General features: G+C 37.3%; 8 protein-coding genes across 16 annotated transcripts; 2 read left to right on the forward strand and 6 right to left on the reverse strand.

Annotated features, from left to right (window-relative positions):
* Positions 1-265: 265 nt before the first annotated feature.
* On the reverse strand, positions 266-35,322 carry spen (spen family transcriptional repressor). Its single transcript, XM_066671338.1, has 15 exons — positions 35,222-35,322; positions 30,662-30,982; positions 25,000-25,620; positions 13,038-13,195; positions 12,584-12,784; positions 12,176-12,327; positions 11,909-12,034; positions 11,688-11,801; positions 11,478-11,591; positions 11,264-11,364; positions 3,515-11,144; positions 3,066-3,401; positions 2,727-2,921; positions 2,451-2,609; positions 266-2,136 (listed from the first exon to the last, which is right to left on the reverse strand). Exons 1-15 carry the CDS (start codon positions 35,311-35,313, stop codon positions 2,005-2,007), a joined length of 10,452 nt encoding a protein of 3,483 aa, XP_066527435.1. The 5' UTR covers positions 35,314-35,322; the 3' UTR covers positions 266-2,004.
* A 3,690-nt stretch (positions 35,323-39,012) lies between these two features.
* On the reverse strand, positions 39,013-42,245 carry tmem82 (transmembrane protein 82). The gene is made up of 7 exons (XM_066673234.1): positions 42,187-42,245; positions 41,987-42,082; positions 41,148-41,220; positions 40,792-40,969; positions 40,267-40,684; positions 39,749-39,933; positions 39,013-39,543 (listed from the first exon to the last, which is right to left on the reverse strand). The coding sequence occupies exons 2-7, from the start codon at positions 42,069-42,071 to the stop codon at positions 39,472-39,474; spliced, it is 1,011 nt and encodes a 336-aa protein (XP_066529331.1). The 5' UTR covers positions 42,072-42,082; positions 42,187-42,245; the 3' UTR covers positions 39,013-39,471.
* Positions 42,246-42,664: 419 nt separating this feature from the next.
* sult1st5 (sulfotransferase family 1, cytosolic sulfotransferase 5) lies at positions 42,665-48,996 on the reverse strand. 2 transcript variants are annotated; one of them, XM_066673271.1, is made up of 8 exons: positions 48,979-48,996; positions 46,493-46,637; positions 45,814-45,942; positions 45,622-45,719; positions 45,416-45,542; positions 43,743-43,837; positions 43,436-43,616; positions 42,665-43,345 (listed from the first exon to the last, which is right to left on the reverse strand). In XM_066673271.1, exons 2-8 carry the CDS (start codon positions 46,635-46,637, stop codon positions 43,227-43,229), a joined length of 894 nt encoding a protein of 297 aa, XP_066529368.1. In that variant the 5' UTR covers positions 48,979-48,996; the 3' UTR covers positions 42,665-43,226. The 2 variants fall into 2 exon arrangements, with proteins under 2 accessions (XP_066529368.1, XP_066529367.1); XM_066673270.1 differs by lacking the exon at positions 48,979-48,996 and adding an exon at positions 46,846-47,169.
* On the forward strand, positions 47,900-52,263 carry szrd1 (SUZ RNA binding domain containing 1). 4 transcript variants are annotated; one of them, XM_066673273.1, is made up of 4 exons: positions 47,900-47,963; positions 49,671-49,720; positions 49,800-50,063; positions 50,596-52,263. In XM_066673273.1, exons 2-4 carry the CDS (start codon positions 49,674-49,676, stop codon positions 50,705-50,707), a joined length of 423 nt encoding a protein of 140 aa, XP_066529370.1. In that variant the 5' UTR covers positions 47,900-47,963; positions 49,671-49,673; the 3' UTR covers positions 50,708-52,263. The 4 variants fall into 4 exon arrangements, with proteins under 4 accessions (XP_066529370.1, XP_066529369.1, XP_066529371.1 ...); XM_066673272.1 differs by lacking the exon at positions 47,900-47,963 and adding an exon at positions 47,987-48,152; XM_066673274.1 differs by lacking the exon at positions 47,900-47,963 and adding an exon at positions 48,295-48,494.
* Positions 52,264-52,345: 82 nt separating this feature from the next.
* On the reverse strand, positions 52,346-77,189 carry atp13a2 (ATPase cation transporting 13A2). Of its 3 annotated transcripts, none has more exons than XM_066673266.1 (29): positions 77,059-77,189; positions 72,357-72,454; positions 71,630-71,797; positions 71,368-71,426; positions 69,144-69,213; positions 68,982-69,061; positions 68,186-68,263; positions 68,028-68,097; positions 66,014-66,148; positions 64,594-64,660; positions 63,887-64,018; positions 63,480-63,641; positions 63,265-63,375; positions 63,091-63,137; positions 62,531-62,719; positions 61,262-61,468; positions 60,602-60,709; positions 59,929-60,085; positions 59,676-59,787; positions 58,204-58,328; positions 57,228-57,412; positions 56,662-56,754; positions 56,467-56,546; positions 55,249-55,401; positions 55,019-55,115; positions 54,327-54,550; positions 54,099-54,250; positions 53,237-53,409; positions 52,346-52,850 (listed from the first exon to the last, which is right to left on the reverse strand). In XM_066673266.1, the coding sequence occupies exons 1-29, from the start codon at positions 77,069-77,071 to the stop codon at positions 52,683-52,685; spliced, it is 3,513 nt and encodes a 1,170-aa protein (XP_066529363.1). In that variant the 5' UTR covers positions 77,072-77,189; the 3' UTR covers positions 52,346-52,682. The 3 variants fall into 3 exon arrangements, with proteins under 3 accessions (XP_066529363.1, XP_066529366.1, XP_066529364.1); XM_066673269.1 differs by lacking the exon at positions 77,059-77,189 and adding an exon at positions 75,353-75,445; XM_066673267.1 differs by lacking the exon at positions 77,059-77,189 and adding an exon at positions 72,553-72,624.
* Positions 77,190-82,780: 5,591 nt separating this feature from the next.
* Positions 82,781-97,037, reverse strand: tmem240a (transmembrane protein 240a). Of its 2 annotated transcripts, none has more exons than XM_066672547.1 (4): positions 96,574-97,037; positions 95,728-95,834; positions 91,537-91,745; positions 82,781-83,982 (listed from the first exon to the last, which is right to left on the reverse strand). In XM_066672547.1, exons 1-4 carry the CDS (start codon positions 96,583-96,585, stop codon positions 83,828-83,830), a joined length of 483 nt encoding a protein of 160 aa, XP_066528644.1. In that variant the 5' UTR covers positions 96,586-97,037; the 3' UTR covers positions 82,781-83,827. The 2 variants fall into 2 exon arrangements, with proteins under 2 accessions (XP_066528644.1, XP_066528643.1); XM_066672546.1 differs by having other exon boundaries at positions 96,019-97,037.
* A 2,741-nt stretch (positions 97,038-99,778) lies between these two features.
* Positions 99,779-104,605, forward strand: otud3 (OTU deubiquitinase 3). Of its 2 annotated transcripts, none has more exons than XM_066672511.1 (8): positions 99,779-99,902; positions 101,360-101,655; positions 101,734-101,882; positions 102,266-102,378; positions 102,493-102,615; positions 103,411-103,522; positions 103,607-103,800; positions 103,923-104,603. In XM_066672511.1, the coding sequence occupies exons 2-8, from the start codon at positions 101,450-101,452 to the stop codon at positions 104,085-104,087; spliced, it is 1,062 nt and encodes a 353-aa protein (XP_066528608.1). In that variant the 5' UTR covers positions 99,779-99,902; positions 101,360-101,449; the 3' UTR covers positions 104,088-104,603. The 2 variants fall into 2 exon arrangements, with proteins under 2 accessions (XP_066528608.1, XP_066528610.1); XM_066672513.1 differs by lacking the exon at positions 99,779-99,902 and adding an exon at positions 100,164-100,312 and having other exon boundaries at positions 103,923-104,605.
* A 522-nt stretch (positions 104,606-105,127) lies between these two features.
* Positions 105,128-116,956, reverse strand: vwa1 (von Willebrand factor A domain containing 1). Its single transcript, XM_066672510.1, has 6 exons — positions 116,459-116,956; positions 110,429-110,986; positions 108,712-109,038; positions 106,987-107,262; positions 106,418-106,693; positions 105,128-106,264 (listed from the first exon to the last, which is right to left on the reverse strand). Exons 1-6 carry the CDS (start codon positions 116,553-116,555, stop codon positions 106,236-106,238), a joined length of 1,563 nt encoding a protein of 520 aa, XP_066528607.1. The 5' UTR covers positions 116,556-116,956; the 3' UTR covers positions 105,128-106,235.
* Between the last annotated feature and the right edge of the window lie 5,896 nt (positions 116,957-122,852).

The following is a 122,852-nucleotide window of genomic DNA, read 5'->3' on the forward strand; positions in this document are numbered from 1 at the left end:
TATTTGGAACAAAACTCCCAGCTTTTCTGAATATAATTAAGAATGACATTGATTCTGAATTTATTTATTGTTTATATATACAGTATATATATATATATATATATATATATATATATATATATATATATATATATATTTATTTATTTTTTTAACAAAATTAAACATATCTAAATAAAAAATCTAAGTGAATTGTTTTAATGTGCAGGTCTTGAAAAAAAAAATTCAACAAACACGTAATGTTAATGAGTGACCATTTAATGATCTGTAGAAGTTAACCAACAATTTCCTTTTTTACATTTCAAAATGTCCTCACAGAGGAACAGCAAAATACACTCAGAACAATGAAATAAAATAAAACCATAAGAACATCCTAAGAAAAGTTTGCTTTTCATTTTGGTATGTTGGTTTTTAATTTATCAAATTTATAAGTGCCTTCAAAGTCTTCATGAGTCTTCACTTTGCAGTCAGTAATTTAACTGCAATACTGAGACACGTTGTTTGATTTCTGCATTGCTTTATTTCTAATTCTGTTTTGTCAGATTGCTTAATTTTTTCTTACCAAACAATGTAATTATGCTAAAAACACATTAAACAAAATCAGGATGTACATGGAAAAAAATGAGTATTTACATCTCGGATGTAAATCAACATGAAAGACACCAGCAGAAAGAGGGGAGATAAAATACAGATTTGTACAGATTTCTTTACATATTTAATATTTTTAAACAAATATTTTCTTACCACCTGTATGGCACATCTCAATATAGAGAGGCATATCTGATTAGAGACAAAACTGAATAGATAAGGGTTTAAAAAAAATGTTGCAAATACAATTTCAGGATTCATAATTCAGAACCCCAATTATGACAATCATCATCATAGCAATAATCTGACAAAGATAAAAAAAAATAGATATATAACACAAACAGAGGTAGGGGACCATAAATATATAAAACAAGGCAGAGTAAAAGCAGTGCGTTAAAAGATCCAGTGACGAGTACAAAGTCAAGTATTCAAAATAAAATATGAACTAATTTTTTTTTTTTCGTCTTTGTTTCCAAAAGAATTTGGCACTGAACTAATTCAGGTGATACTGATTATATTTATGGTTGATAGTGTTACCTTGTCCTGTTTTATAAGCAATCCACAGGGTCTCCTGACTGCTTTAAACATTTTAAAATATTTATAGTATTTACAGAGTCCCGCTTAACCTAAGTAACCTCATGTTTTGAATAGAAAGAGAAAACATTTACATACAATCCCATATTGAGGCATTAAGTGTAAACTCTATGACTCACAATAACTGTACAGTGCCTTTAAGAAAGACCAGAACTCACACTGAGGGTCGTTTCAAAAATGACATGGATGTAAATAGCTGACTGGTGACAGAATATTAGTTGCAGTATAAACAACTGATTTATCATAAGATTTTTCACTGTTTTCACAAAATGAGTTCTCTCCAGCTTAGTTTTTTTTCTTTTCACACAAGGCTGGTGACAGGAGCATGTCAAAGTAATATGCATCACTTCAATATTCAAATCTGTACAAAGTCCATATTTCCATGTTTTGATTTCCCTATCATAGTGCAACAACTGATTTGATCAATTTTTTAAGAAAATTTAAAAAATAATAAATCAACAATCATTTCAATGAGATAAGAAGCTATTGTTTCTGAGTCCCATGCCTTTTTAACCGCAAAAGATTTAATCTTTGTGTTAAAAAACCATAGATACAAACCTTCAAAACGTCACAATGAAAACATTAAAATGAATGATCAGAAAATTGATCATTGCACTCTAGATCCATTTTATAGAGTGCGCTCTCAAATGAGAGTTAAATGGTTTAATGGAATAGGAGATCAAAGAATTAATTAAGGATCTGGTGAAAGAAAAAATGAAAAAAAAAAAAATAATCCAAAGGGGAGTAAACCCATTTTTCCACAATGTGGTTCAGCTGGTGTTGGCTTACGGCTTATTTTGGAACATGGGCTCTCCCTGGAAAGTCTCACACAGATGCAATAACAATCATGAGATGTGGGGAGATGCTGGAGATGCTGCTGAGAAGGTCCGGAGCAAGATGAGACAAGTGGCTCTCAGAAAATTCACATGGAGGGAAAATTTGAACAACATAGGCTGGCTAGAGAAGAAGAGATAATTATATTATTAGTGACGTTTCCCAGCTCATGTTGTTATATTGAAATTATCTGGTAAGAAAACATTTAAATTAAGTAATAAGAAATCGATAGAGCAGGGAATTAGATTTGGCCAATATTTAATGATGATATTTTTTACATCCATCAGTACTGATGGAATGAACATGGAATAAACAAGTAGCTTTTACAACATGCATGATGTCATCATTACTATGTTAGAACCTAATAAAGTAATATTAAATAAATAGTTATTTAGTTACATGCACCTTTACATTTAGCTGTGTTCAGATTCACTCACCTGATTGGAGCCTGGGTTGGGAACATTGATAATTCCAGCTGCTTGTTTTGCCTGGAGGTATGTAATAAAGCCGGTTTTGAGAGCATGAGTCTGGTTGAAAACATCCTCTTGGTCCAGGCCACAAGGTAAAGCCAACAGTAGACAGTAATCACTCTCAACCTAAAAAATGGGTCAGAAAAATTAATTATATAATTCACTCTCTGAATTATAAATGTTTGGTAATGTTTGTCTATACGAACAATGATTTAGAAAGTTGTCATTGTAAACATAGTGTACCGTCATTCTTCTTGCAACTCCATCAAGCTGAGAAGCTTCTAGACGCATTCTCTGTGCAATACGAAGCGGGGGACCTCCCTCTGGTGGTGGCAGTGAACGATGAGCCAGCAAATTATTACCAGACACAAAGTGCAGCTGGACAGCTGCACTATCATTCTTCAGTGCTAAGTGGCCTTGCCATACTATTGGATACTTCTGTAGATAGATGAAAAAAAACCCACAAAGGATAACACTAAATGATAAATACCATTCAACGTACATCTGCGCCAATGAAACTTTAAGTGTGAAAGTGAATGACAAATCATCAGAATCACAACTGCTAAAATATTTTTAATTCACCTTCAAAAGATGCACCATATCAACTGATGGATGTCCTGCACAGTCAAGTTTTATATCTGGCCTTATTTGGGACGACATTGAAGCAGGTACTGGAAGCTGCCCTGGCACAAGGCCCTGAAGTCCTTTCTGGATAGAGGGTGACAAATCCGATTTGGGTGTAATGGTGGTTGGAGAGATGTATGATGGAGAGGCAGTCTCTCCCTGGATTCGAGATACATGTGACAAGTCCATGGAGCCTGGATGCCTTACATGTGAGATGTCAAGTTTTGTTTCACCAACTGGCCCACCCGATGTGATATGGGTAACCTTGGGCCTGTGGTCACCCTCCTGAGACCCCTAGTAATAATAAAGGATGAAAAAATTAATTTTGAAAATTTACTGGATTATTGCCCTTATCAGATTTATATACATTTGTTGTTATGACATTTAGTGCTTATATGTTCTCTTACCTGAGATTGAGTGATGCTACGGTTAGCCATATTAATCCCAATTACTGAGTGATTTGGTAGCTGGGAATGAAAGCCACGCATTTCTCTGTAGTATTCCGGAATGGAGCTTGCATTGCCAGGGAGCATCAGTGGCATTCCTTTAGGAGTGATCACAGAGCCGGAAGAATGACCAATTATTCTACTCTCTGAATGAGGAGAACTTGGCATCTTCACATCCAATGTCTTTGACGCATCTCTCAAAGACTGTGGAGAATTCTTAACTGGGGGAGTTTTGGAGGAATTTGTGGAGATGTGTGAAGAAGTTGACACTGAGGGAGGCTCTGCTGTTTGAGTATGGTGGGCTTCAATTACTCCTGGGTGTTCTGTTAATTTCTGGTGCATAAGTATACGCACATCTCTGTTGTACTGATCGAGACGCAATGTACTATGATGAATGCCTTTGTACTCAGGCTGGATTACCATGACATCTGATTGTAACTGAGGTACAGGTGGCCTACGAGCTCCCTGATGGAAATGCCGCACATCATCATCACTTGCCCCACTCACTTGGCTAGCACCAGAATGACTTGTGTGTGTTTTCAGCAGCATATCTCTGATTACTGCTGGTTGGGGTGTAGTAGATTGTTGTTGGGGACCAGACCGTGGAGAGGCAAGAGAATCTGTACGAATTACATAGTTAATTCCAGAGAGCTGTGGAGTATTCATTCTTACGTTTCCTTTGGATAAGTGATTAATGGGGACTGACTGTGTGACATTATGAGGAGGCATGATGACTGACTGCTCAGGGTGATGTATGTTTGACACATACTGAGGCAAAGACCCACTTGGACCCAGTACTACAGAGGTACTAGTAGGACAAATCTTAGAGAATGGGATGGCTGAGTTACCAGATGTCCTTGGAGAATGTGGCTCCTGTTTTGGAAGACAGATCAACCTATCATTAGGTGTACCTGGATTTGAAATATTGTTGGATTGTAAAGGGGAGGGGTGTGTACTTAAAACAGAACTTTGGCTGAATGCCTGGGGTTTTATTTCAGTTTTCACTGAAACTGATTCTGCAACCGGTGCCTTTTTGGTGTGCTGTTGCTGCAATATGGAGTGGTTATACCGCAGGATCTGAGCATTAGTACCTGACTGCTGGAATGTTTTCACTGAAGAACCCTGGGTACCAGTGTGATAGGATGATTCAGACTTATCAGAACAAGAAACATCTGGTTTTATAGAGGAAATGACAGGCTGGGCAGTGTACCCCTGGTTGCTTAATACAGAAGCTAAATGTCCTAAACCTGTGGTTGTCTGAGATCCTTTAGTAGAGGGCTGATTCAGAAGTGATTCTTGCTTTATGTGGGATTTTGAAACAGACTGTTGAAATTCAATGTCAACTGCACTGGGTGGTGGGATCTGACTTATTTTTGCAACAACACGTTGATGACCCCCTGTCTTCTGACCTGAATAACTCAGGACCATTACACCCTCTGAGGTGTTTACCCTTAAACCAGGCCCAGAGCCTGGGTTACTAGATGTGTTATCAGAAGTAGGCCGCCCCTCATCAGACATTCCTTGGTATCTGCTATTTTCATTTACAGTTAAACGATACTTCTGCTTAGGTTGAGACAGTCCTGAGCTGCGGTTGCTTAAAGAGATGCGAGGAGTGTCATCAAAATCAAAGGGAATAGGAATTCGACTGATAACTGATGTAGCAGTAGAAGAGATGACTGAATTCCCCATTTTTTCCTTAAAGATATGCAGAGTCTCTGTGGGTTGGGGAGGTGGTTGTGGATGAATCATCTGGGGCGTAACTGGTGTTATAGGGCTGGGTCTGTCTTCGTGTAGTAAAGACTTCACAACAGGTGATTTTTCATTCTGAGACATCCGAGGGTCTGCTAACGTCGTTGTAAGCACAGTGTTTGGCACAGCATTGCTATTTGAAGCAGATACATATTTTGGCTCCATTAGAATCTTTCTTAGGGTGCTAGAGCTAGGATCAATATCTGAGGCTTTTGTATCAGGGGGAACTGGAGGATTTGATGAAGCCCCCCCTACTCCTACAGCTTGTGCTGATGCAGAACCTGTGACTTTGGGTGTAGTAACTGCTTTCTCCTCTGTCCTGTTCCTCCAGTCTGGGGCTGTGTGGGGCACCTTGGCAGAACGAGCTGGTATCACGCTTAATCGAGTTGAAGGTGGGATAGATGCAGGTGCTACTGGTTCTGAGGAGGACTCTGGTGATCTAAAATATGAAGGACTATTACTTCCAGAATGGAAAGCTGATTCTTGAGGTTCTGGTTGGTCTACAGCAGGCTGTTCAGCTTCCTTGGGGGTGTCTAAAGCCACTGTTGATCCCACTTCATGTTTGCATGCTGCAGCAACTGTGACAACAGTAGCTACTGCTGATGAAGTGGCTGCTTTAGGGTTGATAGTTTGAATGTCTTCAGGAATGGACTCTGGTAGTTTAACAGCTGCAGATTCTGCTTCAAATTCTGTACCTGCTGAGATATTGATTTTTTTGTTGGCAGAAACCTTTCGACCCTTAGTTTTCTTTGGCATTTTTGGTCGTGCTCTTCCTCCTTTCTTGGGCATCTCAGACTGTGTACTGTCAATCACATTTGTTGGTTGAGATGTCTTTGTATCTGCTATCAAACCACTACATGATTCAGAATCTGTAATATTCTTTATTGCCAAATCCGTCTCTGGCTCTATAACCTCATTGGCTGTGGGCAATACCAATGGATCTGATGTAGGAAGGAGTGCTGTATATGTTGGAGGAGGTTGAAAACCATCTGCATCAGCAGAAATATCGTCAGCAGTAATTGAATCGATTGCAGCAGCAAGCTCAGTTTCACTTGCAGGATTGGCAGGCTTTTCTACATCTGTTTCCTCCTCAGGCTCTGCTGCAACAGGTGGTAGCACAGTAGAGGGCTGAGAAGCTGGTTCTTTGTATAGTGTTGGTGGTTGCTCAGCTGACAGCTTAGAAATATTTTCCACTGCTCTTTCTAGCTCCATTTGCCGGGCAAGTAGCTCAGCAGGAGGCTCTGAATCTGATAGAGAGTCTTCCTTCTCAGCTGGGCTAAGATCATCTACATCTTTGAAGTAGTTTTGTGTTGTACACACTTCTTTAACAGACATTTCTGGTTTAGTCTCCTTCATGTCCTGTTGGCAGTGTTCACTGTCCTCATCTCCAGAGGGTAAGGCTTCTTTAATAGCATCTCCACTCAAATTAATCACAAGGTTTTTCAAGTTGAGTGCCTTATCATCAGGAGCCGCCTTTGTGTTCCGGGTCAATCTCAGAAGCCTCCCTTTCACACCCCTATCAGATGTCTGTGTTTTTTCTACAGATTCTGCCTCTGCCTTCTCATCCAGTTTTTCCACAGCACATATCTTCTCAAATTGATTAAGTTCTTTCTCTCTTTTTAATGTTAATTGTTGCTTAATGCCTGATAGTGTATTGGCAATTTTAGAAAGAGTCTCATCTTTTGCTTTGTCATGAGTGTCCAAGGTTTCAGGGACAACAACTAGACTGAATACTGTGTTCTGTGACTGTTTATCTGTTTTTCTGTTTTGTCCAGCTTTAACCACTGATTGTGCCTTTCGAGGAGAGCGCCATCCCTCTGTAACTTTAGTGACTTCGCTACTGCTACCTGACTCTTTGCTGTCAGTGTCTTCACCTTCAGAATTTTTTATCTGCTCCACCTTCGCTGGAGACATATCATCTCCTTTTCTGCGTGTCTTGGGTGGGCGACCTCTTCTTGTGATAGTTGGTGTTGTGAGGATTTCGTGTTGAACAGACTCTTTGTCAGTAGCTCGTTTCCGCATTGAACGTGAGGATTCAGCAACATCTTTCCCTGGCTGTTGTTGGGCCTCATCCTCTGGTGGTGTTGCATACACTGAACGGACATTGCGCCGCTGCCGTGTTCTGCCATGTGTCAAAGTTGAGTCAGTGGCCTGCTCCAGATCTGTTGCTTGAAGAGGAGATTTTGAAATTTTGGAATCAGCTAGGACTTTTGCAGACTCTCCTCTTGGTGATGATGCCCTTTTTAGCTTTTCTCTGTCAATGCGTTCACTTTTCCGGATAGCTGGTTTCTCAGGGCTAGTAGGAGTAGCTGCAGCTGTTAATGAATTTATTATTGCAGATGGGCTTGCTTTTGCCTTTTTATTCTTTGGTTGTTTCCGTGTTGGCTGTTTTCGTTCAACCTCAGGTTCAGAGACGGCTACCTGCATATTCAACGATGACTCCAGAGTTTGGTTAGAATTACACTGAAGCTGCTCCATTTTATCTTCTGAAAGCTCTGCCTTAAATGTGTCCTGAACATCTTTCAGCTTAGGTGAACGGGACTCTGCAGTCTCAGGCTCTAAATTACTTAAGGACGCACCAGGAGTGGGTGGCTTTACATCAAGGTTCTGCTCTTCAGGTAAGATATTTGCAGCTGTTCCTCTAGATTCACAGCATTCCCCTCTAGACTCTGATTCTACTCTGTCTTTAAGAGGCATGGTTACTGGGATAACTGCTTTAATGATGCTCACTGAACTGGGCAGTTGAGGGGCATTTGTCTGAGTTTCTGCTAAATTCCCATCCATATCTGGGGCCATAGATATTTCTGTTGATGTAGTTGGCCAGGTTGGCTTCTCCTGCTGCACAGATGCCTCTGTGGAGGCGAGGGTAGAGCGAGGTGCCAGTGAAGTAGGACTCACCGATTTAAACTCATGCACAACTTCAGGCCGATCAGGGGATTGCATTTGCTCTTGATCAAGTGCTAAATTTTTCTCAACTGTCTCAGTCACAGTAACTTTGTCAGAAGTGTGCAGCTCTTGGTCTTTTTTTTGCTGTAGCTCCAAGAAACGGTTACGGAATAGCACTACAGGCTCTTGCAAAATATCGGTTCCTCCTACTACAGCCTGTTCCACAGTGACACTAGTCTTACCATTATCTTTATCTGTTCTGACCTCAGGATCATTGTCTTTACGTTCAAGATGTTTAAGTCGTCTTGAGTCCTGTTCAAAGATAGAGCTGTGAAGAAAACGAGATGCAAATAATTCCTGGCGCTCTTGTTCCTCTGGCTTAGAGACTTCTTTTTTGTCATCATGTTTTCCTTCTGAGGTAGACCGAATTTTCTTTTTCTTCATATACCAGGATGGAATAGGTCTAGGTGTGGGCTCAATTTTCTCCTTGTCAGTGCTAGTCTGAAAGCTTGTAAACCTTGAGTCATAGCCAAGGAAAGACCAGTTGTCCTCCCTTGATGAAGAAAGGGACTTAGCACGCTCAAGTAAGGCTTTTGTGTCTGGTGTTATTGTCTTATCCAGAGCAAATTCATAGAACTTGTTTTTTTCTAAGGATCCTAAAAGTCTTCCCTCGCTTTCTCTTCTGAAGGCAGTGTCCAGCCTTGGTGAAAGATGTCTGATATCGACTTCATCATCTTCTGAGTCAGACTGAACCTCTCCAGGTTCCAGTTCACGTACAATGCGCTTTCTAATGCTCTCACGCTTTACAACGCTGCTTGGAAAGTTCATTTCAATTTTCAGTGTATCTTGTTTCATTTTTCTCTCCCAACACAACTCCTCTTCACCAAGCAGTGATTTCTTAACCTTGAACAACTCTCCATCTGTGACAGGATTGTCGTCATTGTATTTTAATCCATCTAATTTGGAGACCATTTTACTTTCTCTTTTTGGTGAATGTCTTATCTCTTGGTCAGTAACTAAATGTACAGTGTCAGCAGATGAGTCCTCAGCAACTAATACAGGGGTAAGTCTCTTTTCAGTTTCATCATTTAACTGCCTGGAACTCCAACACTTGCGCTCCATATTTGTGCTGAAATCATAATCAAATGCCTCTGACTTCTTTTTCTTGAGAGGAGGTGAGCCATTAATGACATCTTTAGGGGGTTTACCTACCTCATGTACAAGATTTCCCCGCTCAAAATCTTCAGCATCAATGCTAGGTTTATCCTCAATTTTATCTTTTGTGTCACTCTCTAGCAGCTGCTGTTGAAGACGACGGCTTTTCTCCATTTGTTTTCTGCAGCTCTGGGAGTGGTCAAGGAGTAATCTTTCTATGTTGTCCACTGAATCTTTATCACATAAAGCAGGGTGACCTTCTAAGTTGCTTTGTTTTAAGTGCTGCTCTCGTGAGTTTTCCATTTCAAAGTTTCTGTCATCAGACAATATAGGATTGAGACAAGACTGACTCTTGCCTCCAAACTCCTGAATATTCTGTTGATCACTGTTAAAAGAATGTGTTGCCTCTTCTGCTAGTTCTGTAAGTCGAAACTGAAGGTCAGGACTGAGACCAAGATCTTTGCTCACTTCTGGTCCATTACCTGTGTTATTTCCAGTTACCAGTTTATCTGTCTTAGCATTTTTGTTCTCCCGTTTGAGACTCTCCATTTGACAGAGTTTCCTATCCTCATCTACTCCCTTAGACAAGAGACATTCACTCAGCCTCTTAAGTCCAAATCCCCCTTCATCTTCCCCCGGTGTTATCCGTCTCAAGCGGTTCGCCTTTGCACTTGTTTCATCAAAGCGCCTCTTTCGGGCAGCTAAGCGATCAGTATCTACAGAATTATCAAAAGCTGGCTCAGTTTTAAAGTATTGTCTCCCTTTGCTTTTTCCTTCTTTGTCCACAACCTCTACATGGCTGGGCAAACATTTATCTTTAGAAACTTTTCCATGTTTAAAGGCCTCCCTATTTTGAGTTTCTATTCGGAGGGGCATACTTTTGTGGTCAGCTGAGTAGAGTGGGGGTGGAGACTTGACAGGATCACTGCCAGTTTTTCCCCTTTGTTTCTCAAGTACTGTATGGTCCATAAATTTCCCTTCTTTTTCCTTTACTCGTGTTAGCTGGACAACACAAGGCGGAAGATCTAACCTTGCTTTTCCAGAATCTTTCTCTTTGAGCTGGAATTTGCTAGAATTATGTTGAACAGTATCAGGACTAGCTTCTCTGTCCGGTTCAGGTTCTGTTTCAGATGATGGAACACTAGGAGGTGCATTTTTTAACTTCCTCAACTTTTGTTTCTCACTTTTGTCTTTGTCTCCTTTATCCTTTCGTACAGCACGCCTTTCTTTTTCGCCCCCATTTCCACGTTCTGCTTCAAAAACTGGCCTTTCTTTCTCAAGTTTATCATTTTTATTGTATCGATCCAAACGAGTTCTGTCTGGCTTATCAAAGCGTGGTGGTGAAACTGAGCTGCAGCTGCCACTTCGCTCAGAGGAGCGACTATAAATATGATGCTCAGTGTCACTAGGTAGTCGTTCAGAGAGGGAGGGGGAACCAGTAGGGCTAGCAGCACGACGCGGATGAGATGGACTTTGGCTGTGTTCAGTTGTCCGTCGGCCATGATCACGTTCTCGATCTATTTCAAACCGTTCTCTATCTCTGTCACGTTCTCGCTGCATATAGCTGTATTTTCGAATGTCTTGCTCATAAGGATCTCTGTAATCCCTGTATTCTCTAGGTTCTTCGTAATAACGTGGATCATAGTAGTCTGTAGAGTAGGGATCCCATTCTGTGTAAAACTCTCTACTTCTGGCAGGATATTTGCGACGTGGATCCTCTGTGTAGGTTCCAGGAGTGCGCACATTTTCATAATATGCCCTCTCTGTGGGGAATTCATGATATGATGGCCGGCGGTCATCTCTGTGAAAAAAAGAAAGAAGGTCTAAGGTGAAAGTATGTTTCAGTGACAAAACATAATTAAGCTTACATGTAGAAGCATAATAAATTTAAAATGCCTCAAGCCAAAGAGTATCGCTCACCGTCGTTCTGATAGAATGTCATAAAAATCCCTAATGTCCTGTCCAGATGCTTGCATTGAACGGTAGAAAGCCATTTGACTTTCATGATTTGCAAAGTCAACCTGAAAAATTGATTTTAAATAATTAAGTCATGACAAAATAATACAAAAATATGATTTAAAAAAGGAAATAAAAAAGCTTAATATACATTTATTAACCAAATATATCTATGCACCTTTATTTTGTTACCCCCAATCTTCCAGCCCTTGGTTTCTTTAACTGCAGCTTGTGCACACTCTATATTATTATACAAAACAAGAGCCATTCCCTTTAATCGGTCAAACACAACCTAGAAAGAGAGAATTTAATAATGAGAAATATACAAAAATAAGATACATAACATACAAAGATTAAAATGAAATTATTCCTCAGGATGACTATATACCTTAACAACATGACCATAACGGCAAAAATGCCTTGTAAGGTATTGTTCTGTAATGTTAGATGCCAAGCCATCCAACCATACACATGTGGTGGGCATACTTTTGCCAAATCCCAGCTGTAAATAGACAAACAAACAAATAAGATGAAACTGTCTTTACTTCAGTTATACAGTTATAAAAGGATCTCAGGCTCCACAATACCTTATATGTGTTTTATCCTCACCTTTAATCTATTATTCCCAAGGTATTCGCCATCCATTTTTTTAATTGCTTTGCAGACACTAGCAATGTCACAGTACTGCAAAAAGGCATACTGTGGGGCACCATTTACCTTCTTTATATCAATGTCCTACAGAAGATACAAGAACATGTATCAACATTACATAATATTTTAACTAAATAGATTTTCTCATTAAAAACTATTAATATTTTTTTATACGAGACCATAATATTTTAAGAAGAGACTTGAAGCAGTACAAATTCAACTTACAACAATCTCTCCAAATCGCTGAAAAATATTAAGCAGGTCATGATAAGTTGTAGTCTTTTCTAAATTTCCAATAAACAGCGTCCGTGTAGCTTTTGGATGGAATTCATCAATTCGTTCATCTAGTGGCCGAAACTCATTCTCACTTTCTGTTTCTACAACACATTGGAATGTTTAAGAAAAGAGTTAGACAAGGCAATGTTGTCTTTGTAGTAGTTCAAACATAAATTAACACAGAGTGATAAATTAAAACAAACAATAATAAATAAACAAGTGTAAATAATTACCCTTCATTTTGAACATTAAGTTAGTAGTATGAATGCACTACGAATGTGATCTACAACATAAAACGATTTCACAAAATATGTCAAATAAGATTTGAAAATAAAACAAAAACCAACAACAACTCACCAGGGCCTGTCCAAGCAGTAACATCAATCTGCATCCCAAAAAAGAGCTTCCCCTTTGATGCACTAAGAGCTTTCTCCTGATCCTCTTGCTGACGAAAGAAGACAAGTCCATATCGTTCTTCAGAGGCACCATGAATCTGTACTGATGTCACTTTGCCATGTTTCTTGAACTCATGGAAAAGACCATCTTTCAGGCTTGTATCTACAATTCGGAAATGTTGAATCAGGACTAATTTTTATATAAATCAACACATTTCGCAAAGATTTGCAAGCAATGTGAGAAAGCATACCACACAATGTTAGCTTATTTAAAATGGATTGTGCATTTCAACAAAGTTAAGGTTAAATGACAATAAAAAGTGGGCAATGCAAAAAAGCGCAGAAATTAATTCAGCTTGTCCCGCTACCACAAAAATCCTAAATATACATTTATCCCATTTTAAGCAAGACTTTACCTGTAGAGCGCACAGGGAGGTTTTGCACCTTGATGCCAAAGCTTTTACGAGGCTCGTCTTTGTCCAGTGGAGGCAGGGGTTGGGAGGAAGGAGCAGGTACAGCAGCTGACTGAACAGATCGAGCTGGGGACTCACCACTAGAGCTGCTACTGGAATCACTAGTGACAAAGCACAAAAAATTAATAATAATAATAAAATACTAGTTTGAAAGCAAAATGTATAATAGCAAGCATTGAAAACTTACATTTTTAATTTCAGATCAAATCGTATAGAAGAAATGTGACTTAAAGATCTATCTTCATTCACAAAAATCCCTTTAGTACTCTATTAGATCGGGTGATATACTGACAAATATTTTAAACAGAACACGAACATGAAAAATTCTGAGCCACTGTCTTACTACTGTCTTAGCAGTAGTAGTTGTAATTGTATTTATATATCTGTTTGTTTGTTTACTTACTTACTTGTTGTTTTAGGTTGAAGTATAATTGGAAGAAAACTTTTTTAAAAATGTGTGAAAATAGAATTATGAGGCAACTGCTTTTAACCTTCAATGCCATTTAGAGTGTAATGCAGTTTATCACCGCTGAGTGGCATTATTGCCTAAAATAGCCAGAAATGCTCACAAACTGGAAAAAAAGCCCAGCCAACGAACATCTAATCTTTGAATCTTTCTATATTTGAGGCATTACAGAGATTCAACACTAAGGCCCAGATTAAGCTCATTACATAAACAATGTGGAAAACACAAAAAGCTATAGTATTATAAAGTCAAGGTGTACAATGAATTATTAAGTAAAAATAAAGAAACCAATAAATTATTATTGCATGTACATTGCATTTTCTAGCTGTAACTTGTTGCATTTGGTTTTAGGTTTTGCCCTGGTAGAGTAAAGTGATCTGCTGAAAGCATGGCTAACTCTAGATTTTGAAAACAGCTTAGTTATTGAAAGCAGGTTGATTATGTTTTGAAAGAATACACCAATCACCAATATTAATATTTCATCCTTTTTATCTACACTTAACTTTTCATTTTTATCTTTTTATCTACCTACAACATAGGTGCACGTTGTACTTTGACAGTTACAGACTGTAGTCAATCTGCTGTTCTGTATACATTTTTATCCCCCTTTAATTTTTCAATTATCAGGATAACCACAGAACAGGTATCATTTGGGTGTTGGATAATACTTATCACTGCAGTGACACTGACGTTGTGGTGGTGTGTCAGTGTGTGTTGCTCTGATAAGTGTGGATCAGACACAGCAGTGCTGCTGGAGTTTTTAAACCTCTCAGTGTCAATGATGGACTAAGAATAGTTAGTCCATCACAAAACAAAAATATCCAGTCAACAGCATCAGGTGACCAGCAACAGACAAGCTACTCTCTGCTTTTGCATTTAAAAGGGGGATTCACAAGGTAGGTGTGGCCACTGAGTACAGTCACACTGATGGGTCTGATATTTTCATGCTCACTACCAAGCTAAAAATGCAGTGCTAAAAATTGTCCAAGCATACCTGCACATTGGTGGCACTCATCATCAAAGTGTAAGGTAAAAGGTGGCCAAAAAGGATACAAAACCACAGCTGGATAACAGATTTTAATTACCTACAATGTGCTTGTATATTGTAATAAAATTACCATAAAATTTTACATTACCATACCATAAAATTAAATAAAAGTATATAATGGATGATATGCTATGAAGAAAAAAGCATATGCCATTTTGTGGATACATGTAGCTACATATCTCTATATTCAAGCTATGCTGTGCAAATGTTATAAAGCAATTTACCATAAGAATGAATAAAAACAGTAAATAATGCACAGTAAGAAATGTGTTTAGAATGCTGACATTGGCTTGACATAAAACTATGTACGCAACCTGTATGTTAAAAATATAATTTAAGAACTGTTACCATTTGATTTTTTTTCCAATATTTATTTCATACTGACAGCTATATATAAAAATCCTAATAATGTTAAAATGTCATTTAATAATGTCATTTAACATAATCTAGCAATTAAAATACAGTCTTAATCCATGTGTTACAAATCGAAGCAAGAAATTGGTGTTTGATGATATACCAACGTGTGTTGTCCCTATATACAGTATATTTTTAATAAATCAGAAATATAAATTAACATATTAATGTATATGTTAGTGTTGCACCGATACGGACAGAGTTTCAGTGCTAATACTGGAATTTACACAAAGTATTGTTATTGGCTGTGCAAGTAGTTACTGATGTGCATTTTGGCTAATAAAAAACTAGCTCTTAGTGTCAAATGTTCCTATCACACATCACAGACTCAGATTTTTCAGAACTAATCCAACTAACTATATACTGATTTTCAGCTGTCTACACTTAACCATTTACAAAAAAACACCAAACAAACTACACCCTACTCTGTCCAGACTGTTTACACCGGGAAGACACTGCCCCACACAGCCCCAGAAAGCTTAAACAGTGTAATTTCTGAATGTATATATGTTGAAACGTAATATATTTTAGATAGCTGTAAAAGAAGTGTAAGTAATAAAAGGCATGTTTTAGTCTTTGAGTCAGCACAAGCCACTTATTAACTTTCATTTATTCACATCATGAGTATGTGGTAATGAAGCAGTTTTTACTGGGGGATTATGAGGCTATATCAGCCGATACTTCAACACCAGGTAGCAATATCGGTATTGTAAGGGAAAAAGTGGTATCTGTGCATCCCTACTGTGTGTACCAATTTCAAAATATTGTGTGTTGTAAATGAGTCTAGGACTGTTCTACAGTGATGTAAAGCTACATGATACAGATTGTTTTCACCAAGGAAACTGTCATAAATAACCACCAAAACCATTAAAACGACCAGAATTAAACATGACATAAAAAAAATAATATAAAGGTAAAATAAATGTGTCAAAATATTACTGATAATGTGGACAGACAGACAGCATAGATAACATGAAAGTGAAAAATGGTGAGTTTTAAACTAAGAAATGAAAAAGAACATTTTTGGGAATCACCTCACAAAAGCCAATCTGTGATGTCATAGGGAATGATGGCATTTTCAGGTCATTCTCACTACCAAGTCATGATCTGATGCATCCTTGTTATTTTGGGAAGAGTGTTACAATATCCGGGTAGTTTAACCAGTCTTGAATTTTGTATTCTAGTAAGAACATAAAAATGTAAGAAGACGCAAGAACGCAATTTGAAAAACGGACAGATTTCCACAGACAGTGTGTGACTCTAGAGAACACACGGTGACCTAGGTTGTGAAGTTAAGAAAAGGGAATGGATAGCAGGCCAGTGGTGGAAGATCTAAGGGTACAGGAGGTTCTATAGGGCTGAAGAATGTCTGACAGGTAAGAACCCTCCAAACACCAAACGTCATAAAAACGCTGTTTTTTTTGGAGCTAAATCTGTTCAGTCTGTAATGGCCTTTATTTAACCTCTGTTTGGTCTGTCTGATTTGGTCCAAATTTAGCCCAACACAGCTTTTTTTTCTCTCAGATCATTTACCACATTTTAAGCAATTCTTGATGTAGAGGGACATCTTTTTACAGACGTAAAAACAATGTTTAGATGACTGAGACGGCTAAATGAATGCCACAGAGAAGAGGGTTACAGAAACAAGACTTTGAAATTAATCGTGAATGAGCTTTTCAGCAGCAGACAGAGAGAGAGATCTGATTTTTGCTATGTTCCCTAAATGGAAGAATTAATTTCTAATGAGGGAGTTAACAGGTTGATCAAGTTTAAGCACGGAATCAAGGATAACCTCCAGGTTACAATTTGCACTGGAAGGAGACACAACAACATCACAGAGAAAGGGAACAACAACAGAGTGAAAGATAAGGCTTTGAACTGATAAGAATAAATTCAGTTTTATTACTGGTTTTAATATTAATGTGTTATTATTCATAAAATGTCTCATTTCTGAGAGACACATTTATGAGTTATAGAGCGGTGGTCTAGTAATAGACTCAGTCCATAGATTAATTTGGGTGACTGTAAAAATCCAGATTAAACCGACAAACGATTTGGCAGAGGAGGTGAATGTAAATTACAAACAGCAAGGGTCCCAGCACAGAGCCTTGAGTGACAGTTGATGTGAAGGAGCTATAACTACTGAGAGTAACATACTGCTTCTGGTCAGACAGGTAGGACTTGAACCAATAAAGGGCAGTGCCAACATTTTTAACATAACAAGCTTTCTCAGTTTAGGTTAGCTATAGTGCTAGCTCAAGTCTAAAATAAGAATTTTAAAAAAGTTGTCCAGATTGCAATAATTACAAAATAATATAATTTACATCTAGTTAAATCTTAGGAAAAACATGTAATAAATCTAGCTATTGAGCTCCTAATGTTGCAAAACTTTTATTGCTATTCTGTGTGGCTATAGTGTATTTCTATGATAAAGGCTGTAGAGTGGTATATCATGCTGTCAAAAACGCTGCTAGTTTGTGAAAGATGGTTTATCACCTTTCATTAGATTGAATGTATAAACAATCGTTTTAGTTGTCACCTCACATTTTGAACAGTACAGCTAAACTTTGTACTTCTTCTGCTATGATGTTTGTGTCCTTCCTTGCAAGGAGCCAATCAGATAAAATAAGAGTAGAATTTAAAATTGAAAACCCACTACCTACAAAATGAATGAGCAAAAATTAAACAAAACAACATTTCTCCCGGACATAGGTGTTTTGATTGGTCTGGCTCATTTTCACAAGCTACCGTGTGTGTGTGTGTGTGTGTGTGTGTGTGTGAGTGTTTTATTAAACTCTTTAACACAACACTAAAGACAATACTGCTGACAAAATAGGCTATAAATCAGACTCTTGCCATTTGAAAATAGCAATAATTCAAATTCAGTTCCACATTAACTGATTAAGTGTTTAGTCGGATTGTTTCAATTACGGCACCAAACCACATGCTGGTACACTCTCAGAAAGGTACAGTTACGTTATTGTCACTAAAGGTACAAAGAGAGTAAATATACATTTAAAGGAAAAACAGATGTTTTAAAGTCCAGTTTTGTTCCCTAACAGTAAACTATATTCTCTTTTCCATTTCCATTTTCTATTTGTAAAATTTGAAATAGTGAAATAGTGTATGAGATCAACACAACTTTAAAATCTAGGGGTAATACAGAATAATGTACCGTTGTGTTCACTAACTAAAAGTAATGAATGAATAGCCTTGAGGATACCACCACAGGAATATTTTTTTTCTGAGAATGTATTATGAATAGTGATGAAGTTAAAGTATTAACAAATTAGTCACAGTATTTTTCCCCCTTCCTAGAACACAAAGAGCAAATATTCAGAGATTTGGTTTTTCAATGAACTGGGCCAAAAAACATATAACCGAAAACATACAATGAATTCACACAGCATTCAATTGTTTCAAATATTTAAAAAAAATATTATTATACAAGATGCTGTTATATATGCTAAGCTACTGTGTTTACATATCTGGTTTGTTCATTTTTCCGCATTCACCCATCTACACTTACTGTTCATTCTATCAGCTGTTTTGACCATACATGAGCCCAATGTAGTTCTAGAATTACAGGTAGTTGTTCATCTGTTGCTCTGCATGTTTTGTCTGCCCCCTTTCACCCTGTTCTTCAAATTATACCCACACACAGCAGGTATTATTTAAGTGGAGGATCATTTTCAGCACTGAAGTGACACCATCGTTGTGAGTTTTTAAGCTCCTCAGTGTCACTGCTAGATTGAGAATAGTCTACCAACCAAAAATATCCAGCCAAAAGCATCCTGTGTCCACTGATGAAGGACTAGAAAAACAACCAACACAAACTGCAGTGACAAATAAGCTACTGTTTCTGAGTTCACTAGGGGGACCAACAATATAGGTGTCTAAAACAGTGAACAGTGAGAGGTCACTGCAGCAACATTACTGTGTCTAAAAGAAGCTGAGAGAACGGACAGTGAGTTTTATGTTATGGTATGAAAATGATATGTATATGTAACCCTATGTAATTAAATACAATTTTACATCTTTTTTTAAATCTAGAAAGATTTAGAAATTCAACATTTTAGTAATTATTTATATCTGAATCAGACTGGTGCATGTCCAACCTCAGTGAACAGACAATGTATATCCGTTTCTACTGCATGTGAATAATAAAATAATCTTTCTTTGACAGTATAAATATTTCCCCATTGAAACTGTACTACATGAAACCCTGCATCTGAACATGAATTATTAACAGTTAACAGTCTTTTCTGTACACGCCACTATCCTCATGGCTTCCTTTTGTTAATGGCCTCCATCTGTGCGCTGGGCCCCAACACCCTCTGTTCTCCCTCTCCCCTGGTCTCTTTCTACCTCTCCCTCTTTTTCAGTCTTTCTCTGTCTCTCTCTCCCTCACTTCCGGAAAGGCTGCTGACAGAGGCTGGGCTGTGGGAGTGGGCAGGGAGCCAGCGGTGGCTAGAAATTTCCAGTTCCAACTGGATCTCACGGGGGTGGGGGGACTTCACACCCACATTGCAGAAGTGGGCAGTAAGAAAATTGACTTGTTAGTCGCATCTTACCATTCCCCTACACTTGACAGATTTCTCTTCCAGAAGCATGTTTAAGCTACGCTCCTTGCACTTATTTCTGTCAATGAGTGATGGCTATTCATTTTGAAATCTTTGTAGGATTTAAAATAATGCACCTTGCTTCCTTTCCTCCATTTTTTTTTTTGTGAAAAAGGCACAGACCACCACAGTTATTCTGTAATACTAGGCTATAGGTTTAAGTATAAAGAAAGACAACAATCTACCAAAATGGCTTAAGAATTCTGCTGTAAAAAAAATAACTATCATATCATCCAGAATATGATTTTAATATATTCCTTGCACAACCATAAACATTCTATACCCAATCTAGTTATTACAGCATATTTTGTAGACTCATTCTCAGTCTATCCCTAATACTGGATCTGATATAGTGATCAGAAATAACATACCGTAAAGTGCAAAATTCAGATCACCCTTCATTCATGTAATTTCCAGTCAGTACAGCTATTAAGCACAAATTCTCTCTTTTTTTCCAATTATCAGAAATATATCCAAATGTATGTAGACACCTATTTGCCGTAAAATGGTTCATACTGAAGAACTCAATATCATAACATGCTACCTTTACCACAAGTCATTCTGTTCAGTTTCTGCCCTGCTAGATTTTGCCCAGACAACAGCAAGTGCTAGGTTATATTTTTGAAACAGACTCTAGGAGCAAAAACAGTTCAGGCACGAAGTAAAATATGACAGTTTCATAGAGCAGGGCTGAAGAGTGCTGAGGTGTGTAAAAATTGCTCATGATCTACTGCATTACTCACCAAAGAGTTTCAAAAGGAGCTTCATGAAATGAATTCCCAAGGTCAAGCAGCTGCACAGAATCCTAAAATCACCAAGTGCACCAATGTACCAGGTGTTTCTATGTAGTATTCAGAGGGACAAATCAGGGTTTGTCAGGTTCCAGAAAAACAATACCTATTGATACACTATGCTAATTTTGATGGTTTGTGCTAGGCTTGTTGGTTTCTGTTTGTTCATTCATTTATCCATTTATTATTGTAACTTCTTCATCCTGTTCAGGTTCACACTGAATCACTCTGTGGGCACAAGTCCATCATAGAGCATAACATAGTTACTCACACACATACCAATGGACACTTTTGCTTTAGCAATTCACTTATCAGCATATGTTATTGGACTTTGGGAGGGAACCAACGAAGACACAGGGAGCACACAACAAACTCTTCAGAGACTGTAACCCAAGGCAGGGACTGAACCCACAAACCCTAAATGTGTGGAAACAACATTACATGTTGGGCCACATGCTGCAGTATGTAATGCTAAAGCAACAAAACCCCTTTAGACACTTACATTGCTTGTAAGTGCTTTTTCCTAGTATAGGAAAGATATCTGATCAATCTTAACAGAACATATGGACAGCTTCAGAAGAAGCTAAGCAATAAACATTTTGTACTGTTGGAAATTGATAAACATAGAAGAGACCGTTCATTCATTTTCTGCAGCTGCTTCCTCTTGTTCTGGGTCATGAAACCAAAAATCACTGGATGCAAGGCAGGAACACATCCTGGACAGGGTGCCAGTCCATCACACGGCATCACACACTCACACAGTCACACATATGAGACACATTTGAATAACCAATACACCTACCAACATAAGTTTCTTGGATTGTTGGAAGACAATCAGCATTCAGAGGGAAGAAAAAGCATTCAGAGGGAATCCACACAGACACAGGGATTGAACCCACAGCTCCAGAACCCTGGAACTGTGTGACAGCAGCAATATCTGTAACACCAACATGCTGCCAAGGCTGGCTGGAGCCATTGACCAAGGTTAAGCTGATATCAAATTATGTCAAACTTAAAAAAAGGACATTTAGATGGCATATTTGCTGGAAACGTCTAACTCTAAATGTATGCACAATTCAAAAGTCAGAGAAGTAAAATATAGCCTTCCTCACAGGAAACTTTTCAAACCATAAAAATCAACATAGCACTCAGAGCCGTGGTTCTATGCTTATGTGCAAAACGTTGACACTTGTTACAAGTATAACCACATGCAATGTCCTTGAAAATTTTAGTCAGCAACAAAAATGTTTTTCTTAGTAGCCACGATCCAAGCTACATACCACATCTCCAGAAAAGTGGGGACCCTTAGCCAAATGTAAATATAAACAGAATGCAAAGATGTGCAAATTACTTAAACCCTGGCAACAGATCAGTGACATGACTGGGTTTCAAAAGTAACTCAGAGAGTCTTTCAGAAGTAAAAAAGGAGAGGAGTGTGTCTCTTTGTGAGGCAAATATTGCAATAAGTCAAAAATCATGTTTCTGAACATAAATAGTAAAGACCTTTGGCATTTCACTATCTGTGCTACATGATACCAATAATAGATTCATTGAATCCAAATAAATCTGACCCAAAACCACTTTTGGCTGGATCATCAGGCCCTCAACTGGCACTTTATTAGAAACAGACAGGTTTCCGTAGCTGAACAAATCACTGAATGGTCTCAGAAACACTTCCAAAAACCATAATCTGTGAACACAGTTTGTCTCAGGATTTACGAACAGTAAGTTACAATTCACAAATGCGAATAAAATATATATAAACAAGATCCAGAGTTTCGCTTCATCTTCTGGGCCTGAGTACATTTAACATGGACCGAGGCAAAGTTGAAAAATGTCCCGTGGTCTGACAAATTTAAACTTGAAATTAGTTTTAGGAATCATGGATGCCTCATCTGGCATGTTATGTGAGCACAGTTCAAAAGCCAGCATCTATGATGCTATGGGGTGCATTAGTGCATGTGTCATGGTTGACTTGCCCATCAGTAATGCTGAACAATATATATAGGATTTGGAGCAACGTGTTGCCATCCAGACAACATCTTTTTCAGCAAGGCAAGGCCAACCAACATCCTGCATGGATTGCAAAAGCATGGCTTCTTAGTAAAACAGACCAACTAAACTAGTCCAGACCTGTCACATACTGAAAACAATTGGTACATAATGATATGTAAAATGGAGAACTGTTAAGCAGCTAAAATCATATTACAAACAAGAATGGGCAGTATTTTATAAGACATGTAATACGTTAATCAGTGACACATATGGAAATCTCAAAACAATGTGGCAAAAAGATTTATATTGTAATATTGATAACAATGTGAAGTTGAGAATTCTCTCCGGTGTAGTCCAAAATATTAGAAGTTAAAGGAAACTTTATCCAATATAATATTCTACACAGGTATTATTGTACGCCATCCAGATTTTATAGAATGGGCATAGCTGATAATTACCTGTGCTGGAAATTTCACGAGGGGCTACCTTTTATTATATCATATAATCTTGAAGTACTCAGTAACATATCCATTCTGGGATAAAGTTCTTGGAATCTTGGGAAAATGGTTGGGAATATTACCTCCATAACCTCTGTTTTGTTTTCTTGCGTGTAGACCAGAAAAGCCAGTATAACAAAAAAAACCAAGTTTAATTTAATAAAGGTTTGGAAAATTACAACTGCAAGGATCATATTGTATAACTGGAAGAACACTAAAACTCCTGATTTAAAAGAGTGGATTTTGAAGTTTATATTTCAAATTTCAAATTGTATATGCAACACTGACTTTGTATTTTATCATCATTATTATTACTATTATTTTGATGTCATTGTTTATACTTTTCTTTTTTCTTTGCAATTAATGGCTATATTACAAAATAGTATAGATGCTGTATCTGTTGTATATAACTAACTATAAAAAACTTAAATTACAAACAAGAATGGGAAAACATTTCACTTTAAAAACTACAATGATTGGTATCATCAGTTCCCAAATGCTGTTAAGAGATGATGCAACACAGTAGTAAACATAACCCTGCTCCATTTTTTTGTTGCTAGCTCCAAATTAAAATTTGTAAAATATTTAAAAAAGAAAAATCATAAACTTAGTTTCAACATTTAAAATTATGTCTTTGTACTACTTTCAATTAAATCTAGGGTTTACATGATTTGAACATTATTGCATTTTGTTTTTATTTACAATTTGCACAGCATCCCAACTTCTCTGGAAAAGGGGTTTGGACACAACAAATTCTCAATTTAAAAATCTTTTAGCAAGATGAGAATTCCACAGATTCTTCTAAATTTCTGCATTAATAATAGTAGGACATAAATAAAATGATTGAGAATGGTTTAATATGAAATGTGCCTTTCTTATGATTAAGCCTACCACACAGAAAGGGTGATTTAAAAACCTGCCTGATGCCTGATGGTGGTTTAACAGTAGTTTGGTAGTTTTGTGATAAGGTTTTGCCTGAAATTTGTTCATGGTTGAGAGGATGTAGTAGTGTTATTCAAACTTCTTCTGGATTATCAAAATCTACCCCATCTATTTTTGGTTGTTGCTTTCTAGACATCACTGTAGAACTTATGCTGAATTCAATTAATCTATTTCATCCAACTATGTTACTATGCAATTTTAATAACTGAATTTTTCTGGCATTCCTGAAGAATAAACATAATATACAATGATATAAGAATGTTGCCAAGGAATAAAGTTGAGATACTAAGCAAGAATAAAATAACCAAGAGCGCCCAGATGATCTATAAAGGTTATCAGTAGGTAAACAAAATATACTGATTTGCATTTGTTTTTACTTTCTCATTCTTAGCCTGTCCGTCATTGCTGATGGATACACACAGTAAAATCTATGCTAAATTTTAATTTCAATTATTCATCTTAACATTGGACACAGTAACTAATTCGTATTTAAATGCTCCAAATCCCGATTAAGGCCATATAACCCCAAACTAAGTCTGTAACAGTAGATTAAACTGGTAAATGAATAGTAGTTTTTGGTAATTAATAGAACAATCACAATTTGGGAGAAAAAATAGTCTAAGTGAAATAAGCCCTACAATAACTGATCAAGAAAAATATTACAAAACAAAACTAGCACAAATTTCACGGGAAAAAAAATGTTAGAAACTAAGTGCGTTAAGCACAATCAGGCTCTTTTTCTTATGAGACAAGTAGAAGGAATTTAAAATATGCATCATGCAAATTGCTATCTAATTACTCCTGATTAATAATGAAAGGACATTTTAATTGAGTTTTTTTTTTTTACAAGAAGTTTTTTTTTTTTGAGGCGGTCCCAGTGAATAATCCGTAAACCTAAATTGATATCATGCATCATTACTCATTCTTCACATACTGGACAAATCATAAATAAACTATGCTTTAGGTAAAGGTTATAGCACATAACATTATTTTTTCCAATATGTTCAATTCAGCAAGTAACTAAATATTTCAGACAGAACTCCATATTTAAACAGTTAGAAAATAAAATATGTAATTTGGGTTGTCTAAACTATTAAAAAAGAATATGTTCTATATGAACAGCCACTGACCTGCCACTGCTGCTGCTGGAGGTGCTGCTAACAGAGTCAGAGCTGGACGAGCGGCTGTGGGAGCCACTTGGGGAATGTGGGGGTCTTGCTGCCTGGCTTGTGAGTCTCTGTGGAGAAACATTATGTGTCTGTGAAGAGTGTGGAGAATGGCTGGGGCTGTGGCGGTAAGTCCTGTCTCCTCGCCGGCCTCTCTCTTCACGGTACATATCCCGGTGCACGACGCTGGCCAGAGTAAATGTTTCACGCACCCGTGCTTCATAGCGAGTCTCTGTGGTTTCAAAGCGACTGGGGCTCCGACTACGGGATCCATAAAAGCTAACTCCACCTCCACCTGATGTGGAGCCTCCACTTCCCACGCCAGTGGTGCTACCACTGCTTCCTCCAGCACCACTGCTGCTAGAACCAGTCCCTCCAACACCTCCAGTAACCCCTAAAGAAGCCCCTCCAGTGCTAGCACTGGATGAGCCAGTGCTGCCACCACATCCGCTCAGGGCTCGTTCCCTCAGGTCACGGTAGTAGTCTGTATCATAGTGACGTTGTCTTTCAAAACTACTGCTGCTGCCTCGCTCATGGTGTCCATAGGCACTGTGATCATAAGCACGCTCCCGACCTTCTGAAGCCCTAGGAGACATGGAGAAGGATGGAGGATGGAAGTGGGGACATGTGGAGAATGAAAGGAGAGTTAATTTGATATGTCTGTCTTCATGAGTGTCAAGTGACATGCGTTTCTAGATGAGAATAAATCATAAGATAGGCTGCAATATATAAAATGACAATGCTATAACTGGATCTATAAAAATATAGGCTCACAAACAGGGCTAACTAACTTAAAACAGGTTGGGAAAATAAATCAATTTGAGAGGTTTTCTGTTTTCTACAGCCACATTTCATAAAATTGTTAAATAAAGTGAGATATCAGGCTATGCATAAGAAGTATCATGCATTCTGTGGTGGGTCACATTCCAAGTTACACCTTGTCATTGTAATTTTTTAGGGTTCAATATAAGTGCAGTTTCTTTTTTTCTTGTCATGTAAACTGCATATCCATATAAATGTTAATGATATCACTAGCAGATGATCAGTCTTATTTTTTGGTTTTATGTTATAAAAGAGATAAAGCTCATTCCTGCTCCTAAATTTTTAAATATATTTCTAGGTTAGAAAGTCTGTCATGTTTTTGTAAAAATATGTATGATTCATTTTACAACAAATTCTTTCACCAAGGAAGCAGAGCTGAGGTCTTTTTTTTCTTCATTTTTTTAGGTGCTACTGAATTCCTGTTAAGACTATTTTCACTGTTAATGTGCAATATATGTGGGCATAATTTCAAAACATAAATTTTAATCTGGCCTAAGGTGTCTAGTATGGTGTGTTAAATTAAATAAAAATTAGCTCAGCTGGGCAAATTCAGACATTTGCAGTTGAAAGAACAAATAAACAAGCTTTAATTTTTTAAGAAAAATATATTTATGAAAATGCTAATCACATGTGCCTATAGAATTTAAGATATTGCTGGACATAGATACTGATGTTTTGAAAGAGTTTAAGAACTGGGGAGCAGAATTAAATGTTAGAAAATAACTGGAATTCTTTTGAACAAGACACTTCATTGAAAATTTTTAATTTTGTTAAACGAAAAAAGTAAGCAAATATATGGGTCAAATTTGCATCATTTTATTCATTACCTTATTAGTAATATTAATATTTTTGCATTCATCTGCTATGTGCTCTAGATCAAGGGTGTCAAACTGATTTAACGATACAAATATATTCAGCAAATATATAACAGCAAAGCCAAGTGCCTAAAAATGTGTATTTTTAAGGTTGCACCAAAGTTCTGAACAATTTGATATTCGGAGGTCAACATTTAATTCAATTCACACAAAATGTGTAAAATTTTTTAAATTATTGTCATTAATTCAGGTAAATAAAACTGACAAATTATTCTGTTTCGGAGGCCTGCTGCATCACCCTCTAAGAAAATAATTTTCCAAAATCATATTTGCTAGAATAAATAGTTAATTTATATACAGCCCAGTCATTTCATTGTGGGTGTGTAAATACATATCGCTTCTCTCCCTGCCAACGTCACTCTGACAGAGTGCATTCCCATGACTTGTTTTGATCATTTACAGGTTTCCATGAAATATGTTAAATGACAGACCCTCAGAAGAGATTGAGGGCTAGTTTAAATTTTCATATTTTTCTTAACAATTTAATAATTTCACATCTTTAGATGCTTGGCCCTTACCAGGACACTGCACTTTAAAATGTAGCGTTTTTATACACACTTGATTCAGCTCATCAAATTAACAATGTCATACTGAGCTAAGCAGCAAGGACTTATTTTGGTCAATGATAGAAAACGTGTGCAGAGCTGCTATCCAGAATGAATTCAGTTTGACAGCCATGGTTTAGAAGCACATCAGTTAGCTGGTGTTAATCTTATATAACTAGATTTGAGAAATATTTGTAATCTCATGTAGCAATGCACTATATGTCCAAATGTCTGCAGGAGTTTTTTCATTCAATATTTCCTTCAAAAATAAGGGTATTAAAGGGCATTTTGTCCCAGTTTGCTTCATTATCATCTGCTCTTCACACTAGATACTGAAACATTTCTGTAAAGCTGTAATGGCAATCAGCCATGAAAAGTGTGGCCAAGCACTGATGTTGGATGATTAGTTCTGGACCTCAAAAGCAACCCAAGCCATCCTAAAGGTACTGGATGTTTCTTCAGCACTCCAGAAAATGGTTCCCTCCTCTACAGCCCAATGAATTATACCCCTAAAGTCCATACTTGGCATTTGGCATGACTTAGACATATGCAGCTGCTCAATAGCATCCCATTTTATTTCTTGCGTTCTGCGGATATTGCACAATCTGCATGTGCACAAATGTGCATAGTCAGCTGTGCATTAAGCCTTAATTGGTATATATATGTATATATATATTATATGTGTAACAATACAATCCATAATCCACTGTTTCTATGTCATTGCTGAGGTTAGTAATGACTGAAGCTGAGTTCAATGCCAAAATTAACAGAATGTCATTTGTCATGTTTTTGAGCTGCAATATCTCAGCTACAATGCAATGTTCCACCCCTAATTTCAATATTTTTTCTATATAATCTGCATCTCATTTCTTGATACATATAAGGGGAGTTTCGTTCAATCTCACGACATATTTAACAGGTGAAATGCATATAAATTTCAAGAATACACTTTGTATATAATCATCAATTAATTTCAGATGTTTACAAATATTTAAACATTTTGACAGTTCTCAAAATGTTATGTACATTAAAATTATGTATGTTAACATTACCACTATTCTGTTTCTCTATTAAGCAACCTGTCAGACTAAAAGGTTATTTTGGGCATTTTTAAATCACTATACCTTATCTTTGTGGAGGTTTCAACTTATGTGTAACAACTGTTATGACTTGAAATATTAAATTATAATAAAAGGCTTATTGGAAATTGAATCTGTTCGCATAAAACATTTTAGACATAACATCTGATCTCAATGTGTAACTTGACTGTGAGCAGCACTTAGAGCACAAACTTCACTCTTGCAATTAAAAACAAACTCACAAATATAGGTGACACATTGTACCACTTAACACTCCACAGCTCATTTGCCCTCTGCTCCATTCATATATGTGTCCTACCATTTAACAAACAAAAAATTGAATACATTTTACATTTTTGTGCATGGGAGAACAGAAAGGCAAAGAGCCAGGGAGTGTGACAGAGTGAGAGTAAAGAAAGGGAAAGAATAGTGAGTAGCCAACAGCTATCAAAACAGCCTGTTTAACAGCTACAATCGTTAGTGGGAGATGGAAAAAAAGACAGGGGGATCAAACTAGGGGTTAAAGAACGGCTAGTATACACAGGGCAGAACATACCAACCTTTTCAGACAGCGGTAACCCGACCTACAATTCCAAATATAATTTAGGGAGACAGAAGTTTGTGAGCAAAAAATAAAAAGTTCAAAATGCAGAATGTTTCTAAAAATGGTAGAAAAAAAACTGAAGGGGTAATCCTTTTCTCTGGGCTGGTTTAAGAGCAGATCCAGAAACACTCCAAAAAAAGTCACAATCCGGGAAATATATGGAGACAAAAAGGTCTAAGATAAGTCCAATGAATGTCTCAAAAGTAATAAATCCACAATGTAAAACATTTGACACCTCTGTCCAGGTTGGGTCTCTGACATCTCTGGATTCAAGGACAGCATATCTTTAACTCATTCTTCATGATGTCTCAGTCTAAAAAATACTAATAGTAAAAAAAAAATCACCAAAGTCCTTTGAAATGTTCACTCCAGTAAGGATATCCGCAAGTTTGAAACAATGGTTCACATTCCAGAAATCATGTGAGGGCTGGAATACCAAGAGTAACAAAAAATGTAAAAATTGAAGTCCATTTCTCAAAAATTATTAGTTGGGTTTACTAATCCCATGGCAATTTCCAGCTAGTAGCTTGTATATATGTAAGTAAATAATCCACTGCCAGAAGGACCAGTCCATTAGGTGACATGGGAAGGCATCCTTTCATTGCTTTGGTTCTTTTCCTCTGAATGTAGTATCCATAGACATTAGTAGCTCTAAATCCAGTAAGAGATTGATAATCCATTGGACTGTTTGAAATTCCAGGGTAAATGTGTCATCTTCAGCCCCGGTGTAAACCCATACCTCCATCTTCAATCTGATTTGGTGATCCAAAAATAGTGATGTTCATCTTCCTGAGGGAGTTGGTTGGACAATATTCTCCTCTAAATCCAATACTCCTTCATTATTTGGTGAATTTCAGCAAAAAAATAACAAAGCAGAAATAAAATGAAAATGGTCTGAAAATAAATAATGAAGAAATAAAGAGGATTGCTCACTTTTTCTGTCAGTTTCTGCCATGATGATCAATGGCAGAAGTCTCCCAAGTAATTAATGGCAGGACTCTAATACCACATATGATTCCAAAGGGGAAAAAAAAGGAAAAAAAAAGAAAAAGAAAAAAAAACCCAATACCTCTGCAGTGATAGAATATCCTCGCGTCATTAATCCAATGTGAATAATCATCCAGTGAATATCATCCAGAAAGTCCAGAGAAAGGAATGGCTTATGGATCGCCCGTTTTTCTTTTTTTTCCTTTAATCCAATTACCAATTAACATGTCATAACTGAATACCACAATTACCGCGATATAGTGAAAAACAAAAATAGTAAGACATTAATCCACCATGGACAGTACTGTACTCCAGATCAGGGCAATCCCGGGCAACAAAAACCAGACTCTCTCCTTGCTTCCAGAAATCCCAGGATATTACGATATCCAAAACATGCCCTTTGATTCTCTTCACTGTGATATCCAACTGAGAGGCTTATGATTTGGAGAGAATCCTTTTTGAGAGGTACACTAAACACCACATATTTAGAATGAGTGTTTAACATTCTTAGATGGCTAAATACTGCCTACAAATATGAGCTTTAGAGCTCTACAGTCAGTAGTGTTTGCTAAGTGTATTCTCTCCAGAATGATAATTTAATTTCCTTGCACTGCATTTTCATTAATATTAATGAGATAAAATGCTTGGAAGGGAGAGATGAGTTACAAAAAAACAAATGGTCCCCTAGCCTTCAGAGAAACTATGTCCACTTACCCGTCTAGTCTGCGTTCATAGCGTCCCTCTCTGCTGTGAAGTGATGCAGGGGTCCCATACACTGGGGCCCCTGCCCCCCTTGTGAACCCCGATACATCCCGCCCACGAGTAGCTATGGACAGGCTATCGTCCAGGCCTCGAGCAGCTGTGGGGATAGTCCCTGGTTCATTGTAATCGGTACGCAGGTCCCTGTCCCCCATCTTGTTGATTGAATTGTGAGCCTTCTGAGCACTCTTAATGTCCACGAAGTCCACAAAGGCAGCAACTCCACCTTCTGATCCACGCTTGGGAAGAACCTTAACACTCTCCACACGTCCATACCTATTAAAAGAAAAGCAAGAGACATTACTCTAAAGGAAAATTAAACCATTTCCCTCATTTCCAGAAAATGTGGGACATTTTGTAAAATGCATAAATATATAAATAATACGTAAAATGCATAAATGCAAAATATGTTTCTACTGTCCTTTGGACCATCTGAGATTTTTGTCTTTCTTCTTGTGTAACCTAATTTCAGCTTGCATTTCTTAATGTAACATTGGACTGTGTCATTTGACAAGGATTTTCCAAAGTGTTCCCAAACTCAGTTGGCTATAATTATCCTGATCTCATGCCATGCTGTCTGAGGGCTCAAAGGTAATGCACTTCAACAGTGTTGCCCTACACAAACAGATATTTGTCACAAAGTAGTGAGCCACAGCCCATCTTTGCTTCCAAATAGTAAGCCTTTGGTACAAGCTCCTTTTCGACCCAATCATGACACCCTCACATGTTACCAGCTCACCTGCTAATTATGGAATATTTTAAGATTCAAACAAATGTTGAATTCTGTAACATTTTCACTCTTATTTTGACTTTGTTTCAACTTTTTGTGGCAGGGATCAAATTTATGTATTTTTTTTTATATTTACAAAATAATAATGGGGCAGCCATATCCCGATGATTAGAGGAGCGGGCTTTGGACTGGAAGGTCACAATTGAATAAAATTTCAAAAGAATAAACACATCACAGCTTCTGATTTAACCACTTATTTTTAATGTCCCAACTTTTCTAGAACTGGAGTTTGTGATTAATTAGGTCAAATGAGTCTATCTCTTCATATTATGACCTGTAATATTTTTATTTTTAAATATATTTAAACATTTCTCTTGATCAAGGAATTTTAATGGTGTTGAACTTATTGGAGACCTAAACTGCAATTGGGACATTCCTAATGTAGTTGCAACAGAATGTACATTATAGAATGCACAAAGTACAAAATTCACTTTTCTAAATTTGTCCTCTAGTATTTTCTCTTTTAGAATTAGATGGATTGATTTATTTGAGTAGGGGAAAGTGACTGTAGCTTTATTGTAACTTATTGTAGCTGTTTTCTAATCCTTGGTTTTCAATTAATGAAGTTAATTTGAAGTTAAGTTTTAACTTAATTAGTTAAAAATTTACACACTGATCATCAGCCTAAAACCAAAAACAGGAAACATGATGATGACCTACCTTTATTGACCTACATTTCTCTCCAATTTATCAATTCCAGTTGTTAATTAGGTCAATCTCTAAGGCTGTGAAGGCCTTATATTATTCATATAGCTCCTAACTCAACATAATTGGAAAATGAATTCAATAGCATTATATGTAATATCAGAAAAACACACTGAAAAAAGGGCTTTCCTAAGTAGTAGAGGAGAGGGAGACATGTCATACATCAACAGTGCTCTCTCTAACTTCCAGCCTCAGATGCCTGTGGCCTCATGGGAGAACTTGCACTATTTTAGTGATAGGGCCACAAGTAAAACTCTTAAAGTCGATATAATGTAACACTGTTTAAATAATATTCCTTCTTGAATAGGTAAATGGTTGATTTTGCAACTGTTGTGGTAACCATTGAGTTAGAATACTATCATATCATTCTTTTATTTTTATCTAATTATCTCAGTAAACACTGAAGTAATTTAATGTTTCTTGTTAAATGTCATGCAAAAGAGGACAAATACATATATACATACATACATTTCCAAAATGGAACAACTAAAGATGTCTTTTTGTATGTGCAAATGTAAAAAGCAAGAGATGTAGGCTACCTATTTGTAAACTCTTAACTCCATATATCATGTAACTTTGCATAGCTGTAGGTTAGAATTGCCTCAGGCACTCAAAGACTGCAAACATACAACTGCAAAAACAGGTAATAGTTGTCTCAGGAAGGAGAGATAGTGAATGAATGATATGTAAACACTTAAAATAGATGATGTTACACACTGATCATCAGAGCCAAAAACCAAAAACAGGAAACATGATGATGTCCAAAAAGCATATAGTTTTTCAGACCACCTCAGCCTAATGTAGAATTTCAATTATGAAAAAGGAATAAAACACCACTAATCTAGTGTAATGAGTATAAATTACTTGAAAGTCTCAGAGGGAGATCGAGGAAGCAGTATAATTTCAGACCGAGAGCAATTTGCATTAGGGTATCCCTTTCACTTCTGTGACCTTACCAGCAATGCAAGATTAATACCATGCAGACACTATACTGCACAGGGCACAGATAAGTCAACATTTATTTTATTTCCAGTCAAAATGGACATTTTACTACCTTTTAGGTTTCCAAAAAATAGTCTTCGATTTATTTTCCAAACCTCCAAAGTTTAGTCTTAGAAGTTATGTGCATTTTCAGCTTCTCACAATCCAAGTAATTCTAAACACATTCAATGATTTTGAAGCCTGAATTCTGGTGTGGCCAATTAATTGTTCTGAAAAAAGAGGAAAAAATGAAAATAATGAACAGCATTGTTAGTCTTTTTCTCAGGTTTTTGACATTTATACAACCATTCAGACTCACAGATATTTAAGGAAAATATATTTTATATATATTATTTTCCCTTTTACTTAAAAATACACCCAGAGACATACTGATGTTATGTAATAACTTTAGTTATTTAACTTCTAGCACTGATCAAGGTATCTGCCTGCTCTCAACACTGGCAGATTTTAAGTCTTCTTAACTGAGGGATGATAGCCTTTCTGGAAAGATAAGGTTTGAACAATCTGAAGGAAATATCTACTTGTTAAATCTTTTCTTGAAACTTGTTGTGACAATGTTGTTAACATTTTGTACATTGCAGTCTTTCAAATTGTGATCTGAATATTTATTTAAAAAAAAAAAAGTTTTTCAACCCTGTCGGCAGGTTTTTGATCAAAGGAAGCAGAAGAACAGCTGTTTAAATTTGTTTAACTAATTCAACTGTCTTCAAACCATTGATCATGTGCTCCTGCCTTGGTGAAATTAAAAGTTGCTTTGGTCTTTTGTAGATAAAACTGGACACCCTTTAAATCTAAGTCAATACATTGGAAGGTGGTTTGCATCATGAATTTCTGTGAATCTACCAGCTGTCAGGGTGAACTCAGTGTGTTCACATGCAATTGCATTTAATGAACCTTTGCTTTAAAACGTCCCTTTTGCTCATACCGTTTGGCTATGTGTTTACCTGTAGGGCATATTTACTACACACTGGTCCAAGGTATAATTAGGTCTTAATAAACTTGAATAAACTAGCCTTAGTTTTAGAATGCAACTATATTGGCTCTCCGGCCAGTTAACCTCGATATTCGCCCATTTAACAGCAACTGTGATATGTGTAACATTAATGTGTAGCATTAAATTAGTCTTACGAAAATCTTATTGACCCCATTATGAGAAATAAACCCACGTAAACTGTATCCATGCTGCCACAGCTGAACTATGCTAACGTTAGCTGGCTAAATTCGCCTGTTATTACTGCTGGTCAGGCGGCCTTTGCTGATCTGTCATATGAGATTTGACACATAGGTTTTAAACAACATCTCCGAGTCAAAGGACTGAATCACGGGATTACAAGCATCTGTCGTTTGAGAAATAAGAGGCGACTTGGCTTGTTAGCTTGGCGGCTAAACAGTGGGGCTCAGCCTCAAACGGCTCGATGCTCCCTACGAAGTGCGCTGTGCAAATCATAGTATACCGGCTTTTACACTCAAAATGTGCCTTGCATGTCCTATAAGAAGCTATATGTATTTCGTCATATGCTCAAACTAACATCTGTTGCACTGTTCTGTGTGTAGAAATCATATTTAACGCCACAAGTCTGTGCACTCTGTCAGGGGCTATGAGCCGTATGAGACTCAGTCCATGTTTTTAGCCAGTGTTACTGGCTTCTCTGCAGGGCTGGCTGCTCATAGATATGGCGATTCTACTGACATTTTTCGCTCCCTGAAAAACGTGTTTATTTCAGACCAGCATGCTGATTAACTCGCAAGCAGACTGTTTACTCCAAAGCTGACCGTGGCCAGAAAACAGCAAAGGGCTCTGTAAACTGAATGCAGTGTATCTATATATAATAAAGATAAACAGATATTTGCATACCAAATTTTCACCCAGAAAAGCACAGTGGATGTGTTGTTGTTTGTTTTTAATCAGTATTAACCTTACCATTACCCATCGACTTGCTGAAGCGATGATTCAGCTTTGCAGAAATAAAAAAAAAATACACGTAATAAAAATAATAATACAAATAATTAAAACTCACCGTTTGAAGTGCTCGATAATTTTCTCTTCTCGCACATTTTCAGGTAAATTCCCCACCCATAAGTGTCTGGTTTCCCGGACCATACTGCGCATCTATGTCGCCCAATCATGCAGATGATTTTATGAGGATAAATCCCAACCGACTGAGTATGTGTTTATAGGTAAAGGAAAGCTGAAGAACGAGAATAAAACGTGTTGAAAGCTCACCGCCCTCTCTCTCTCCCTCTCTCTCTCTCTCTCTCTCTCTCTCTCTCTCTCTCTCTCTGTCTGTCTTTTTCTCTCTCTCTTTCTCTCTCTCTCTCTCGCTCTCTCTCTGACTGGGGGAGATCCTCGCTGCTGTCGAGGAGCGCGCGCTGTTTCTTCTGGAAGGGGACGCGCGCACTGTGTGCTGCCAGGACAGGAAAAAAATGGGTGCAGTAGAGACTGCTGCGGCAGCTGGACCGCACATATAACAATAATTACATAAAAATATAATAACAACAACAATAATAGCAGTTTGTTGTATAGCCCAAACTGGAATCTAGGTCGGACGTTGACATTGTTCATATTTATTGGCCAAATACAGTAGTAGCAGCAGTAATAGTAGTAGTAATACCTTAAGTTAAACGTGGTTTTATTATTTACGTATGTGCAAATCATGCCCTGCACGTTAAACTGCAGGATATTGTGCATCCAACTGGTAGAAGTAATGAGCATTTTGTTGCATACTTTTTTGTTTTGTTTTGTAATTATAACAGTAATAACCACAATAACAATCTGCTGCAGGGAATTTGTCTAAACATGGTGTGTTGGGTTTTAATTAAAATGGAGGAAACTATGGTAATATGGATATTTTAGCTTATTATTTATCCAGGTACCAGAAACAAAGAGCAGTATTTTGCAGCCAACACTGTATATACTATAGCCATGTTTTTCTTACTAGACAGCAATAGTAAACATTGAATAACAATAAACAACAAAAATATATATTTATATGTAAAATATTAAATTAATATTTTAAATAAATATATAAATAAAATTGTTTTTATATAATTATTAAGCATAGGAATTGTATAATTGATTTTTCAAATATATATTTGCACACAACTGAACCATAATAGTTCTATACTACTCCATAATAGCTGTTCTATACCTGGGAAATCACACTGTTACACCAACTCTTAACAAAATGTACTTTTATATCTGTTTATATCTGTAAGTTGCTCAGGATAAAAGCATATGGCCAAATGCCATAAATATTATATATATATATATATATATATGTAATCAGATGGTATGTAAAAAGCAGTTTGCAAGCAAGGTTGCGTATCATTTTTCAAAAATGCATTAGTGTTTCAAAAGTGAGCTGCTCGTAGGACAATGATACAAAATCTAAATTTAGCAAAAACCTCACCCCTTTTTTCACAAAAAAGAAAATAAAAATGATTCAAATGGTTAAAGGAAGGACATTGGAAAATTAAACATGACTCAAACAAGACAAGTGGTTTCACATGGACAAAATGTGTTACATCAGCAAAATTGAGTCAATTTACTCTTTTAATTTATTTATTTTGCAAGAGCTTTGTTTTTATTTACGTGACACTACTGACACATTTGAATGTTATTTCAAAACACAATTTACATAACCATGGTTGTTCTGGTCTTTCTGCACCATCCAGTTCATAGACAGGATTTAATAGTGAGAATACAATGCCCATTTTGGAGCTGAAGTTGATTTGTCTGTGATGCAAAAATTGATTAAAAACACAATAAAGGCACCATATATTCTGATAAAATGAAGCTTTTTTGTGGTATGTGTATTACACTGACATCAGCACATAGATCAGATCAGGCCCCAAGAGACTTAGACTGTGAAAATTCATCTACGTTATATGGACACAACATGCAGTTAAAGAAACATTTTATGCAACAATAGATTTTTTTTGGTGCAGTGAGATAAATCACTATTGTTTTCTACTGACTGTGAGAATGAGAAGTGAGTCACAAATTAAGTACAATTAACACAATGGGTTACTTATATGTTCATACACATATGGGAGAAAAATGCATAAATATCACATCATTTATGTGCATATAATAAAAAATATGTATAACATTATTGCTTAAGAAAATGTATTGCTTGAAATATATTTCATAAATAAAAATATATTGGAAATGTATTTTCCAAATAGGCATGGATTTCATTTAATAAATAAAAAGATGCTTTTTTATTTTTAATTATACCTTCAAAAAATGTGTTTCTGTGGATCTGCGCGCTAATACTGGAAACAATTACCATTATTTCATCCTTCAGTTCACACACAGGCTCTGAAACAGCTGTGGTGGTGGGGGGGTTATCCGAACGGCGCATGCGTCAACATGCGGCAAAACCCAACACCGCAGTGGGTGAAGTACGCGTGCGCACGGCGCGCCCCCGGCCAGCTTCGACAAAGAGCGATTAGCGTTCTGCGGAGCGGAGGAACGTTCTGGAAAAAAACCCGACCTGGAAAAGCGAGTCGAACCAGCCGTAAACAGCACAAATTACATAGAATACAACCAAATCTACCACAGGACTGTGTGCTGAGGATTATCTGGATCTACAAATGCTTGGAAGAAAACAAATAAAGCTGTTATTTTCTTTCTACACAGGGCTTTTGGGACTGGATAACATCCAATTGTTTTGGAAATACAAATCTAGTCTACAGCCGCTTTTTGTTTTGATATTTTTGGCCTTATCAAGGTAGACGACAACTTATTCAGCAAATTCAGTAGAATATTATCCTGGATTATGCTGGACCACAGTTCTGATCTCCCATAAAAGCCTCAACAGACGGAAAAACCACGGATGTATCTGAGAAATTATTACTGAAAATAGCTCAGGCTTCCACCCATTTATGCCAAGTTAGGATTCCTGTCAGACAGCATAAAAAAGTCTAAAATTAACGATACTTAAGTCACATTGTGCTGTGCCTTATACATAGACCAATGACTACGAAGATGACTCTGTTCTATTCGTTTATTTTGCGTTCTACATTTAATGGCAACGTTAAACTCTAGTTGGTACACTAAGGTAACGTTACCTTAAACTGTCATCAGTGGGTTTTAAGTAAAATGAAGGCTAGTGGGTCTATACAGAGAACTGTATTGCATAACTATTAAAATAACGATTTAAAGTGATATCAAGTCATAGGACCCTTTCTGCTATGTTTAAACTTAAACTAGTTAAGAACGAAAAAAACTGGACAAAGAAGCTGGCAAATAACTTGACACCAGTCACCACTGTTTATGGCTGTTGTCTTTGCTGTGATAAGACTGTGCTGAATGCGGTGCTTAGAAACAAACGTGACTTCTTTAAAAGCTGCAGATTATATTATGCCATCAGGAACCCTCAGTAACATCCACATTTGCTTTTTGCCCTAGTCCACAGCAACAGTCAAAAGGAGTTTCTGAAATATGACGCCATTTTGAACGTGATCCCACATACCATTGTCGATAAGAGAACAATTAGGTGCAGACAGCAGCAGCCATTTTGTGTTTACAGAAAAATGTGATGTCCTCCTCACTAATGAGATGCTTTTCCAGAAGCATGCACACTATGCATTGATGCAAAATAAAATGCACTGTAATGCCTATTTCTGCAGATGTGTTGTGTCTAAATCTGATAAATAGACTAGGCTACATGCTGTAACTCTTCTGAGAAAAGACCACAAGAACCTACAGATTTAACTTTATGGATACCACTAAAGACCAGTGTATTTTCCTTTAGTAAACCATCAAAGATGTTTAGAACATGTTAGTTCAAAGATATTCTAGTGCAAATCTGGTTGTTACAACACTGTTATTGCAGGGTTTTTAACAAAAGCAAATTCTGCATGAGAAGGTTATAATCTCAGGCTCTGAACAGACAGCTTTCCGTTAGAAAGATGAATATACTATGAATGTTATCAGTATTTGATAAAATGCGTATATAGATATAGATATACAAATACACACACACATTGTATCAAACTGATACTATAACACAGTTTGTATCATACTGATACACACACACACATTATACACATTACATGTCTGAAGATTGAAGCATTAAGATATGTACAAAATCATGTTATCTTCAGCTGTGAACCATTTTTTGATCGTAGACATGAGCATTGTACATTATAGTAGTTTCCGGTTTTCCTGAAAAGTGACACTTTTAGGTCTGACCACTTTTCTTTTCCCTGCCTTTTTTATAAAGTCCATTTCACATGATAACAGGTGTTATTTAAAGCCTCAGTCCAGTTTCTTTTGTCTTCTCTGGTTTTCTTTTTTTATCACAGAATGTCTGGGAATATCTGCATCACCCTGCAAGGATATAGGGGTTGAATACATTAAACATTTGCACAGCTTTGGGTATTTGCAAGATATATGCACGTGTGCAATATGAATAAGTTATTACATTGAGTAACCATAAAATGAAATACAATAATTCAGAAAAAACATGACTATTAGGATGGCTGTAGATGCAACAGTCAATAACTCCAAATATAAAATGCACTGGTTCTCTCACATTAAATGCGCTGTCCAGTAAGTCCTGAGCTGGTAACAGACAGGTTGCTTCACCTATGAAGCACACCAAAATATGGAGCACATCAGCCCACCTTCCTACAGTCAGCATTAAAACTAGTAGGCCACCCAGACGTACAACAACTGTGTTCAAAAGTGCCTGTCTTTCAGGTTGCCGATGCTGTTCATCTGAAAAAAATTAAGGGATTATATAAATTAAAAATAAATATAATAGATGCACCAATATGGAAACTATAGGAAGATGCTGAGGCAGATACAGAAATAGTTATAAATGGTAGGAACTGGGATTAATTCCACCTGACTTCGCAAAGAAGCCTAACACCTTCCAATAAATAATTATAAATCAAGTAAAATAGGTCAAATTCACATCAGCCCAATGTCAATATTTTTTAAATACTGCTAGTATGATTCCACTATCATCACATATATTTATTTACCAGCTACAGAAATGAATGCTCGGTTTATTAAGTACTTACTTCATAACTTACTGCTTGTTCTTACCATGCATATAAATAATCAGTAGAGTGTAACAGATTGTGAGGGGTGTCCAGAACCTCAAGGCCTCTGTAGTTGACAGAAAGTGTTGGTTGATGTTGGATACAGCAGCAATGCCAGCCACACTAAAGGTCAGGATTAAGGCACTGCAAAGAAAGTGCAGTATAGAGGTGCCACTAGTCAGGAGCCCAATGCAAACCCCACAGTAACGCTGGGTGCTGTGTATTGGGTACATCGTCGTTACATGATGTCGCAGTCTGGAGCATTGGCTCGACAAAAACCAGCTCAGTCCTGCACCCAGGAGGAGACTTAACCAGGCTTGTTGTGCCCCCTCATGGAGAAACTGAAGGCTACAGTTGAACGCGCACCCCAAAGAGAACTGGCACTGGACCAGCCACTGCAATAAAGAATCACTTAGTGGATCCTAAAACAACAGAGAAGGAACAAACCTTGTAGAGGACATTAAGGAATTGATGACCAATGTTCAGGAAGTCATTAGTTAATTAAATTATTGAATAACATTCATCTTACTGATGGAGATGTGAGACGTGATGAGACTACTCGCAGGCAGAACTCAAGAACCACTAGTGATGCAACTCGAGAACCCACAAACCCTAGAATCACTGTCAGTATCCAGAATTGTATTGTGTATATTAGACCACCAATATGACTGCTCTTATTTTTAACATCAGGTTTGCTGTCTGTAACACTGCAAAACAAAAAGAGAGAATTATGCAAACCAGAATACGGCAGTTATATAAAACCATCTACAAATTGAGCCAGTAAAAACCAATCATGGATCTGGCATCCTGATGCCTATTGACATGCATTCATTTTCTACATGAAAGCCCTTTAAGCATGTAATTGGAAAGTGTCTGAAAACGTACCTCTGTGCTTCAGTGAACAAGTAAACCCTTAAAAGGTTACAGAGAACTGAGATTCCGCAGGCAGCAATAAGTCCTGTCATGCCATCAGACACATGATACAATAAGAAAAAACAGCACCGTATACAGGATTTACATTAAACAAGAACTTTTAAGTGTTTATCCCTAACATTGCCCTGAGTGCCTTTCATTTTTTCTTCTCATAACAAAAGATCTTGTATATATTAGTCTCATGATAGTTATTAAGAAATCATTGGTTCTGCCTTTATTAAATGAATAATACACCCCCGTTACGGGTTTAGACTAACTGAAAACCTGTGGTGTTACCTAAAATTGAGTTCAAAAGTGTTTGCTAATAGTTGCTGAGTATAACTACCAAAATTGTAAACAAATACTCTAAGGCACCATAACAAAAACAAATTGTAATAATAATTATGTGTGATTTTTTAAAGAAAACTTCTATATTTTTGTTCTCTGGGAAAATTCTTATCCCACATTTTAGGTTCATGTTCATACAGAGTCAATAATACTGGAAGAGCCCTGTCTGGGGATGTTGTGTTAGCCCAGTGATTATAGGTCAGCTTTGTATCCACTGCTACACTGACCATGATGTAGTTTTTAAAAAAGAAATATTAATGTATGAATGCCCAAAGACTCCAGCATTTGGATCTCACTGCACATCAAACACTCAAGTCATTCCACACAGTCTGCATGAGTATGCATCAAATGATTTTTAAATTGATGATTAATATAAACAAAATCTTTAACATTTGATTTGACAACATTCCAAAATTTTCAACATTTACTTATTTGCATACAATACAGTTCAAAAGACCCCTTACCTTGTAAAATACACTCTAGAGGATTTGTTTCAATGGTCAGCCAAGAAGGTAAACTTGGAATAAACCAGGAAATGAAGGAAAACATCTCACCACACACTGATGTATAAAATAAATCAGTTAATTGTTTTAAAAAGTTTCAAATTAAATGTTTAAATATAGGTTTGAAAAACAGTATTATTTCATTTTTTACTTTCTCTGACCTTATAGCTAGCTTTTGCTAGCGTTGTAGTTAGAGAACCTCTCGTGCGTTTCACTATTATCTGTATTCAAGCAGTAGGTTCAAAAGTTCAGTCTCAAAGGTCATTTGTCTGTTCACCAAAGCTTACGTAATTGCCATGCCCTTTCAGTGATTGTCATTTATCAGCCATAGTAGTAAGACATCAATAATAGCACTTTGTGAATGATTAATCAACTCCAAGAATAAGTAAAACCGTCGTTTCCTCTGATGTTTCTCTTAATTATTTTCACCTCTAAATGCATTTAGGTATTTTTGTGTTGAAATGCCAAACATAACTTAATTAAAAGTTTAAAGTACTGTGAATGCTAGCTACAATTTCAATTCAAAGTCACCCATCACAGGGTTTCACACACTCATCCAGTCATGGTTTGTCATGTTCATTCACTTTAAATATCATGGCAAATGACACAATACGTTTGAGTATTAAACTTTTTTATTAGTATACAAATTTCTCATTCAGCAAAACACATCATCAAAAGGCACAATATAACTTTCCTAGAATTATCTTTAGCAAAATCATTCCACTCAGTTCTGAGGTTAATTTATTTTAGCTGCTGTCTGCTGTGCAGGTAGTGTCGCAGTCACAAAGCTCCAGGGACCTGAAGGTTGTGGGTTCGAGTCCCGCTCCGGGTGACTGTCTGTGAGGAGTTGGTGTGTTCTCCCTGTGTCTGCGTGGGTTTCCTCCGGGTGCTCCGGTTTCCTCCAACAGTCCAAAAAACACACGTTGGAAGGTGGATTGGCGACTCAAAAGTGTCCGTAGGTGTGAGTGTGTGAGTGAATGTGTGAGTGTGTGTGTTGCCCTGTGAATGACTGGCGCCCCCTCCAGGGTGTATTCCCACCTTGCGCCCAATGATTCCAGGCTCTGGACCCACTGCGACCCTGAACTGGATAAGTGGTTACAAATAATGAATGAATGAATCAATGCTGTCTGCTGTGTATAACTTAAAACAATAAACAATAATATACTTGTCTTAGAGTCCTACAGCAAGCACATTGTTTTCGTTACTCTGACAAAGAAAATCGAAAAGGAATAGGAGTATCAGCCATCATTTTGTGATAATGCTCTTCAAATACAGCATCTTCTTCTGGACTGAAATGATTCGGCCAGTCACCAACTTCACCTGTAAATAAACACAAAATTATACACCTTTACAGCCACCTTTGTAGCCACAGACCCTTTTAATTTAAATCTTCCAAAACAAACCCCTCACCTTTTCTCATGAACTGTGATACTTTTCTATCAAATATAGTGTCAGGCACTGCTGAATAGTTGGCCATAGGGTTATCACACATGGCAGCAAATGTAGTTAATTTCACAATCTTGTCAACCACATCCTTTGATAAATGTTGTCCTAGGAACTCAGAAATGCGGATCACCTCCCGAGCAGAGTTCTAAAGTCATAGACATGAAACATTTCCTTAAATCTGATTACTGATTTTAATGTCTGTCACAGTTACAAAGTTAAAAATAACACAATACATAAAAGAGAATTACAGGAAAGGGGTTTAGCATCATACCTCTTTCATATCTTCATAAAAGAGGTAGAGGATGTTCTTATTTTGCTTTTCTCTCCAGTATCCTTTGACATGATCATACCAGGAGCCCCAACCTACTGCAAAATCAATATGTTGATTATAATTAAGCAAAAATACATAGGAGGGATCGCTATAAGGCTGCAGGGAGAGTCCTGAAGATCAGTACACCAATGCCAATATCTCACATTACAGCACAAGCCTTGAGTATATTATTGCGATTATACCACTGTTTATCACTAGGTTTTAAATTTTTTTGTTAGTTCATCAACCTTCCATGAGGTTTTCATTCTATCACATTTCTTTTTTGTCCTTTTTGCAACTTTGGATCCTGAACTAGTTCCATACAGGATTTTTAACCTTGGCGCTCTGCAGTGAGCTAGTCTACATTTACACCAGATTTGCTGGAAAACAAAACTGCATTCAGAGCTGCTCTCTGTCTAAACCTGGACAAAAAGCCACAGATAAACTGATAGTCAATAAATTATCATGATTTAACCACGTTTAAGAGCAGGTTAAGAGCACAGTGATATATGAAACTTGGGAAATGATGCCAAGTTCTCTCTGTTTAATCAAACAATAATTGAGCATGGTTTCTGTTCTGCTGAGCTGATGAACAAGAGCAGCGGAGAAAAGTATAACACATGCTTCAACTTGCACTGAACATAGCCACAGAAACCACACACATAGCATTTTCCTGTTTTTTTATTTCCTTGCCAAGTTCTTTTGTTTTCAAAATTCGATAACGTATAAAGAGTACACTGGACCATAACTCTTTACTCTTTCTACATTCTTTTTAAAAGAGGCATGGTATTTGACAGCCTATCAGAACAGAGTTCATTTTCAACTATCAGTTTGAAAGGATAATTAATAGTTTGTGTAATTATAAAACCACAGAGAATTAATGTCAGGAACGCGGGGCGGACTGACGGAGGTGGACGCATTTGCTAAAACACAGAATACTTTTATTTCTACAAAAGATAAGAAAACAGATAAACAGATTAGGATAATGAGACAGGATACTGAAACAAAGAAAGACCAAGACAGAGAGACTTGAACAGAATGACCTGGACAGAGAGACTTCAACAGAAGGACAGTACATGGAGAGCTTAACAGGGGCCTAGACAAAGAAGCTAAACAGAATAAACTTGAACACAGAAAGCTAAACAGACAAAATTAAACAGACAGAGAAAGCTAAACAGACTAAAGACACGAACAGACCTGAGACAAGAGAGATACAAAGACTGACTTAAAGGGAATGAGTAACAGACAGACTGAAGAACGCAAACCAACGGTAAAAAGCAAACTAAATGTGAAATGTCCAACAAAGGAGCACAGCGACAAGGGAACTTAAATGAACACCACAGACAAGGGACACCTGGACTGATAATGAGGGGGCAGGATTACAAATGACACTGACAAGGAGGAGGAAGAAAGGCAGGACATGGGCGGAGACATGGACAGTAGCAAACAGAGCCATGTGCCAAGTGAGCACATGGCAGGGACAACAGACACGACAGGACAAGGGCGTGACAATTAAATTTATTCATGTTAAATTGAATTTCATTTTTTGTTACATAAATTCACACAATATTTTTAAGAGCTCAGAGAAATAATTAAAAAATGAAGCTAATAATAAAATATTCACTACTACTTACACTGTCCTTTCATGAACTTTTCTAGATACTCTCCCCAGGGTCCTGGCTCTGGCTGAGTAAGATTCATACGATCAAAGTAAAAGTATGACACTACGCTGTCTTTAGGATTGCGAGCCACATATATTACCTGTGAATGAGATTGATCCTGTTAGATTTTAAACTTTCAATAATGTCACAAGCTGAAAAAAAATCTCTGTTGTTCTAACCTTGCACCCGGCATCCCAGAATGACTGAGGTACAAGCTGGATAGGAAGATGAGTTTTGATAACTCGAGGAGGATCCATCTTCTCTAGTTTAGCCATACCTGATATATCAAACAATGCAAATATAGTTACAAGATCTTACTTACCATTTGGTGGGCCATTTCAAACTGCTGAACTTTCTCAATAAGCTCTAACCAGAGATGTTGGGATCTGGAGAGGTCATCTCCAGAAATGGCATGCGCACATGGGTGGGACCTCGCCTGCACTTCTCTTCATCTACTTCATTCAGAATTAGATCCACTATTTCTTGTGTCCATGTAGTACCTCCAGAGAAAAATGCAAAATTCACAGCATAAGAAATGACATGGTTTCTATAAAACTGTATAACACTTAAACAACAATCTGTAATCCTCAGAGTGTCCATACTATGTGAGTCATTTAGTTCTTCTACTGCTTGCCTGTCAAATATATTTATTGTTGTAAATTACTTTAAAAAAAAAAGATTTAGGCCCTGCATAAATGTCGGACATGCTTCAATTCTGAAACATGAAACAAACTGATTCTTCCACTCCTCTGGAATTTATCTATTTGCAGAGGGCAAGATATTTTAGATATAAAGCACCTAACTGACTTTTCATTGACTCACTGATTTTTAGCTGACTTAAGATTTTCCATTGTTACCATTAAACAGACTGATGCTTCACATTATTAAAAGTTTCCTTGTTTAACTATGCTTTTACATAAATATTTTTTTACTATTTTCTGCCTACAGAAAATCCTATTGTAAGGTTTGTAGCCTAATAATACAAATGATGTACTATCTGATGATGCAAATCAAGAATATGAAGCACACTGCATTAATTAAAACTCTAACCTGCTTTAGGGTAAGTGGCAATAAGCAAATCGCCTTTAAACGCTTGGAATTTCTCCACTCTGCTGAAGTGTCTGACTATGGGTTCCGGTAAAGGAATTCCTCTCACTTCAAGCAAAGGGCAGCGAGTGTTTTCGGTTTTCTCCATCTGTCAGTGAAAAACAAACACCGCCTCCCCTTACATACACACAGAGTGAAATTTTAAAAGTTAATGCTATCGAGGTCTGTTAAAGATTTATTCCAGCGGCTGGCCGTTTTTACAAAAGAAACCTTTCTCTAAGATAAAAATAAATGCAATACAAATTTATTGTACTAGGTAGCCTAAGTAACATAAAGTGGAATCAGTTCCGTTTTACTTCGTGCAAATACTTCAGAAACAATCGGCGCAATCCCATCAAAACAACAGGTTCTTTCCCAGCTGAAACCAAATAAAGTTGCTAAATGTTCGGCACAAAATGTGACGACGTCCGGGTTTGCGTACGCGACTTTTGGCTATAGATATCTATCATAATACTTTGAGCCAACTCAGTAATATGACACATAATCCTTCTGACAACACTTGAAACTTTGCACCATGTATCAGATTGATACTGGTTAATCCTCGCAGTTGAATTCTGGCGCTAATTAAAACTGAAGTTTTGTTTGTCTTTGGTTGACATAGTGACACGGAGTCGATTCTGTTGAATATGGCAGTAGAAGGGACTATGGAACGTCAAAAGGGCCAAAATGCCTAAAGACGTTTCACTTACAAATTCATGGGCATATTCATGCGTTTCAGTTGACGTCACACTAGCCGCCATACTGGGAGCTCATTATTCAAAAACAACTCAAATAAAACAGTGATATTAAAAATGTTTATTGCGTCTGTCAACACTATTAGTTATCATTTACAAGTTAAAATGACAAAAATATGTATAAGTATCGTGCTGAACAGCTTTATTTGGTTGACCCATTTATCCACGTCACGTCACGAGCTCTGTCCGTCTGTGTTAGTTAGTAGGGGAGCTCGGGAATATTATTCCATCTGGTATAATATTGCAGTGACATAACTGATTTCCAATGTATGTTTTTACCATGTGGTATTATTTTAGCAGTTTGTGAATGAGCAAACAAAGACCTAGCGAAATTTAAGTTAAAGTAATTGGTGGTACACTGTCGGTAGATGGTTGTATGATCGAGAGAGGCTATTTCTTCTTACTTACTTCCCGCTTTGACCCCCAAGACCTATGAAAAAAAAGGTTTTAGTAAAGCTCATTTTGGTCCCTTCATGAAAGTTTCACACAATGCAAAGGCAATGTCTACATGCGCCTGCTTTTCCTGTGGAAATCACTGTAGAATCCCCACGTCCATGTGCACAGTAAGACGGTAAATGTTTTTGTATCGGTACACTAATTTCCTGCATCGTATTGTGAATCCCTCTTGGTGGAATCTTCTCGGGACCTCCCCGCCACGCTGAGTTGGTCTCTCCCAGTCGGTAGGTGCCGGTAAAGCGCCGTCAGTCGGTAGCACATGTATGAGCGAGTGCATTTTTTTCTTAGAGAAGAAGATGAGTCTGTGTGCATGCAGCCAGCGGAGAGAGACCCGCTGAGATACAGAGTGAAAACAGTGGACTATGGAGGAAGAGGAGGTCGCTGAAAGCTGGGAAGAAGCTGCCGACAGTGGGGTAAATCAGCGGGGGTTTTCATGCGGACTAGTCCTCGTCGATAATTCGTTTATCCCAGCTGTGAATGAACGTGTTTAGCCGCCGGTAGGTGGCAGGTTCGCGGAGGGAGAAGTAGGCCGTTGTGGAACCGATACTCGTCATTTGCTTACTTTCATTCTTACGGAAATGGACGAATCCTCTTCCAGTGTTATAAATATCACTTCCATGTGATTGTTAACTAGCGTCTAATGTCAGCTAAAGTTAGCGTTTACGAAATAGTTTTGACCGACGTTAGCTAACTTCCCTTGCTATAGAGAGTTAGCAGGCTAATTTAGCTAGCATAAGTAGCCAGAAGCTATTTCGGTAAGCACAAGAAAGTTAACGTATTAACTAAGTAGAAGTTGATTTAGTATTTGTCAAACTTCCATTTTTATTTCATTTTCAACCTTATATAGAGCCATAGTTGGCACTAAATACAATCAGCCCTTCTCTGACATCGTTTAATGAGGAACGGAATTTTCAAAGTGGTGGTAGTAGTAGCAGCAGCAGCAGCAGCTAACAGACTTTCATGGAAAAAAACACCCGGTCTGTGGTAGCAAGAGTTAAAGCCAGAGTCTGGAACATGAACATAGTGAGAGTAATCAGCCGGATAATTAATTTTTCGTCGTAGGTTTCATTTCAGCTCGCTGACCTGCACCCAATAACCCACTTAAGTGACAGAGGGGTTCCAGTGTGGCCAAGACTTATGCGAACTGATATTCCTTAACATTTGCTGAGTCTATACTCATCCACAGGAAAAAGATAATTCAAGTTTTTCGGCTCTGAATGATGGGCAGGTACAACCTACCTTTTTGATACCCTCTGGGTTTTGTTGGTGTATGTTGGCATTAATAAAGTAAAATTAAGCTTGGCGGATAATTTCACGAGCTCTCCTCAAACAAATAATTCAATTAAATGGGAATCGCCCCGTTTTTTAAAAAAATCTGATTACTTGAGCTTGAGAATTTTCCACAGCAATATTAATTATAGCCAGACAGCTAAAGAAACTTGACAAACACTGCTGTAGATGCTAACTCGTAGGTCTCAGGCATCACTTCATTTAGGCTTTTGGCCTAAGACATATGCTTTTAATGGTAGAAATGTACATGCGTTTTTTAGTAGTAGTAGTAGTAAATATAATAAATCACCAAACAAATTTGCAAGGTATTATAATCTCAGACATGTTGGTTCACTGTTTATTTTGACTAGTAAATTAAAGCTTTTGTCAAATCTAAAATCTTCATAATATAGACCACCCAAAATTATAAGCGTGCTGTTCTGCGCCTCCTCTTCAGCGGCTAAACCTCAGGAACTGTAATTCATCCCTGTTGTGAATTTAGCTGCTGCACTAAGGAGTTATATATAACTCTTGAAACTGAGACACTTGGCTTTGGTACACAGCCTCCTTCACCAAGCAAGTGCTTCTCTGTATATTTTGAAAGACTACACTGATGGTGGTTTTAGTAGAAACATGCTTATAACTTTACATTCTTATTATAGGAAATGGAGAGAAGATTAGAGGAGAAGCTACGGATTAGTCAGAAAGAAAGGTATGTAAAATGTCTGAGAGGTTAAGTCTGATTTTTGGGTGTCCTGTATATTCACCCTAATCTCTTCATCTACCTCCAGACTTTCAAGTGGGAGTTCGGGTCGTTCTCCTATAAAGACAGCTATCATGATCCAAGATGACTCCCTCCCAGCAGCACCACCTCCACAGATACGTATTTTGAAACGACCCACCAGCAACGGAACTTTAGGATGTTCTGTACCACAGAATCGACCCTCACCGCAAGTGAAGTCCTTAGCTCAGAGGGAGGCTGAATACGCTGAAGCCCGGAAAAGAATCCTTGGTAGTGCTGATGACACACCTCAGGAGAGAGCCAGTTCAGAAAGGTAATTCAAAACTGATCCACCTTAAAAGATCTGAGGGGCCTTGATGATAAAGTTAAATCTGTAATCAAATTTCATATTCCTGGTCATATTAAGAGTTAATTTTACAATTTTAAAGGAAAAATGTGAATTTTTGTGGATTTTTAGATTACTACATAATTTGAACACAGTATCTGTCCTTCTCATCATTTGAAAGTTTCATGATGAATGGACCAATAGAATTGCTTCATAATTACTTGCAATAACATCTTTGTACATTGACTACCCTTGAAATAATTAGTTTTTCTCCCCATCTGTAAATTTAATGTCTTTCATTGGACAGTGACAGTGTTATTCCCACAGGCTGATGTATTAAACAAAACACTAAGAAATCTCAATGACACAATGTTAGCTCAGAAATGCCATGGTGACTGTGTTGATTTTGACATTAAGGATTTGGGGGCACTTTTGGGTGGGAGCTGTTTCAATATTTTCAGGGAAATTTATCTTTAAACATTTTAATTCTCATGTTTGACCCTACTCTCTCTGTAACTAGATCACAGCGTGCAGGAACCCATACACCTTCAGAGGACACAAGAACAAACAACCATGTAGTTCGACAGCCAGCAGGTCCAGATGGTACACAAGGATTTCGTCAGAGAAGATAGGAATAACGGTCTGGGAAGAGAGGGGATCTATTGGTCCATCTCCTGGAATATGGAGATTTCAATACAGATTATCAATTTTTAGGATATGGGATGTTTATTAAATAAGAAAAAACCCTTCCCATCATGGCTCCTGGGCCTATGTGGAATGTAAAAAAGGGGAGGAATTAAAACGGAAGAGCCAATGGGGATATTTTACCCCCATTTTACACTGTGACGAGGACTCTTTCCAGACAATGTTCACTGTGATCCCCTCCCACGAAACAAACTACAATCAGCCTCATCATCATAACACCTAACTCAACTGTGACTGGTGACCCACCTGCCAATGGACAGCATTGAGAACCACGGAAATTAGCCATGAATCCTCCTTTGAGATTGAGGTTAAACTAAGTACGAGACGAGAAGTTGTCAAAAATACGAGAGAACGGCACAGGGCACCAGCTCTCAGCAATAATGTTTGATATTTTTGCTATAATTTTCAGTCATCCCTTTCCATGCCGTTCTTATCAAGCTTTTGTATTAATCTTTTTGGTCTCTGTTTTTATTTTGGCTGTTTTATGGCTTGGATTACTGACTGCCATAAATTTTTATTTGGGAAGAGAGTGGTGAGGTTTCTGTTGAAACAAAAATATTAATTTCTTAAGTTTTGTTGTTTACGGTTATTTTTATTTTATTTTTTTAACTCGTGGGTCTTTCACTGAGTGTTCAGATTTCTACATAATGGATACAAAATAAAACAGATTAGAAAAGGGAAAATCAAGTCACTTAAGCATTTTCCTGCCTTTTTATGATTTTAAAAAAGGTAGTGATTTTTATCAACCAGAATAAATACATTTTAGAAATGAACTAATCTGATGAAAACTTCCGTAAATGTATGTGGTGCTGGAAAGAACCAAAGGGAGATGTGCAAGGGGAAATTAATTTTGCTGGCTCCTTTTGCTTGCCTCCTTTTGCTTTCATTTTCTAACTGCTGTCAGGTTTTTTTTTTTTTTTCCTCCCCCCATCCCCCCAATATTTATACTGAAGTAGGAACTCAGGTTGTTAAAGTTGCAAGAGACTGAATAAAGTATAACTTTGTTTTTAATCTAGTTGTGGTGCAATAGCAAGCTGTTGTTACATGTAGTTTAAGACCATCTGGAAGGAAGGCACCTCTAAACCTGGAGTACTGCATCTCCTATAAGAGATTACCTTTTATTTTTTTATTTATTTTATTTTTAAAACTCAAACATTGCACAGGAGCAGTAGTTCATCTTTGACTTCAGCTGAAGGGTTATCTCAGTCTCTGGCTCTTGCAATACAGTTCCATGGATAGAGCCAAACTATTATACATATCTCTTTGCCTTTTTCTTATTATTCTTATTCCCATACCTAATGCCTCTTTGTGGGGTTGTCCTTTTTAAAAGGTGTCTGAAAATTCCCTGCAATGTCAGGGGTGATACCCTTTAATTTTTGCAAATGTTCACCTGTTTTATTGTACCAAATCAACCAGCAAGGTTTTTTTTTGTTGTTGTTGTTTTTTTTTGGTCAAGACCTACATACCAACATGGTAATCTGCCTGTAAATACATTTCAAATGCCCATTTAATAAAGAAATTTTGAAGTAATAAACTTGAATGCTTTATAGTTTTGTAAGGTCTAGCTACTGTTTCTTCACATTTGTAGATACCAATAAAGGCAATATGATCACTGAGTACTTAAAGTGCTTTTATTGCATTTGATCCCAGAGAATCATGAATTAAAACTTTTTTTTTTTGCCATGAAACAGTATACATGCCATATATAATAGGCAGTGAATATTTTGATCTAATACACTTTCCTCACACCAAACCAGTGGTTCCCAAAGCAGAGACACCCAGGGGAGAACAGGGGAAACATGGATAGTCTCCCCAAGGCTGGCACTAGAACCATTGTAAAGCATTAGGAAGTGGTAACAGATCTGTGGCACTCTGAGAAAGAGCCATTTCTGGAAGTAGCTGCTAGCTAATGCCAATAACAGAGCACTGTGGGGGATAAAGGGACTGGTCCAGAGGTGGCCATGAAGGAGTTTCTGTGAGGAGGGCATCCAAGCGTTTGTACTGTTTCTTCGACTCTCGCTTCCGACAGAGAGTTTGGAGGCACATTGGAACACATCTGTCAGCAAGTTCCTACAGAATCAAAATAGCACAATTACAACTAAGAATTAGACAGACTGATTTGGGGAAAGTATGTAACGTTCAATGTTGTAACTAATATTTAAATTGTAAAAATTACTTTCCCCAATCCCTATCCAGGCCTGCACTTTGGCCATAAGTCCACATCCACTTGGCCTGATGCTTGAACAAACCACATTGTACGAGGCAGCAGTCAGTCCTGGTTGTGGTATCATTGCTAATGGGTGTTTGGTTGCTTTGTGATTTCTAACTAAAACGAATTAAACCTTCAGCTCTAGCTGAGAGTGACTGTAATGACCACAAATATAAGCACATGATTTAATAGCATTACTCATGTTTCTTATTTTCATGTTTTGATCTAAATCATTTTTATATTTTACCTCCATGAAGTAGCATATAATAAAGTTGAGAGCAGCTAAGGATATAATTAGCAGTTGGTAGTTTATGTCATCAATCTCATACAGCTGCAGAAGTCTGTGTATAATGCCCCTAGGGAACACCACCAGCCACGTCATCACAGCAAACAAGGCCAACAGCACGAGTACAAACGCAACTGCAAAGAGATGGGAAAGAGGTGTTATTTGGGTTGTTTCTCCATGTAAAAGTGGGTTTTTGTATGTGTGTGTGTGTGTGTGTTTATTTGTTTTGTTGCTAGGCCTTTATATGTTTTTCTAATTAATTGACTTTTATTATATGTTCCGGTTTCCTCTTACGGTCCAAAAACACACGTTGGTAGGTGGATTGGTGACTCAAAAGTGTCCATAGGTGTGAATGTGTGAGTGTGTGTGTTGCCCTGTGAAGGACTGGTGCCCCCTCCAGGGTGTATTCCTGCCTTGCGCCCAATGATTCCAGATAGGCTCTGGACCCACCGCGACCCTGAACTCGATAAGCGCTTACAGATAACAAATGAATGAATGAATGGATAGGAATGCCATCCATTTGGGTTTGAAATGCAAATGTTAGAATACCTGAGAATGGCAGTAATGAGAAATAGGTGCCTGAACATTTTATATCTCTAAAAACAACTGCACAGAAAACTGTTCTTTTAAATTTGTGGAATATTAATATTGAATCTGCTTTGTAAATAGTTTTACAATAGGTTTTTTTTTAAAGCTTGAATGACCTGTGCAGAAATGTCATAAATTTATAGAAATCATGCCTTGCACACAAAAATCAACATAATTCAAATATTTGGTCACTGCAAGATGTATACTTTGACATGATGCCCCTTTGATATCTCACCGTTGTAGTAAAGTGGTTTCTTGTAAGGGTATCCTTTCGTCACTATTACAGACATGAGAATGTACTGGAAACCGGACACAGCAAAAACACCTGTGTCCTCCATATTGGGCAGATTTTGAGCCCCTGCCTTGGTAGAATTCAGAGGGATGTACCTAAAAATAATTGAATAAATGGGTTAATCAGTGGGCAGATTTTGAGCCAATCTTCAACATCTTTTTTGAAACTCACCAGTCCTGTGAGGAGGTGATGAACAGGGCAGACACTTGGGTGAGAATCAGGATCAGTGTGTGTAGGAGTAGACCTAACAGAAGGGACAGACTTAGGAGGCTGGCAGGGGGTCTCTGGGGGTGAAGCTCATCACTGGGACCACCCCTCCCCATTACTATGGCAAGCAGAGTCACCAGGAATAAGTCGAAAAAGAGGAACTGGAGGTCACCCAAGTTTGTTTTCACCTACAAAGAAAAATCCACACTTTAAAAGCTGCATTAAACAGGACCAGATACAGGCACATTACCTTAGGTGTAGTTTCAAAATGTCAGTCATAGTTTCTGCAAGATGTATGGGGCTTTGTCACTCCACAGCTTCACTACATCCCAGCCCAATTCTGGGGACTTTATACATCTCTAACTGAGGAATGGTTTTGATTATAGTGTCACATTAATCTCCTGTAGCTGCTCCAGAACATCCCATATCATACTTTTTATGAAGACTACAAGTTGTCTATAAGGAGTTTGGTGCGTACTCTGGGTGCTCTGGTTTCTTCCCACAGCCCTAAAACACATGCTAATAGGTGGATTGGATATTCAGATTTGTCCTAGGTGCAAGTATGTGGTACATTGCTTGTTGCCTTTTGCTTTAATAATGATCATTTATTGCATAATTAAAACTGATAAAAATTGAAACAGCTAAAAGAGACTTACAGTGTATAGTATAAGTACAGAGGCGAACTGGATTAAACTGTACAATGCCATATACTTGAAAAGACTGAACGACGTCACCAGTGAACATCTTCCTTCCCTGACAGAAGAGGGAATGGGTAGGCATTTGTTATAATTATCCGTTTTAAATGGATATAAAAGGAAATACACGGAAATCTGTCAAACATGATATTTTAATTGTATATTGCTGAAAGTAGAAAAAAAAATACAACCTGATGAGTAAAGGCACACAGCTAATGTTGTCAGTTCTTGAGGTAAAAGGAGAAGCAACGGAAGCCTCAGCTTCAGACAGTGAAACACCAACATCAGCAGCCCTCAAGGCTCCACAGTCATTCGCTCCATCCCCACACATTCCCACTCGATAACTACAGAAGAAACACACCAGAAAATTCATGCAGTTTTACTGCACTCACACGAAGAGCAAATTATTTGCGGAACATGAAGTGAACAGGAAACAGAAAGAAAGAAAAGAAAGAAAGAACAAACAGCAGTAGACATGCAGTAGTGTGGTATAGTAAAAGTACAGTCTGTAATCTTGGAAATTCCTTCTTTGTGTAACATGTAGTGACCGGTCTCATGGTCAGTTGTGTGATCAGCTCCAAGCTCACCATGCAAAGATTAATGAGAAATGCAAAAATGCGGTAGCAATTTATGGAACAGATGAGAACTTAAGATCTTGATCTCTCTTCAGTAAATCCCAAAATAGACATTTATAGTTTATTCTCTAAAAGCTTTATTCATGATGAACAGTATTAGTACATAGCTACATAATTATTTGTAATAATACAAAATAAATCTGCATTTGATTGTTAAAAAGGTTGGAACTCAACTATTTCCAGCTTGTTTGTACAGGAGGTCCTCGGGTTACGTCAGTCCCGAGTTACGATGTTTCACGGTTACGACACATCTCCCATTTACTGTATAAAGCCTTGTTTCGACTTAAGTGGTTTTGCGTCATTTTGCGTGTTTGGTGTGCGCGACGGAAGAATACACGGTTACGCGGCTCGGGACTGAGGAGGAGTTAGGTGTTAGGATAGGATAAGTGCTTACAGTATGTTATTTATGTACAGTATGTACGTAAGTTCCAACTTACACCGAAAATCGGTTTACGACGCGACATAGTAATGGATCAACGTCGTAAGTTGAGGACCTCCTGTCTCAAAAAGGAAGGGCGATCAGTCTCAGGCAAAAGCTTAAAAAAAAAAAAACCTAGCGCATATGCAAAACACAACGCATCCCATAATTTTCTGCTTATAATTAAAAATGAACACAATGGACTTGTCCAACTTGTTTTGCATGGAAATCAATCTAAATAAATATGTGCGTGTATTACATAAATGACAACAAACAAATGTAAACAAAAACAAGGTGAGAATGTGATAGTGATCAATTTCAATGATTTTCTTTTTTAATTCACTCTCCATTCTTACTTCAGTTTCTGTAGAGCTTTGACCAGCTGAGTCTTCTGGTCTGGAGACATCCGAGCATACACAGTGCCTCGCATCAAAACCTGCAGCACATATACACAAGTTTGCAATTTTTGAAAACCATGGCCTATTCATTATGAAGTCAGGACAGAGAATGATTCAATCAATATTTGATTAAAGTATCATCTGGTAATTCACCTTGGGCAGGTACTCAGGGAAATGATCACACAGCACTGAGAAAGACTTTCCGTTTATAGCCAAATGATATTTAAAACTGTTCTGGTAGAGGCCCTGAGGAAGAGAGTTAATACCTTCAGTATGCATACTGCTTTTGCAGGCTGAATAAGATATGAAATATATTTAGTGTGGCTGTCAAAGCTTTCTCGCTAATTACAAATTAGGGCAAGAAATCATGAAACAACACCAGAATATTTTTCTAATCTGATCCTTGGAATCATTTCTGGTAGAGTAAGCTGAAGCATTTCATGTTGCTATGATGAAGACAAATCAAAGTGCAGCAAACTAAAGTAATAGCAACTAATAGCAACTGCAATCATGCGATGTTCATGTTCAGATTCACATTGATCCTGGCTTAACACAATGAAAATAATTTGACTGAATCATTTGACTGAAGGAAATAAATAAATTCAGATTAAGCCTAAAGCATTTGACAGTCCAATACAGTGTCAGAAAAACAGATGACTCCAAGTTAATGTCAAGGGTTACGTTTTCTTTTGTAAAGAACATAAATCCTTTATAAAAACCTGTTCCAGCATATCCATGCCTTCTTGTGTGCTGACTGTGGCAGTGCCTCCATCTCCTTGATGAAATCGTAATGATGCCATAGAGGTGGCAGTAGGGGGAGACGCATGAACAAAAATGACATGCTCATGCGATGATACCATTCTACAAGCCCGTGCCACATTCAGAGCTGTGAGTATGTTATCACCTGACGAAACAGGAAGTGAAAAAGAAAAAGAAAAGTGAAAAATATCTTTTTTAAGCAGTGGGGCCCATGACATGTCTCAACATTACTGTAGCAGGTGTGATATACTCTTTCAGAATCTGGTACTGCACTGATAAACAAATCCTTTTGCAGAAAAGCAAGTTAGCCATCGAGTGGGCACACAATTACAGACTTGTACAATCAGAGGAGCCTATAGAATGGACAGAGAGTGTACAAACAATGAGGGGGTCATACTATTATGGCAGATCAGTATATGCAAATATCTATAAAACTATCAAACTGCAACTTTTTCGACCAATAGTGTGACCGCTAATTTATTTGCAATTAATTTCTGTTGCAATAAAAAAGGTCTAGGTCATCTTCAAACAGTTTAAAAGCTCTGTGTCATTGCATTCAATGTCCCAACCTAAATGTGCTAAGGCATTGTTGTTAATTATGTATTTTATAATACGAATTGCATCAATTTACAATTTGCATTCCTTCTGATTAAGATTTTGATATAAATATATTAATCTTTCTTGTATGTAGATTATAAGAGTAGCTATTAAACAAAAGCTGACAAGGAAGGGACACTGGACAAATGCTGATTTCATTAAAAAGTGAGGTGAATTCATTATGTGTACCTGGGTTTAGTGCAGTACATTAATTTAAAACATTGCACAATGTGTTTTTAATTCTAGATTTCAAAATTAGTACAACTAGTTCACGGTTTCAGTGACAAAACATAATCATGCTTATCATGTGTGTTAAAATGTCTACTTTAAATATTATACCAGTGACCATGACGGGCCGAATGCGAGCATATCTCAGGGTACTGATGACTTCTGCACTTTCAGGCTTCACCTGGTTCTTCATCACCAGCAGTCCCAGAAACCGCAAATCTTTCTCCACGTCTACCCTATCAAAATGTGTATTTTCTATATTAGAGGAACATATTTATAATATATGAATTCAGTTGTTTTAATGTGCATCCATTGTGGAGATTTCCAACTTTAAGTTGTATGCTCTAGAGCAGATATACATGAGCTTAAGGTCATAATTACTGATGCTTAGAATGGAGGAATTTAAAGCCCCCTAAACTGTGCTTCAGAGCATTGGAACTCTTCCCTGGAGTGATGGCACTCCATCAAAATGGGATGAGTTGGAGTAACATTTGTGATCCAGAAGTATCATCAAATTTCAGAAGCAAATGTTACAGTAATAAAATTACAGTAATAAAATACAGCCAAATCTGCCCAGCGATGCTCTAATACTAATTGTAAATCTTTATATTTATACCCTTAATTTCAGAAGAAATATTGAACGAGCCAGCTATTTTTATTTATTTATTTTTTTATGATGAATGGACTGATAGGAATGGGCCAGAATGATTTGTTACGTGCCAATGAGGCACTGCTTGTTTTCGGTAGCAAATAAAGGTGTAAAGGACGTAAAAGCACACCTAGGTTCAGCTAAGCATACAACGGCAGCGAGTGGCGTGACCTCATCATCCCCCCCACCCTCTTTTTTACCATCTCAGATCTGGTCACCCTATGCTAGCTTCAATTGAGGTTATTGTTGCTGTTGAGGTTACTTCATTACATTCTCTAGCTAGAATTTGAGGCCTAGTTATGCTGTTGCTAGCTTAGCTTTAGCCTAGCTTCAATTTAACCATTTTGAAAACTGTTGATTGCTTTTCCCTTGTTAAAAATCTCTACCAAAACTACTGGTGTGGACAATCAAGTACAGGCGCCTATACATTTCCATGTTAGGATAAACCCTGTATATATACACTAGGTAAGGGGTGGGTGCCATATCTGTATTTTTGTGGTAGGTTAGTTTTATTTGTTAGGGAATTTGTTTTTGCTTATTTCTTTTCTTTGGCACCATCCACAGTCCACCCAGTAGTGGTTGGTTGGATTTAGCATTTCAGATTGTTCATTGTCTTCTACTTTACACATTACTCCTACAACTACATTTGCATTGTTGTATATTTTAAACCATTATCATAGTACTGCTTTATTGTACCCTGTATTTTGCTTGAGATAAAAGCTGAAAAGAGCACTCTATTGTGTTTCCCTCACTTCCACATTGCACCACACACACCTTGTAATACCCATCCCTTGATACCCTAGATGCCATCATACAAAAGAAAGGGTGGGGTGTAACAACTATTCCGTTTTCTTACAATGACTATGATTATATTTCCAACACAGTTTTAGTATCTTAAATGTGACTTGTTTATCAAAGAACACACAGAACTGACCTTTCAATACTGCTCAGGTCAGTTTGTGCATCAAGTTCCTTGTAGGCAAGAGCTAGGACCCTGAAGCCTTCACTCGCAAACTCCCGCAGTGTGTGAGTAAACTGAGATGGCACTGCCATGAACAAAAGAAAAAAAGAAAACATTCACAGACAAAAACATAAAATCATACTGTATCATGCTGTTTACAACACTACAATTAAAGCAAAAGGCTTATTCTCTAGCATAGATTATAGGTTTTAATACCGGTCCTTACCACTTTCATTTACACAGTAACTGGCCACCATCTCAGGTGATCCTTTAAGGAAGCAGCAAGCTGACCCTCCCCCCGGACCAATGGTCACTACACTCATCCTCTGCAGAGCTGAAGAGAAAGGGAACCGCCGCACTATCCCCACTGGCTTACTGACAGACTAATGACAAAAACAGAAGAGAAACAAAGTTGGGGAACAAATGGTCATGAGAAAAACTTTGAGTTTAAAATGCTCAACCCTAAACTGAAAATGCAAGACTAATCCATACAGTAACTTAAGCAAATACGATTTAAAAAAACTATTATAACCTCTTAATATATCCTTATATATTCATTTAGAAAAAAATACTTTCTGGCCAGGTTTTAAATATATCGAATTGCATTTGACTAAAGTTTGTTTATTCTAGACTGTAGAACTTGGTGTGACAATAAGGTATTGTAAATGTAACCTCTCTTCTGTTCCCTAACACACAAATGGCATTCATGTCCATTGTTATCTTCAAAAGCGGTATTTGAAATAATTTAAAATCAAATTTTTTTCTTGCTGTGGACTATATTATATATTTATTAAAATGTATTTCCTAAGTGCACTGTTGTAAATTTCTCTGGATAAAATGTAAATTATGAACACAGATTTCTTTATTAGATTGAGTCATGGCAGTTGTGTAATACTTACTATGCCCTCGGACTGAAACTCAGCAGCAGGAGGCCTCATCACAGCTAAAATTCTGTGGTTTCCAAACTCTGTGCACACTCCTGATTCATTAGTGGGCTCCTGTAGAGCCTACATTGCAAAAAAGACCATATTCACTTTCAAATCTGTATGTGAATTCTTTGTTTAAAGTATGTTTCAATTATGTTTATATATGTTATTATAATATTCTGCTATGTAATTTTAGAAGATAACAATTATTTTTAAACAACAGTCAAGCTGTATTCTTCCAACCTTTCAATACCTTTGGGACTAGAGGTACATTTTGTAACCCAGAACTACTTGAACATCACAACTTGTCCTGACTAATGTTCTAGTGGCTGAATGCAATCCAATTCTCATGACAATGAACTAAATTGCTGTGTAAAGCCTTCCAAAATGTGGACAGTCTACTTATTAATGGCATATATAATTTTATGTTCATTTATGATCTTCTCCAGACTAGCTCCAGAAAAGCTAGACAAAGAGAAATGAAGAGGCTTGGGTGGACTCAGTTTTTGTACATAGTGAATGCTAAATGTATTATGCAAACCAACAAGTCAAACACTGTAGAGTAAATATTTTTACAAGCCAATGCCCATGAAACTGAAGAAAAAGACTTGTGAAGTCGACAGTAATCCTCACCCAGCCAGTGGACTCTATCATTTTGAGCTCCAGTGGGTCTCCAATGGGCTGACCTCCGAGCAGAGCTACAGAGTGGCAAGAGGCCAAGGCCGACAGCATGGCACCAGGGGGCAGAAGACGGGGGTCTGGGATGAGCTCATTAAACCCTGACCCATTTGCCACCTTCACTCCCCACACATCAAGGCCCTCCTCAGTCAAAGTACCTGTCTGAAAAAAGAAATGCAGCACTTGAATCAAAACTAGAAAAAAATATATATTTTATAATATCTACAGATATTTATGGCAAAGGTCACAAATCAACACCATTTTATCTGACAGGCAAAAGGCAGATCAATTACTGATATGCCTATCATAGCTTGTAAAATTTTTGTTTTATTCTATGTCATACTTCAAATGTTAGCAGTCTGTCAAGTGTATATATATCGCATGTTTTCAGTAAATCAATGAATGTAATGATTTTAATGAGCCCACGTTGCTTATTTTTACATAAATGCTTATAGTTTGCACTTTAAGGATAAACTTTTGAGGAGATAATTTTTTTTCTAGAAATAATCCCCTATGTAATGTAGGGGAAAGTCAACACAAATTCTAAATCTAGCATCCAAAAACTGATTAAAAGATGACAGAAAATGTTTATATTTTTATCAATGTAAGTTTAACAATGTAACTTTTGTTTCAGATATAATCCTTCCATGGCAGACCATATGGAATTGCTTTAATCATGAGAAGTGGAAAAAAACTAAGGTCTAAGAGCTTTGGAGGGACTCCATTCAAAAAAGGAATAAAATCTGATATAAAAACAATGGTGGAAATAGCAAATGCTGAAAAAATTATACATAGTTAATTGTTAAAGTTGTTAAACATGTTAAAGTTTCTGGGTGATTTTTATTTTTCTTCTTTTTTTTCCTGATGCTGGACAAAGAAAGCAATGGGTCATTTTTTTTCCATAAAAACACAGCCTCAATGGAACAGCTTCTTGTAGACCTTGATCCCTGAGGGAACATTTTTTACCAGGTCACCTGACCAGGAACCGGAATAGCCAGTATAAGAAAACGTATTCATGTCATGAACCCCACCTAAAGTGTTTGTCAAGCCTAAGTTTGGTTAAGGAGGTCTGTTAGTTTATCATTTCTAGAAAAACCAGACCAAATATAAAAAGATGTATATTAAATCAAATGAGCCTGTTTCTGCTTTTAATCTGGTGTGCATTCATCAGAATCAGTGATAACATCAGAGGGAGGTGCCCATTACACTGTACTCTTCTCTCACCTTGTCAAAGCAAAAGAGAGAAATCTTTCCACAGATGTTGATGCGCGGGGGGCTTATGCAGAACACTCCTTGTTTTTTAAGGCGGCCCTGAGCATAGATAGTGCCTGTTGTTATAGCAGCAGGGAGAGCAGGTGGCACCACAATAGTCACGATATCCAGAGACCGGATAACAAGTTCTGTCCAAGTGGTCTGATTAAAAAAAAAAATAAAATGAAGACTGGCACAATTAGAAGGACAACGTCTACTGTATTGTATTACAAACATTTATTATATATTAAAATATTAAAAATAATGATGGGCCACATTATTGCAGTGATTAATGCAATTATAGGGATAATAACCATGGCTAAAGTATAGCATTAAAACATGCACCATGTTATATTTTTATGCTTAAAACTGAAAGAAGTAAGATGTACGTTTACAAGCAAGCCTGCAATTAGACATTTCCCCTCATTTTTTGAAGTTCACCGTTCATGGCACACAGTAATACTAATTTGTTAGTCTGATATTCCAGCTTTGACACTTTGAAGACAAAATATATAACAATTGGTTGTACTTACATTGCTTCTATAAAGCATTACAACGCTGTAAACTGTGCCAATTAATGCTGAAACACAAGCATATTCATGAGATACATTTCATGAAAGAAAATGTTAATTTGTTTATCACATATTTTGACTGCAATATATACATGTTATTAACCAAGTGATAATAAAACAGACTCATATACTTACCCAGCATGCCTAAGAACATTAGGAACTTAATGGCATCCCGATAGAAGCGGAAGTTTAGTGGTTGTGGGTAAAGAATGGAGCTGATGAGGTCACCTTTAGCAGTAAAAAATCCTGAGGAACAAATGACATTTCTGGGAACTGAACTCAAATTAAGTTTTTTTTTGTGTATTTCTGTTCAAGATATGCTGTCATCATTGTATCCGTTTTAGAATTACCTGTGCTTGTAACAACAGCTATAGCCCCCTTCCCTGCAGAAGACCCCCCTTTGGCCTGGATGATTTGTGTACCACAGAATAGTGTGTGTCTGCGCTGAGATTCAGGGCTATACAGGCTATCGGAGACTGGCAAAGGGGTCTTCATCACAGGCACACTCTCACCTGAAAATCAGCAGTGAAGTGTGTAGAAAAGAGGATTATGCTACAGTCAAAGCAAAAATGAGCTGTAACCATAAACTAAAAAAGAAGAGAGACGGATGTTGATGCTAGAATATATTTCAACAAATGTGTTTTTCATTTAAATATTTATTTCCCAACCATTATAACAATGGTTCTAATTATTTAACAATTAAACATTTCAAAGTTTAGCTATGGTTTACAGAATAAGAGCACTCAAGTGGTTTCACCTGTCAGCATGCTCTCGTTGACCATGCACTCCCCTGCCAGCAGGGCAGCATCACATGGCAGCAGCAGACCCTTAGAAGGGATCACCACACAGTCACCTGGCACCAGCTCCACTGAACTCACATATTCCTCAACTAGATAGGGCCAACATGAAAGTTAAATAACACTTACGTTACTTAAAATATAACTGTAGGACCTCTAAATGATGCAGAATGTGGCAATTGGCAAGCCTGCAACCTTAATGCATAAATGTTCTCTTAATGTGGCACATTCAACATTTCTTCTCCAAGACAACATCCAGTTGCCATACTGACAGAGACAATACTGTCAGGTGACAAATATCCTATTCACTTGAGAAAATTCATGTTTACTTTAAACCATCTACTAACATGATGCTTCAAGCAAAACACTGTCACCACATTCCAAGCTGAAAAGTGTAGGTTGCCTGTACATGACCACACCCCAATCCCACTGCTCAGTTTGGAACAGAAAGTGAAATGCTGAAACAAACATCCAGCAGACTCAATGGAATTTACATCCAGTGGAATAGAATAAACAGGAATTATCTAAAGAAATTGGTGTTATATTCACCTGGTAGGTTTTGCACTGGAACAAAGTACAAAGATGATGCATAGCAAACTGGTGAGGATGCATGATTAAATTGCTGTCCAGTGAGATTTCTTCAACAGTAGCCATAAACAAACCTCACCTCCACTGGCTCTTCGTACAGTGACGTTCACTATCAGCTGGGCCATGCGTCGAAGTGTAGTGCTTTGCTGCAGATACACATAAAATACAATAAATAAATTTGATGTACAAAATAGACAAATTTGATAAACCTATTTATTTCTGTATGTATAAGGAATCTACAAACCTCATATCCAGAAATGTAATGAAAACAAAAAATGCAATGAAAATTTTGAAATCTTGAAATAATTAAAACGAACACGTTTTCAGTGTATTCACTAATATTTTTTTGTAAACATAAAAAACAATATCATGAAGTGCCTACAACACACTCAAAAACGTTTGGGACAGGGGCACATATTTGGAAAATTCCACAATTAGCAGTTTGAAGGCAATGTCTAAAATTTTGGGAACTGCTGTTCTCACTGGTTTGTTTACACTCAGAAGCTTAGCATATTTAAAGTTGGAATTTATGTTAGCGGAAAAATGGCTAATGTTTGTATATGGCTGAAGTTCAACTTGCCTATATGTTTTTTATTCATTGTTTAAAATATCACTCATTGAAAAAACTAGTTTGTTCCTTGAGTTGTTTAGATTTTTATCACTTTCTGTCTGTGTTTACTTTCATGCATTTAGCGGTCTCATGAAAAAAATAAGTCAATTTTACCCACCTATGGGTCGTAATAGAACAATTTCCTAAACTTGGTTGATGTTTTTCAACATTCGGAAGTTTCTTTGCTGTCTAAATACATGCAGCGACCTTTTGTTTTGTTTTTTACCCAATTACTAACACTGGGACCAGGAACATCCTAAAATTTTTCATAAAAAGTGTTTTTTGTTTAAATGTGTAAACATTACATGTAACTGGAAACAGATGAGAATCCACCAAAGGCTTAGTCTTGGTATGCAAGAATGAGTCTTGGTTCAACACTTTGTCAGTTTACTCAAAGACAAGGTTTCTCAGCATAAAAGTGCACACAATTTAGGTTTTCATTATCTTCAGTTCATAATATTATGAAAAGATTCAGGGTGTCTGGGAAAGAGAAAGTCATATATTAATTCTATGCAGAAACGCCAATGAGTTCTCTCAAACCAAATTCAACCAAGATGGCGCAAAAGGCAATAGGAAAGTGTTCTGTGTTGTATATAGCACTCGTATAACAAACACAAAGGTCCATTAAATTAAATGATAAAAGGGGTTAACAAAATATGCAGAATAACAAACTACACTATACAATAGACTATATACAGACTATACAATAGACTACTGTCTGTGCATTTATATGGTAAATGAAGCTGGTAAAACTAACATATCTTGATTTAAATATGTGGCCTGCAGAATGAATGGTATGTTCTGAGATTATATATATAACAGGTTTATCTAGTTTACAGTATGCACCATGTCTGTCAGAAAAACATAGAGTACAAAATCTTTCACTTGCCTTCTTGATTTCATACAGGGACACAGCAATGGATATAAAAGATATGATGAGGATGCAAACAGCATAATAGTAGTATCTATCTGACATCCACAGGATGATACTAAACACTTGAAATATATAGAATGGGTTGAGAACCTAGAGGACAGAAAGAGAATGTAGAAAAATCATTAGTTAGTAGGAGTAGTACAAATTCTAGTAGCTTTTTTTGAGCTATATAAAGGATATAAAGGAGTGAATTATTTATACACTAATTTAAAAATGAAAATAAATCAATATAGCAGCCTAAAAGAGGAGTACTACCCAAAAAAGTGCACACACACCTGAATAAAACATATCTAGTTAACTTTAGCACAAATTTTATATATACATTATTAAACAGTATCAGAATCAATCTTCAATTTTTCACAAATATCTGAGAGACAATTGGCAAGTTAAAAGTATTGCAAGTATCACTTTAAATATGCTTCCTAATGGCAAATCTATATTTATTTAAAGAGTAAATGCACCCTTCTGATTTCAGTTAATTCCACCACAATAATGCTCAAAAATGTGAAAAGTAGTTTGGGCGTGGCACTGCAGTGATGTACAGGTTTAGAGGTGGGACTGGCTGAAGAGTTTAATGCCAGAAAATGATCATCAGCAAGGTCTCTGCACTTTGACTATGACACTTCCGTGCCTATCCATAGGTTGCAGTCACATGATTTTTTTGGCAATGGCAACATAATTGAGAGAGTTTGCATGGTTTCAGAGCGCAGCACTAATGCAAACAGATGGAAACGACAGAAAAGTTTATCTAATACACAGCAACTCTCCCAGCACTGGAGAGAGACTTACTACACTCTGAACCACAGAAGCCCACCAGCCCTTAGCATCAGCAGCATAAAGGATAACACTGTGTAGCATAACAAGGAGAAAAAGACCATTAAAATGTCTTAGCCACATTAGCATTTTCATCATAGGATCTAATGGATGTCAGACTCTAATGTGCTTTTTCTGCTCTTCTGTCTGATGTCTGAGTGAGTTATTCATACACAGATCATATACAAGATTCAGTAGTCATGTTATTTCACTCATGTTTTGTTTTAGTGTCTACAGACCCAAGCCAGATTTTTCTCACCCTGTTTACACTGCTGTCCCTGCGTTCTGAGAGTGTAACAGATTTTTGGAGGATAATGTTTTATCACAACTGTCTGCCTAAATTATTCCTCTGGTTTGGTTAATAAAGTAGAAAAAAATGTCAGGACGTGAGAACGATCAGAAAGAGATGCTTCCATGGCAAAGCCGAGGCAGAAACCCAAATGTCTCCTAAACAGCTTTCGTAGAGTACAGTGTCAGTCAGAAATTAACTGTTCATGCACTCATGTAATGTGTTGCATGCTGAAAATATTTTTGAGTGAACTATAAGGATCAAGTTTCCCTGTTGAACTAGCACCCAAATATGATCTATATTGTTAGTTTAATTATCAGTGATGTGCACTATGCAGGGAGTATGGCACAAGCTCCTCTACTGATTGACACAGACAAACAGAGCTCTGTTTACAAATGTGACGCAGATAAACGGGTCAAGGATCAAGACCTATATTTCTTTAGTTTTAATGTTTAAATGGGGAATTAACTTGTTGACAGAAACTATTTAAATATCACAGTTTTTAAGTAATGAGTAGGTTCTCAATATTGTGGCTACTCTACACAGTGAAGTCAGCTGCAATCCATGAATAGCAGAGTTAAACCAGAGAGGCACAGCAGAGGCAGACCTGACCACAATAAAAATGCTATTTTGACAATTAAAAAAATGGTTAAAATTTTAAGCAGGGCTTGTATAGTTTATTATCACAGAGCAATACATTTCAGCTTTTAATTAAATAAACAGGTCTTAGGGTGTAATTACTCTTTAAGAAAACCATATGCCACGATTTTGAAGAATGAATAAAGTGTAATGATAAAATATCTTTCATGAGAATTTTAATATGTGGGCATTAAAGTATATGAACGCCAAAACAAAACAATAAGATACCTCTTCAAACAGTAACTGTGGGTAAGATTTCACAGGGACATCAATGATATTCTCCCCAAAGATTTGCCTCCTGGAGAAAGACAGAGGTTTCAGAAACAAAAACCAATAAAAAGAAAAAGGAATTACAAGGTAAGATTTATGAGTGTAATGTGTTAAACCTTGAGCTTTGGTCCACTTGACTCAAGCCCTGCTTGAGACGATGCAAGTCAGCACAAGTCCAACCCTCATTGAGGATACTATGGAAAAACAATAACTCACATTTTAAAATACCAAATATATATGTGTGCAAATGTTTGGGCACTTCTTGTCTAGTGACATCTTGCTTATTTTCTAAGTGAAACCTGAACAGAGTTTCAATGGTCAATTACTGTTTATTTAGCAAACGGGAATATAATGAAACTGTCAACATGCACATGGTGAACAGGTTACACCAGGGGCATTATAAAGAAGAGGCTAAAAAAGAAAAAAAAATCGTAATGCTACAGATATCCTCTGTTCATGGGAAAAATCTTGTCCTTCCATTAAAAGAACCCATAAGCTGAATGGAAATGACTCAAATGTAAAAATCATCCATCATTTGTTGTTGTGAAGAAATGCACATGCAGAAAAAGGTTATTTTGTGCTATTTGAGCCAACAAAATATATATGTGATTTTATCTGTGATTTTAAATGTTTTAAACACATTTAAAACACATGTAAATGATTTTGTAGGTATCCTTTTATTGAGAAACACAGGAACCTGACCTTGTCTATAAGGAAATAGATCCAAGTGACTTTCATGACTTAAATTAAGCAAATAAACAGAAATTATACTGTAAAGAGAAAAAAGACATGTTTTTTAGGTAACTAAGGAATCCAACAAAACATTATTTGGACAAGGGTTTCCAAACTACTACAAATGTCTGTACAGTGCTGTAAAATGACAAACATATAATTGTTGCTTCACAATCTTACCTAACTCTGCAGAAAGATCCTTTTCTGGGCATCCACACATATCGCATGCCTTCAAATACATAGTACCGCAGCACTGTTTTCTATAGGAAGAAACGGTATTGAACAAAAACCACAAGACTAGAAAAATAGTTAGGAAATGTTTTGGTTTTATATACATTTTACCTCTTCTTTGTGTAGCTGAACATTGTCTCTCCACTCATTCTCATCAACTTCTCCTCCTGCACTTTCAAAACTGCAAAAGTTAAAACAGTAGTTATACACTGACAGTTTCACCCTTCACTGTCACTGTTTACACCATAAACAAAAGTCCAAAATTTGCTACGAGGGGATAAAAAAAAACCAAAAAAAAACGGGTTGATTTTTTTCTTTTTAATTGGGAGCACCAAATGACAGACCATGGACATGTTATTATCAGAAATTATGAATACCAATATTTTTTTTCATTTTACCTTGATATTAAATAAAGTTCATCTGTTATATTCTATTTCTTCTTTCACTTACGTTTGGGGCTGGTTTCTGTGCCAAAAATTTTAAATGAATTTTAAATGACAATCTTTGAACCTTCATCCCTTTGAATTAAACAGTTATATATTATTATATAATATATATTGTTATATATGGATAAAACAGGTTGTTTTACATGGCCTTTAAAAATGATATATGTAAATTAATTCTGATCTTATGTACTGTGCTGTACAGTGCCTCATTTTGATTAAGTAAATGTATTTAACATGGCCCAGTTTTCATTTTAACATGGCTGCTTTAATATTATATGCAGAGCCTTTCATTTTGGCATTTATCATTTGTCATTTTTCTTGGACATTGATTTTTTAACTGTTCTTATAAAATGTCCAGCTGATTCTTACTCGAGCCAAAGTCAGGACTTTGGATGGGTCACAAAAGGTCATTTAATTCTTGAACTTCAGCTTTTCAGAGTGAGAAAAGCTTATCAGCAGGTTTTCTCCCTTCCTCTAGTGAGATTCTAGTTACATCTTGATTCAACTTGGTGTTTAGTGAAAGTTTTTGAGTAAGTTGTTTGTATTTGAACACAGTGTTTTCTACTGAACTTGCTTGTTCAGTTTTCCTTGAATCATTTTAATACAGCTGTATAAAGAAACTATGACACACTGAAGTCCTTCTAGGAAATGGTTGGGTAATGTTAGTAGATTCAGGTTTTGGATTATTTATTCATTCATTGTCCGTAACCACTTATCCAATTCAGGGTCTCGGTGGGTCCGGAGCCTACCCAGAATCACTGGGTGCAAGGCAGGAACACACCCTGGAGGGGGCGCCAATCCTTCGCAAAGTAACACACACACTCACGCATTCACTCACACAATCACACACCTGATTGGACACATGAAGAAAACCCATGCAGACATGAGGACAAAACACCAAACTCCTCAAAGAGGTTTTGGATTACGTTTTGTGTATTTTTTAAACACTAGCATTAGCCTTTTTCTTCAACTTCCTTTAAGGTACTTCTTAAAGTTTAATTTTTCTTACAAATGTAAGACCAGAAATATTACAAAAAAAAGAAGAACACCAGAGTCTAAAGCTTACTGAAACATTCAAACACAGTTTGAAATAATAATAATGAAAAAATCATACTCATCATGACATTCAAAACAGAAGGAAAATAGATATTTTGCAACTACTCAATGACATCTAACCTGGTCACTAAAACAAAGCTTACCATGTCCTTTTGTGAGAAATTGCACCAAATGTGAGAAATAATTGTTTTGTGCAGCAGTTTGTGTTATATAACCCTTTACAGGATAATTATAAACTGATAATCTGTTCCACAGTGACTTGTATTTTACCATTCACTTATAAACCTTGAAATGAGGTCAAGACGTTTCAAAGTACTTTCAAACTAAACCAGAACCCTTGGACTGTGGACCCAGATGGACTCCAATCGGCACAGCAGTAAATAGAACTGTTGTTAAATGTAAAAAGTATTTTAAAAAATAAAATAAAAATTACATTTTTACTTGAAGAAAAAAAACTATAGATTCTATAAGTAAACTTATAAGTCAGTTATAGTCAAATATACAAAAATGTCACGCAGAAAGGCTAAAATATCCTTGGACAAATGAGAAGCTTTGTGAAAATTAGTTAAGAAATTCCATACAGTCAACAATCTTAAATGTGGGATTTTTTTTGACATTATGGAAAATGTAAAGTTTTATAACTTCTACACCGATTTTATTTCTAAGTGTAGAGGTACATTGTGCATAGAGGATGTGTTAGCTTAATTTTGAGTACAGAAAAACATCCATGTATTTTTGTTGAGGGAATCCTAAACATTAGCACAAATATTATATGAATAACATACCAATGCATTAGCCCAGTACTATTCACACAAACCAGTAACAGCTCTTACCTTCCTTCCACAATCTCTTCTGTAAGTACATCTATGACAAACTGTTGTCCATAAGCATCCTATAAGATCATAATAGTCAATCAAAAATTTGATCATAATAATTCATGTGCTCAGTTAACCTCTGAGCTAAATATACTGGACATTTTATTATGAAGTACTGCTAATTATTTAAAATGTCCTAGGATATAAGGATTCGTTACTTCAACAATAATGGAAGAGAGATGAGAAAAATGAGAATGAGAGCGAGAGAAACAAAGCCTACCCTTAACAGTAGAGTGTCTGCCATAGGTAGTGGGCAGGATGTACATCGAGCAAGAACAGCAAGACGAGGACGCCAGTTAAACAACACCAGCAGCAAACCGAAAGAACACACTGCACCAAGGTGGCAAAGCCACACCCTCCAGCACACTCTCCTGTACCCCTGGACATCCTGGAACACAAACATATACATTTCAAGTTTACACCAAACTAACAATTAGCTATGAAATGTTAAAGAAATGAATTAATTTCTAGTCAAATATAAAGTCATTCATATTTAATATTCAGCAAAAAAAAAAAAAAAACAGAAAATATATTTAGCAAAAATTACACACTTAAAATAATTAATTTTATCTATGTGGGTGTAGTTATTCTTAACATATGCAATGATGTTGCAGTCTGGGCTGTGGAGCAGCCTGTCCAGTGTTCTGAACACCAGCAGTTCTTAATTTGATATGCGAATATTCCACGCTTTTGCCCATTTCTTCTTCTCAGTAACCGCTGCTTGACATCTTCGCATGCTTTTGGAGATATAACGCCTTGCACAAGGATTAGGTTATGAGCCCCATTTTTCACATTTCATGTTTTATTTTTCAGGTTAATTTATACTGATTACTCAATTCATCATCACCATAACTGTTAATATAACTGAAACTGATGGTCAAATTACAAGCATTTTATTTCATATGTGATTGCCCAAAGTAATAAGAGACCCATTGTATGTTCAGTACCATGTGGAAGACAGAAGGGGCGTGTGCAGGCCCAGAATCCAAAAATGTGGATGAGGGGTCATTGGGGGTCAGCCCACTCATCGTTTCAGAACAGCTCCCTGTAGCAAAAACAAGAGCACATTTTTTACATTACACCTGTTCTATACCAATGGTCATGAAAGTAGGATCAGTTCCATGCAGAAGAAAGTAAACACACCCGTTCCGTAAACATGAGCCGAGCAAAGGACTGCAGCTGCTCATTCACATGATGAGAGCATACAACTTCCCCCTGCTCCCATAAAGACACATTCAGAGAAGAAAATAAAAATCTATCCACTGCACTTTTAAAATATTTTATTAAGAAACCTGTAAGAAAAAAAAAACATGCCAATGGAGATCTATTAAATGAAAGTGTCTGTGTTTTTAGTAATGCATGCAATGTATTTAAAAGGAAGATGAGATCTGTACGCTTCTTATTTTCCTCTTTTTTTTCTATATCACATGCCTATTTTGTCCTGTTTCCCATACCAGCTGAGAAACATCTGAGTGTTTCACTGTATTAAAACAGCTTAGTCACAAGACAAAAAATGTATTTTATTAGTTTTACACATTTACACGCACACACTAAAACATTTTCACTTCCCCTAAAGGTTTTTATATCAGCTGAGGCCTCAAAATATGAACTAAAAATAAAAAATATGAGTAAACTACAAAGCAGCCTAATCTACTTTAATATTTTTATTGTATATTTGGCTTTTCAGAGGAAGAAAACAAAGATTAGCACAAATGACCAAATGCCAATTCCAAGGTCATATTAAATGAGCAATCTTTACCCATAATCATAGCAAAATATTTATCTTTTTATAGAATGGTCATTCTTTATACAGTTACAACTCATGGGATGACTGTATGAGTTTGCAGTTACTGAATAAAAAAATAAATAAATAAATAAATAGATAAATAAACAAAATAATGCTCCATGGATTGGGCCAACCACATGCAGGCAAGCATGTTTTGAATAAATTTAGTGCAGAACCTTTGATTAATTTAGTCCAGTATGTGTCATTATAATGTTTGATATTTTCATAATATCAAAAAGCATCAAGAAAATCACTGTCTGAATATTTATTTTAAAAATAAGCCTATTTTAAATGAACAGTCATATATCCTAGTTGTAAATCGCAGTGAGGGGTGGGGACTCAGTATCCGGCACAGTTTACAATGAATCATGGATTCATTCAGGATGTGGATAATAGGCAAATAACTGAATAATCAACAGAGCTGCTCCCTTAATCAGTTGCTGTACAAACCATGAAGAATTCACACTTTACAACTGCGTAAAAAAATCAGTTACACCTTTTTGAAAAGCATAGGATTAAGGAAAGTGGTTTGAGAATTATTTATCCAAGTCCAGTTTCAAAGAGTAAAATAGCATTAGGCAACATATCAACAGAATAGTAATAGAACAGCCACCTGCTTTAAGCCTGCTGTACTGAAACTAATGAGGGGAAAAACATGAATTTAAATATAGCTTATGTGGGTTTCCTCTGCGTGTTCCCATTTCCTGCCACAGTCCAAAAACACACATTGGTAAGTGGATTGGTGACTCAAAACCGTAGGTGTGTGAAAGTGAGTGAATATGTGAGTGTGTGTCGCCCTGTGAAGGACTGGCGCCCCCTCCAGGGTGTGTTTCTACCATGTGCCCATTGATTCCGGGTAGGCCCCGGACATAACACAAACCGGATAAGTGGCTAAAGAATGAATGAATGAATTAATTAATAAATAATTAAAATATACCTTTATTTACATCCAGAAAAACTAATAAAGTCGAACCATAAATTCAACAAAGCCCAGAGCTTGTGTGCAACTGCTATCAAGTTTTCAGCATATTCTTAAAGTCATGCCTTGTATCGCCATTATTTGCATAATTTAAAAACTAAACTTTCCATTTGCTTTGTATTTAAATCATTCCAAAGATTTTAATTAATTTACATTCATGTTAAGCATATTCTTTCATTTTCCAGTAAAGTTACCAATTCATAAAACTTCCAGCAACCATGGTTTTATCATTTTTATTGTATACTTAATATTATAAAACTCACTTGCAAGACTTTCAAATATGATTACTATTTTTAACAATGTTATTCATATGTGATAAATGCTTTTTTCTAAACGCATGGCTTAACAGTTTTTTGTTTTAAAAAAGTTCTTTTTTTCATGCCAACAAAGCAGGAAATAAATTACATCAGGACAGATACTATGGAACTTAAAACTGTGTGTGTGTGTATGCGATAACATATTCAGATGACTTAAAAAGCAGAAGCAAAAATTTTTGCATATGTGGTACTTCTGTTTTGAAGGTAAACTGGCAATAGATAGAAATAAATATGAAAATTACTTTGCACAAATATACATAAACAAATATGCATCAAATTCATAGACAGGTAGACAAATAGACAGTCTGACTTGAATTTATTTTTTTACAGTCTACTCTCCAAGAGCTATTTTATAATTTATATTTAATACTTTACAGTGACATGAAAAAAAAGTGTATAAATAGTAAGGAAATCACTATAACTATATTTGTACATTATTTTTGGTCAAGTAATCTGCCTCATTTAATCTTCTGTTGTTTTATGAAAACTGGATATTCATTTTCATTCAACTTAATTGTTGGTGAAATACAGCTTTCGGTTTGAAAGCCAAGTACTGGCTTGAACTCTGTAGAGGATTTTACAACTTTAGACATCATTTAACATGCAAAGGACTTCGTGTGGTAAAATATACTGGTTGTAATACTTTATTATCATATAACAATTATGTTAGATATTTTACTCCAAACTAATTTGTATATTGTGGGATAGCTTGATTCTACACGTTCACACGAATTATGTACGCTAGACATGAAAGGCTGAGTTCTCTAATTCACAGGAGATTACATCTCAACATGGCCCACAGAATATCTTTATTTTAACAGAACCAACAGTGAATATTTACAAAGCACAATATTTTCTTACCCTTTTTCCCCCCTGTTCTTCTTTGGAAAACTCCTGGTTAAAAACAGCCACGTTTAGTAAACTACGTATACTGACAGATCCAGTGGCATTGTGTCTGCAAGGAAGTCTCTGATACTAGATGTTATTTTATGTTACAAGTGACTCGTGGGAGAGACACATTGCACTTTATCTATGTGGGAGAGACCAGCAGCCAGAACTCCACCTCTTGACATTCATAGCCTTCAGTACAACAGAAGCCCTCTGTTGTCAAAATGATAGAGGCTTAATCTCTGCAGTTAAGACATTCCAAAACTTAATGAAGGCCTAGGAAAACCAATCATTGTATGCAGTTGTATGCAAAACATCTTTGCTTTGTTGATATTCAGAGTAAAATCATTTAAAACCACTCCACAAAGAAAATAAATAAATAAATTAGCAGTAAGATTGAAGCATTTTATTTATGAAAGTGATCATTTATCATCTTTAAGTTTTTTTCAATATCCTGCAACTCACATCAGAGTGGTCAAATTGCTTTGGAGTGAACGAACCAGTTTATGCTCCATAATACGGGTCCTGCACATGGGGACAAGTCTATTTTAAACAGAATCTCTGATATATCCCTGTGTCCAGGAGAAGTCAATACAATAGATGTCAAAGAAGAATCACTAGTGAAAATAACTTATTGCATTCAAGTCTTCTAGAACATTTTAAGGCAGAGTTTGTGCCTGGTTCAATATTTTGAAAAAATAATATGTGGGACATGATATATAATTCTATGAACAGCTTCTATTACTATTAAAATAAGCAGAGGTGTACGATCTCTTACAGATATTTAAAGATATCTCTCAAAGATATCTCTCCTCTTAGACATTCATTAAACATGTAATTTGTTCAAATTAAGGATTATACAGTTATTTATCACAATGCCTTTCCAAAAAATGTGTTCACTCTGCTCAAAGCACTTTTGAAAAACTGGTGCTGCTTGTTCTGCTGGAGAACCTGTTTTCATTTTCTTTCTAATGCCACATCCTTAGATCCCAGCCATTGTCATCTTGGCCAACAGGCCAGAGACTGTCTGAAAACTGTATAAAGTCTGAGCCAACACACCTCTCTCTGGCTGTTCTGATATCCACATTCCTCTGAAGACCTTTTGCTACTCCGCTTTTAGTTGGAACCATGTTCTTAATCTCTGGGTTAAGAAAGAATACACCCTTCACAAGCACCAAATAGATCAATGTCATACATCCACCTCTTCAGTTGAGTCCCGCCCATTCACAGCGACATTATGAGGTGTGTTTTATCCCAAACTGAAATATGACTATAGATATTATTTATTTAAAACACGGCTGCGTTTGCAAACGATATAAAGACACAAATTAAAAATGTTTTTTGCTTTCAATATATAAAGTAAGACAGCTAAAGTTAACGTAAACAAAAATTTCGAGTGTTTCTGGGTACACAAACAGCACAACTGTCAACAACTAACTTCAGGGAAAACAATGAAATGTGGAAACTAGTATACAGGCTCTGAACCGTGGTAGGAAACTAATACACAGTGTTTACTTGTAAGATATTATTGTAACGTATAATTGTACCACCTTGAGAGAGTTACTGGACTGGACAGAGATTTTAAAGCTGCAGTTGAAATGAAAAACCTGCTCTAAGGTTCAGTACAGTCAGGCGCTGCTCAGCGCAGTGTCTCTAAACCAGAGAGGAGCTGGACTTACCAGAGTTGTCCATATTAAAGAGGAGTTTAGCTCGAGTCCATGGTGTGTAATCAGGTCCGCTCAGGTCGTCACTCAGTCTACACTGAACACTGAAACCAACCGCTGCAGGTTCTCGCAGAGCACGGCTTCTTCCTCCCTGCCCTGCAAGGCTAGGAGCAGTTATGTATCGCCACCTGCTGGACACTAGGAGAAATACACATCCACCAGACCACCAGGGACCCCCATGTCAAGGTAGAAAAACGTTGCCTCAATGTAATAATTTCCTCTGTATAATAATTGGTCCTCTCAGTTTAATCCAGTTAAATAATCAGTTATCTAAAATAAAATGTAATTCTTAATCTAAACATGTGTTCCTTCATTGGAATAACTGAGGGCTCCCTCAACTCCATCCACGCACCCACTCTACAACCCCTTTGGTCTGTTGCACTTCTGGAAACACTTGGCGAAAGGCAGGAACACAGGCTGGACTAGGCACCTGTCCATCACAGGCACCAAACACTCACACCAATAGCCAACACATCAACCAGCATGTGCTTTTGCCTGGAGGAAACCAGAGCACCTAGAGGACTGGCAGAACACATCAGGCTCCTTAGACATAGTAACCCAAAGCAGTAATTGAACCAATGACACTGTAGCACCATCAACACTGCTTGTAGTGCCACTATGCCACTTTGTCTATTAACTATAAACTTTAAATATTTAAACATCTATTGTTCTCAGCATTTCTCTTTATTCCCTTTCACATGAATAATTCCCCTCTGTTTGTGAGAATTATAACGAAGTAAATATTACAACAATGAAATCGTGAATGGCCCTGATTTATGAGCCTTTCATAAGTTTAATTGGATTCATTATATTGGCTGGATTGGATAAATCCTGTAAATTCATGGTATAATTTAGTCCTGCACAGTGAACTCTGTAGTCTGATTGGATACTTCAGTCCTGTAACGCTGAGACGGTGTGGTATTCGGACTGAAATACAACCACTGTAAAAGCTTTAACATGTAACATCAGGGTTGTAAATTACAGGCATTGCAGCATTTCCATTTTGGGTAGATTTGTAAGACAGTGATTGGGCATTTGATTTGATTGGGTATTTAACATTTTATTGCAATACACTGGTAAAATCAATTTTGGCATTTTATTTTATTTATATATCATTTATTATATATCAGTCACACAGCTCCAGGGACTTGGAGGTTGTGGGTTCGATTCCCACTCCGGGTGACTGTCTGTGAGGAGTTGGAGTGTTCTCCCCGTGTCCATGTGGGTTTCCTCCGGGTGCTCCGGTTTCCTCCCACAGTCCAAAAACACACATTGGTAGGTGGATTGGCGACTCGAAAAAGTGTCCGTAGGTGTGAGTGTGTGAGTACTGCGCCCCCTCCAGGGTGTATTCCTGCCTTGCGACCAATGATTCCAAGTAGGCCCCGGACCCACCGCGACCCTGAATTGGACAAGCGGTTACAGATAATGAATGAATGAATGATAAAACAGATTAAAAATAATAAAATATAAATAATATTTTACGTATAATATATTGTTGTAAAAAAATGGCGATGTGGTAATTGTACGGCACCAAAACTAATTACAGTTTAAGCTCTTTTATCATCTATCACAAATAATTATGAATATACTGACTATATAATTTCACATTATTGACTGATATATGTACATTGTGACCTTGATCAAGAATACACATACGCGCCATTTCATGTCTTCATGTAAAGTCCAAAAAAAATTCAGTGATTTTGTCTCATGAAAATTGTATTTTATTTGTTCTTGTATGTGACCATACATTTATTCAGCACGCTTATAGAAGACGTGATAACAGTGTCAACAGACGCATTGCAGCACTAGAATACCATACAGTCCTTCTCACTTGAGGAATACACTTCAAAAAGAATCCTTTATTACTTTACCTAAAGCTCTTCCTCCTCTGGAGCTGCCATCTCTCACTGTACACTGGAGTATCACAGTGCAGCTTGTTTTGGAGATTGGTGTATGTGACAAAGTTAATGTAGTTCTCTGACATTTTGGACTAATATTAAATTAATTCCTAAATACAACAACATACAAGTCAAACAGCTTGTAGGCACCAATTCTAGTGAGTGATTTACACTACTTTGAGGTTCACCCATTGCTGTGTACAAGTTCAGTTGCTTACAAACAGCTTGTATAATCTCCATGGAAAATATTGCCTACAGCAAACTGGGCAGTGGAGCAATGCAACTGCATTCTCTGAAGTAATGGGACTTTATTCAGAACGTTTGTGATGAAATGAAGTGGTGTTTATGATCCAGACCCAATCTTCCAATATCAGCATCTGACACCTCAGGTGTTCTCGTCACTAACTGCCATTGAAATCTCATAGCTCTACCATTTGGTCCTAAATATTCACAGATGAGAAGAGACTGTTACTAAAGTAAAAAGGAGACAATGTCTCTACTCATGATCGTTAATTCAGAAGAAATATTGGGCAATTGCGTGTCTGTTAGCAATAATATATACTGTGTATATAGCAACACTGTGTCAATATACAATGCAACTTGTTCAGCATTCTAATCAAATATAGGCATTAAAATAAAGTTTTACTGAATTTATTTTACTGAACAATTATTATCTACCACCAAACACCAATATAGATATAGTGTGCTGCATTAATATTCAAATTGCCACTAGTTTATAATGAAATAACAGCACACTACACACTCAGAAACAGTTATTATAAAAAATAATATTAAGAAAACTATCACTAGAGTTGTCCTCTCAACATACTTGTTTTGTACCTGTTATAGACAGTGTATAATAGACTTTCCAGTGCCTTTTATATGATATAAATGTGTCAGGGAAATATCTGTTGTCAGCTGAGACCACTGAGTTTATGTGGGTTGCCAGATAAAGGTTCTATATGGTGTAAATGTCATCTCAGATGTACAAAAATATTAATGAGGTTTAACTGTGTACTTAAAACTCTAAAAAGGTTTGGCCAGTATAATTATGGGTCTGTTATTGCACACTACATTTTATTTGTTTCAAGACCATTTTCTTACCTGTGCTAATTACAACACAATATATTTATACATTGTTGTAATGTATTATTTTGTATGTTGATTTGTATACTGTATAATTGTTTTAAATTCATTGGATTGGCAACTGGCTTTCTGCTTTACTAAAATGGAAAGACCACACCTCACACAGATCCAGGGTCCTGGGGTTGTGAGTTCGAGCCCTGGTCCAGGTGACTGTCTGTGAGGTGTTTGGTGTGTTCTCTCTGTGTCCGTGTGGGTTTCCTCTGAGTGCTCCTGTATGGTGTCAAAAAAGGGTCAAAAAGATTTTGAGTTTGTAAAACAATACTCACAAATGTAACGGACTTTGTAACTGTGTTTGAGCAACTACATACACGCAAAACTAAAATCCACAAATGTATTGGAATGCACAAATTTAAAACAACAACAAAGAAAGAACCTTGGAAAGAACCAAGGTTCCAAGAATCAGGAACAGAACTGGTTTAAGAACCGGAGTTCTTTCGGTGGAAAAGCGTTATGGTTGACAGCAACAAATCAGTGTTCTGATTGGTTAAACAAACCTCGCGATCTGATTGGTCCAGCTAAAGTTTTCCTATTGGTCCATCAATTGGCCGTCAAAACAGAGTCTTAAATCTGCAACTGCAAAAAGAGATTCACACACACAGCAGAGAAGGTGAATTTGTGGATTTTTTCCACCTCATTCAAAAATTCCCACTGTCACATTTGGAACCTTAAAAAGGTTTGCTCTTGCACATTTTAAGCCGTTTGAGAAGGTACTGATTCATACATTCACGACATTTGATTTAGAAATGCAAATCTTTTATTTTACACATTTGTGATTTTATTATTATTGTTGTTGTTTTAAATTTGTACATTCCAATACATTTGTGGATTTTAGTTTTACGTGTATGTAGTTGCTCAAACGCAGTTAAAACTCATAATCTTTTTGACCCTATTTTGACTCCATACTCCTGTTTCCTCCCATGGTCCAAAAACACACATGGGTAGATGGATTGTTGGTAGGTGCCCAGTGATTCCGGGTAGGCTCCGGACCCACCACAAACCTGAACTGGATAATCGCTTACAGATAATGAATGAATGAATGAATATAGTCTAAGGCTTTCCTTCTTTTCATTGTTACAAAATTACATCACTATAAAGAGGAGTCAAATGTTCAAACAATATGTTTTTTTCTCATTGTGAGCCAGAACAGAATAAAGCAGTTGCAAAAAAAATAAATAAATGAATGTTTTTGTGTGAGATGAAGATGGTAATGTTACTTATGTTCATTTAAGCCTGAGAAAAACAGCCATTTTGGTCCATTTAGAGTAAACCTCAAAGTATCTGTAAGTACTGTGAAACCATTTTACTGTCTAATAGAATAAAATATATTTATGTGTGAACTGGACATGAGAAATGTTGATATAGTGGCCACAGCTCAAACATGAACATGTTGGGAGATAAACATTAGGAGACACTTGTGCTTCAGTGGCACTTAGTAAAACTGCAGAAGCAGACTGTTTTGAATGTAGTTTTTGTGATGTCACAAACCAAAGATATTTTCAAATATCCTATTATTCCGCCCACATTCAGCCTCAAGATTAAAACCACTGAAAGGGGAAGTGAATAACATTTATTATCTCAGTGGCATCTGTCAAGGGGTAGGAATCAACACAATTCTTAAAGCTGATATGATTTTAATCAGGAACATGGACAATCATGAAAATCTTTTACAGTAGCAGGTCTTGTGGGGGGTTTTCGACATGCATTGGTTTGTACCCTTCAAAACTGGTTAAAGGAAGGACAGCCAGTGAATTAGCAATTGGGTCATGGGCACCCAAGTCTCACTGATGCATGATGGGAGTGAAAGCTGAAACACACAGTGCATCGCATCTTGCTGTATATGGCGCTGCATTGCGACAGACCATCCATGCTGACCCCTGTCCACTATAAAAAGTGCCAATGTCAGACATCTGAAGATCAGAACTGGATCATAGAGCAACGGAAGAAGGTGGCCAGGTCTGATATGTTTTCTTTTACATCATTTGGACAACCATGTGCATATGTGTTGCTTACATGAGGAAGAGATTGCAGCAGGACGCCATACGGGAAAAAGACAACTCAGTGAGTGCAGTGTGATGCTCTGAGTAATGTTCTGCAGGATAACGTTAAGTCCTAGATTTCATATGGATATTATTTTGACACATGCCACCTATTTGAACATTGCATTCCCTATTGTCTCTTTCAGCAAGATAATATGCTCTGCCACACTACAAAACTGTTCAGGAGTCAAATGGCTTCCAAATTCCAGATCTAACTGGATCTCCAGAATCCAACTGAGCATCTGTTTCACCTTGTAGCTCACAGGACTTAAAACAAAATGGGATGCTCTGAAGCCGCTTTACATGAGGATAAGTTCACCACGTTCTATGTCTAGTCTGGGATAGATGGGTATGAAGCCCAGCACTTGGCTGTCGAACAGAGGAACCGTATTCTGTTGAGGAAAAACAGGACAAATGAGAAACCTCAAAATGTTCGTAATTAGTTTCAAATAACTTTACTGCTTAATAGAGGATAAATGGAATAGCCACATTTCTGTATGAACTGGACATGAGAAATATAGATTTTGTGGCCACAGCTGGAATGTGAATGTGTTCAGAAAGAATAAGTCTCTACAACAGGGGTCACTGTTGTGCTTCATTGGCACTTTTAATAAAACAGACATTTCATCTTCACAACAGCAATGTCTGGACATGGAGAGGAGGAAAATGGGTCAGGCCTCTCTGTGCTGGCTCGCTGGTTTGCTCTTGTTTGACTCTGGAGTTATTTTAAAAGGAGACCTGGACAGGTTATTGGAAACAGTGAAGGGAAGACAAGGCAAGTGCTGAAATCTCTCTTTCTCTGTCTTTTTCTCTTTCTTTCTCATATTAACCCAGGAACACTCAGTCCAGCACAAAGAGCCCTGATACTGGTCTCTCCCTCCCTCTCCTTTATTTACAGATAAAATTACATACATTCATTGATTTCACTAGGTAACAAAGCTGATCAGTCTTTTTTTTTTTTTTTCTTTTTTTTTTTTTTTACAGAGATCCAATTTCATCCATGTCTCACTTCTGCTTTCACACTTTTTTATTTGCACTCTCCATCAGTCTGCTCTTCCCGGCACATGAATTATAGCTCATTTCTCTGATGACCCCTCTCCCTAACCCTGTGTTGATTTAGGTCCCATAAAACAATATGTATAACTATTTACATAAGCTGTAATCTTTTAACTACTTTGTCACAAAAACCATGACACTCCCCATTCCTCTAAGCCTTTTCACTCATAAGCCCTGCCCACACATGTCCCAAAAATCCATTCCGATGGAAAAAAGGCAAAAAAGACCAAAAATAAAAATCACCCTAGACTCACTGCCCAATTTTAACACTATGTATGTCTATCCCAGCCCATTTTAAAAGTGCATGCCTAGATTTGACAATTAAAAAAATACAATGCCTGTACAGAAAAAGACCACCCCTTCCTGAAACATCTTACCTCCACCTCCCACCTCCCATCACGAACATGATGCGTTGACAAAAGTTATGGTTCTTTCTTCTTGAATTTTTATATTCGCAGGTTCGGACTGTGTCGAGTGGCGGTAGAAAGTCTGGAAGGTTGGTTCTGACAGCAGTGGGACTGTTGAAGAGGGTCTCTGAGGCAGCATTTGGTAATGGGGCAGTTAGGGGGATACTGCTATTGAGAGTCAAAGGTGACGGGGGCTGGGATGGCCATTATGGTAGAGCTTCTGCTTGATATGCACCATGTTTCCGCTGGTGTCTTCCAGCTGCCGTAACTGTGCACGTCTGCGCAGGTCTCGCAGGTTACAGAACTGAGGGAGCCAGGACCAGGATGGTGTGTCTGCGAAAAGAGAAGAACCAAAAATATAAATCCATTAAACAGATCTATCATATACATTTATAGCAACAAAACCAAATTTTCTTCTATTTTTTTGATGTAAAGGGATGAGTACATGTTGTTAACTGTATAGAACATTGTCACAAAAACATTTTTTTCCTTAAATATTTGCTTACAGTTGATTAGTCTCATTTATTCACATTAAACACTTAAAGACATTCCATATAACGACTAAATTTAGTTAAATGAATTTGCCTCCACTTTGAATATGCATATACAATTGCACAAACAAGACAAGTGCAATATACTGTACTTACGAAACCTTGAAATACAATGTGACACATTACACATAAGCATATATTCACCATGGTCTTTGTTAAGCATTGGCTAGAGACATATAAAACCTTAGAGTGTGAAGCTTGTCTCCTATTGAATATTGCAAAAATTCAAGAATAAAGTTTCTCAACTCAAGGTGGCACTTTATGTGACACTGAATTAAAAATACACCTTTCTGTAATGAGGGATCACTGCATGGGCTCAGAAATGCTTTAGAATTTAACTGTCTGTGAACATATTTCATTGCTACACCCACAAAGGCAAGTTCATTCATTCATTGTCTATTATCCCATTCAGGGTCTCTGTGGGTCCAGAGCCTATCCAGAATCATTGGGCGCAAGGCAGGAACACATCTAGAAGGGGGTGCCTGTCCTTCGCAGGGTGACACACATTCACTCACAGACTCACACCTATGGACACTTTTTTACCATCATGTGTTTTTTGAGTGTGGGAAGAAACCGGAGCACACACCAAACTCCTCACAGACAGTCACCCGGAACACGCCTTGAACCCACAAACTCTAGGTCCCTGGAGCTGTGTGACTGCAACACTAACTGCTGCACCACAATGCTGCCCCAAATGCAAGTTAAAACAAACAAATGCAAAGAAGGGTCACAATACAAATAATATACAAAATCTCAGCCACCTTCACTGAGACAGAGCTCATTTAAAATGGGCTGAGGTGAAGTGGAAAAGTGTCCTGTGGTCTGACAAATCAAAATATAAAATTATTTTGGGGGCCCAAATAATTTCTAATAAATTCACATTTCAAAAGCCATTTAAAAATTATTTTCAATGGGTGACAGATCTGTAATTATGTGTGCATTATAAAATACTGTAATAAAATATATAAAAGAAATATATAAAACACTATACGTATTTAACTAAAATTTAATAATAGGCAAATATTTTTAAAAAAGCATTAAGCTTTCTTAGTTTCAGCATTTGAAAATAGTTTCTTTGTATTATTTTCAATTAAATATAAACCTTAACTGATTTGCACTTCATTGCATTCTGTAGTTTAGATTTCACATGCCACAAAATTTTTGCAAATAGGGAAAATAGTGGCCAAATAGTGGCCATAGCAAGTGAGATGATGAGAAAAAATATACGTACTCCGTTAATATCATGAAATGTTAATCCATTGCAAAAGACAGCTTGTGTAAAAAATATATGAGAGCAATGGTTTCCTGAATAAATTTCTTCATAATTCCAACAGTAAATGTTTTATATTTACATTTTGTACATCAATATTGCACTATTTATCCATGTGTAGTGTGTACCTGAGAATAGTGAATGACAATAATTGTTGCAGTAGTGAGGAATGTGATCATTTTGTTGACCTACAGACAACAAATCAAAAAACACAGAAAGAGAGAGTGGGAGAGATAAAGGGAGGGGAGAGAGACAGAGAGAGAGAGAGAGAGAGAGAGAAAGAGAAAAGAGAGAGAGAGAGAGATCCCCAGACAGCCCTGCCCTAACCGATGGCCAAGCTAGTAAGGAGGGGATGGTTATTTATAGCATTCTTTGGGTCTGCCATACACAAGGACTCTGCTGAAGGGTATTCAGAAGGAGATAATAAATAAGGGCCATGTTTTCAAATCCTTCATTTGAATAAGAACACCCTGCCTCAGATGCCAGTGCATAGACACATGAATCTAATGGTAGTTTTTAAATAACAGATAAGACCTTGTATCTGTATATTTGCTGATTTTTGTTATTATTGTTTTATATAAATAGAAAAGACCATCTATCCTTTACACTGTAAAAATTCATTATGAATAGAATAATAGAAATTCAATTCAAACATTCTTGAATTAATTGATTTGTATTAAATTAATAAAGCTTTTCCCCCTTCTTTTGAAAGATTTATTTTTGGAGAAGTGGGGTTTTATTTAAATAGCAAGAAAAATAAAAAAATGAAACTGATAGGAAAATAAAAAATATTTCATCTTGATATTTTTTTTATCTTATAAATAATAATTGATAAACATAAGTAAAAAGGAAAGAAAATGGCACGCCTTATATCAGTGGTTTATGGAGGAAAGGATGGAGGGGAGAGATAGAATTAGAGAATGAGAGCTATAAAAAAATCAATGTGTACTCCTTTATGCAGTGTGTGTGTGTGTGTGTGTGTATCTTCTCACTCACACATCTCCCCCCTTGCTTGCCTTCCCTTTCCAGCTGCTCTCTTTCTATTTATAGCACTCACGAAGCAAGAGGGAGCAGGAAAAGTGAAAGTGTGTGTGTGTGTGTGTGTGTGTCTGTGCTGTGTGGGGGTGGGGATATGACAGTACAACCTACCCCCATTCTCTCTCTCTCTCTTTCTTTCTTTTCTCTCTCTCTCTCTCTCTCTCTCTCTCTCTCTCTCTCTCTCTCCCTCTCCCTCGCTCTCACCTTCACTCTTCTATCTCAGAAAGGCTAAATGAGGCTGACCTGCCATCAGCGTCACAATTTCACAGCTCCACTCTGGGGGCATCCCCTACTATTCCTCGTCTGCTTCCACCATTCAGAGAATCCATGAATCCAAATGTCATTTTTCACTGGTATTTTGATGCACATTTGGCCTCTGTTTAAAAAATCATTGTTCGGAAGAGGTTCATATGGTAAGACAATGGTTTCTAATAAAAGGTGTTAACAGAATGTTCTCTCAATTTCAGAAAAGTATACATATAATATAGACCATTTTAATTAGCAATATAACAATTCAGTGCTGGAAGATCTTTGGTCTATGAACAAATTACATGAATTACATGTTTTTTTCATTCTTTAATACAAAACAAAGTCTGTTTGACTGTTTGTCTGTTTAGCTGAACTGCTGAAATAATGAGGGATTTTTACTGTAGCATCACCACTACTGAAAAAGTACTGTCTATCAGATTAAAGGCCACTTACATATATCAGTCACTGATTATGGGATGTTGAAAGAGCACAAATGGCTACAATATCGTTAAATTTAATTAATTTAAATCATGCTTTAAATAAAAAAAATATGCTAATGACCTGCAGTATATAAAGTGTGTAGATGTAAAAATTTGTGTCAAGACAGAAAGTAAAGGCAGATTCTGACTTACACAGTCAGTACTTTATATCAATGTGCTTAAAATAAGTGTATAACTATACATTCATTCATTCATTCCTTCATTATTTGTAACCGCTTATCCAGTTCAGGGTCGCGGTGGGTCCAGAGCCTACCTGGAATCATTGGGCACAAGGTGGGAATACACCCTCGAGAGGGCGCCAGTCCTTCACAGGGCAACACACACTCACACCTACGGACACTTTGGAGTCACCAATCCACCTACCAAACGTGTTTTTGGACTGTGGGTGGAAACCGGAGCACCCGGAGGAAACCCACGCAGACACAGGGAGAACACACCAACTCCTCACAGACAGTCACCCGGAGTGGGAATCGAACCCACAACCTCCAGGTCCCTGGAGCTGTGTGACTGCGACACTACCTGCTGCGCCATGCTGCCCCAGTTGTAATATCAAAATAGCATATTTTACATAAAATTTAATAATAATAATAATGTATATTAAATTAAGGTAGCTCAGTATTGTCAGAATTAAGCTTAATTTCTTATCATAATCACATTTTATTTGCAATCACAATATTGGTGATATTGTTATTGGTATGAACCACGATATGAAGATTTATTAACAATTTCTTTATATCTAGCTAATGTTAGGACCATAGAAAATGAAAAAAAAAAGTCACCAAAACAAATCATTCCATGAAAATGGAGTACATTTTTATAGCAAATCAATTGTGCTAAAATTCACCTTGAAATTTAATTTATAATACAAACTTTGACATGTCTGAAAAATATCACTTAGTTTTAGTGATACTGTCTGACTCTTTTGTGTGTGGCATGTTTAATGTACTTCCAGCACCATGCACTGTCACAGACCACAGAGATCCCAGTGTGTCCAAGCCATTTCTAAACATAGCTGAAATATTTAGGGAAAACCTGTCTACTCATTTTTGAACTGCTTTTTTAACTCCATTTTGCTTGGTGTATACATTTTAAAACATCTTCTGCTATTCCTCTTCCCCCTGATGAGACCCAAACTCCTGCCCAAGGGATGGCTGATGCATACTGAAAGCTTTCCCTTTTTTAAAAGAGGCACTTACATTTCCAGACACAACATATGTACCACAGCACCCCAGCGGACCCTGATGACTGTAACAAACAACTGCTATGTTGCCTGGTGGTTCAGGTGGTTACATCCACCCAAAGCATACTTTCACTGCAATAACCATCACACCATGACAGAAGAATTGATGACAGCAGCATGAGAAAAGCAGTCACAACTTACTGTTGTTCTGAACCATGGAGCAAACTATACCATTTCAGACAGGCCCTAAAGTCTATGAATAGACATATTTTAGTAAGTTGTGAAATTCACAGAAAGTATTGTAATAACATGTTAAATTCATTCTGAATATGGTTAAAAACAAAAGAAGCAAATCTACCAATTTAAAGGAGCGTAATCACATTTAAATTTACTGATCAATCCATAGTCCTTTTCCATGGTCATTAATGGACCATCTGTCCTGATGCCTGCTCCAATCACCAAGCATAGATTCAAGCTAAAGTTTAGACCTAAGTGTAATGCTATTGTCTATATTAAAATCTAAATGACATGAATCTTGGTGTTTATCAACATGTTCATGATGCTATTAAAGGCATGAGACACAAAAATCCTTTTAACATACAGAGAAGGTGATGTATGAAGTATTTTACCCCAATAAGTACTCAGCTGGCTATAACAGAGTGCTCTGTGAATTGTTTAAGCAGTGTTTAGGGTTGTTTTTTTCATACTGCCAGTCCCAATATTAAGGTGATATTAAGTTGTGCATTCCATGTACAAGCCTCATTTCCAAATAAAATCGGAATGCTGTGCAAAACCTAAACAAAAAAACAAAATGTTCGAATTTGAAAACGATTTAAGCCCTATATTTACCTGAATATAGTACAAAGACTATATTTCAATTTTGAAACTAAGAATGTTTATTAAATGTTTTATATATATTTACCCATTTTGAATGTGATGCCCTCAACATGTTCCAAAAAGGTTGACATTGAAGCATGATTACCACTGTGCTGTGTGTTTTCAATGCGTGAAAGGTCTGGACTATTTTAGAACCTGTACCCTTTTACTAAGGAGCCATGCTGTTGTAATCCATGCAGAATGTAGATTGGCCTTGTCCTGCTGAAATAAGCAGGGACTTCCCTGAATAAGACATTGTCTGGGTGGCAGCATTTTGCTCTAAACCTGTATATATGGTTCAAAATTATTACATCTTAAGTCCGTCTTAAATGAGATGAAGGCGGCAGTATTCCTGGATCCTGTTTGTATCTGGTTTCTTCTTTGGAGTTGTGAATGGTAACTTTTTTGACCAATGACCAACTGTGTTCACAGACCATATTTTCCCTCCAAAGTTTTTTAACTTGCATAAAGAGATTTCACAGGATCCTTTGACTCTAATAATTGTATTATTTAGCGCAGATGATAAAATGCCCCAGTTCTTTACTATTTTAATTTGAGAAACATTCTTCAACTGTTGAAATATTTACCTGCATCGTCTTTGACATAGTTGTCAGTGCTTCCCCATCTTTACTTCTGAAAAACTCAGCCTTTCTAAGTTACTTTTTTAAAACCCAAACATATCACTGACTTTTTGGCACTTAACCAATTTTTTATTTCATTCATTAGCATTATACAATTACATTATCCCAATTTCTTTGTAAACCATTGCTGGCGTCACATTAAAAATGGTCATACATTTATCAAAAAACATGCTTTTTCATTTGGTTTTGTTTTGCAGTGTCCCAAATTTCCAGAAAATTAAGTTTGTATCTTTAGGTGCAATCAAGGAAATTTCAAATGTGATCCCCAAAAATTCCCTTACCTTATTTATAAGAAATTTCTCAAAGCTCATTCTTATGATATCATCAACAGGCTAGGCTTCCCCTGTCACACAGAAGCTGGGAAATTGAAGCCTAGTCACTTTATATTCTACTGAATACTGTCACTGTATCCTTTCAAAGAGCTGCTAATGCAATGCCATTATAAGACAGCTTAACATATTTGGAGGAGATCACTAACCAATACTGTTAAGCTTGCATTGTACCAAGGGGTGGTTCAGAGGAAGAGTTTTTCCCACCCTGAGATGGTAAAGAGAGTCTGTTACAACCTCTCAGCAATAGGATCAACATTCAAACCATTTGAACATTTGGTTTTGACAGTTTTTCTTCAATATTTAGAGATCACTCCACATAAGCATAGTGAATATTACTGTGATAACTCATGGCAAACACTGACTGTTTCTAATAAAGTACTACATTGCTTAACACATTGCTCATCCAGTTACACAGGTGATAATTCTCAGTGGAGAATGATTAAATGGTTAATGCTACCATTAGCACTCCTCCATTCCTCCACTCTCATCATGTTATGCAAATGATGAGCAACAGAAAAATAAATGTGTGTTCTTATACTTCTAAGACTTGATTAATCATGAGACTGGACATACGGAGTGCCAGCTCCAAAGGCTCTAATTTATTCCTTAAACATGAAAGGTGTAAAGAGTGAATCATTCCTCCAAACGCAGCTACTCTCACGCACAAAAATATCTTCATCTGCCACATTTTGAATCATACAGCATCAATCTGCAGTCATTTGCAAACGTTTGGACACCACTGGTCAGATGGCATATCTTGGTCATTATTATTTTCTCATGGCTGTTATAACAAAACAACATTTTCTATTATGTGGAAAAATTTGAAAATATGACATGGCTTTTAAACAGCATCAAACTTTACAACAAACAGAGTAATCGATTTTTTTAAATTAAACCATTGAGCTACGTAACATTAACATACAGTTCCTTTTTTTGTGTACATTGTGCATTAAACCCTGCAACTGTGTTCTTTATAAGAGATGTGCACTTAACAAAAACACAATTTCACTAGGAGCTCCCGGTCCTATGCATACACTTTCTTTTTACATCCTTTGCTCATGCCCTCTTGTTGAATGGTTGCTATAGGGGGTAAAAGAACACCCTTCACAGAGCAGAGCAGGGTTTCATTCCTTGGAAAGGAACACTGTGCACCACTTAGCCTTCCAAACATGAGCATGATTAACATGAATAAAACTGATACCAAATGCCATAAATGCAAATGTAAATCAGAAGGGACTCATCCCACTCACCATAGTAGCGGCTGGCCCTCCAGGCTCTCACAGCGCAATGTAATGCTCCATCCAGCCATAGCAGCAGCCAGCTAATACAGAAGCCCAGCAACAGCCCCAGCATGAGGTCCATCTCCTGCTTGGTAACACTGTCGCTCACAAAGTAGTTCTCAGATGAATCCACCAACGAATGGTCCCCGTCATATGGAATTACATAATGGACATGGTGCCTGAAACAGAATAAAAATATTAAGTCTTGACATTTACCAACAGATGCAAAGACACACTGGAATTAGTACAGTTCTGCTCTGAAAACACAGCGACACCTGACACACTTAACTGAGCCAAAGAACCTGATAGATACTGAATTAGTTATTTGGAGAGATACCTACAGAGGCAAGGGATACGTCTTACAAAACAAGTCACGTTTGAGTTTAAAACCTAAAGATTTTAAATTCTTGATTCATATTTTCAAGCAGGAACCCAAACAATTATTTATGTGTATGAGTACGCATAGATACTCGCAATGTCAGGTAAAATGACAAAAGGAACACTCAAAGTAGTCATACATATTTATTACTTTCATGAATATACACAGTAGGCTCCTGACACTAAAATTCCTCAAAATCTAGGTGAAAATGCAACTGCTCACTGTCTTCAATTATAAGAATATATTGAGTAAACAGGTTTCCTGTCCTTTTCTAAGTACAGGGAAATGAATTGAAATGACTATGATGTGTCTATGTATACAAACATGAGATGGTTTTGATAGGTTATGTTTTTTCTTCACACTAAAGCTGTATTCAAGTGGTGTTGGAAATTAGGAAATGCCAGTTTTCCCATGTATAAACAACCCTGAACTAGCCCAGAAATGCTACTTACAAGTGAAGAACTTGGAACTCTAGATGGGATTTGATGTTTAGGATAAACAGTAGGGAAAACAAAATGCTAAATACGCATCAATATATCACTGACTATGTACTTTTTAATGTAACAGGGACAAAGCAGATGGATTCTTCAAACATATTTACGTGAACTATTTTTGAAGCCCTAAAGTACCTTTCAGTAGACAGTGCTTTTTCCACATAAAATAAAGGTTACAGTTAAAACCGATAAACTGGGATAAAGACATTTTAAAACTTAGTAAAAACGTATTCAAATTTCACAAACATTGTTTTGAGGATTCATGTATCTATTCCCCCTTTCAGCCTCTGAATGCAGCATAACAAAATTAATTCACTCATTCATTATCTTTAACCACTTATCCAGTTCAGGGTCGCGGTGGGTCCAGAGCCTACACGGAATCATTGGGCGCAAGGCGGGAATACACCCTGGAGGGGGCGCCAGTCCTTCACAGGGCAACACACACACTCACACATTCATTCACACACTTACGCCTACGGACAATTTTGAGTTGCCAATCCGCATAACAAAATGCCTCATATAAAAAAAATGGACAATGCTTATTCCATATTCACACGTTCTTTGGCATTTCTTGGTTTTCATTGGTGTGGGATTAATCTTATAGTAAAGTATTTATTAATTCACCTTGAAACCAGTCTGTGGTGTAACCGCTGGGTGAGGAATTGCATACAGATTTGAATATTACAGTACCCTTTATACAGCACAGGAATCATCTCTAATTCTCCAAAGTGTGTATTTTAATATCTATAATATGATTTCAGTCAATATTTCAGGTGAGCTGTGTGCGCAGTGAGCTGGTCAGAGTTGAGAGTAATTTTGGATCGGCCTGATTCAGTACCCTTGGGTAGAGATTGCAGGGCTTTTATGGCTCAAATTGGACAATTAGTCCTGTGTGCCTGCATATGGAACACTAATGAGTAAACGGTGATATCAATTAGAGCCCTCTTAATGTCCCACCCAAAGGGCAATGGCTGTTTCAATGTGGCAACCTCCATACACACTGAAAAATGTGTTAAATGTATGTGATTACCACATATAAAATATATTAAATCAACATAATTCACACTGTAGACACAGACATTGTGCTGTTTGTATAACCTCTGTAGAAAAGGAATTATATGGGATAATTAAATATTTGAAGCAGCTGCACATTAGTCTAGTACAACAATGCTCAATTCCAAGCATCTGCAAAAGGAGTGTAATTCTTCCAGGCATGGGGCTGTAGAACAGTGGGACGAAGTGATCTTCTTCTTATATCTTATTTAGAATGACACTGAGTAGAATATATGATCCAAAACTAATCATCCCACACCAGTACCAGACCTCACTAATGTGCTTTTGGATGTGTGACAACAAATCCACACGGCAACGCTACAACATCTAGTCTAAAGTCTTCTAAAGCTTACAAAGTGGACAATGTATGTGCTGGTATCTTTGAGTTCAGATGAAATGTTAGGTGAGCGGTTGTCCAAAAACGTTTGGATGAACAGGGTGTATTGCAGCAAAAAACATCACACAAGGTTTTCTAAAATCTTGCTATTGATCGACTTAGCCAACAGTTTCTTTACACACCTTGCAGCAAATAGTTAATATATGAATGTCAAATATTTTATCCATGAGGATAGTGTGTAGATAACAGCTGAAAAAATCCATCACAACAAAATCTCCAGACCTGAACACACATTAACAGTGTCCATATGTAGGCATTTATTTAACACTGTAGTTACCTCACCCCATGGGGATTTTTAATATATACACTTTATACATGCCCTCTGCTCCCATGTGTCTCCAAGGAAATTAATAACATGCTCTATGCCACCGGGGGAGTATACACCCATATACATACACCATACACACCTATAACATAACAAGCAATTTAGTCAGCAGGATAAATTACTAAAACTGAACAACCAATCCTTGCATCTCACAAAAATCAAAAATGAAAACTCCTCAGTTTAGTGAGCTGTGCCAGGCGTGACAGGGGGGACAGTGTAGATAAGCAAATCAAGTAATGAAGAACAATTTCATAAAGTTCTCCATAAAATCATCAAATATCCAATTCACTTAACTCTACAAAGCCTCATGTACACATTCCATAGAGATACATATACTCTCAGAATAAAAGGTAATAAATTATTGTCACTAAAGTTACAAAGAGTGTAAATGTACTTTTAAAGATACAACCGTGGTTTTAAAAACCAGTTGTGTTCCCGAAAGGTACATTACATTCTCTTCTCCAGAAGGAAAGGGGAATATTTATACATTTTCATTTAAAGGCAGTGTATATTAAAACAACAAATATACAGGTCCTGAAGATGACTTGGTGTGTATGAAATCAGCTGAAATATATACAATTAATGTAGAATATCACAATTATCTTCCCTAACTAAAGGTACTAAATATGTAGCTTTGGGGGTCCACAACCACAAACCACCAGTTTTTCTGAGAGGGTATATGACTCAGTCATGAAAAGTTGTCTTTCATAAATAAAATCAATGGCAATCTTCTCTGTACACATAAAATATTGTGCCAAAGCTTAGTAAAAAAGCCCTTATAAATTACATTTAGCCATGTGTCAGAGCAGAAAGGAATAGCTTCTTCAGAGGAACACTTACATTAAAAAGCAAATAAGGTGTAAAGTGTAAAAAGAAGCATTATTAGATTTAACCAACTTTTGCCAGCAAAAAAATATTCTAAATGTGTAACAATTTCAATCCAGAATTAATAAATCAGAAACTTGAATTCTCAGAACTGCACTCACAGTGTTGTAATAGAATAGAATACTGTAATATCAGTCAGTTCTATTCCTGACAACGGTGCCAGAAAACCTTTTAATATTTGTCCATCTTCAAAAACTTTTTGAGGCATGTGTAATTATCCCTGGAGATTGATTTGAAACTGAAAGCAAGCTCCTGGAATGTTAACAGATTGAAATATGTGTTGTATTTTACTTTTGATTGTATTATATATTTTATATATATATATTTATTTCAATTATAATTTAATGTACTAAGCTTTAAGCTTGGTGCCTGGTGTTGCCAATGAATGATTTGTACCTGCTTAGAAATTAAATGAATGAAAGGATGGTCTCTGAATTCTGCACTGTATGTATGTTACAACCCTTGTCTGACTAATGAAGCAAGAACTCTTTTTCTTATGGATGTAGCCTACAAAGCTAGTCTTGCACTAATGCTGGGAATTGTGTCCTATGTCCTAAGGCCTCGGAAGGCCGGGCGTTTCATTCTTTTGGTGTTCTTTGCTGAAATATGAGGGGTATATGAAGCCCACCTTCCACAGTTGCAGTGGCACACACGGTCCTCGCCTCGTAGATGCGGGAGGATGTAGTTGTGGAAGCGATCCAGCAGTGCGTTCATGTCCATCAGACACGCTATCGCCTGAAACACAGAAGAAACACTGCAGCTAAAATACACACTGTTCCAGAGACCCTCTATGGCTAGGTAACATGGCAGTTCGTTTATACATATTGAATGTATGTGGACCCCATTTCCACACTTCTCTTTTCTTAATTAAGTGCCTGTGATCAGTGCTGAAAAATGGTACATGAGGCAGAAGTCTTACCATTACAACAGAAGCACCTAGGATCATAAAAATCATGGTGGTTGTGATCATATGCATCAAAGCCCCCGCGGTCCTCTACTCAGGATGCCCAAGCTAAAGCGCCGTGGCCCGGGACGCGGAGCTCATCAAGGCGCCTTGACTGGGAGAAGGCTGTTGTGGAAGGCGCATAAATGCAGAAAAGGGGGGCAGCTTGGCCCCAGATCTAGAGCCGCCGAGAGTGGCCTCCTCTCCCCATCGAGAAAGAAATCTTCTTTGATACTGAAGGCCAGGCCAGAAAAAAAAGAAAGGAAAGGATAGATTTGCTGGTGCTGGTGTTGGTTCACCGTCCAACAAGAAAAAGAAAATGTCCAGCGACGCTGCGAAGGTTGGGGGTGGTAGCTATATCCTTGGCGCGCGGCTGCTTAAGAATGCATGGTTCTTCTGCTCGGCAAAAGATTATCTAGCGTCTGCAATGTTCTCGTTTATCCCGAGAAATACTCTCGATGCATTTGTTCGATTTTCGTGCTGAGGCAGACTGAGAAATGAAGAAATGGAGCGCGGTGTCCCTCCCTTTACCTGCATCTGCATCAGCGTCAGGATCCAAGCGGACGATCACAGAACCTTGTTGTAGCCATCGCGCCTGGGAGCGGCTTACCTGCTCTTCTGAATGTGTGTGTGTGTGTGTGTGTGTGTGTAAGAGAGAGAGTGTGTGTGTGTGTGTGTGTGTGTGTGTGTGTGTGAGGGAGAGAGGGATGGGTTAGGTAGAGAGGAAGGTAAGGTAGGGAATGCTAGCAGCAGCAGTCTTGAAGACAGGGATGTGTCTTAATATCTCCAGGTCACCGTTAATCTTCCCCTTTTGAGATCGCTAATTATTCCCAATTAATGAATAGTGCTGCGGGTTATATAAGCTCCACCGTCCTCCTCCATCCGCCCCCTCGGCAGCGCTGCGGTTCACATTGCGCCATTTCTCTCCGAGTCCGCGTGAAGCCTCCCCTCCTTCCCTCCTCTGTTCACTATGCTGTTCATCAGAGCTTCACTCACATTTCCCTGTGCAAAATTATTTCCAGGATCACAATCCGACAAACCTTCTCAGAACTGAACCAACTTTCATCTGGGCCATTGTGACGTCAGCATCTCACTGACCAACGTCAGATGTTCGCATAAACTTCTCGTGAGTTATTATTACAAATAAACTGTCACGAATTTCACCGGACTGAATACTGACCAAAAACATGGTCATCTGTCTGGCCAATATTCTAACAGTCTACACTCACTGCCCACTGAATCAGCTTCAGTGACCATAGGTGCACGGTATATTTCTACAGTCTAAAACTGTAGTCCACGTGTTGCTCTGCATACTTCGCTTCCCATTTTTTTCGTTTTAAATTGTCAGGACCCCCATAGGACCACCACAGAGCAGGTTTTCATTCTCAGTGCTGCATTGGCTATTATGCCTGGGTTGTCGTGTTGGTGTGTGTGCCCTGATACGAGTGGATCAGACACAGCACAATCCCCACTCACTGGTGGCTCAGTTTGACACACTTTACATATACAAGGTGGACTGAATATCTGAATATCTTCTGTTGGTAGACTCTTCTCATACCAGCAGTGACAGTGCTGTGTTTAAAAGATCAATAGCAACACTGCTGTGTCTGATCCATTTGTATCAGTACAACACACACTAACAGTCACTGTAGTGCTGACAATGATCCACCACCCATATATTAGCAGCTCTCTGGTAGTCCTGCCCATTGAAAAACTGGGGGCAAACAAAGTATACAAAGCAACAGATGAAATAGAGTCAAACTATAAAGTGCCTCCATATGGTCAGAGGAGCTGATAAAACAGACACTGAGTGTAGAACTTTGTTTGGACTTGCAGTGTAAGGGTTAAAGCAGCAAGAATATAGGAAAGTTCAATTAGTTCAATAAAGTATTTAAAGCACTCAGTGATAGCTAAATGTTTATTGAGAAGTGTATGATGGACAACGGAAATTGTTTCGTTCCAGACATGTTAATCAGTTACTGGTTTCTGCAGCCTGCTTACCAAGGAGGGGTCTTTTTTGTGTGGTCAGTATGAGGTTAAACACGGTGGAATGCGTTTTCCAACACACTGGTTGCCTTGCAGATGCAACACTTAGAGAAAACACATAGTCCTCTTACCATATCAGAAGGTTAGGCAGGTGACAAGGATGCCCTCTTTTGTCCCTCTCTAGAAAGTATGAGTATGGAAGGTGGGAGGTTTGCTGTTTTCATCGTTTCTTTAGCCACTGTTTTTAAGTTTGGCTACATTTAAAATTCTACTAACAGCAGCTTGACCACTCACAGCCTAGCATGACGAAGATCAGCTACATTGAAACATAACAGCAAGATCTAGGAACCATCCATTAATCAATCTCCCAATTACTCTCCCTCCGAGTCAGTGAGCCAGTGATGTACACTGTCAGAAAATTTGTCACTGTGGTGGTTTCTCTTGCTGTTTCTGTGGTGGTACCCTTGAGGGTACATATTTGTACCTTTACTTAGGGAACATAACTGTACCTTATTTTATTATAATTATAGATTTTAACATTGTGTTGATTTCATACGCCCCATTTCATCCCCAGGACTTTTATTATATTTTTTAATGTGACAGTTCTATAATGAAAACAAATATTCACCTCTCCTTCTGGAGAAGAGAATGTAACGTACCTTTAGGTATCACAACTGGACAAACACTGTTGTGCCTTTAAAGCTACATTTACACTGTTTGTACCTTTAGTGACTAATATTGTACCTCTACTGTACCTTTTTTTCTTTAGTCTAAATTTAAACTGTATACAAACAGACTACACCCACTCACTGCCCACTGTTTTAGACGCACATACATATAAACAGTAGCTAATCTGTTTATTCACAGGTTGTGATAGTCATCCTCTAGTCCTTTATCAGAAGTCATGGGATGATGCAGATTGGAAGCGGTTCAATAGATATTTTTTGGTTGGTTTACAATTCTGAGTACAGCAATGAGATTGAGGGGTTTACAATTATTCACCATCCAAACAACACCTATTGTGAAGTGGTCCGGATCATCAGAGTAAAAGGGAGCTACTAAAGCATAGACAGATGGATATCTGTCTGTACTTATATAACTACAAAGTGCATCTGTGGGTGGAGATGATAAAATAGACAAGAAGCGTAAAAACAAGGAGGAATTTTAATGTTTTGACTGAGTTGTGTTTGGAATGATGGTATGCAGGTCACAGCCACCAGAGCCACCAGATCACCAGAGCCATGTTAGCAGTAACCAGAATAAACTAACATGCACGTTTTGCTGATTTTTGCTTGTTTTTCAGCAGAGAACATATGGAAGCCCGTTACCACCTCATAAAATTAATGATAAATAAATGCATTTAAATAAACCCTATTTTCTTTATTAAGTAAATTGCTACCTCCTTATTTGAAGACACTGTTTCAATGTTTTATGGCACTATCTCATTATTTTAGGATACTAAGTCAAATTTTTGAGAAACCTTATCATTATTTTCAGATCCTATGTCAATATTTTGAGATAATCCATTATTTAGAGACACACTCTCTTATAATATGGACATCATTTCTCATTATTTTGAGATACTAATTCAATATATTAAAATAGTATCAATATCTTTAAATATATTTTTGAGATATTTCAATATTTTTGACAATAACTGATTATTTTGAGAGTGTGTAGTGTTTTATTTATTTTATTTTTAAAGAAACTGAATTAGACATAAAGACCAGCCTGGACTCTTAGAGCCACCGTAGCTCAGGAAATAGTTCGGATGTAAACAATCTGCTCGGCTCAGTTCTTTAACTGTCGGTACTTTAATTTTAAAATAGAACTTTAAAGGAAATAATGAGATTTCTTCCATAAAGGCGGATAATGTAAGTATTAAATTACACGTACTACGCTTTTAATATTGGTCAAAGATTAAAACAAGCGAATTCAGACGAGGCCGAAATCAGCTTCAGGTTCATGTTAGAATTATCCGTTCCACCTTAAATGGGCAGCTGCGCCAGTAAAGGCTTTAAGGAAAATTCTAACAAGAAGCCAATTATTTTTGTTCAGATACATCCAAATGTAACTGAGTAATCGACGCCAGATTAAGGTAGCACTAGACACGTCAATACGTTTTAGTTAAAATAATCTCGGTGAGCTAAAGCAGGAAACAAGTTTTTTTTCTTAAACAATAAATTGCTTTTGGCTAATTTGTTGCTAGCGTCCCAATATCAATAGCGAGATAAAGCTAGTAAGCATTGGCTATCTCTTCTTTACGAAAACAATGCAACAACAGGTAATTGAAATATACACGTTTTCCGTAGTTTGATCTTAATATTTACTGTTCAACTAGAGCTTCGGATCTATATTCTGTTATGAAGCTTTACAGGTCTCTAATAATGTGAAGTAACACATACTGGAGTCTGCTGCACTTTATTTGTGACGTCTTTTGATATATCATACATCAATCAGTTAATATTGCATAATAAAGCAATAGTAATGTTAACAACCACTGTCACTCATCGATTAAACACTTAAAAAACAACTGTTTATCAAAACTTTGTATTTAGAAGATTTATTTTATGTAACAAAAATAAGTTCAATACTGGCTAAAAGTGTCTTGTTTCACGTTGTAACTCTACACCTTCGCTTTCATTCCATAAATGCCGATTATATTAATATGCAATTAGTCCCGGTATTTAAGCTCCACCCACCTACAGTTCAAGCTTAACCGGAAAGTCCCAGGTCGAAAGTGAATGTGATTGGTTCCATAGTTTATGACATTCTGCTTTCTGAATCCACCTGTTTGAGACTGACTACATTTTAATAGAGAGAACACTGCATTTTAATATCAGAAATTCATAGTCATGTTTTAGACTGCTTATTTAGTACATGATACATGTCCTGGTGTATAAAGAAGGCCGCTCAGACAAGGTGTTAACAAGGTGAAAAATATTTTCAGTGGAGGGGTTCAAGGTATTAATGCAACTGTGTACATTTTGATTACCTAAAAATATATGATGCCTGTAATATCTGTTTGTTTGACGATGCTGAATTTGGAAATAACTTGCTGGACTTGTATGAAACGTATTTTCAGAATGGTAATGTTCTACTTTTTAGAAGGAAAAAAACTTCATAACTTTCAATGGGATGTAAAAAGATTTTCCAAGCAATTTTGGAGCATTTCTATTGGTCCGTTCATCCTAAAAATCTTAAACAGCTGCTGTGTTCAAATGATGTAGTAAATTAAAAATGGAAAAACATGGAGAGAGATGGTTTTCATTGGACAGCAAACTTTTTTTTTATGCAACTGTGTTTTGACCTGTCATAATTATTGCTTTAGGCTGCAGATGTATGCGGACATCAGATAGATTTGATCAGCTCAGGAGCTGTCACTCTGCACTAAAGTCGGGGTAATCCACAGAGCATCAACATGTCGAGGAAACAGTCAGGGAAGCCTGTGCGAGGGAACAGGAAATGTGACCTGGAGAGAAAGCGGGATGAGCGAGCTGCCCGCAGGGCTCTGGCCAAAGACCGAAAGAATCGACCTCCAGGAGAGGGGGAAGGAGAGGAGTTTGTCAGTTTCTCCAACCAACTGAAAGCGCTTGGTCTCAAATTGAGGGAGGTTCCTGGAGATGGGTATGTTAAAAATGTTACAGGTGATGATTCCAATCATGTATGCAAGCATGTGATTTTCTTGACATTGTGTGGCTACAGGAACTGTTTGTTCCGAGCTCTTGCGGATCAGCTGGAGGGACATTCACGTGGACACTTGAACCTGCGTCAGGAGACTGTCCAGTACATGATGTCACATCGGCAGGACTTTGAGCCTTTTGTGGAGGATGATGTGCCATTCACTCAGCACTGTGAGAAATGGGAGTGGAGGGTTTGGGGGTGAAGAATTATGGTACCTAGTGAATCAGTATCCTCTGAATCTGTTTTTTAAATACCTTTTGTCTTGTATTCTGGGAGACTGTTACATTTTGCCTAGAAAATTAGGACACTAAATGAAGTAAACTTCAATTGAAATATGAATACAACAGGTCTTTGCTCAATATAACTAGTACTCAGGTGTATCTATAATCTGCCTAGAATCGCAAAACATTGGTATTATGACTCCAAAATGTTTCTCTACACACTTTTTAACCACTTTAGAAATTTCAGCAATGTCATGTATATTACCTTTTGAATGCTATGCAAAATATTCTTTCTGAATTCATGAAAAATAATTTTTTTCTTTTTTTTTCAGTGTCAAATCTTGCGCAGCCTGGCACGTTCGCTGGGAATGATGCAATTGTGGCGTTCGCTCGCAGTCAGCAACTGAAAGTTGTAATCCATCAGCTGAATGCTCCATTGTGGGAGGTGAGTACTTGCTTTCTGTTTTATTTAATTTAAATGCTTTTAATGAAGTGCATTGTTTTTGAATAAGTAATAAGTACGTATGGTAACATATAATTTCCCCTTCTAAATTTCTAGATCAATGGGTCAGATAAGCTGCTATGCCGGGAGCTTCACATAGCATATCGTTATGGTGACCATTACGACAGTGTCCGGCACATTGGAGATAACTCTGAAAGTCCAGCTCACCTGCGTATTGAGGTTTGTAAATGAAAACGGTTCCTTTCAGTATTATTTAACCAAAATTTGCATGTGTCTTATGAATGGAATATCTGGATTAGTATTATGTAGAGTTTGAACATTTGTGGCCTAACAGAAAAATGTGTTTGTGCCATGGTCTTTGGTTTGTGCAAAGAATGATGTTCATGTGTTAGCTACAATAATGACTACTTAAAAACGGTGTCTTCCAATGTGAGGTGTGGAAATTAAAATACATTTTGGTTACTTGCTGTTTAAATCTGAACTCTGTCACTTATGAAATGTTAATCGTTAAATAAGGAATGTGTGGACTAATGAACAATCAAAGAAATAAATGCCAGGGAATGTTAGAATTAATATGGAAGTAACCAATGAACTAGAGATAAAAGCCCTTTGGTAATGACTAAGAATTTGCAGGCACCTTTTACCTTATAAAGTCTGTGATCAACATTGTAAAATATAACATTATATCATTGCTGTCCAATTATAAACATCCTATAAATCATGTTTAAATGTTTATGATGAATGAATAGAAATGCTCCACATTTACTTGCAATAAAATATTGTTATATTCACTTCCATTGAATGTTAAGAAGTTTTTTTTGTTGTTGTTTTTTTTTCTCCTACTTCTCCTATAAATGTATTATTTTAGGAAATATGTTTTTAGTTGGACCACGAAGATATGTATTTGTTTATTACAACAGTGATTTCAGTTTAGGAGCCACTCATGTAGAAATCCAGCTGGTTCTAAAGGGTTCAAAAACATTGTAACAACTAGAGATTTTTTGTGTGTTTCAGAATCTGAATAATTCAAGGCGGCTAGGTGATGGCCAGAGGGACAAACCCAGAGTGCCCTCTCCCTGTGAAGAAGAAGTTATCCTGAATTCCCTTTTGACCAGCAGTTTCAACAGTATGTCACTCTGTCAATCACAGGCTTTTCATGCCCTTGGATACACTGTTTTAACTCTACATTGTTTACCATTGGCTCTCTCAGGTCACGAAGAGAATCTTTGCCAATCAAGTGCCACCTCACAAAAGTGTCATGCAGAATGGCTTGAGTCTGAGCTGAGTAACCAATCTTTATGTTGGGAATTGGGAACAGAGATACACCCTCAGTGTCAGAGCAATAAGTCAGAATGCAGTGACACCCTATCACAACCAGAGAGCAGTACTACACACAAAACCAAGGTTAGAGTCATTATGTTTTCTGTTGTTGCATGCCTTATATAAATATAAAAACTAAATACTGGGGAAAAAAAAAACAAAGTAAGGATGTATTTTGAATGAAATCTCTTCTTTATGACGTTTAGCCCTCCAACAAACAACGGAAAGAGCAACAGCGTCTGGAGAAGAAGAAAAGGCAGGAGGAGAGACACAGACAGAAGGTTCTTCAAAGCAAAGACTTGCATGATCAAAATCAGAATTTGCCTGAACCTGTTACTCTTGTGCCAGCTCTAAACACTCTAAGCATCTAAGACAATCATGGACAAAAACAATCCCTCTCAAACCCGATCTTTGCTGCTTTTTATTTTATTAAGATATCCAGTTTAGTTGAGAAATGGAGTTCAGGGTTGTTAATATTTATACAAAATGGTTAACTGCATGAGGACGTACACTCTGGTGATGGATGGACACAGAAGACATTGTATTGGATCTTTCTGGTGAAGCTGGCCTGTCATGCTACATGCTCTCTTTTAGAGAGCTTTCAATGGTTGCCTTAGATAAACTAATATAGTACAGTTTTATTATTAACCAACTTTATTTTTAATTCATTCAGATTAATAGCCAAAGAATAGTCACAAATGGATTCAGACAAAATGGATATCAGCGTGAATTTACATTTGCTGTTGAGATTCATTGACTTGTAATATTTCTGTAAATCAGTGCATGCTCCTCATTAATGCTGTCAGTGTTGATTTCATTGAGTTTACCTTTTGCATTCCCTTGTTGAGATTTCCGATCTCTAGATTTTTGGAATGAGGTGCATTCTAATAATAAATGGCATTATAAAGAACCATGGGATTCTGTCAGCAGATCATTTTAATAGAAAAGTATTCAGGGCATTCAGGAACATGTGTAGTATTTTAAGCCGATTAACCTGTTTTAAAACTGAAATCCGACTTTATTCATTCATTCATTATCTGTAACCGCTTATTCAGTTCAGTCGCGGTGGGTCCAGAGCCTACCTGGAATCATTGGGCGCAAGGAGGGAATACACCCTGGAGGGGGCGCCAGTCCTTCACAGGGCAACACAGACACACACACACACACTCGCACCTACAGACACTTTTGAGTTGCCAATCTACCAACCTACCAACGTGTGTTTTTGGACTGGGAGGAAACCCACGCGAACACAGGGAGAACACACCAACTCCTCACAGAGAGTCACCCGCTGCATCACCGTGCCAACCCTTGTTAGCTCATGTCCCTGATCATTTTATGATAGATCAAACCATAAATTCTTATTCCTATAAACTTTGATTGAAGAGGAGTTAATTTTGTTTGATGTCAGGCACCAGAGGTTGGGAAAAAATATTGTAGTGCACTCCATTGAACCATGTTGTTGTAAACATCACACCACATTTGTACTGAAGTGGGTATTTATTTGGTATACTTAAAATTAAATTTGAAAGTTTTGGGATTCATACAATATATAAGACATTTCTGTGCATCTGAATTTTAAGTAGACACATTTTTCAGAACACTGATGTGTAACCTCCCAAACAAGTTTAAATGTTTAATTTGCAAGCTTTGGCCTGGTTTAAAGAGAAAGGTACTTGCATTTATATTATATTTAAAAGTGCAAAATTTGAGGCAGCTTAAATTAAGGTTTAGAAATTTAATTGTTCATTATGTAGATCCCAAACAAACGTGGCATCAATGACTGAGATTATCCACCAGAAGGCAGTAGAGACAAATATATTAGAGGGGTGTTTCATAGAGTGAAAGTGCAAAGAAAAAAAGCATTACCACGAAAGATCCCAAAATCATAGCAGTCTTCCCATATATTTCCAGAAGTAGATACGCGTGGGTTGTGGAACATGCCTCAAACATATTCTGGATAGTGATTAAAGCCTTTCTCAACCACCAAACATCCGCAACATCCTCGTTTAAGAAAGAAATCTCATCAACGTTATAATTTGAGAGAGAAAGTAATGGTAGATTGTATGTCCTAAAATACCAGCAACACATTCCAATCCATTTCTTTTCAAACAGTGGTTAGATATGCGCTTGCTTCAGCAAAGTGTGCGTCAGAAGTTTGCTTTTCAAAATACTGAATTGTTCCCTTTTCAAACATGTAAAATATGGCAATAAGACGTGAAATGCAGCCTGTTGGTTGTGAATTTTAGAGCGATATTTGCACAACTTTGTGCATCCTCTCTTTCTGCTAATGTTATTCAGTCTTTGATGTCTGTGTCTGAGATGCATGTGTGGTGTGTTGTAAGTAGTTTGTGTTTAGCAACTTCAGTATGTGTTTTCAGTGCAGTTTGTGTTTGTGTATTGCCTTAGAGCACATCTTAGTGCAACAAGTGCTCTAGCAGTTACAGTGCGCTTTTTTCCCCCCTTCGCCTTTTTCCATTTGTGGTAAGGTTTTCATCTCCGCTTCCATCTGTTTGGCAGAGCTACAATGTGTGGCTCCAGGTCAAGGCAGCTGTAAGGGAAAATTAAATTAAAAACAGGAAACTGTATAGATAAATACCTTCAAAGTAGCACAATTAAATCTAATTGTTTAAAAACACCTTAGGCAAAGATCTGAAGCATTTAGGGGTAAACTGCAAGATGGAGCAGAGAGAAGACCACCCACCTGAGCTAAGTTTCGCATTGCAACAGAGGCCCTCCCCTCGAGCAGTTCTGTAAACGGGGGAAACACAGACCCTAGCATTGGGGGTCACATGGTTAAGTGTTGTGGAGAAAAGGTGGGGAGGCATATAGAGGGTGGAACGCTGGCTTGAAGGGTGTGTGGATTCACCCTCCCACGTAACCCAGTAACCACGCAAACCATCGGCACTCCCTTTCCACTGGACCTTCACTGAGTCACTACCCACTGTAGTAAGCCGCAGATCTGCTAGAGCTGGGCGCTCTGAAAAAGAAAGGGACAAAGAGAGACTTAAGCTTCTGTCATTCCACATCATTGAAGGGATTCAGGATCCAGAAATTTTGGCAGAAAAAACAGTGTGCGGGAAGAAAGACAAAGATGGCTTTCATTTCAATAGTATGCAATTAGAGAGTGTGTGCAATATTATGCTATAATATCTTGCTAAATGCCAACATCAGATTCTTTTATGACTAGCAAAGTGTTACACTGGGCCATTAACACATTCATTGCACAAAACATGTAACAATTACCAGTCCATCCCTAACATTGACACTAACCTTCTTGTGTGCACACTTTGACGGACAAGGCTCTCTCTCTGCCCGATGAATAGCGGGCACTCACAGTGACCAGGTATTGGGAGCCAGGCTGCAGATTAGTCAGCACTGTCGAGTTCTGTCTGTTATTGGCTGTGACCACATGGAGTTTCCCTGCAGGAATTACAGCGTACTCAACCCTGTAGCTCTGAACAGACTCCGGCTGCAGTGGCCCCCAGCTGACCCTTACACTGTTCACTGTCAACTCTGACACCGCTACCTGAGCTGGACTCTGCACCTCTGGTTTGGAAAATGAGAAGAAGAGGAAAACGTAAGTATACATAAGAAAGAAAATGTTTACAGAAGGGGAATGTGGAATGATAACAGTTTGCACAAGAATTTTTTTTCCCCATTAGATTCTGAAAGTATTGCACTAGCCCTCTATCACGGTAGATTGTATTTTAACAGTCTGATCACTAACCATATGCAATAACAAGTTCATTGTGGAATATTATGTTTATTACATTGCATTCTAAGCTCATATATTTGTTTTCCCATGATAAAAGAATCGGTGTGAAACCTAGACAAAATGAAACTAGAAGGTTTCTTAGATAATAACATATCAAGAGGGTTTTCCTAAAATGCCCTCAAAACTATTTTCCTCTATGTTTTTAATTTACTTTGCCCTATGAACATGAAAGAGAATTACATGCTTTTTCATTCTTTAATACAAAACAAATTCTGTTTGACAGAAGCTGAACTGTTGAAATAATGAGGGCATTTTACTGTAGCATCACCACTACTGAAAAAGTACTGTCTATCAGATTAAAGGCCACTTACATATATCAGTCACTGATTATGGGATGTTGAAAGAGAACAAATGGCTACAATATCATTAAATTTAATTTAAATTGTGCTTTAAAAATATATATATATACATATATGATAATGACCTGCAGTATATAAAGTGTGTAGATGTAAAAATTAGTGTCAAGACAGAAAGTAAAAGCAGATTCTGACTTACACAGTCAGTACTTTATATCAATGTGCTTAAAATAAGTGTATAACTATACATTCATTCATTCATTCATTATCTGTAACCACTTATCCAGTTCAGGGTCGCGGTGGGTCCAGAGCCTACCTGGAATCATTGGGCGCAAGGCGCCAGTCCTTCACAGGGCAACACACACACTTTCACTCACACACTCACACTTACGGACACTTTGGAGTTGCCAATCCACCTACCAACGTGTGTTTTTGGACTGTGGGAGGAAACCGGAGCACCCGGAGGAAACCCACACGGACACAGGGAGAACACACCGACTCCTCACAGACAGTCACCCGGAGCGGGAATCGAACCCACAACCTCCAGGTCCCTGGAGCTGTGTGACTGCAACACTACCTGCTGTGCCACCCCTATAACATTATCCAGTTCAGGCAGGAACACACCTGGTCCTTCACAGGGCAACACACACTCTCACATTCACTCACACACTCACACCTAGGGACACTTTTTAGTTGCCAATCCAGCAACTAATGTGTGTTTTTGGACTGTGGGAGTTAACCGGAGCACATAATGAAATTATGCAACTGCAAAAAATCTCACATACAAATACATGGCCCTTTATGACTTATACATTGAATACATATAATTACTTAATTAAGGAGTAATAGTGTAGATCAATGTTTACAGCATTAAAGACAGCATCACCTCCCAAGCAAGAAAACAAGAGCTCCTGTTTCTCTCACCTGGCTGTGTGGTAAAGGTGGTGTTAAGCTTGTTGAAAATCCCCAGGTTGGACTCTGGGGACAGAGTGACTATGTATGTGGTGTCTGGCCGCAGGTTGGAAAGTTTGGCTGAGCTGGAGTCACTAGGGCGAACGATTCTCTGATAGTGACCAAGTTCTGTCGAGGGGTTGGTGCCAGGGCTTCCTCCTGCCACTTCTGTATTTCCAGAGGGAACCGGTCCAAACCGGATGTCATAGTATCCAGTGTCTGTAAGTACAGGCCTCCAGTGCAACTCCGCACTGGTAGAGGAGACATCTCGAACCTGCAGCCTCTCAGCTCTAATGATCTCTGGACATGCACAAGGAGTGGAAATGGTTAAATTCTCTTCTATAGAAGAAGAGGTGAATATTTGTAATCTTTTATTCCAGATCTTTGTATAAATGAATAAATAAATAAATAAATAAATACATTTGATACAAGTCCTGGAGATGAAACAGGTTGCTTCAAAAAAGAAATTCAAAAGCTAGACCTAGCTTCAGCTCTTAAGGGGGAACAGCGTATTTAAGTAAGAACATAGTGCATAACGCTAATAAGACTTATAAAAGAGCCCATTTAAGTTGGAACTAAACGTTTTAATACAAAAACAGTGCAAAGATCTGCCTCCTAAATGACATTTATTGTGGAAGGGAAAATCGATAAATAACTCTAGCCTTGTCTAGTTGAAATATTTAAGATGGATTTAGAAAGTGAAGGCTTGTAAATGCAGGGTGAGGAAAATCCCTGCCGTCACAGATTTGTGATGCACACCATGTTTAAAAACGTTTTTTCTAAACAGCCTTTCAGACAGTGCGGGTAGGAGCTCCAGAGCATTCTATCATTGAGCAATAGCGTTTCTGAAAATAGAAAACTCTGTCATAGGATGCTCCTATGACAAATAGCTAAATCTGTGCCTGGTATAGTCTGAGAAGCTCTAGAAAAAAAGCATGCTACAGACGTGACACACTATATGACTAAATGTTTGTAGACACTCAGTGTTTTTCTGAAACTATGGTTATTAATAGGTAATTAGTTCTCTTTGCTGCAGTAACAGACGTTACTCGTGGAACATTTTACACTTGGGATGTCGGGATGTTACTTTGAAGATTTGGTTGCATTATTAAGGTCAATAATTGATGTTTGATTAGTTCTTGATCACAAACAAAACTCCAACTCACATCAATGAGTTATATATGTAAGAGTTTACAAGTGTATTCTTAGGTGTAACCTCGTCAGCAAGGATAAATGCTTTCTATAAATACCCATGTCTAGTGCCCTGTGGGGCTCTAGTGGGGAAATGAGAGGACAAAATGATATCTGTATTATTAGCTCCTTCTCCCATTACTGTGTCTTTTTCTCTGTCCCCTTCTCCTCTGATACTTTCTAGTCCAGCACCGCTGTCTCAATCTATTTTTGTTAGAGTAATCTGGCACAGAAGCCTAGACTTCTCCAGCACACAAGTGTGGAGGATCAGAAATGTCCACACCCATATAGTCTGTCCGCTCTTAAATTATACTCCTTTAGATATATTTGTTGTTAGACTACATGCAGTAGAATGTAATTTATTCAGGTAATAGACAAAATAATGCACACCGTTTATTCTCCAGTCCATAAAGTGAATCAAATTCTAAATTATTCTGATCTGAGAATAAATTATACTTTTAAAAGATTCCTTTAACAGTCATATGATCTTTCAACTCACCAATGATGGCATTTCTCAGGTCCTCAACAATGATGCTCATATCTTCAATGTCCACAAAGTACAGATGCTCCTCAACAGGTGGGCTCACTACATCTCTCAAAACCCGATAGTTTCCTCGGCCAGTGGATACCACGAGCACAGAAACACCATCCTCCCTCATCTCAGCCATTGGTCCCTGAATTTCTCCAGGCTCCACTCCATCTGTAAGCCACACTAGAACTCTTGGTAATCCTGGTCTGGCTCCCCCAGGAATGTCCTGTTTTAACACTTTGTCTCTGGCTAACCATAGAGCCTCCTTTGTGTTAGTGTCCCCTCCAATCTGTTTAGTCCTCTGCAGTGCAGCCTGTAAACCCTGATGGTTGTTGTAGGCCCCAAAGCCGAACTCCAGATGAGGTTCAGTCCCAACCTGCAGCAGCCCTATCCTCACTTGGTCAGGCCCCAGAGAAAAGGGCAACACGAGATCCGACAGGAAGCTCAGCATGTGGGAGTGTTCGAACGAAGACACACTGCCGGAGGCGTCCAGCAGGAACAAGACGTCACCCTCACAGCAGTTAAAAACTACAGGGGTAGAAAAGAGAAAGAAAGTTAGAAGCCAGGGTAAAGTACTATTGAACTGTGAAAGACAAAAGACAAATTCTGAACCCAAGAAAAAGTTTTCCTCTCGTGTCTCAAGCCACATAGGTGTCTTCTTAGGAATAATCAAAAGAATATAATATTAAACTTGCTGTGCTAAATCTAAATAAAACCAAAATGCAATGAGATGCAAGTCATTTAAACACTATGTTTAATTTAAAATAGAACAAGGACAACATTTTAAATGTTGAAATTGAGACGGTTTATAGCCTTTTTGAAAAATAACTAATTAATTGAAATGTTATGCCAGGAACACATTCTGGAAAATTTGGGGCAAGGCCAATGTTTACAATTGTGATGCATCACCTCATCACTTACCATCACTGTAAATCCTTGGGAACGGAGATGACCAAGTTTTGTAATTTTTATATCGGAAATATTATCCCTTTCTTGCTTGTTAAAAGTTCAGCTGCTCAACAGCTTGGTGTATCCATATTAACATTATCCATTTCATAATGTGCCAAATATTTTCAATGGGTCTTTACAAATTTAATGCCTAGGCACTTATAAGGAGCCAAGCAGAGTATGAATTAGCTTTGTCTTACTGAAATAAGCAAGGACTTCCCAAATGAAGACAGGGCGTGGATGGCAGGATGTTACTCCAAAACCTGTATATATCATTCCGCATTAACGGTGCTTTTACAGATGTGCCAGTCACCCATGTCATGTGCAGTTATTCCCCTTACACAATCATGGATGCTGGCTTGTGTGCTCAAAACAAGCTGAATGATCCCTCTCCTCTTCAACCTGAAGGATGCAGCATTCCTCATTTCCATAACATTTTTTTTTTGGACCTAAGCACACTTTTTGACTTTACCTCAGTACATAGTAAATGAGCTCAGGCCCAGAGAAGGCAGCAACATTTCTGGATCATGTTTATATATGATTTCCTCTTTGTACTTGTGAGTTTTAACTTGTGTTCACAGTGGTTTTGGCAAATGTTTCTTAGCCCATTCAGTTTCCACCACAGAAGCATGTTGTTTTTAAATTCAGTGCTGTCTGAGGGTCTGAAAACCACAGCCAGCCAATACTGGTTTTATGCCTTGTCTCTTGCATATAGAGATTTCTCAGAATCCTTAAAAATATTATGTGCAGTACATTAGGAAATCCCCAAGGTTAGATTTTTTTGCTGCTCAGGTATCTCATACCACACACACACCTCACTACATAACATCACATTAGAAAACTACCAGTAGAGCTCTTAAATCTTAAAATATACACTTTAGCATAGCAGCATGTCCTGCAATGGACTGAAGCCCAATGATTGGGTAAGCTTTGGATTGTAAATAAAAAGTTGTGGTTATTCATTTGAATGAATAAATGACTATAGGAGCATGAGGTGGTGTGTGGGCAAATTGAATGATTATTTATGTGTCAGAATACACTCTACATACACCCCAAGCATTTACACTCTGTATTTCAGAGAAATGTTTATTTAAAAAAAATAATAATAATTTTATTTCAGTTGCAAACAAGATTCTCAGAATCTTGATCTGATTAAAATGGTCATGTAACTGCTTTGGTTGCAGAAGTAGAGGAAAATATGTAAGATGTTCCAGTCATTAAGGTGTTTATTAAAATGTATGAAGTACTTAATCACAGCTCTCCCTAGAGGGACTCATGTACGCAATTAAAGTAAGCCCAAAATAAGTGCATCCAGGTGAAGAACAATAAGAAACATCCTAAAATCTAATCTCACCGGTTTCCTAAATCTCTCTCCCTCCCTCCCACTGTATTTTCCAAGGATATCATCCCTACTCTTACTCTCACAAATTCCAACACAGACACACAGTTGTGGAACTGCACACTGCTGCACAAAATCTTAATTCCCTCCTTCCCTCTACGTCTTTGGAACAACACAGTCACAGTCATTAAACCTTTACAATGAAGCCAGTAAAAATGGGAGAGCGCTGAAGCTCAAAGTGAAGGTCAAGTTGAGAAGAGGGGAAATGAGGAAGAATTATGTGATTTGAGCTGGAACAGCAGCCCCTGAAAAATGTGATGAGGATCGGGTCCAATTCTTAAAGAATTACAGAATAGAGTAAAAGACTGTAGAGAGGGAGCGAAACTGTGATGATTTGCCAATGTTTTGACTTTTCCTGAAATTAGAGTTGAATAATAAACATAAACAGATGGCGTGAGGGAGCAGGACTACTGGATACCACAGGGGGAGGAACAGAAAAAGGGGGGCTAAAAAGGGAAAAAATGAGAGCAAAAGGGGAGGTGAGAATTGAGAGCACTAAAAGAATGAAGGGAAAGAAAGCTAAATATATTACAGAGATCATACTGACAAAAAGAATGAATCTTATTAGAGAGAGTGAGAGTGAAAGAGTGAGCGATAGAGCTCATGCCAACTAAGACAATCCAGTAGTACCCACCAAAAGTGCAGTCGGGCAGTTGTGGGCATTTATGGAGTTATCCTACACATTCCCAACATGAATGCCTCCTAAGCACTTTCTGGTGCTAACTTTGCCTTTGTGTTTTTGGAACAAAGAACTATTTTATTCTTACAATGAAAGCGATTCGTTTGGCACATCGAGGCAGTTTGTCTAATAGGGCTTTATCATATTGTTCACCATAATATCAATAATAGCGATATTCTGTTTACAGAATAACATCATGCAGCCATAAATAACATGGCATATGTTTATTACAAGAGTCATTGGGACACAGCAACAGATATGGTGGAAAGTGTGTTCCAAAAATAGGAGCAAATTCATTAGTGTACATCAAATCAGGGTAATATAGAAGGCGGCTTTACAGAAGGTAAAATAAACTTCTTAAATTTCAATGGAAGTCGATGTAACAAGATTTAATGCCAAGTCATTTTAAAGCATTTCTATTGGCCCATTCACCATAAATTCACACAATTAATAGGACAGCTGCTGTTTTCAAGTGATTTAATAAACTAAACCAGTAAAACTTAAAGGCGGAAACAACTGCTCTGTTTCATCAACTCAAGCGGAAGCACCCAGTTAAGTGCGAGGAAAGTCAAAAATATCACAAAAAGAGCTCAGTGGCCACTGTTAGCTCTAACACAAGCAGACAGACTACACAGACTCTGCGTATAATCAATTTTGTATTTGTTTTGGTATTTACTGGGCAATTGTAAACATATATTGTTTGTATAACTAATTAAATTTGCTGTTTATATGCGTGCACTAAATTTACTGTCTTCAGTTTTGTTGTATAATTATTTGTTATATATATTTTTGGAAACAAAATCAGAATTTGTTTAAGTTACTTTTCTTCCGAATGTTTACAGATTTTGTTTCCACAGAATTTTAAATTAAAATGATTCAAAATAATATTTAAATTAATAATATAAAAATATTTTTAAGAATATGATTAATGTGTGATATTATTTTAGCGCTATATCACCAGCCCCTAGTGCCTAATACCATCAAATGTACATAAGATCACAATTCCTTCAATTTGTCTTCCATAATTGAGTATTCCATTTTTTTTAACGTGGTGACGCATGATAATTTCAGAAACATATTTTAAAGCTTCTGCACCTTGCAGCTCTCCATGTGTGATGTGAAAAAGGCTTAAGACCAAGGCTTAATGAAGAATTGAACCAACATTACACAGGATTGCAATCTGTTGTTTAAAAAGTGACTGAAAATTTGAAACATACTCAATAACATGTTAAAAGGTCATAAACTGCCTTCTCAAAACTTGCTTACCTGACCAGAGAATGTGGTGACGGGAGTTAAATCCAATCTGTATAACTGTATACAATCTGTATGCTCTGTATAATTTGAATTGTTATACAGTATATTTCCTAACTGAATATTCATACTGAAATTATTGACTCAAAAGTCTGAAGTGGACTGAAATAATGCCAACTGAATAATAAATGTGATTTTTAAGATGAATGTTTTGGGATTCACTGGAGTTACTGGATTATTTTTCATTTGTTTATTAATTTATTCATTGTCTGCAAAAGTCAATCTAGCCCACCCGGAATCACTGGGTGCAAGGCATGAACACACCCTGGAGCGGGCGGCAGTCCTTTGCATGGAAACACACACTCAAACATTCACTCACACACTCACACCTCACACAGAACACTTGAACCAGGTCCTTGGAGCTGTGTGACAGCGACACTACCTGCTGCAATTATTTTTCATGACAATGTAAGCCATTTGTAATTCAGTAAGGGTTCATTCAATTTCTTTAATTTAGTGTGAGAAGTTGGATTAGGCAGTGGTTTTAATTAGTGTGAGTCTCGAAACAAGTGCTGGGTTTACTCAGAGTGAGCCTGGAAATGAACATTAGGTTTAGATTCCCTGGGGCTTAAGATCACTGGCACATTAATAAACTACAGCAAGAAACCTTGGGCAAAACACCAAATGTTACAATGACATCCCTCCCTACCATTCTGGATAAGGACATTTTCTAGACTTGTAAAATGTAAGTAGAAAACATCAACAAACATTGTTTTGCCTACTTTATTTAACAATTTGAAATATACCAACACAGTTCATCTTTCAGTAGGAGAACTATGCCTTTTGGAGGCACTGTTTTAAGTTAAAAGTAATATATTTTTAATACCATTCTGCATTTCTGCTCAGATTAGAGTAAAGACTCTGGTGGCATAAAATCCCCTGTGGGACCTCCAGGCAGAACTGAAACAGGGCCTGATCTTAACAAGCATGCAGTCCCCTGGTTTCATACGATTTAATTGCCTGAGGAAGGAATTCTGTGGGAATGGAGAAGCCAGAGATGTGCTCATTTATAAACAAACATATCTAACAGCATGTTTACACACACTCTCTTTCTAGAGAAGTATACGGTGTCCTTCGGAAACTCTAAATTCTGTAAGAATCTACCTAATGAGTACATTTTAGCAAATAAAAAAAAAACATTTACCAACTTTTCTCTCTGTGTTTAAATGCAAAAACTGATACATGATTATGGATTATGAATTAAATAGTGGTGGGCAATTACATAATATACATCTTTATAATGATACATATGGTCACAATAAGTCTCAGTGTATATATATATTAGTTATAAATAAATAAATAGTAAAAAAGTACAAATAAATAAATATCACCAAAAACACCTGCACATTTGTCACAATTCACAATATATATAGAACATTTGTTCTATATAATGCCAAAAATGCATTTACACCTTCTTAAGCGGAAAGAGATTAATTATTATTATTATTTTTATTGAAAAGAATCCTTCATGTGTTCAAGAAGCTCTCTGGGTGTTCACAGCTTTCCCAGAAAAACATTAACATTTAACGGATGTCATACTCAACAGTCCTTAAATTAGAGTGTAATTAAACATTTATACATATACATTTATATAAACATAAACCGCCCCTTTTCTCGGTGAGTTGTTCTATCATGGCACTGAGGGGCGAGATGTGAGACTGACCTGAGACTGTGTCCGTGTCCTGAGAGCCTCCTGCCTTCAGGTAAATACCCAACACCACACACAGAAGCACTACTCGAAACTCCATTGCTGCCTTCATTTACACACACTCTGTTTTTCTGCTTCCTTGTGTAGGTTTAAAGAATGTGTCTTCGACCCCCAAACTGCCTCCCCTCAGTGAAGCATTATCTTTCGCTTGTTTGGTAACTCCTGGTCAACCTGAGTTTCAGCGCGAGCTTCTGTTGACTTTTCAAGCTCCTTTTCATGTGAGGGAAATAACAAAAAATGTCCATAAATGACTCGGTCCCACACCTGTACAGCTGCTTCACCTTAGATTTTCGACTACTGCCGGTTTTCTCTGAAGCTCGGCTGTTTTTTTTTTCGCTCGTTTCTCGTCTTGAGCAATAACCAAAAACAGACGGAGATTGCTACTCAGCTACCGAATGAAACCCGGCTCCTACCCTCTCTCCCTTTCTCTCTGCCTCACTCCCTCCTTCACTGCTTACTTTAGACGACTGACCAGTCTTCAGCTACTTGGACCTATTCCCAGTTTTTAGTCATTGGGATCTTTCCTCTTAGTCACTCTCTCACAGTGACTTTAGTCCTGAATCCTACAACTGTAATAGATACAACAGGCAGAGTTGGGTCGTAAATAATAATATTTATTTATATTTAATCAAGTCCTGTATGCTAGACTTCTTCTCTCCCTCTCTGCTCACGGCATTTTGGAGGTTTTACACAAAGAAGTGACCACCAAACATTGGAAAGCATGAACTGAGTTGGGAAATTGCTCTTTATTCCTGATACATAGGTGGGTATTATTGACTTATATTTGCTGTAGGTGGAACTGACTCTAAATTCGGGAGACTGCTAAACGCATGAAAGTAAACAGATCAAAAATGTTACAAAACTAAAGAACTCAACTTACAAAAGAGTTTGTGTGGTAATTCAAAATGAATAAAATCTTACAGACAAGTTATACTTGTACTTTTTTCCCCCTCAAACGTACTATTTAACCTTGAAAAGCTGTGATTCTGAACGTAATCAAACTAGAGAACAGGGTTTCCCCACAGTTTTAGACGTTCACTTTAAGTGTAAGATTAAGCAAAAGAATGAATAGTAAAAGTGTGGTTATGTAAATAATCCATGAATGCCAGGCGGGTGCTGCGAGTGGATGTTCCTCTACCAGGTCGAAGCAACAATGAGTGTGTGTATATCAACAATGTCATCCATGTGATCCAGCTGGAACCAAGATTTAGACAAACTGCAGGAGTACATTGGACTCTTTAAGAACCTGGAACTTCTCACAAGTGGGAGTGCTTAGGAACGCTGGTTGTCAAGTCTATTCAAATAGCATTTACATTCATATCCAGCATTATGTGTCATCCCTCCTGACCACAAGGGCGGTGCTAAAACTGAATAACAAATGCCGTTGCTGTCAAGGAAGGAGTCCTTTGGAACATCTGAGGCATGTGTCAGTAAAGCTGTCGAAAGACCTCTGGCAGCAGCCAGTTAACATTATAGAAACAGAAAAATGTTTATGGCAACAACCACATAGCTGATGTATAAGCACCCCTCAGTACAGAAACTTAGTGCTGTACGAGACATGACCATGCCCTGGATCCATTTGTAGGAATGAGAAGAGAATGATCAGTGGCTTTGTAAGCAGGGCTTCAGTGATAGAAAGCCAAGCTTGGTAGCAGAAATATGGATGGAAATCAGCATACATAGGCTCTCAGTGCACAAACAAGGCACAACTTGAGTTGGGAGTAGATATATCAGTATACGCAGGGAGGTTGATGAGTTGATTCACAAAATTAGTGTTCAGAACATCAGGGTGTTTGCTTCAGCATAATGCCAGTGTAATCCATTCAGAGAGGGCTGACCCCTGCTTTGCCAACAAGACAGCGAAAAAAGTCAGCTTTCAAGGGAACAAAACGCTTAAGTTCCAAATGATTCATGTGCTCAAAGGGAGCCGCACATAATGTGTCCAGAATAAAGGAACACTGCCATGGGTGGTGATCTAAATGACAGCGAAGAAGCCATTTTTTGTCCTGTTCAAGAACAATGAAAACATGGGTATCTAGTGAAATCCAATCAGGTGGCACCACACCAATGCTGCCATATATACTTCAAGCATTGAAGGGGACTTCATTAAGCAATAACTAGAGGAAGGACAACACAGTCTGCGAGGTTGAGGTTAACAGTTGGCACACCAGTCTGCAAAAAGTTTACACTGACTTTCATAGCAAGAGCTCATGGACAGGGCCCTTGTACTTTAAATGTTACCATAGTCCTCCATTTTGAAACACAGATCTAGGACGACTGTGGTTGCCACCCCTGCCAGTTCAGTTGGGAGAGCAGATCCGGCCGACACCTGAATTTACACAAAACCCCATGTGTCAGTGACAACAATAGGACAAATCACAAAAGGTATCTGGTGCATCAAACAGGGTCACCATGGTCAGTCATATGTGAGATCATCTTAACCCAGCAGTGCATCACGTACACTTTGAGACAAAGAGTTGACATAGGTTTACAAATATAAACCCATTAACATTGAAATAACATTCAATACAATCACACACACGAGCAATTTCTTTTTGTACCGAAAAATTAATTAATTACATAATTCAGATTTATTTTGTCTGAATTAGCCATCTGTAATATTTACACTGCATGATGTCAGTTAAGTAAACTTCTACAACTCAGAGCACTCATTTGTTTCCTGCCAGCGACGGAGATGACGAACTAAATCATATAATAATGGTGATGGAGAAAAAAGACTCTGAAAGTCAAGAGGAAAAAAGAATTTTTGAGGATTGAGTCTAAAATGAAAGAATGGATGTAGACAAAGCCTACTTTTTCATTTAGAAAACATTCTGCACCACAATATAATAGCTTTAAATGTGAAATTTAAATACAAGTTTTCAACGAAATACAGTAATCACTGTAGCAGGGAAGAATCTTAGAAATGGAATGCTGACTGTTGCCGCTTTCAGAAATGAATAGGATGACTTCGGTACATCTGCAGCATGACATCAGTTTTTCACAGTGGTCTGTTCTGATTTTATTCCACTCTTCTAGTTTTTTTCCACAGTTCAGTAACCGTATTGGGTTTCTTAGCCATAACTGTGTCAATTAAGTTCCAGAAAATTCTCTGTTGGGTTCAGAATAGGACTCTGGGCAGGCCATTTCATTATTTCAGTATTAAGAATTCCAAGGGAGAGCTTTGCCTGTGTTTCAGTGTGACAAGGGACAATCTCTTATATAACGGTTGCTGACTGATTGGTAGATATTCACAGAGAAGAAATCAGGATTTGGTTACTAATTGTGTATTGTATGATAATAATCAAGAAAGCCAATAATGGAGCTCTGGAGTACCAGGTTCTATCAAGAGAAGTCGAACATTTATTTTAATTTGACTTATTAGTAATTTTGGAATTGAGGCCTACATTTTATATTGATCTTATTATGGTTATCTCTGTCAAACAATCCAAACAATTGTTCACAAAATAATCATGTTTCCACTGTCATTTGGTCCAGCTTAGATGACTTTAGGCCCAGAAGACTCATCTGTGTCTGCATAATACACTTTCAGGTTGCATTTCTTGTTGCATTGATGGGTTGTGATGGATTGATGGCCAGCCCTATATACACCCTGCTCTCACCTCCACCTGGTTTCCACCTCTTTTTCTTGTATTCATCTATCCAATGGAGGCTTGGCTTCATGCACATTCCCAAGACACTCTGAACTCCTGCCCAGAAACCTCTCCATTTCAGACTTCATGGGCATGGTCCCTACTAGCAAAATACTATCAAGTTAGAATCCAAATCAACCAAAATTTTACATAATGTAACTGAGCAAATGTAGCTAGTGACATCGCTCCTAAGACTATAACTGTGCAGTGCATTGTGAAACGCATGCAGATATCTTACTGAGCAATGTAATTAGAACAGGGAGTCAGATCTGGATTTAAAAAAAGTCCTAAAATGTCTGTCATGGCATTGAGCTTAGGTCTGCAGTCACAGGCACATAACACTGAAATAAATCTGCTCAGATATAGCATGTCTTTCAGCAGATGGGGGCCTTTAGTATGGCTAACAGATGTGGATGCTTTTGCCTGCTTAACCAGAGAGTGCTAAACAAAGTAAGGTGTCTGAGGCAACAGGCTACAAAATTAAATTTATCTACCCCTAACACAGTTTGTTTGTATTGATTCCAGACAGTCTGAGAACTTTAGCGAGCTGCAGATGGCTGGTGGGTGCAGAAATGATTCGATGAATCAGTTGTCTGAAAGTATAAAAGCACAGATAAAACAGTGAATAGATGAAGTAAGAAATGGTACCAAAAGGTCCTGAACCTAATGCTCTGTTCAGTTACAAAGGGGGACGTGTCTTAACACACCTATTAAGCAAACACAGACTGTGTGCTTGTGAAAGACAAGTCTGGTGTGAGGACTATGCAATAGTGGCAACTTTAGAATGCCTCACTTTTACTTTTTTCCAGAATCACTTACATCAACAAAAGTCTTGGAATGTGTGGAATGATAAGTTTTCTTTAAATTTTTTACAAATGCATACAGTGGCATCAAATAATAGCCTTAAAATTACTCATTTAAATTTCAGCCAAAGCAGCTATGCTATTTATTTTTTTTTTCAATCTGGAAATAAAGACATGAGCAGGAATGTTTTTCCATAAGTTGTTTAAGAAGTTGGATGTATTCTGTTTCTCAAAATCCAAGTGATCCCTAAAATATTCAATGATGTTTAGTGTTAAGGTCTGACATAGTGAATAGTATAACAATTTAAACAAAAAAAGAAAAGTAGTTTCACATTTTTGAATGGAAAGAAATTCACATGCAAATTCTTGGGCACCCCAGTGATATTTTTGTTGGTTTTAGAAGTGAAAATATGTTCAAATTATTATTATTATGTTAAAAACTACAGAGTACATATTGTATACCTGTTAATATTTATTTATTACCTGAATTTAACATGACTTTTATGTGTATACACTCTTAGAAAGTGTTTCTGACATATTATGGTGAAAGATAATAATATGTTGAAGCAGGTTCAGTGGCACATATCCACAGATTATAATCCATTCAAAATAGTCTAAATGTTAGGAAGCTTTAGCTAAGATATCCCTGTAAATACTTAAGTAATGTCTGTCTGAAGGATGTTATTACAGAGTGTAAAAATTCCTCAAATATTGTGTATGAACATACTACAGAGCTAGGATTAAAATCCCTACTACATGGAGGTTTATTTTCACTGTGCAGTTGTACTTAAATAAAATATCTTTGCTGTGATTTTAATATAAAAAATTCCAACTTAATAGTATTCTTACAGTATTTTTAAATAACCAGTTTCTTTTTTTTTTTGGTCCTTCTACAAACAATCTTTCATTAATGTTTCCTTTACCTCCTCAGTTTTTCTCAAATGTTACTCATAGGTTTGAGCAGCATCACAACACTTCTTTATTTTTTCTCCTTTGTGTGTTTCTATTGAAGCAGATCAGTCATACTCGATTCACACACTGCTTCATTCTGTTCAACACGCTACATCTGATGTAATCACATTCCGCTGTGCTCTGGGTGGAAATAAAAATCTCCATTGTGCAAGGAGGCTTTTGTGAGTAATGATAGGCACATCAAGTATTGCTGCATGATATTATCTGCAACTTGCAGCAACTCATTTAGGAAAATTAAATACCACACAATTTGTGAAATGTACTTTTTCCATGCTGAAAAAACACATGTAAAATACAAAATGTAAAACTGCAAACAGCAAAGGGTTGTATATTGTTATTTGCAGATGAATAAGCCTTCCATCAGTAATGTGTCTTCAAATGTCTGAATTTCCTTTACTCTTATTTGAATTTGACAGTTTCACCCTGCCCACCATGATAAAGTTACATTTAAAGTCACAGTACAAAGCAGTAAGTCCGACTAAATATTAGCTATATAAATCAGTCTTCGAGGTTCAGTAGCAGCCTATTAAACTCTAAGAGATAAGGAAAACCTTTAGAAAATGTTTTTGCAATATGGGCCTTTAATAGGTTTTGTAACTCTTATGGAGCAGCTCCTGAATGTAAGTGAATATGTAAGAAATAGCACCCCTGTGGTCTTATAACACTGTAGCATAGTAGAAATATGGACAATATAAAAAAAAATAATAATCTGAAGTACAAATTGGAATAAGCATGTATGCATTAAATAAAGTGAATGTAGTGTTTAATGTCATTTTATTTAATTAATGAGACTACTCCATATGATTTCTACCATCAGACATATGGAACACCATGACCCAGGAAATATGAGAGAGGAGTTGGCAAAGCAGAGAGTGGGCATGCAGGCTGGAAGCCACTCAAGCCTGTAAGGCTTGGCTCTCT

This window comes from Hoplias malabaricus, chromosome 5, assembly GCF_029633855.1.
Source record: "Hoplias malabaricus isolate fHopMal1 chromosome 5, fHopMal1.hap1, whole genome shotgun sequence".
NCBI classification, from domain to species: domain Eukaryota; kingdom Metazoa; phylum Chordata; class Actinopteri; order Characiformes; family Erythrinidae; genus Hoplias; species Hoplias malabaricus.

What these genes read in the sequence shown, in the direction of transcription:
- atp13a2 (XM_066673266.1), bottom strand. An exon ending in GAAGAGATTGTGGAAGGAAG is followed by an intron (nt 69,214 to 71,367) that starts GTAAGAGCTGTT and finishes TAACTTTTGCAG; the next exon opens with TTTTGAAAGTGCAGGAGGAG. An exon ending in CACAGTTACTGTTTGAAGAG is followed by an intron (nt 66,149 to 68,027) that starts GTATCTTATTGT and finishes TCTGTCCTCTAG; the next exon opens with GTTCTCAACCCATTCTATAT.
- szrd1 (XM_066673272.1), top strand. Translation starts at nt 48,102, where the DNA reads ATGGAGGAAGAGGAGGTCGCTGAAAGCTGGGAAGAAGCTGCCGACAGT. An exon ending in AAGAAGCTGCCGACAGTGGG is followed by an intron (nt 48,153 to 49,670) that starts GTAAATCAGCGG and finishes TTCTTATTATAG; the next exon opens with GAAATGGAGAGAAGATTAGA. An exon ending in GAGAGAGCCAGTTCAGAAAG is followed by an intron (nt 50,064 to 50,595) that starts GTAATTCAAAAC and finishes CTCTGTAACTAG; the next exon opens with ATCACAGCGTGCAGGAACCC.
- otud3 (XM_066672511.1), top strand. Translation starts at nt 101,450, where the DNA reads ATGTCGAGGAAACAGTCAGGGAAGCCTGTGCGAGGGAACAGGAAATGT. An exon ending in AGGGAGGTTCCTGGAGATGG is followed by an intron (nt 101,656 to 101,733) that starts GTATGTTAAAAA and finishes GTGTGGCTACAG; the next exon opens with GAACTGTTTGTTCCGAGCTC. An exon ending in TTTGACCAGCAGTTTCAACA is followed by an intron (nt 103,523 to 103,606) that starts GTATGTCACTCT and finishes TGGCTCTCTCAG; the next exon opens with GTCACGAAGAGAATCTTTGC.
- sult1st5 (XM_066673270.1), bottom strand. Translation starts at nt 46,884, where the DNA reads ATGGGATTGCGCCGATTGTTTCTGAAGTATTTGCACGAA. An exon ending in TGCCACTTACCCTAAAGCAG is followed by an intron (nt 45,943 to 46,492) that starts GTTAGAGTTTTA and finishes TTTTCTCTGGAG; the next exon opens with GTACTACATGGACACAAGAA. An exon ending in ATCACAGTTCATGAGAAAAG is followed by an intron (nt 43,346 to 43,435) that starts GTGAGGGGTTTG and finishes GTTTATTTACAG; the next exon opens with GTGAAGTTGGTGACTGGCCG.
- tmem240a (XM_066672546.1), bottom strand. Translation starts at nt 96,075, where the DNA reads ATGCATATGATCACAACCACCATGATTTTTATGATCCTAGGTGCTTCT. An exon ending in TAGGTGCTTCTGTTGTAATG is followed by an intron (nt 95,835 to 96,018) that starts GTAAGACTTCTG and finishes TCTGTGTTTCAG; the next exon opens with GCGATAGCGTGTCTGATGGA. An exon ending in TGCCACTGCAACTGTGGAAG is followed by an intron (nt 91,746 to 95,727) that starts GTGGGCTTCATA and finishes ATTCTGTTTCAG; the next exon opens with GCACCATGTCCATTATGTAA.
- tmem82 (XM_066673234.1), bottom strand. Translation starts at nt 42,071, where the DNA reads ATGTTTTCCTTCATTTCCTGGTTTATTCCAAGTTTACCTTCTTGGCTG. An exon ending in TCTAGAGTGTATTTTACAAG is followed by an intron (nt 41,221 to 41,986) that starts GTAAGGGGTCTT and finishes ATGGCATGACAG; the next exon opens with GACTTATTGCTGCCTGCGGA. An exon ending in CACGTCTCACATCTCCATCA is followed by an intron (nt 40,685 to 40,791) that starts GTAAGATGAATG and finishes CTGTTGTTTTAG; the next exon opens with GATCCACTAAGTGATTCTTT.
- spen (XM_066671338.1), bottom strand. Translation starts at nt 35,313, where the DNA reads ATGCGCAGTATGGTCCGGGAAACCAGACACTTATGGGTGGGGAATTTA. An exon ending in ATTATCGAGCACTTCAAACG is followed by an intron (nt 30,983 to 35,221) that starts GTGAGTTTTAAT and finishes TTCTTTTAATAG; the next exon opens with GTATGGACGTGTGGAGAGTG. An exon ending in CCAACCCAGGCTCCAATCAG is followed by an intron (nt 2,137 to 2,450) that starts GTGAGTGAATCT and finishes CTTCTTCTCTAG; the next exon opens with CCAGCCTATGTTGTTCAAAT.
- vwa1 (XM_066672510.1), bottom strand. Translation starts at nt 116,555, where the DNA reads ATGAAGGCAGCAATGGAGTTTCGAGTAGTGCTTCTGTGTGTGGTGTTG. An exon ending in GGACACGGACACAGTCTCAG is followed by an intron (nt 110,987 to 116,458) that starts GTCAGTCTCACA and finishes CTACCCCTGTAG; the next exon opens with TTTTTAACTGCTGTGAGGGT. An exon ending in CAAAGTGTGCACACAAGAAG is followed by an intron (nt 106,694 to 106,986) that starts GTTAGTGTCAAT and finishes TTTCTTTTTCAG; the next exon opens with AGCGCCCAGCTCTAGCAGAT.